The 123605-nt window shown below is 57.1% G+C and overlaps 7 protein-coding genes across 10 annotated transcripts; 3 read left to right on the forward strand and 4 right to left on the reverse strand.

The window, feature by feature from the left end:
* Positions 1-2082: 2082 nt before the first annotated feature.
* On the reverse strand, positions 2083-11226 carry NKPD1 (NTPase KAP family P-loop domain containing 1). Its single transcript, XM_079759854.1, has 5 exons — positions 10436-11226; positions 9541-9730; positions 8409-8840; positions 6486-6617; positions 2083-5034 (listed from the first exon to the last, which is right to left on the reverse strand). Exons 2-5 carry the CDS (start codon positions 9638-9640, stop codon positions 3209-3211), a joined length of 2490 nt encoding a protein of 829 aa, XP_079615980.1. The 5' UTR covers positions 9641-9730; positions 10436-11226; the 3' UTR covers positions 2083-3208.
* A 761-nt stretch (positions 11227-11987) lies between these two features.
* On the reverse strand, positions 11988-23299 carry TRAPPC6A (trafficking protein particle complex subunit 6A). The gene is made up of 6 exons (XM_079800095.1): positions 23195-23299; positions 14583-14650; positions 14306-14423; positions 13523-13606; positions 13247-13340; positions 11988-12776 (listed from the first exon to the last, which is right to left on the reverse strand). Exons 1-6 carry the CDS (start codon positions 23282-23284, stop codon positions 12745-12747), a joined length of 486 nt encoding a protein of 161 aa, XP_079656221.1. The 5' UTR covers positions 23285-23299; the 3' UTR covers positions 11988-12744.
* Positions 23300-23735: 436 nt separating this feature from the next.
* Positions 23736-26383, forward strand: BLOC1S3 (biogenesis of lysosomal organelles complex 1 subunit 3). The gene is made up of 2 exons (XM_079800094.1): positions 23736-23794; positions 24238-26383. The coding sequence occupies exon 2, from the start codon at positions 24247-24249 to the stop codon at positions 24847-24849; it is 603 nt and encodes a 200-aa protein (XP_079656220.1). The 5' UTR covers positions 23736-23794; positions 24238-24246; the 3' UTR covers positions 24850-26383.
* Positions 26384-37169: 10786 nt separating this feature from the next.
* Positions 37170-43841, forward strand: LOC307116018 (17-beta-hydroxysteroid dehydrogenase type 3-like; the record flags this gene model as incomplete). The annotated part of the gene is made up of 11 exons (XM_079799632.1): positions 37170-37329; positions 37662-37708; positions 39332-39407; positions 39726-39836; positions 39987-40054; positions 40833-40877; positions 41076-41110; positions 41298-41379; positions 41796-41861; positions 42473-42622; positions 42804-43841. 11 exons carry the CDS (start codon positions 37170-37172, stop codon positions 42921-42923), a joined length of 960 nt encoding a protein of 319 aa, XP_079655758.1. The 3' UTR covers positions 42924-43841.
* Positions 43842-46433: 2592 nt separating this feature from the next.
* EXOC3L2 (exocyst complex component 3 like 2) lies at positions 46434-68465 on the reverse strand. Of its 3 annotated transcripts, none has more exons than XM_079800131.1 (12): positions 68377-68465; positions 63150-63692; positions 59275-59905; positions 57886-57997; positions 56554-56655; positions 56350-56450; positions 56011-56121; positions 54294-54429; positions 50526-50648; positions 49944-50096; positions 49082-49203; positions 46434-47032 (listed from the first exon to the last, which is right to left on the reverse strand). In XM_079800131.1, exons 2-12 carry the CDS (start codon positions 63673-63675, stop codon positions 46741-46743), a joined length of 2409 nt encoding a protein of 802 aa, XP_079656257.1. In that variant the 5' UTR covers positions 63676-63692; positions 68377-68465; the 3' UTR covers positions 46434-46740. The 3 variants fall into 3 exon arrangements, with proteins under 3 accessions (XP_079656257.1, XP_079656259.1, XP_079656258.1); XM_079800133.1 differs by lacking the exon at positions 68377-68465 and adding an exon at positions 65512-65567; XM_079800132.1 differs by lacking the exon at positions 68377-68465 and adding an exon at positions 65427-65559.
* Positions 68466-72228: 3763 nt separating this feature from the next.
* On the forward strand, positions 72229-103048 carry MARK4 (microtubule affinity regulating kinase 4). 2 transcript variants are annotated; one of them, XM_079759961.1, is made up of 18 exons: positions 72229-72564; positions 77312-77512; positions 79341-79394; positions 79486-79534; positions 80259-80324; positions 80405-80475; positions 81592-81648; positions 83713-83949; positions 87811-87930; positions 88358-88457; positions 89891-90000; positions 90105-90264; positions 93428-93645; positions 95749-95852; positions 97863-98141; positions 98308-98387; positions 99298-99342; positions 100863-101069. In XM_079759961.1, exons 1-18 carry the CDS (start codon positions 72514-72516, stop codon positions 100925-100927), a joined length of 2067 nt encoding a protein of 688 aa, XP_079616087.1. In that variant the 5' UTR covers positions 72229-72513; the 3' UTR covers positions 100928-101069. The 2 variants fall into 2 exon arrangements, with proteins under 2 accessions (XP_079616087.1, XP_079616086.1); XM_079759960.1 differs by lacking the exon at positions 98308-98387 and having other exon boundaries at positions 100863-103048.
* Positions 103049-104976: 1928 nt separating this feature from the next.
* Positions 104977-114661, reverse strand: CKM (creatine kinase, M-type). The gene is made up of 8 exons (XM_079759838.1): positions 114529-114661; positions 112363-112572; positions 111422-111576; positions 110705-110837; positions 108705-108876; positions 106999-107122; positions 106338-106527; positions 104977-105836 (listed from the first exon to the last, which is right to left on the reverse strand). The coding sequence occupies exons 2-8, from the start codon at positions 112553-112555 to the stop codon at positions 105658-105660; spliced, it is 1146 nt and encodes a 381-aa protein (XP_079615964.1). The 5' UTR covers positions 112556-112572; positions 114529-114661; the 3' UTR covers positions 104977-105657.
* Positions 114662-123605: the final 8944 nt, after the last annotated feature.

The raw sequence follows: 123605 nt of genomic DNA on the forward strand, positions 1-123605 counted from the left end.
CCCTCAGCAGCCTGGTGGGTGCTCGCCTGTCCCCTTTGTGACCTCTGTCTCCACTCCCAGGCTGGGGGTAGGGGGGTCTCTGCTTACCTGTCTCTCAGGTGATGCCTTTGAGGGGCGCCCCACAGCCTTGTCCCTGCTCTTTACTTTCACTAAATTTAGCTTAGAGTGAGGAATTCGGTCTTTCCAACCATCCAGGGTTGAAATGTGTCCCAACCTCCCTCCACACAAAAACGTGTGAAGTCCTAATCCTTAGGAGCTCAGAATGGGGCCTTTGGAGACGGGTCTTCACAAAGGCAATCAATTGAAAATGAGGTCATAGGTAAGGCCCTGATCCAAAATGCCTGGGGTTCTCATCAAAAGGGGAAATTGGGACACGTGCCCGGCAGGAAGAGGGTGTGAAGATGGAGGACTGGAGGGATGGCGGCCACAGCCAGGGGGCCTCAGGTCGCCCACAAAGGGCTCGAAGCCGGAAGCGGCCAGGAAGGGTTCCCTGCCCTGGCTCTGCTGGCCCCTTGATGTCGCACTTCAGGCCTCAACTGTGAGAGAATGAGTTTCTGCTGTTCTGAGCCACCCAGTTTGTGGGACGTGGTGACACGCCCCAGGAGACTAGCAGACCAACTCCTCGGGGCTCCTGACTTCCCAGCTTTTGGGAGTCCTGGATCACGGGTGGGTCCCCTTTATCTTCAGCCACCCCAGCATCGCCATCGCCCATGAAGACACCGGAGTCTCATGCTTGGCTAGACACCATCCAGTCTTAAAGGTATCGGTGCCCTAACCCAGGTGTTTGTTTCCACACCCCTGGGTGTTCAGGATGGAGGCAGCTCTTCCCAAAGCCATGGGTGGACCCAGGCCCCCTGTCCTGTGGCTCTGCTACCCGCTGGGCCTCAGAGTTCCTGCATCCAACAGGAAGGTGGGGAGGGAGAGGAGGAATGCAGGAAACCTGCTGCCTCTCCTGTTGCCACAGCAGGGAAGGGACACATCACTTCCACGCCCTGGTGGTCTGAGAGAACTAGCCCCCTGGCCTCACCTGGGTGCAAGCTGCAGCACAAGCTCCACGCTAAAGGGGAGCGAGACCCTGGTCCACAGTGAGCCGTCTCAGGCACCCCAGCCATCCTATTTCGGTTTAGTTTTGTATAGTCTCCCCAAACCCTAGCTTTGGCAGGCACATGGTCAGCGTCTAAGAGACGGGTACCAGTTTGGCCCCTGCTCGGAACCACACAGCAGGTCCACAGCTTCTTCCCGGGGCCGGAGGTCCTCAGTCCCCCTCCCAACCGCCAGCCAAGGCCAGTCCTGTCTCCTGCCGCGCCCCACTCCTCAGCCCAATCTTTTTTTTTTTAAGCCAGTCACCAGTCTGTTTTCTGCCGGGACCCTAGGCGGTAAGAAATAGAAGCCCAATCAGATTGGCTTAAGGGAGATGGAAGGGGGACGTATGCCCTGGCCGGTGTGGTTCGGTTGGGCTTCGTCCCAGGCACTGAGAGGTCACCAATTCAATTCCGGGTCAAGGCACATGCCCAGGTTGCTGGCTCGTGCAGAAGGTACCCGATCGATGTTTCTCTCTTCTCCCTTTCCCTTCCTCTCTCTAAAATCAATTTTTACAAAATTTTTTTAATAAAGGGAAGGGAGCCCTAACTGGTTTGGCTCAGTGGATAGAGCATCGGACTGCGGACTGAAGGGTCCCAGGTTCAATTCCGGTCAGGGGCATGTACCTTGGTTGCAGGCACATCCCCAGTAGGAGGTGTGCGGGAGGCAGCTGATTGATGTTTCTCTCCCATCAATGTTTCTAACTCTCCTTTTCTCTCCCTTCCTCTCTGTAAAAAATCAATAAAATATATATTAAAAAAAAAAAAAGAAGAAAGGGAAGGGACATAGAGTGGCTCTGCTCAATGTCAGTCACAGCGACTCTGACCTAATGGTGTCACAGGCCCCATGTTTCTCTCCACGGGGCTTCGTTCTGGGCTGGCTCTCCCTGCTGTTGGAAAACCTCTCCCAGCGGGTCCGGGTGATCCGGGCCAGGACTGAAAAACCACACCTCAGTCCTGGCATCGCCTGTGAGGGCACAGGCTGGCTCTGCCCAACGTCCGCTTTAGCACAGTCATTGCCAGGGGCACTGCCCTGGAGATAAGGGATGACGTCAGTACCCGCACCAGGCCGCGTGGCGTGAGGGTGGGTGCTTTGAAAGTTCTAGCTTCTTCTGGCACTGTCTGCTCAGGGCCCTGGCTTAGAAGTCACACCTGTTGGTCCGTCCTCCCCACCCTGGACTGGGCGGGGCACACCACAGGCCTGAGCGTGCGGCGATGTGACCAATGAGGAATAGGAAACTGCCCTGGGGGTGACGCCCCATCCTAGGGCTCTCCCACTGGCAGGAGGGGAAGGTGTGCCGGACAGGCAGAGTCCAGCCCTAGGATAACCCTCCTCTCGACCCGGCTCCGGCTCCGACTCTGACTCGAAGTCCTACGCAGGCCCCAGCTTTGCTCCTCTTCCCTGACCTCACCCAGGGGCTCCTCAGGGGCCCTGAAATGACCCTAAGGCAGCCTCTCTGGGCGGTTGCTTGTCCGGGGAGGCAGTGCTGCGCACCCAAAGAAGTCATGCTGGGGGCGGAGCCACACTGCAAGTTGAGTAGCCCCCTGAGGTCACCTCAGACACTGCCCTCGAAATGCCAGCTGCTGCCCTGCCTACAGAGGTGCAGGCTGGGTATGGGGACTAGGACCTGGATCCCTGAGGCCTGGGTGTTCTCTATCACCTGAGTCAACGCGGCACATCCGTCCTTCCTCTCCCTGCCTGGGCCTCGCCCACCACCCCCACAGCCCCTCCTGCCCTAGGGATGCCAGCCATGCGGCTGACGCTGCTGACGCCCTGGGGGGAAATGGGCTTGGCAGAACAGGGCAGGCCTGGTCCCTAGTTCTTGCTGAGTGAGGGAGACCAGGGCCTAAGGACCAATCAAGGGCTTTCGCGCCTTCATTTATTGCACTTGAACTCTGAGTCTTCAGCGGTCCCCCTGCGCTTTGGGATACTGGCACTATTGTCAGCTGCTCTCACTGGCTCGCATTCACGTGTGGAATGTGGCCACCACAGGCCTCATTCCCAACACTGACGCTGGGTCCCTGCACGTGTCTGGGCAGAGGGGGCACTGTTGCCCTTGCTGCCCCGGAGTCCTTCATTCAAGGCACCGCCCCTGAATGAAGGCTGGATTCCCCGAAGCGCAGGACACTCAAGCCAGGGGTCTGGGCTTATTCCTTTGCGTCATGCGGGGGCGGGGGTCCTCGCCGGCCTGGTTGGCTCTGGTGACAGCGCGGGCCGCCCGGGGGTCGTGGCTGGCTCTGTTGGCGGCGCCGGCCGCCGAAGGGGTGTGGTTGGCTCCATTAGCAGCGTGGGGGGCGTCGCCGGCTGGGGACTTGGGCGGGCTGGGCGGCTTGAGCGCTCTGACTGCCCGGAGAAGGCCCATGCGGCGGCGGATGGAATGGTCCAGGTTGACGGTGCAGCGCAGCAGGTTCTGCGCCTCGGCCACGGTGAAGGGGAAGTCGGCGCTCAGGAAGCGCTGGAAGAGCTCGGGGTCGCCGTCCAGGTCCAGCACGTTCTGCAGCTCCTTGGTCAGGGAGTGCAGCTCCCGGCTGTTGTCGCAGAACACGTCCCAGAGGCGCGCGCGGGCCTCGGGCGCGCCCCCGGCCTGCTGCCGGTCCTCCAGGCACTGCAGCGCCCAGCTGAGGCGGCAGGGCCACTGGTTGGCGAGCACGACCCAGGCCACGGCCTGGCGCGGCGTGGGGCCCACGAAGTCCTGCTGCTGCTGCTGCAGCAGGCGCAAGGTGATGGGCACGGTGTTGACGATGCGCCGCATGAACACCAGGTTGTCGGGCACGTACTCGTAGAGGCAGTCGCGCTCGTCGTGCAGGCAGAAGAGCGCCTCCTGGATGCGGCGCGCCGCCTCCGCGTCGATGAGGCTCTGCGTGCGCTCGGCCCCCGCCTGCATCTCCACGGCCAGCAGCTGCGCGCCCTCGTCTCCGCCCGGGCTCTGCGGCCGCAGCTGGCGCGTCATCTCCCGGTACAACAGGTCGTCGCGGCTCTGCACGACGTCGTGCAGGAACTGCAGCTTCGTGCGGTGGCCCATGATGGGCACGGAGAAGGGCAGCGTGACGGTGCGATTGAGGAAGAGGTAGCCGTTGTCGGCCGTGCCCTTCATGGAGCCAGCGCTTTCGAGGCACGCGGCCAGAATGCTGGGGTCCACCACCAGGATGAAGATGAAGGGCGCGTGGCTGTCCGACAGCAGTGTGTTGATGGCGTTGAGCACGCCCACCACGTGCTCCGAGTAGCACGTGTCCAACCCCGTGACCTCGAGCACGATGCGCAGCCGGCACCGCTGGTAGATCTCCAGGAAGCACAGGAAGTCGGTGACCAGCTCCACCTCCTTCTTCACCTCGCACATGAAGCCCAGCTGGCTGCCGAACTTCTCCTGCGACACGAGCCGCTCGATCTTTTTGCGCTGGCTCACGAACAGGTGCTTGCCCACCGAGTACACGGCCATGAGCAGGCCCGAGCCCGAGAGCGTGGTGGCCGCGCCGCCGAACACGCGCATCACGCTGCTGTGCGCGCCGCTGTGGCTCAGCGCGTGGGAGCCCAGGGACAGGTAGAGCAGGGCCACGCCCAGGCCCAGCGCCGCCAGCAGGGCCACCAGCGCCAGGCACACGCGGCGCCGGCAGTGCCATTCGCGCTGGCCGAAGCCCTGCGTCGTGGCCGGCTTGTTGCCCAGCACCGAGTACACGCTGAAGGGCAGCGGGCCGTAGTGGTGGCGGATGCCCTCGCACAGCGTGGTCACCAGGCCGGCCCACAGCTTGTCGGAGCCCTCGTACTGCCAGGCGCTGAAGCGGATGAAGAGGAACTTGACGTTCTTGCGCCGCAGGTGCACCTCGGTGATGAGCGGCTGCAGGAACACCAGGTACCACAGCAGCCGCGGCAAGCTCCAGCCGCTCACGGACCGCGGCCGCCACTGCACGCGCTGCAGGAACTCGGCCTCCAGCTGCCTCGCCTCCTGCTCCATCAGCGCTGCGGGGACGGAGGGCGCCGGGTCGGCAGGAGCGGCCGCGGCCACGCTCGGGCCGGGGGCGGAGCTCGGGCCTGGGCCGGGCTCACCTGGGGCGGGCCTCGGGCAGGGGCGGGGCCTGGGTATTAGAATGGGCCGGGAGGGAAAAGCCTGGGCGGACGCAGAAAATGCGGAAGGAAAGACTGGGAGCCGGCTGGGACCGGGAAAGGTCTGAGGGCGAGGCCCAGGAGGGTCAGGGATGGACATGAGTAGAGCCCCCAGATGAAGAGGAAGGGAGAGTGGAGCGAAGGCTTTAAGGAGTGAAAGAATGGGTACGAGGTTCTGGTGAAGAGAAATGTTGGGCAGCAAGGGTACACAGCCTTGATCTGATTTTCCAGCTCCTCTTCCGCCAGCTCTCAGCTCAGCTGTCTCCTCCTCCAGGAAGCCCTCTCTGACTCCCAGACTGAATTAGACGCCCCCTGGCTCTCCCCCGCCCCACCTCCCTCCCAGTCGTCTCACCCACTTTGAGTTGTCACTGGGGACAGGTGTGTCTGGACTGAGAGCCCTTGAAGGGCAGGGCCTGGTTGAAGGACGGGTCAGGAGAGGCTGGGGCACCTGTCTGCTGTGCGGTTGTGAATGAATGAATGGGAATGTGTCAGAGCCACATAGCTCGGTAGGTGCTCCAAATGCCATTACCTTTCTCCCTATAGCCAAACCTTTTCTCCTCCCAGGACAACGCGGGGCAGACGTGGGCTTGTTTATTAGGTGCTCACCAGGCCTGGCACTCCCCGGGGGCTGGGGGCTGAGCTCCCGCAGGGCTTGAACCAGGTCCAAGCTGCTGCAGATCCTGACCAGATTTCAGCTCATGTCTGCAGTTGACACCTATCTGTTAGGACTCGTGTGGGCTCCAGGCCCAGAGCCTGAGCTGAGTGAGGAGAAGAGGTGGGTCCTACAGCCTCAGTGAGGAACTTGGGCTTTCTCCCTAGGGTGTTCGGGATCCACAGAAGGTGTTTGAGCAGGGGAACCCCATGGATAGATTTGTATTTTAGAAAGTTCCTTGGAATGGATTTGGCAGGGGAGGGGGCTGAGACTGGAGGCCAGGAGGTCAGAGAGGAAACTGGAGCAGGGATGGGGGGGAGGGAAGGGGACAGGGATGGGGGAGGGATGGCAGAGGTGGGGGGAGTGATAGGGGTCAGGGATGGGGACAAGGGTGGGGACGGGTGGGGGAGGGATGGGGGCAGAGGTGGGGGGAGTGATAGGGGTCAGGGATGGGGACAAGGGTGGGGGAGGGGTGGGGGAGGGATGCGGGGCAGAGGCTGAGAGCCTGGGTAGGAACCTGGTTAAAGTAAGTTATGGCCACTGGACTGGGGCAGGCGGCCTCAGGGGCGAGTGGATCTTGGGGAAGCCTGGGGCTGGGCAGGGACCAGCGGCCCCATTTCCTGTCCCCTCACCCCCAGCACACACAGATCCTCACCCGTGATCTTGTCCAGCATCAGGTGCAGGCGGCAGCCAAAGGGGGCGTAGAAGCCCACGGTCACGGGCACAGGCACGTGGCAGAGGGTCTTGGCCAGGCAGCTGCAGTAGACATCATCCTCTGTCAGGATATCTGGGGACCAGGGTCGGGGAGGGGGTAGAGGTGGAGAAACTGAGTCAATGAGGCTGGCCGGCACCCCTCCTCCTCCCCCGCCCCCTCCAGAGCACCGCCCTCAGCCCCTCCCTGCACCAGCATCCCCGTCCCAGAGAAGACTCAGCTGAAACTGCAGGTTTCTGTGGCCGAAGGCAGCCCCTCCCCCAGGGCCAGTGTGCCCCTCTGGGCCGCCCAGGATGAGCTGACCCCAAATTCATCAGCCAAACGCCGGGAGGCTAGCCCCGCTGGCCCCAGCCGGAGACCTAGGCCCCCGGTCCCTGGTTCCCCTGGGAAAGTCCCAGGGTCTTTTCTTGGGACTCCAGGCCCTTGGACGCTTAGGACACTGCTCGCCATGCTCCGCGTGCCCACTCCGCCCGCTCTGCCAGCCTGGCTTCAGTGCGGACCGGGTCCCTGTGGCCACAGGCTCCTCAGCTTCCTGTCCACCCCTGGCCCTGACCTCTCTCCCTCTCCGTGACCCCTGCCCACAGTCACTCATCCTGCCCCAGCCCGGGCAGACCTGCCTTCTGGTCCTGGCCCCGTCACCTCTCTCTGGGTGACCCGAGCAGTGGTGCCTCTGGGAGTGGGTGGCAGAGACACTGGGGGCCTGGCTACCAAAGGGTCTGGCCAGGGACAGGCCCTCAGCCAGTGCCGTGGTCTGGAATGGCCGTTTAGGGCGCACTTGGGGTTAAGTCCTGACACCCTATGAGAGCCCCTGGAGTTGGGGGGCGTCACAGGGCCAGCCTTTCAGAGAGGCCTCCCCCCATTCATCCTCTGCCGGTCTGTGTGGGAACCGGGCGCCGTGGCCAGAGGCTCCCGTGATAAGGCTGTTCCTGACCTGGAGCCCAGGCCCTGCTCAGCTGTTGCTCTGTTTTCTCACCAGAGTTGGAAACCAGCTTCGTGTCCACACCTGCCTCCCAGGTTAGGCCCCCAGCACCTCTGGCCTGGACTCCTGCGTCCGCCCTGGCCTCCCACAGTCCACTCCCCTGTTAGATCCTGAGTCAGCTCCCGCCCATCCACCCATCGGCCCTCTCTCCCTGCGCTGCAGCCACACTGGCCTCCTCGCTGTCCCCGAGCCGGCCTTTGCGGATCCTGCGGCCTCTTACTCAGGAGAACGGCCGTCTTTGCTCAGTTGACACTGTTTAACTGAAAAGCCCGATGCTCCCTATCTCCTCTCCCCGAGGTGTTCTTCTCCGTGTGGTGCTGGGCTTTTAAACTTTCCTATTTCTCGTTTCCTGCACCCACCCCGCCCCCCGCCCCACAGAATGTGAGCTCCAGAAGGGCGTCCGTCTGTCTGCCCTGCTCCCTGTGCCCCTAGGACAGAGCCTCACACCCGCTGCAGGCCTTTAGTACCTGGTCAGCGAATGAATGAATGAATGAATGGAACCCTCCCATCGCTGCACTGCTCTCTCCATCCCCCAGGCCACTCCCTACCTCTTGCTGCAGCTGCTCACTGACCACCTCCCTGCACCTGGTGCTCACCACCCGGCCACACGTCCTCGGTGGCCTGTTGGGCCAGCGGAGGGAGGGCCAGGGAGACAGAAAGCAGAGCAAGGGAGTCAGCCCAGGCCCCTGGCCAGCCCGGGGTGGAGGCACCAGGGACAGGCCCTGCCCGGAAGCCTTGACCCCAACAGATGAAGCAGAGTGGCCGCCCGAGGCCCAGCGTCAGGGACAAGCACCCTCTCAGACGGGGACCGGAGGGAGGGAAGAGGCTCCAGGCCCAGGCGGGAAGCGAGCGGCAGGGACAGAGCCCCGGGGAGACGGGGTGAGCACCGGAGCTGTAGGAGGTGAAGGGGCCGCAGGCTGCGGGGGGCGGCAGGGGCCCGGCGTCAGAGGGCCTGCGGGGCTCCGGGAGGATGCTGGCTGCGGAGGGCGGGGCTGGGCCGCTGCTGGCCATGGCGGGTGCCGGGGGCAGCTGGGGGGCGCAGGCCGGTCCCATGGGGGCCGTGGTGGTGGTAGGTGATCCCTTCTGGGCACCGGGAACCGGGCAGAGACGCTGCCGCAGGGGGCTAGGAGGTGCGGGCGGGGGCTGCCGCTGCTGCTGCTGCTGCTGCTGCAGGACAGGGGGCTGGGGGCCCCGGCGACAGCCCCCGACGCCCCCCTGGTGGCTGCGGTAGGCGAGCTGCCACCGCACCTGGGGGGACAGCTGACAGGGCCTGTGGGCTGGAGGGGCCGCTGGGTCGTGGCACCACTGCTGACAGCATCCTGGAAGGAAGGAAGTGGGGTGACTGGGCCTGGGTCCCTGACTCCTGGGGCCCGTGCAGGAGCCAGGTCGGGTTTCAGACGGAGGCTGGGGAGCTAGGGCCCAGAGGTCAGGGAGACAGGAGGAGGGGTGGGCTCTGTGCCCACCGTGAGGGGGGAGAGGGGCAGGGCCTGGGCTTTAACTGGCCGAGGGGCTGGAGAGGGGCTGACCCCAGAGTCCCTGCCACCCCAAATTGCTTGGTCCCTGGGGGTCCCCCCCGCCCAGTGGGGTGACAGAGGAATCCATGGGGAACGGGCCTGGTTGGTCCAGAGGAGGCCAGAGTGATGGGAGGTGGCCGTGGAGAGGGGACAGGGCGGAATGGGGGTGCAGGGGGTTGGCCTACACCCAGGCTCCAACCTAGGCTGGAGGGAAGGGGCCGCCGGGACTCTGGCCCCCACCTCGTTCGTACACTCAGCCGGCGGGCTGCTCCCCAGGTGAGGGCGTCCCCACAGCCTGGAGCTGTTCCCACCTGGGGAAGGGGCAGGCCAGGTGGGGCTCCCAGCTTTGGCCACCGGGTCTGTGGTTCCCCCCGTCCCCCATGGCCCCATATCCGAGGAGTTCTGGTGACTTCCCTTCTGGGGCCTGAGCTTCTGCCCCACCATCCACTCGGCAGCCCCCCACTCACACACCTCCCTGCCAGGACTCCCCAAACTGTACCCCTACCTTTTTGGTGCCCCAACTCTGGGTCCAAGAAGTTGCTGTCGGTGGGGTTCCGGGGGGGCAGGGTGCCCTTGGCGAAGTGGACAGTATAGTGCTGGTGCATGGCGGCCGGGCTGCTCGTGGAGGACGGTCTCGGGGCCCAGCCCCCGTGGCACCAGCAGCGGGAGCCCACCTCCAGGACAGCGCCTGGGACCTGGGACGGGAGACCCCAGCCCAGATGTTGGCTCCCAGGTCCAGGAGGGGCGGGGTGCTCTTCAGAGTAAAAGTGAGAGGTCAGGCCCAGGGGAGAGATGGCCAGATACGGGAGGGAGGTGCGGGGGGCTGAGGGGGACTTGGGGCTAATGTGGGGTGGGTGAGATCTTCAAGGGTCCAGGGGTTGGGTGTTTGGGAGTCCATGGGAGTTTTCAAGAGGCCAGGACGATGGGGTGCTGAGCAGATGTGGGCTGGGGAAGCGGAGCTGGTGGGTGGCTGAGTAAAATCAGGGGAACTAGGCGTTGGGGGGATGCGCTGTGGGAAGCGAGGCTGGCGCTGCCTGAAGGGCACGGTGAGCCCAGTGCACTGAGGGCTGGGGGCAGGGAGCACCCCATGGCTGAATCTCAGGGCTGGGTCCATTTGGAGACTGAAAGGGCAGCTGGAGGGAGGGGAATTCTGGGAGAGCAGATGAAAGTAGGGGGTTCCATTTGGGGAGAGGCTCAGCAAACTCAGGGTGAGAGGGGTGCCCTGGGTTTAAAATGTGAGGCACCAAAAACAGAAGGGAGGGAGGGATGTTGTTGTGGGGAGAGGGGGGAGGACAGGTGAAGTGGTAAGAAATTGGAGTGGTGAGAGTTGGGGCTCAGTGAGGGTTGGGGGCCAGGCATGTGGCCCCTGCCCACTACCCCCCAGCCTGGGGTCCCCGTACCTGATTGCTGCCTTGGTCTTGAGGCCCCAGCTCCCCCGCCGCCAGCGCAGGCCCAACTGGTGAGAGGCCCGGGTGCCAGGTGCCTGAGCTGAGCTGCCTGACCGACCGGTTTGCCCGCCCAGTCCCCTCCCCTTTTCCCCAGCTTGCCAGGCGCCCTCTGCTCTCCAGGCCTGGGGGCCTGCCCCTGCGCGGTACCTGAGGTCAAGGATGGAGATGACAGGCCACGGCGCTGCCTGGGTGGGACCTGACAGAGGGTCTGTGGTGGCCAGGCCCCAGGCAGTTCTGCTGTGGGAGGGGAGGAGGCTGGGGCAGGGACTGAGTCCAAGCCGAGCCGGGACGCAATCCTGGGCTCAGATGCCAGTTCCTCCAGGGCCCAGCTGTGTGACCTTGGGCAGGTGACTTCACCTCTCTGAGCCTGGGCTTCCTCATTGCTGAGCGGGCCGGTGTCCGTGCCCACTCCTCGTGGTTGTCAGGGAGTCCACGGAGCGGAGCGTGGGATGTAGCAGTGACAGCAGCTAACATGCCGGGGACTGACTGACCCATTTACCAGGCTGCTCTGAATGCCTCTCATATAATGACAACACGCTGTGAGGCTCACCAGGGGCCTCCCATGGCGGACATGCTTGTCATACACAAGCCCCGTCCTTCCCGCCCCAGAGAGGGGTGGATGCTCTCTGTGGTCCCTTGTGGGGTCTCAGAGACAGGGCGGAACTTTGAAAGCGGGATCAGTGGTTTGTGTTCAGGATCTGCCTCCTGATAGGTGGGGTTCCTTTAAGACATCCTTCCAGAAGTGAGGCCGGGGCCGGACAAGAGGGGCCTGATACCAGGGGTGCCCCTCTGCTCCCCAGGGTCTGCTCCCTACACCACCAAACAGTGGCTGCCCGGGGAGATGGGTGATCTGATGGGCCGGGGGAGGCAACCACAAACAGTACCCAGGACGGGGGGGTCAGGATAGAGGACGCCTGTGCCTGGCTGTCTCTCCTCCCCCAGGCCTTCAAGTTGCTGCTCCAGGGAGGGCATTCTCCCTGACTGGGTCCCGATAGGGGGCGAGTGTGTGTGGGAACCTCCAGGGTGGGCCCCTGAGCTTCTTAGAGGCAGGGCTGGGCCAGTCCCCGTGCCTGGCGGCCTGCACACATGGTTTAGCTGAGTAATTGTGATTCACGCAGGAGCATCTGCCCGGCTCTATGCAGGGCAGGGCTGCCACGGGCGGAGGGATCAGGGATAAGTAAACACCCGGGAGTCCACCAGGAAGGGCAGTGGGCGGCGGCAGCTCCAAGAGGCTGGACACCCACGAGGGGATAGGAGTTTGGAGGTGGCCGAGGGCAGGGCAGCCGGGCAGGGAACGGCATGTGCGAAGGCACAGAGGCAGGCCGGGGAATGCAGCACTCACACGCAGCGTGTGGCCGGGGGAGGGCAGGCCAAGTCGGCCCAGTGCCTGCACTGAGCTCTACAGGCGGAGGGGCCTGGTTTTAACCCAGCTGGGGCTCACCCGGCCGTGGTTGGCAGCTCTGAGGTGGAGGGACTCACACCCTGGGCAGCAGGTGGCAGAGCCCGAGTAAGCCAGGTGCCTGATGCTGCAGATGTTATGGATGTGGGTGGGGGCGGGGCGGGGCAGGGGCCACTGTCCTGGGTATGACTCGTGTCTGCCAGGCATGTGAAGTGTGTACAGTGTGTGTGTGTGTGTGGGGGGGGAATAAGGGTATCTGGCCTGCTCCCCACTTGCATCCATTCCCCCTCAGCCACCTGCCCTCCGGGCTCCCCTGGCCCCGCCCCCCAGGAAGAGGTCCAGGCTGTGGGCCCCACTGGGCAGAGGGCAGCCCCACACGTGTGGACGCTGGTGGGGTTGCCACGGCCAGGGCCCCCCTCCCATCACAGATGCCCAAGCTCCAGGACTCAGGCCCGGGGGGAGAATGGGGCCCCAGAAAGGCAGGTGAGGAGGGGCGGGAGCCAACACAGGGTGCTCTGCCCCCCTCCTGTGACACAGTCACTTTTCAGACGCCCCATCCCCCCAGAGCTCAGAGAGCGACCCCCGTCGTCCACTTGAACTTGTCTCCACACCCGGAACCTTTATTGAGCGCCTGCAGAGTGAGGGATGTGTCCGATGGGATCTCGCCACACCAGGCCCAAGGGCGGCTGGGACCACCCTGCCCCGGGGTGCCCCCACCTCCCCATGACATCCAGTTTTTGAGCACGTGTGATGCCCTCAAGTGGCTGGATCCCCCGCCATGCTCATCACCCGGGATTCCCCAGCGGCGGCCCGGGGTCCCTGGGCCGGGGCGGCTGTGAGACGCAGTGGGGCCGGGCCGGGCTCAGGATCTCTGGATCACCACCTGGAACTTACCTGGAAGAGAAGGGCTGGCTTTAGCCCGAGGCAGGGATCTGAGGGGAGAGGCAGAAAGCATCCGAACCACTCAGGCCCTGCGCCAGCCGAGTGGGTGGCCTCGCTGTGCAACATGGGCGACGCTCCCGCCCGCCCGGCCTGCATCCCAGGGCGATGTGTGACTGGGGCACGAAGGTCAAGCATGTAGGGGAGGGCCTGGCACAGGCTTTTGAGGCATGTACTGCCCAGGCCCTAACCACGGGGGCCCCAGGTCCCTGCCATGGATGGGCCTGGGCGCCTGACAGAGGGACAAACACCTTGGGGGGGAGGGCAGAGGGTGGGTGCCGGGCATGTGACTTAAGCTCTTGGGGTCTCAAATTTCCCACCTAAACACTGGGCTCAGTGGCCTGGCCTACGGGAGGGGGACAGGGGAGCTCTGGAGCCCCTGCCACACCCAGGGATGGCAGGGTCCCCCCACTCCCACGACTCACAGGCTGGCAGGGCTGCCACGGAGGCGGTGACCAGGCTCTTGATGCCCAGGGTGCTGAGGGTGCCGCGCAGGAGGCCGCAGGTGAAGGCCAGGAACTGGGGGCGGGGGGCACAGGTCACTGTGGGAAAAGGGAAGGCCACCACCCAGGACCAGGGACGGGATGGGCTTCGGGCTTCACAGTGGGGTCAACCCCTTGGCCTGGGGAGAGGCCTCCCTTGGGGTGGGGGATGGGTAAGGAGGAGAAGTGAACCGGGGGCGTGTCCCAGCACCCCCTTACCTTGGGCGCTTCCTCCAGATACTGCAGGCCTGAGCCCATCCGGACGAGCAGGGGGAAGCTGCTGTCCTGTAGGACGTAGGTGCCCTGAGGACAGAGGAGAGGCTGTGGGCTCAGGCAGTGGGGAGAGGGGAGCCAGGACTCTGGCAGGATGCTCTCCTCAAAACCACGTAGCCCTGACCAGTGTTGCTCAATGGTTAGTGTCGTCCCCTGCACCGAAAGGTCAATTCAGGGCACATACCTAAACCCCAGCCCCGAGTTAATTGGGGCCCATGCGGGAGGCAACTGATTGATGTTTCTCTCTCTCTCTCTCTCCCTCTCTCTAAAGAGCAATGAAAATGTCCTGGGGTGAGATTGAAAACATAAACCACACGGTAGTCATGGCCCATCCTTCAGGCTGCAGAGGAGCCCACAGGCTTCCGGGGCCTGGTCACCGGGGGCGCGCTGGCCCTGCCCCTCTGGCGGTGTGACTTCCCGGGGTTGTGGCGAGAAGCTGCAGTCCCGGCCTGGGAAGCGGCCAGCAGGGTGGACGACTCAGGGGAACTCGGACCGGTTAAGACAGGCAGTGTCACGTGAGGCAAGACTGCCAGCCACGAGGCCCCTGCCAGCTCTGGGGCCCCATCCTGGAGGCGCACGGAAACCGGCAAGAGCTTCAGCGCCCAGTTCGGAGGGTGGGGGCCGCCCAGGGGTAAGCCCGGCCCCTGCCTCCCGGCACAGGGTCCCCCTCAGGAGCCGCGGTTCCCCTCAGCCTGCAGCCAGGAAGCCGGGCGCCGGGCGGGCGCTCACCTGGTGATTGGTGCGAAGGCTGTCCATCTGCTTCTGGAACACGGCCCCCCACAGGTCTTTGCACAGGAACTTGAGGACGTCCAGCTCCTCCCTGAAGGCCAGCATCTCCCGGGGCAGCCTGGGGGGCAGCGGCAGACACCGAGTCAGGCGTGGCCAGGGTTGGGGAGCCCAGGGCGTGTGTGGGGGGCAACCAGGCTGGGTTCCTGTGGGGAGCAATGCAACCCCCTGCCTCAGGTCCCGCTGGGGGGTGGGGAGCGCAGGAGGGGCCGACTCTCACCTCTCACCCAGGGCTTGGCCCACGCGGAAGCCCATCCCCTCCAGGACCAACAGGCTCGTCTTCTGTCCCTAGAAGACCGAGGAAGAGAGGCTCAGGGGCGCTCGGCCACCTCCAACGGGGAGCCACCCGGTGAGGCAGCTGCAAGGGGCCCGGCCATCTCTCCAGTTCAGCGCTGCTGGGCCAGGGCGGGCTCAGGCCTGCGGAAGGGCAGGCTGGCTCTGCAGACCCCATCATCCCACAGGGCCAGCTCCCCCTTGCTCCAGGAAAAATGGGGGTATTCCCCACACTCAGCTTTAACCCTGCTAGTCAACTCTTCCCTGAGAGCACCCGTCCCTGTAAGCACAGCTCCCTGATCACCCAGCGGAAGGTGACCTGTCCAGGGCTCCAGCGGCAGCAAGGCCTGGCCTGGCCAGCAGGGGGCTGCAAGAGGCTCCGAACCTCTGCCCAGAACCCAGGGAGGACGCCCAGGCTGGGAGGGAGCTGCTCCCTGGAGCGCCGGGGGAAGGCAGTGTCGGGGGAAGGCAGTGCAGCCGAGTGGTGTGGAGGGCAGGCCAGGGTCTCCCAGCGGGAGAGGCCGAGGCGTGGGGAGGGGAACAGCATGGCCGGAGAGCCCGTTTGCCATTTTCATTTGGGGTGACCTGGAGAGAGCTGAGGGTGCTGTCCACATACAAACCATCCAAACCTGTAGTGAATTTTTATGTGTTTATTTGAGCCAAACTGCTAATTGCCAGGAAGCAAAATCTCAACAAACGGAGAAAATGCTCGGGAGAAGGACAGTTCCGAGGCTTACCTTCCACGTTAGAATCAAAGGAGGAGGCCTGAGGAGGGTTACAGGAGATCAATCCGTGGGTGGAGATTTAGGGGGCAGAGGAAGTAAGGGGGGGGGCATCTCTGGGATTGGGTGAAAAGTAAAACAGAGACACATCCTCTTGTACATTCATGGGTACAGGATAGTAACAACGGGCATTTATAGCACACACAGCTGGTATGCAGGAGCGAGATGACAGTGACGGGTCCGTGGTCTCTGCCCGGGTGGGTGGGTGCGCCCGGAAGGGTCTGAAAAAGGAGATTTCTCTGACATTTCGAGGGTATGTTATCTCAGATGCAAAAAGACAACAGACAGGCTCACTTAAGGTAACCTTTGTCAAGGACTCCAGGCCCCGGATGTGACCGGCAGCTGTGACTCCCTTTAGTTGGGAAATTGTATGTTCAGACCATCTCCCCTGAGCGTTTCAGGGTTAGTATGTGGTGAGGGAGGTCCAGGTTGGGGCATCAGCAATACCACGTCAGCCTACGGTGGGGGGCTGAGGTGAGAACCCTGGGGGGCGGCAGCTGGCTCCTCAGGAGGCTGCAGTGCCCAGGCCTGAGCCGCCTCCCCTCTGCCTGCCCCACCCCCACCCCTGCTATCACAGAGCCCCCTGCATGGTGAATGGGTTTTTCTGCTTAGATCCAGCCTGAGATGACGTCCGGGGCCCTCAGCAGGCTTCACACTGCCTTCCGGGACCAGCCATGCCCCCGAACCTCCCCCCACGACACACGTCCACTCACTGTTCCCTCTGCCGGACTCCTCCAGCCTTCACACGGTCTCTCCCAGGGTGGGTGCAATCCCGCCCCGCCACTCGGCACTGTCACTGAGGGGGACACAGCCCTGTAAGGGTGGGGACCAGGCCAACCCTCAGCAGCCAACACAGGCCTTGGCACCTGGGAGGGAGCTGCTTAGGAAACAGACGCTGAACAGGATGAAGGGGCGGGGTTTGCGCATATACCGTGTGCAGGTCCTTTGTACAAACCCTCCCGCTTAATTTTAACAACGCCATAAGGGAGGCTATCTCACACCCGGAAACAGGCTCAGAGGGGAGGGCTGAACCCTGCCTTGGATCTTTCAAACCTGAGCAATCTGTCTCCCAAGCCGAGGTGGCCAGATGGTTGGGTGGCCGGGACACCACAGCCGTCCTGGCCCCAGTGTGGTGGCAAGGGCCAAGCAGAGGTCACCCGAATTTCCAAGCCAGGTGCCCTCTCCTTGGCCAGGCCCCTGGGCACCCAGGCCCTTTTCTGCTCCACCCGTGGGAACCGGGCCTGGGTGACGACAGCTTCCTGTCGGGCTGTGGGAGGGGCCTGATGGCTAATGGGAGATAAGCGGGGCCTGTGAGAGACACTGAGGGGGTGAGGGGGACAGGTGCCCAGTGAGGATCAGCCCCTAACACGGATCCGCGGTGGGACTGGGCAGGGGCTATAAAAGGAGGACAGTGTTCACAGTGCGCTTCCCGGCGTCCTTCTGGGATTCAAGGAGCTGGAAAACTGAGCACTCCAAGCTGGGCTCAGGAAGTGCTGCCACCATTGTCAGCCACTGGCCCCGTGCCTGTCAACTTGGGGGCGCCCTAGCTGCTGGGGGATGAGGCCCCTGGCTGCAGGAAAACCCCACGGAGGGGCTCTGTTCTGGGGGGTGATGAACCTCAGCACCTAGAATGCTGCCCAGCCCCAGGCCTGTCCCTTCTGGAGGAGCAGGGCTGGGCTCCACACTGACCGAGCGTGTATGTGCCCCTGAGGGCTCCCCAGCGTGACAGGGGAGAACCCAGGACTGCCTGGTTTTCAGGGTATGTGCAAAGGCAAGAAAAAGCAAGGAGAATGTAGCTTAGGCCACTGTTTGTGTATATATATCTATAATAACAAAAGCATAATATGCTAATTAGATCAGACAGCCAAACGACCTTCCGGACAAAGCTGCTGCGGCAGGAGCTGAGGCAGAGGTGGTTAGGGGCGATCAGGCAGGCAGGCAAGTGGTTAGGGGTGATCAGGTAGGCAGGCAGGCGAGCAGTTAGGAGCCAGCGGTCCCGGATTGCAAGAGGGGCAGGCCAGGCTGAGGGGACACCCCCTCCTTGCACGAATTTCATGCACCAGGCCTCTAGTATATATATATTTCATTCAGAGAGAAAAGGAGAGGGAGAGGGAGAGAGAGATAGAAGCATCAATGATGAGAGAGAATCATTGATCAGCTGCCTCTTGCACGCCCACTACTGGGGATCTGAGCTGCAACCTAGGCATGTGCCCGGGAATCGAACCGTGACCTCCTGGTTCACAGGTCGAGGAACCATCACTGAACCACATCAGCTGGGCTTACACCACTATGAACAAGGGACAGTGATGGGAGGTGGGGAAGGGGGGCCCTGTGGACCAGGATGAGGAGGGCGCGTTTTCCCCTGGGTGACAGATGCTGCCTGAAGGGTCCTGATGCAGGACAGATGGGGGCTGACACAGACAGCCCCTGCCCCGACGGAACGGCGTCCTAGCGGGAGCATGCAGGAACTTCTACAAGCACCGGGCCGTGCCCTTGGCGGGGCGGTGCCAGGGGAGCCATGCCTGCCCTGAGTCTGAGATCTGAAGGAAGAGTAAAACGGGAGGGAGCGGGTGGGACACAGCCGGGACAGCGGCCCTGAGGGGACAGCCAGGGTCAGCAGGGTCCTCAGCCAGGCCAGGGGCATCGAAAAGGTTTCCACGAGTTTGTTTCCCTTCAGTGAGCTTCAACGCCCGGGTTTGGATCCCAGCTCCGCCGCTTACTGAACGCACGACCTTGGGCAAGCTATCTCGCGGCCCCGTGCCTCAGTTTCCCCAGTGAAGTGGGGCTGATGGCAGGCCCCGTGCACAGCAGCGTTCTGACAGCTCTATCCCTAGCTGCTGTTACTGTTGGCCTCGGGCCCACTGAGTATCTGCTACACTGAAGACCTGGGCTTGTTGGGACCTGGGGGATGAGAGGGAGGGGAAAAGTGGGGAGGGAAGGGCTGAGGATGAGCAGGTGGCAGGGGAAGAGGGGGTGGAGGTGGAAGGAAGCAGAAGCCGGTTCACCTGCTTTCATCATAGCCGGTCCCAGACTCTGTTCTGCCCCTGTCCCTGCAAAAGCTCTTCAGAGATTAGGGGTTTACCATTATTCCCAGGGAGGACAAGGCAGACTCTCCCAGTCACCAAATCTGGAACCCACCCAGAGCCAGTGCGTGTCTGGGCGCCCACGCCTGCTCAGCGGAGTTTACACAATAGCCACCTGAGAGGAAATGGGATAATCAGGAACAGAGGGGAACCCCTCAGCTCGGCCTTATCAGTGTCGCACTAATGCAGCCACCACACAGCACGGGTGCTAGGCGGAAGCGACAATCAGACAAAGGGAAGTTCTTGGAAATGAGAAAGACGGTAGCCAAAATAAACATCTGTTAGCACAGGAGCTGAAAAATGACAAATTTGTGAGGCAGATAAAGCCACCCGATTGTCCAGAAAAAAACCGGAGGCAGGAAAAATAGGAGCAAAGCTGTAAGACATGTGGAAGAGATCCAGAAAGTCTAAAATTCCTCCGAGTGGCAAAAAGACACGGGTGGAGCAATGTGGGAGAAGAGGTAACCAAAGAGAGCCCAGGCCGATGGCTCAGTTGGCTGGAGCATCATCCCATACACCAAAAGGTTGCAGGTTCAATTCCTGTTCAGGGCATGTGTGGGAGGCAACCAATCAATGTTTCTCTCATGTCGATATTTGTCTCTCTCCATTGCTCTCTTTAAAAAAAAAATCCTCGGTGAGGATTAAGAACAAGAAGAAAGGAATCAAAGAGAGAAGAGAAAGATGTGCTGAGCTGAAGGAAGATGCAAGCGTTCACCCTGAGGAGGGCCACAGAGCTCCAAGCGGCACACACAGAAGACAGCGAACCAAACCCCTCCCAGCCCACCCTGAGCGCTGGAGAGCATCGGAATGAAGCAGGGGAGTGGGTGGGGGCTGTGTGCCTGGCTGCTTCCTGTCCTGGCTGCTTCCTGTGTCCTCACCTGCCAGGCCCCTCGTTATTTGTGAGGTTCGGCCCCCGGCTGCAGGGCCACTCTGTGCAGGCTCAGGCAGAGGACGAGGGAAGCGCAGCCGGGTTCCTGTCTGAACAAAAGCGCAGGGAGAACGGACAAGTTCTCAGCCGCTTCACGGTGACGACCCAAAAGGAGTATGGAGTAGACAGGTGAGTAAGAATGAGTGAGGGGGAGAGTACACCGCCCACCCGGTTATCCTGGGCTCTCCCCCCTCAATCCCGCCACCTCCCCCTACACTCCCAGCGCTCACCCCTGCCCCTGGCGGGCCCTCACCTCTGCTCTGGGCTCCTGCGGCAGCAGCCCTTCCTGCCCCGGCTCTATCCAATCTCATTCACGTAGCCGGGGAGGTCTTCCTAAAACAATCCGAGCCCGGCACCCCTCCTGTTCCCCCAGGACAGAGCCCCAGTCCCCACGGGGCTCACAGAGACCCCGCAGCTGCAGCTGGCTCCCCATCTCAGATGCACTTCGCTCCCTAAAGGGCTCTGCCAGGAGCCCGGCAACCAGCTGGCTTTCCAGGCTGTGGCCCGGAACAGGGAAAAGGGGCCGGCATGGGCACCCCCTGGGCCTGGGTGGATGAAGGCCTGGCAAGCAGGGCTGTTCCTGGCCGCCCGCCAGCCTCACAGCGGCCGGTCGGTGACAGCTCGTTACCTAAGTACACGGGAGTGCGCTCCTGTGCCCAGGGCGCCCCTTATCTTCAAAGCTTCTGAGGTGGAGAAGCCACAGCCTCCTCCTCCCTGAGTTCCCCCACCCCCATGAGAACAAAGGCCCTTTGACCTGGGTCCTCTGGCCAGGCTTCCACTCTACCTGTAACCAGCAGGAGAAACCATTCAACAGCAACAAATAACCAGGCAGGATATGGTGGTCGGGTGTCTGTGCTGTGGGGACACAGGTGAACGAGCCACCATCCCTGTCCTCAAGTAGCTGGTGAATGGGCAGACCAGATGCCACAGACAAGTTCTGGAGCCAGATGCCTGAGCCCTGGTTTTGCCTCTGATCATGGCCGCGTGTCCTTGAGAAAGGCCCTCCTCCGTAAAGTGGGAGGAGAACGTCCACCTGGACGACTGTCCTGAGGACTGAATCCGATAAAGCAGTGGTCGGCAAACGGTGGCTCGCGAGCCGCGGTTTGCCGCTCTGTTGACTAATGAGTCTGCCGATAAAGCATGGTGCTGGGGACGCCGTAAGTACCCCAGCAACAGGAGGCCTGCATTTGGCTCGGACGGGACTTGAGGAACCAGAGAGAAGGAACAGAGAAAGGGGAGGCCAGGAGTGAAAGAGGACGGAGAAAACAGAGCAGCTTCCCACGACAGGCCCCTGAAAAACGGGGCTGAGGTCGCAGGGAAGTGGGGACACTGCCAGAGTTCTCACCCCTGGCCAAGCCTGGAACCACCCGGGAGCTCCCCGAGGCCGGCCCCCCAGGCCCCCTCTGAGCTCCGCTCTGTGCGGGACCCCGGCATTGGAATTCCAGGGGCAGTTCCTCAACACACCGGTGCAGAGGCCCTACTATGTGGTGAGCAACACAGATCTGGTTCCAGCCCACACAACATACTCTGGTGGAGGAGACGGATGTGAAGCAAAGGGTCACAGGGATACATAATTCACATAGAAACTTATGGAAGAGGAGGAGGAGGGCTGCCCAAGAAAAACTGGGGCGGGGGCTGCGAGAACGTAACAAGGATACCTGACTTCCGGGGACTCCGGGTTGGCCTCTCTGAGGAGGGGCCATTTGGGCCAAGAACTGGAAGGATGAATGGGTGCGAGCACAGGGAAGCTATGACAGGTGAAGTGAGCTGGGAGGTGAAGGAGGAGGCTGGGCCAAGCAGGAAGAAGAGGGGACCTGGACTAAAGGAGGAGAGGGGACAGAGGTGAAACATTTAGACAACAGAACGGGCAGGGCCTGGTTGGCTGAGGGTGATGGAGAAACGGCAGATGGCAGGGACTACTGAGTTTCTGGCTTCAAAGTCAGGATGAATGGGGCTGCTGAGACAGTGCAACACCCCAGCCCCTCTGTCCCCAACACACAGGCCAATGCAAACTCCTTTTCCCGTGCTTCACGTTCCGCAGAGCATCCTCCCAATGTACTATATGCTTGACTCACTTATCTTATCTGTCTCCCCCACTGCAACATGAGCTCCAGGATGCAAGGACTTTTATGTTCACTGAGTCATCCCCAGGGCCGACATCAGGGCCTGGACCCCGCAGGTTTTAGTTGATGTTTGTTGAATGAATGAACCCTGAAGGAACTAGGTTGACATCGTAACATCCAACACCCTCCTTAGGGCTTCTAAATTGGGAAGAAAACCTAGGCCAATAAAAATATCTTATAGCCCTAGCCGGTCTGGCTCAGTGGATAGAGCGTCGGCCTGTGGACCAAAGGGTCCACGGTTCGATTCCGGTCAAGGGCACATACCTCAGTTGCAGGCTCCTCCCTAGCCCCAGGCCCTGGTCAGGGCACACTTGCACAGGAGGCAGCCAATCAATGTGTTTCTCTCACATCAATATTTCTCTCTGTCTTTCCCTCTCTCTTCCACTCTCTCTGAAAATCAGTGGAAAAACTATCCTCAGGTGAGGATTAAAAAAAAAAGTCTTACTTATACAAGATGACGGTCATAATAAGAATATTAATGAAAAAAGTGAGCCCAGCCCCCATTTATTAAGCACACACTCTCTCCTCCACCCTTTCTTCTTAGTAACAGACTTTGCAGCAATAACTCCCATCTTTTGAGGGCTGATTATGTTTTTTTAAAATATATTTTATTGATTTTTTTACAGAGAGGAAGGGAGGAGGAGAGAGAGTTAGAAACATCGATGAGAGAGAAACATCGATCAGCTGCCTCCTGCACACCCCCTACTGGGGATGTGCCCACAACCAAGGTACATGCCCTTGACCGGAATTGAACCTGAAACCCTTGAGTTCGCAGGCCCACGCTCTATCCACGGAGCCAAACCAGTTAGGGGCTGATTATGTTTTAGACATTGCACTAAGAGCTTTAAAGTCTGAGCTTGCCTGTAATTCATAATGACCAACTTCCAAAACGCTGAGCATGCTCCTACCTCGGGGCTTTGCACCTGTTCCAGACTGCTTTTCCCCCATTTATCCCTGGGCCTTGCTTCCTCCCTCCTCTTCCTCAGAAATGCTCTCCTCTCTAATCTACCACGCCATACCTTTTCTTTCCCTGATTTTACTTAGGTTTTCCTTATAGAAATTTTTACTAGTTCTCCGTAGAACTTTTATTGTTTGACAACCCTACTAAAATGTAAGCTTCATAACAAAACAAAAAAAAAAAATGTACAAAAAATAAAAAATATAAGATTCGCAAGGACACTGAAACAGTGCCTGGAACATGAAGACGTTCAATAAGTGTTCGTTAAATTAATATATGTCCCACTCTGAGACTTAGGTGGCTATGATGCCCATTTTATAAAGGAAGAAACTGAGGCACAACGACATTGACTCACTGACTCTCACCCCTAATGAGTGTCGCAGGGATTCAACCCAGAAGTCCTCAGAACACATCCAATATAGTGATTATTATAATTACTGCCCACTTATTCAGTGCCCGGATTTGAGCTCAGAGCTTTACCCCGAGCTGTCTCGCTCAATCCTACAAGTAACCCCCGAGGCCTGCCCGGCTGGGACCCCCCCCAGAGCACAGAGGAGGAAGCCAGCGCCCCAGGTCGCCCAGCGGGGCGGGGCGGGGGCGGGGCCGGAATTCGACCCGGGCCGCCGCCACGCCCTCTCGCCCCCCGGGACCTCTCTCCCACTTTCCCGCCGCGACCTGCGCTCACCCCGGGGCCGGGGTCGAGGTCGGAGTCGTGCGCCCACAGCTCCGCCACCATCTCCGTGTGTAGAAGCTCGAACAGAACCGCGTCCACCATTCGTCGGCCTCGCGCGCTACCTACCGCCCAGCGCTTCGTGCTCTCATTGGCCCGGCTGAGCTAGCTCCGCCTCCTGCTGCGGGACGCGAGCCCGCCCACTCACGCTCCCCCGGTGCTCCCGGGTAGCTCCGCCTTCCCCCTCCTCACACGCGGTGCGCGCGTGAACTTGGGAGGCCGCCTTCTCCGTTTCTGGGTCCTCCCGCACAGCCATTGGCAGAATCAGTGACACAACTCGTTTTTTTTAAAACCCCTATTCGTCCACTCGCCTCGCAGCACAACCCGGAAGCGCAGCTAAAGTGCTTCTCTATTGGTGGTACTTTTTTTTTTTTTTTTGGTGGTACTTTTTTATACCCGCCCACAAAGTAGGTTGCTGCCTGATCGGCCCACGTGATTGGTCAACGCCCGCCCAACCTGATGTCCTATTGGTTGAGGCTGCCACTCCTCCCTCCGTACCGACGCCGCACTTCCGCTGGGTAGCGCATCCCGCAGGCTCCGAGCTTCCTCCACCCGGTAAGGTGTTCAGTGATGGCGCAGCCCTCCGCCCCCGCTAGTCAGTGCACCCTTTGGGGTGCGGCTGGGCTGTCACTCCTGTGACCCCGGCACAGGTCCCTGAGCAGTTCCTGGAGCCCGTGAGCTTCCGGATGTGGCCTCTGCTAGGAGGCAAAATCGGAAAGAGCCCAGTTTGGGACTCAGAGCTGCGGCCTCAGACACTTGATCGAGCTGGTCCTCGGTTTCCCTATCCGTACACTGAAGAGGGTGGGGTCCGGTAGCCCCGACATCGCTGGCTGGGATGATGAGTCCCTTTCACAGAAGTGGAAAATGAGGCCCAGGCCTGGGACGTGATGGCCCCAAGTCGCTAGGATAGTGGAGGGGCTGGGAATCCAGAACACGCACCTTTCAGCCACCCCGGGCGCCCGCCTCTCACGCCGTCCCTCCGCTCCTCTTCCCCCTAGCTCGGCGCCATGGCGTCTCAGGGTCCTCGGCGGAGGCCGCCGCGGAGGCCCGAGACGGTGGTGCGGGGAGAGGCGGCGGAGACCGATTCGGAGCTCTCGGCGTCCTCGTCGGAGGAGGAGGAGCTCTACCTCGGACCCTCGGGCCCGACGCGCGGCCGCCCCACCGGGCTGCGGGTGGCCGGGGAAGCCGCGGAGACGGACTCTGATCCGGAGCCGGAACCGACGGCCGCGCCGAGGGACCTGCCTCCGCTCGTGGTGCAGCGGGAGACGGCCGGGGAGGCCTGGGGTACGGAGGAGGCCCCGGCGCCCGCCCCCGCGCGCTCGCTGCTGCAGCTCCGACTGGCCGAGAGCCAGGCGCGCCTGGACCACGACGTAGCGGCCGCCGTGAGCGGCGTGTATCGCCGCGCGGGCCGCGACGTGGCCGCCCTGGCTAGTAGGCTGGCGGCCGCCCAGGCGGCAGGGTTGGCGGCCGCCCACAGCGTGCGCCTGGCGCGGGGAGACCTCTGCGCGCTGGCCGAGCGCCTGGACATCGTGGCCAGCTGCTGCCTGCTGCCTGACATCCGCGGCGTGCCCGGGACCGAGCCCGAGCAAGACCCAGGACCGCGGGCCTAGCCTGACCCCACTCCCCGCCTGCCTCTGCGTCCTGGGGGATGAAGGGGGGCTGGCTCATACCCTGTATAGCCCCCCTCCCATCTTGCTGTCATCCTCAGGGCCGACCCCACCCCCTGGATAACGTTGTGGGGGGGGGCGGGGGGGCGGGGGCGGTGATGGTGCTCAGTCCCGCCGCTCCCTGTGGTCCTGGCCCTTCTCCCTGGTGCCTAGCCTGTATCTGAGGCTTGGCTCCAGCCCCTGGATAACTGGCCGCTCCTGGATCTGTGTCCATCTTGGGGACTCACTGTGCCCCCCCCCCCCAACCCCTTTCCTTGCGCTCTGCCTTTCTAAGTTTGGATTTTGCCCTCAGGGGCTGATGCTGCTTCTTCCCAGAGGCGCCCCAGCATCTATTGATGGGGGCTGCCAATCTCCCCCTCTGCAGACACCGCACTGCCTCCGGGGTACGCATCCTGCAGACTCCGAGCTTCCTGGCACTCTCCTTCACCCTCCTGGCTCTGCCTCCACTCCTAGCTACACTTCTGGAAGTTTGTCCCCTGGGCTGGACCCTTTTTCTGTTCCCCAGGGCTGGCCCTGTTCCCTCTCCTAGTTTTAGCCCTTGCCCTGCCATCGCCCGGCTGCTTCTCCTGGAGCTTAGCGACTCCCCTTTGCCCTGATCCATCTCCTGGGTCCAGTTTACCCTTAGGATTGGTTTTGCTTCATTTTTGCGCTTCCCATCCTGCTTATACCACCTGCCTGATCCTGGGCTCTGTCATCAGGTTTGTCATCAGGCCCAAGATGGGGCCCCCTCCTCCCCACTCTGCAGGCTCAAGATGGCATCTCATCCAGATCCAAAAGTAGGCGGGTCCCCCGCACTCTCCAAGCCAAGGTGGCACTTTGTGCCTGAGCGTGAGATACAAAATGGGCTTCCTCCCGACTCTCCAGGCGGACAGTGGCACCCCTCGGGCACCTATACAGACTGCCCTGGTACCTTGGGTGCAGTATGATACCACTTTGCAGATACGGACCACACGCATGGTGGTAGTTTACTGTTGACCCCAGGACGCTAAGAGGACTTGGATTTCTGTTCCTTCTGGCCCCAGCCCTAGTCCCTCAGCCCCATTCACGTGTATTCCCCTCCCCACTCCTTTATCCCAACCTAAAGCTGACATCTGAGTCCCAGGATGGAGAAGTGTGGGAGGACGCTCTATGGCAGACTCATTAAAAGGCAAAACATTGACTGAAATGGTCAGTTCCTCTTGCCTCCCCTCTTAGGCTGGGCGTGGGGTTGGTTAGCAATTTCTCTGAGAATGGGGCCGAGAGAGATCCTTCCTGGCTGGCCTATTGAAGGTGAAGCTGCAGCTGAAAATGAGGGCCCCTAGTTTGTTTGGTTTTTGCCTGGTTCTGCGTTTATTTGTGTTTTGTTAACATACATTTACTGGCCACCTGTTCTGTGTCTGTTCTGTGCTGGGCACGGGATGCAACAACCAGTACAGACCCTCACTGAGCTCACAGCCCACTGGGAGAGACGGACGTTAATAAAATGTTCTCGTAAACAGATGGATAGTTTTAATAATTATGATTTACAGTTTAGATTTAACTGTTCCGGCACTGTGATTTGTGTCATAAAGAGGTACAGGAGTTTTGCGAGGGTGTAACAGAGCTGGCCGACCTTATTTGGGGAGACAGATGGGGAGGTCAGCTGGCTTTGCCGAGGAAGCAATGAGTGAGTCTGAGTTGAACCCTGAGGCTATAAACAGGTGGAAGAGTGGGGTTGAGAAGTGTTCCAAGCAGGAGGAACAGTGTATGCAGAAGCCCTGAATCAGAAGGGAGCATGACCTATTTAAGTAACAGAAGGTGGCGACCAAGTAAAGGTTTACAAGGGCAGCAAAAACAGGAACCCACTCGTGGCAGTGGCCAGCCGCCCTGGGTGTCGACATTGCTGCTTTTGGGGTGGCCGCTGTGCTCACCACTGTACCACCAAGGCTTTTGTTTGTGGGAGTGGGAGCGACAGAATTGACTCAAGGTGTTCCAGGGGTGAATGTTTGATTGCCCTGAGGTATTTCATGTCCCAAGTAGGTGACAGTTGTTTGCACCCACTGAAGTTTAGATCTGGAGGCTTTACAGCCTCTTCAGCTAGTGCCTGAAGGAGAATGAGGAGTCTATAAAGTCAAGGTAAAGGCTACAAAGCCCGCGCTTTAAGAACTTGGGAAATATTGAGGGAGACTAGCGATGTCGCTGAGGCATGGGAGTCCATGTTGTCTCCCTCTAAACATAAATGCAAAGAAGTTGCAAGTCAGGATGCATGGGATGGAAAAGAAAGCTGAGCAGAAGCAATGACTGTAAACCAGTCTGTGTCAGCAGGAATAGCTGTGAGCACGGACTGCAGGGTGACGAGGAATTACAAAAGAGCTTACATTGTGCAAGGCAGTAGATTTGATGCTCTTCTGAATCAAACTTCCCTTCTGTTACAAGTAGGACTGAAGGGCTGCGGGGTGAGGAAGAAAAGGTAAGAACGGCTTGCTGTTGAGGAGTCTTACAGGTTTGATTCCTTGTTACCGAGAGGATGAATGAGACTAGAAATGAACTAGAGTTGGGCTACAGGTGAGAAAGGGTTTATTCCTTTTCCAGACACTGCGTATAAGTTCGGCACTCAGTAGTAATGCAACCCCATTTGCATATGAGCCCCAAAGGCTAATCAGAACATATCTTAAGGTTCAGTCAGTCCTCTTCAGATGAATTTATATCCAGAAAGTAGGAAGTTTGAGGTTTGATCAGAGGGCAGGGACATAAAAAACATCTTGGTGGTGTTTTTTTATTACATTATGGTGAGAAGGCTAAAAGGGGCTAATTCCAATGTAATCCTGATATTTGGGGGCTAGCAATTGGAATCCACGCCGGCAAGCTCAGTGTACATTCTTGATAACCTTTAATTAAGTCACTACCTCCTTCCCAGATACTGGTCTTGCAGAACCTGTTGCAGAGGCCATAAAACTGTGAACAGTGCACTGCCCCGGAGGGAGGGTTTATTAAGGCTGGCGCCAGGCCAAACCATCAGATATGGCCTGGAGACCCCCAACACCTGGGGGCCTTATTGCAAGGCCCTCGAAAAGGACCGGAAGCATAATCCATGTTTGCGGGACAAAGACCACAGGGGAATATAAAGGAAAGCCCCCTGCATGTTTCTTCACTCAGATTTGGAAAGCTGTTCCCTGAGTCCGCCGGCATATTAAACAGGGTCCCTCCTTTTCTTTAAAGCATCACTTGGTTTTTCTTTGGTCTTCTGCAACAATGGTGGCATTGAATTTCCATATCAAACCTACCTGAAAGTTTTGCAGGTGAGGAATCCGGAACTAGGAAGGCCTGGGGGATGAAAGAGAGCCTAAGGCTATCAGAGCGGCCTGCTTGAGGCAATAAAACAGGTTGCCCAGAGATTCCCGACAGCTTGAATGGATTAGAGGCCGTGGGTAGAGACAAATCCTCTGAGCCGATGGTAGGAAAAGTTGCACCAATGTCAGGGGAGAAATCCAGTTCCTGGTCCTCTGTTTTAAGTGAAGTGGCCAGAGCTGGGGTCTGCCTGGGGATGGAAGTCCTCGATGGGGAATTGCCCCTCAGAAGGGGAAAAAGAACGCCCTGAGGCCCAGGCTGGGTAGCACAATTGGGTTAGAGCATTGTCCCCATAGGCCAAGGTTGTGGGTTCAATCCCCAGTCAGGGCACATAAAAGAATCAACCAATGAATGCACAAATAAGTGGAAAAATTCAGTGTTTCTCTCTATCCCCTTTCCTCTCTTTAAAATCAATCAGAAAAATTACATTTTAAAAAGGACCCTCTGGGGCCACTGGGGTCTAGGGAGAGTGTCATTTGAGCTTTCCTTTGAAGAGCGGGGCAATGTTTGCCCAATGTCCGGGCTGCTGACAGCATCCGCACTGTCTTGAGACAAACAGGTAAGGCGTCTGTTCTGCAGTTGCCATGGTGAGAAAGGAGGATGGGCTTAGAGTCAGCTTCTGTTTTTCTAAAGATTCAACTTGCAAGGTGGGGACTGTTGATTTAAGAATGCTTTTATGGATTTCAGAGAGAGGAAGGGAGAGAGAGGGATAGAAACATCAATGATGGCAGAGAATCATTGATCGGCTTCCTCCTACAACACCCCCCTGCCCGCTCCCCCCCCCCCCCCCCCCCCCACACACACACACTGTGGATCGAACCTGCAACCTTGGGGGCATGTGCTCTGACCAGGAATCGAATCGTGACCTCCTGGTTCAGGGGTCCATGCTCAACCACTGAGCCATGCTGGCCGGGTGGGACCACTGATTCCTTTTTCCTCCTGTTTTTCTTTCTATTTTATTTAGAAAATTTTATTTTATTATTTTTGTTGTTGTTGTTAATCTTCATCCCAGGATATTTTTCCAATGATTTTTAGAGAGTGGAAGGGAGGGGGAAAGACAGAGAAACATTGATTGATATGAGAGAGACATGGTTTGGCTGCCTCCCGCCCATGCCCGGACCAGGGTCCAGCCTGCAACCAAGGTGCATGCCCTTGACTGGAATCGAACCCAGGACCCTTCAGTCCACAGGCTGGTGCTCTATCTGCTGAGCCAAACTGGACAGGGCCCTCCTGTGTCCTGCTAGTAATTTTCCAAGCCTGGAGAAGCAGTTTCTGTAATAACACTGAGAGCTAGGCCAGCCCAGCCCACTGCACTATTTTAGATTTGCCTCTTTCTATCAGGAACATTTCCAATTGTCGGCGTAAGAAATATCCAGGCCTGTAGAGGATTTTTGTACGCTTGTTTAAGCTGCGGCAGGATAGTAAGGAGCGAGGAAAATACCTCGGCAAGTGGCATAAGGAAACAGGTGAATGAAGTATGGTAGCAACCATACCTAGGTAAAAACTGAGTAATGAAGCTAAGGTTTAGATTCATTCCCAAAAGACCCGTAGGGAATGAAATAAGGCTTTAAGGACATTCATACATTCATCTCAGGTAAAAACTGCTGTTTAAATTTTAACCCTGCTCTTTTGGCGCCTGCACGCACTTACTTGCTTAAACAATAGGGTAGTTACCTCAGACCCCAGACTGAGACCTGGAAACTCACATTAATCCATCCCACATCACAAATGTCATTTTCCTGTGCCTGTGGACCAGAACCACAGGAGATGGATTCCCACTGACTCAGTGGCTCCAGGAGCTGACTACCTTTAGAGGTCATTAACCCTGCTCAGTTCTGCTTTTTGTACAACCTGCTTTCGCAAGATAGGTCTGCATTCCAATGTCCAGCCTTTAGAATTTAGAATTTAGAACAAAGGAAAATTCTTGTGGTTCAGACCTTTCAAAGGACTGCCTACACCTGGGACGGCGTGGTCGTGAGGGTGGCCACCTGCGTGTGGTGCTCTCGCCGCCGTCCTGGCCAGCTCGATAAATCCTCGCCTGCTTTTTTAATCGATCAGCAGCCTCCGGCGGTCTTATTCTGACTCCAGGGTTCGACCCCACAGCAGTGAACAGCAGTTTGCAGCCATCCGGTAGCGGCTGTCTTCCCTAAACCAGGGACTGGTTTGCACTTCTCCCCAGCCAGAGGGTAAGCGGCTTCAGTCACCAGAAACCCAGTGAGGACCATGTGCCACCCACACCCCAGGACAGATAAAGTTAAGGGGATAAACCCCATGTTGGTGCATCAGCATAAAACGGGTGAATATTCTATTGAGATCTTCCCCTAAGACCTCCCCTAAACTCCCAGCCTTTAAAAAGGCTCAAAAGAGCCGAAACCGGTTTGGCTCAGTGGATAGAGCGTCAGCCTGCGAACTGAAAGGTTCCAGGTTCGATTCCGGTCAAGGGCATGTACCTTGGTTGCGGGCACATCCCCGGTAGGGGGTGTGCAGGAGGCAGCTGATCGATGTTTCTCTCTCATCGATGTTTCTAACTCTCTACCCCTCTCTCTTCCTCTCTGTAAAAAATCAATAAAATATATATTTAAAAAAAGAAAGTCTTATAAAAATAAATAAATAAATAAATAAATAAGCTCAAAAGGAAGGTCCCAGTGCAGGCTCTCCCTCCTGGGAGCACCACCCCTTCCCCCCTCCCCCGCCTTTCCCTTCCTCCTCTCTCCCCCCACAGGCCTGCATCTCCTAAATTCTAAGGAACCCCACAAGGCTTGCAACCAGGGGAGCAATGGGCTAACCTGGGCCTGTTTACAAGGCCCCCTTTTCTCTGACTCCCCAGTGAGCCAAAGCCACCCACCGAGGCGCTCTCCTGTTGCTCCTTCCGTCCTCGGCCCTTCCTTGTGTCCCTGTCCCCGGCTTTAATAAAGGTCCTCTTGTTATGCCCAGTGTTCAGGATCCCCAAAAACCCAAGCCCGATGTAAAAGCATAAGAACCTTTATTTGTGCTAGCACGAGCTCTCTCGTCTCCAGCAATCACCAGGGGAGAGAGAGAGGCTTGGGAGAACAAAGGCTTTAAAGGGGGTCCAAAGCAGTGGGCGGGGGGAACGTTCGTGGCCCCGTTGATTGGTCAGGGGGCAGGGTCAGGGGTCTGGTTACACGGGGGGGGGGGGGGGGGCGGGTACTGTGCAGCTTGCCTAATTTGGACTGAGTCCACTTCTCTACATTCCTATTGGCAGGTTTGTGCAACTGTTACATTCTGGCGGTTTTCTCAGAAAAAAGAGTCACATACATAGTTACACAGGATGGAGGGTACAGGACATTCTGTATTGTCCTGCTCTGCCCTTTCACCCTCAACATCACCCGGACTCGTGTTGTGAAACTTCTCCTGCACGAAGTCTCAAGAACCACACACGACCGGCCAGCTTGGCCCCCACCAGGAACAAAGCAAACCTGAGGACAGGAGCCAGGAAGCAAAAATCTCAACAGATTGAAAAAAATGCTCCGGAGAATGGCAGTCTTTCAGCTTATACATTAGAAAGGAGGAGACATGCCCTCGCCGGCCTGGCTCAGTGGATAGAGCGTTAGTTTGTAGACTGAAGGGTCCCAGGTTTGACTCCGGCCAAGGGCACAAGCCTGGGTTGCAGTCTCAATCCCCAGTGGGGGGCGTGCAGGAGGCAGCCGATCAATGATTCTCTCTCATCGTTGATGTTTCTGTCTCTCTGTCCTTCTCCCTTCCTCTCTGAAATCAATAAAGAAATATGTTAAAAAAAAAGAGAGAGAGAGAGAGAGAGGAGGAGACATAAGGAGGGTTATGTGAAATTCACTGATGCTCAATTAGGGAGGCAGGAGAAAGCAAAGCGGGGGAAATCTCTGGGGTTGGATAAAAATAAAAGGGAGACACATCCTTGGACACTGTTGGGTCCAGGAGAGTTAATTCACATTTCCAGCACACAGAGACGGTGTTTGGGGGGACAAGATGACAATGAGGGGCCCTGTGGGCGCCGCCCTGGGGCAGTAGGTGTGCCCTGTGGCTCTGGCATTTGGAAGGCACGCTATCTTAGATGCCAACAGACCACAGACAGGCTCAGTTAAGATCAAGATTGCGACAGCCCTAGGGCATGACTACCCCCACGGCCCACTTTTAGGGATTTTTTTTTTTTTTTTTTTTTTTTTTTTTATGTTCAGACCATCCTGTGTGGTTACTCCGGTCTCTGGGTTTGTAAGGCCACCGCACAGGCCACCCCGGGCATGTCAGGGTTAGTCTGTGGCCCTTTTTCTTCCACGCCCCTGACGCACACATGCAAACATCTCTGTTCCGGGCTTCTGGGTTTGATGCAGCGCGTCCTCTTGAAGAGCCTGTAGCCCTGGCCAGGTAGTCCAATTGGTAAGAGTCATCCTGATAAGCCAAGGTTGTGGGTTTGATCCCCGGTCAGGGCACATACAAGAAGCAACTAACGAATGCATAGATAAGAGGAACAACGAATCGCTCTCTCTCGCGCTCTCCCTCCGTCCTTTCTCTCAAATCAATTTTTAAAAAAGAAGAAAATAAAAACCTGTATAACACGTTCCGCAAATGCTTTAGGACGCTCGCCTGCTTTCTGAGTGACCTCCTTTGAGGCCCCAACCTGTGTCTTTTCCTGGCCATTTGCAGGAGCAACAGGGAGGGAGGGGTTCTGGCCACCAGGTTCCCCAGGGGGGAACTCTTCCCAGGAAGCCTTAACTACAGTATCATCATGGGTAGGAAGAATGCTTCTTAAAAGCCAGTCAAGCCCTGGTTGGTTTGGCTCAATGGATAGAGTGAGGCACGTACCTCAGTTGCAGGCTCCTCCCCAGCCCGGGCCCTGGTCAGGGCTCATTCAGGAAGCAACCAACTGATGTGTTTCTCTCACAGCGATATTTCTCTCTGTCTTTCCCTCTCTCTTCCACTCTCTAAAAAAATCAATGGAAGCCCTAGCTGGTTTGGCTCAGTGGATAGAGCATTGGCCTGTGGACTGAGAGGTCCCAGGTTCAATTCCGGTCTAGGGCACAATGCCCTGGTTGTGGGCTTGATCCCCAGTAGGGGGTGTGCAGGAGGCAGCCGATCAATGATTCTCTCTCATCATTGATGTTTCGATCTCTCTCTCCCTCTCCCTTCTTTTCTGAAATCAAAAAATTTTAATTTAAAAAAGTAAAGAAAGAAAGGAAGAAAGAAAGAAAGAAAGAAAGTTATAGCCCTATCCGGTTTGCTCAATGGATAGAGCGCCGGCCTGTGGACTGAAGCATCCTGGGTTTGATTCTGGTCAAGGGCACGTATATTGGTTGCAGGGTCCTCCTGGGGCCCTGGTCAGGGCACGTGCAGGAGACAACCAATCTATGTTTCGCTCTGTCTTTCCCTCTCTCTTTCACTCTCTCTAAAATCAATGGAAAAATATTCTTGGGTGAAGACTTTAAAAATAGTAATACTATATAATAAAAGGCTAATATGCAAATCGACTTAATGGTGGAACGACCGATCACTATGATGCGCACTGACCACCAGGCCATCAGGGGACAGATGCTCAATGCAGGAGCTGCCCCCTGGTGGTCAGTGTGTTCCCACAGGGCAGAACTCAGGACCCCTTGGGGGATGTCCACCTGCCAGCTTAGTCCTGCTCCCTTTCCTGGACTTCAAGAGGGTGCAGGTGGGGCTGAGGGACCTCCCCCCCCAGTGCATGAATGTCGTGCACCAGGCCTCTAGTCCTATATAATAAAAGGCTAATATGCAAATTGTCCCTACAGGCCGGAGTTCAACGGACCGGGAGTTACAGGTGTGCTGACCACCAGGGGGCGATGAGGAACATGGCAGGCTTTGCAAGGGGGCCTGCAGCCAGGGAAATGGAGGCCAGCCAGTGGCAGCAGCAGGCAGCCGCTAGGGACCCTACCTGTGTACGAATTTCGTGCACTGGGCCTCTAGTAATAATAATAAACAAGTTATAGAGACAAAGGAAGGGACCTTGGAGCTTAAAAGTGAGGAAGGTAAAGGTGCTGGGCCTGAGGGAAGGGGTCGGGAGGAGAGGGGAATGAGGGGGGAGGGAAAGGCTCGGGAGTGCCCCAGGAGGGAGAGGGGCTGGGTCCTCAGTCCTAAGGGTTTTAAGGTTGGGGATTTTAAGGGAAGTCCCAGGGGAAGATCACAATAGAATATTCAGTAGCTCTCCAGGTCTGTAGCTTCTCAGGGTCTAGGCCTCCACAGATTGATTGGTCCAAGCCAGAGCAGAGGGTCATTATCCAATGCAGCTGGTCCTGAGGTCAGCTGTGGCTGGTTTTGCTTTTCTGGGCCTGGAGCTGAAATACAACTGAGGCCTAGATGTTATCTCTAGGGCAGTGATGGGCAGCCTTTTGAGCTTGGTGTTTCAAACTTGGCCAAAAAAACTGAGCATAACTCGGGTAGTGTGTCCCTTTGAGGAAAAAACATTATTTCGCGGTATTTATAGTTTAAATAACATAAATGTTTCATCCTCGGCATGCGGCCGCCTCAGCGGCCGCGTGTCATCAGAAATGGCACTGACACGCGTGTCAGAGGTTCGCCATCACTGCTCTAGGGTAAGGTGACCAGATTTTAACTTTGGTAAAGCAGGACACCATTGACCCGGGGGAGGGGGGGTGTTCTTGATTAAAAATTTGGTCTATATGGAGCAACAAAAATTTTCATAGAACGCAAAAATAGTATTGTAATATATTTTTTTAAATTTCAACTTTTTCAAAACCCTGCGGGACGTGGGACAAATTGTTAAAAATCGGGACTGTCCCGCCAAAAGCGGGATGTCTGGTCACCTTACTCTACGGAGGAGAGGGTAGGGGGTCCAAACCACAGGACCAGCTATGCTAGGGGAGGAAAGGTCACCCTGGGGTCAAGGTCCCTCTCCCTTCCTCTCTGTAAAAAATCAATAAAATATATTTAAAAAATAAAATAAAAATAAAGAACTCCTACAACTCAACAACAAAAACCAACTCAATTCAATAAGGGCAAAAGAGTTGACTAGATATTTCTCCAAAGAAGGTATGTGAATGGCCAATAAACTCATGAAAGATAGACCTGTTCAGTGTTGGCCTGAGGACTGAAAGGTCCCAGGTTCGATTCTGGTCAAGGCATGTACCTTGGCTGCAGGCTAAATCCCCGGCCCTGGTCAGGGCGCTGCAGGAGGCAACCAATCGATGTGTTTCTCTCACATGGATGTTTCTCTCTGTCTTTCCCTCTCTCTTCCACTCTCTAAAAAAGAAAAAAAAAAAATCAATGGAAAAATATCCTCTGGTGAGGATTAAAAAACAAGCAAAAAAAAAAAAAAAAAAGGGGGACTCTTCCTGGCTCCGGACCCTATGTTCTTGGTTACTACACTCTACTGCCCATTGCTTGAAAACAAAAATGAACAAAACAAACAAACAAAAAGGATAAATCTGTTCCTTAGGAAAATGCAAATCAAAGCACAGATACCACATCACCCTCATTAGGATGGCTATTATCTAAAACAACAACACAAGGTCACAGTGTTGGCAAGGATGTGGAGAAATTGCAACCTGTGTGTATTGCTGATGAGGATGTAAAATGATGCAGCTCCTATCGAAAACAGTATGGGGGTTTCTCAAAAAGTTGAATATAGAATTACCATCTGGTCCAGCAATTCCACTCGGAGATATACACCCAAGAGGCTCAAAAGCAGAACTCAAACAGATACTTGCACACAAATGTTCACGGTAGATTAGTCACAATAGCCAAAGGCAGACACACCCCAAATGTCCAACAACAGGTGAATGGCTAAACAAACTGCGGTATATTCATACAATGGAACGGTATTCAGCCATAAAAGAGAATGAAGTTCTAGTACAGGCTTCAATGTAGACAAACGTTGGACACGTCATGCTCAGTGAAATAAGCCAGATGCTAAAGGACAGATGTATGGCCCTGACCGGTTTGGCTCAGTGGATAGAGCGTCGGCCTGCGGACTCAGGGGTCCCGGGTTCGATTCCGGTCAAGGGCATGTACCTTGGTTGCAGGCACATCCCCAGTAGGGGGTATGCAAGAGGCAGCTGATTGATGTTTCTCTCTCATTGATGTTTCTAACTCTCTCTCTCTCTCCCTTCCTCTCTGTAAAAAATCAATAAAATATATTTTAAAAAATAAAATAAAGGACTGATGTATGATTTCTCTGAATATGCAAATTCATCGAGACAGAAAGGAGAATAAAGATTACCAGGACCGCGCTGCTGTGCACTAAAGGGTTGCTGGTTTGATCCTGAGCCGGGTACGTCTCTCTCCCCTTTCTCTCTCTCACCCTTGCTCTATAAAAATGAAAAGAAAAAAATAAGCCAGGGGCTGGGGGAAGGAAGGATGGGGAGAGATTATTGAATGGTACAGAGTTCTTATTTGGGATGATGACATATTTCCGGAACTGGATGGTTGCACAACGTTCTGAATGTACTTAATATTGATGAAGTGTACACTTAAAAAGCATTAAAGTGGCATGTTTTATGTTGTGTATATTGTACCACGATAATAATAATAGACATTAAGAACAAGGAAAAGAAAGAAAAGAAAGAAAGAAATAGAATTTGTAAAAGGGGGCCAAGGAGCAAGGTCTTGTCAAGTCATGGTGAGGGCTTTGGCTTTTGCCTGCCTGAGCAGCAAATCTGTAGATGTAGTTTCCTGACAAACTCTGTGTATTGACAGAACCAGTCGCTAAGGTGAGTTCCGTGACCCAAACAAAGGTCACCTGTGGGCTGCTTCACCCAGCCCGGCGGGAGGGGGGACGAGGCTGCCCCTGGGCCTGCAGGGTAGGGGGTGGGCTGGCACTTAGCCCGTGTGGCCTCACGGATAGCGAGGAGCGGTGGGAGGGGCGGGGCTGAGCCTGGCGAGGCAGAGGGGTTAGCGCGGAGCCGGCGGCAGGTGAGGGCTGAAATAGCGGACCGGGGGGCAGCCTCCTGGGTTGGCGCTGGGTCTGGTGACTTGAAGGGGCTGCGATGGAGTCGGACTGGGACACGCTGAGAGCGCTGGGGGCGGTGACCGCCGCGTGCCTGCTGCTGTGGGCGGCGTGGGGGGTGGGCTGCACGGTCTATGTGTACCTGCTGCCCCCAGTACGCCGGGGAGCCCCATGGCTCAGGGCGCACGGAGCCTGGGCAGGTGAGCGGCAAGGGCCCTGTGCCTGGTGGGTAGATGGGGGCCGCAGGAACGCAGGAACCAAGACAGATGGCAGGGGAGGGCCCCCGATTTGGGCAGAGGCAGAGGGGAGTTCTGGAAGCAAGAGAAGTGAAGGCTGGGCCAAGCAGGGCGAGGGGGGCATGGAGTCCCTGAAACGGTACAGGTGAGGGGAGCAGGAGTCAGAGTCCAGGCAAATGAGGGATGAGGACTGGAAGGGTGTGGGGCTGGGTCTCCGTGGGAGGGGCTGAGGCGGGGCTGGGCAGTGTCAGCCCCCCCCCCCCCCCTCCTGCTCATCCTCCTTCTCTCCGCTCCAGTGGTGACAGGAGCCACCAGTGGCATCGGCAAGGCCTATGCACACGAGGTGAGCCCGGGCTCGGAGTTTGGGGGTGGTGGGCGCTCCCGCTGTCGGTTCACCTGTTGCCAGGGGCTCCTACTGGACTGAGAATTGTGTGCGTGACCTGGCTCCCTCTGACCTCTCTCCTTCCCTCTCCTCCCAGCCTGGTTCAGGGGTTTACACTGGATGTCTACAGCCTCTTGACACCCCCCATCATCGCCCTGATTCATTCACTCATTCATTCATTCATTCAAAACATATTCATTGCCCTGGCTGGTGTTGCTCAGTGGATAGAGCATTGGACTGGGGACTGGAAGGTCCCAGGTTCAATTCCGGTCAAGGGCACATGCCTGGGTTGTGGGCTCCATCTCCAGTGTGGGGTGTGCAGGAGGCAGCTGATCAGTGGTTCTCTCTCATCATTGATGTTTCTATCTCTCCCTCTCCCTTTCTGAAATCAATAAAAATACATTAAGAAAAAAAAAGAGCTGGCAGGCGTGGCTCAGTGGTTGAGCATCAACCTATGAACCAGGAGGTCATGGTTCGATTCCCGGTCAGGGCACATGCCCAGGTTGCGGGCTCGATCCCCAGCAGATCAATGATTCTCTCTCCTCATTGATGTTTCTATCTCTCTCTCATTTTCTCTCTGAAATAAATAAAATTATATTTTTTTTAAAAAAAAAGAAACATCCACGAGAGAGAAACGCCCATAAAAAACATCCATCGACTGCCTCATGCACGCTGCCTGCTGGAGATTGAGTAACCTCTTGGTGCATGGGACGATGCCCAACCACTGAACCACATGAGCCAGGCCCAATGATTGAATTCTTTTTTTTTTTTTTAATTGATTTTTTTACAGAGAGGAAGGGAGAGGGATAGTTAGAAACATCGATGAGAGAGAAACATCCATCAGTTGCCTCCTGCACACCTACTGGGGATGTGCCCAAAACCAAGGTACATGCCCTTGACCGGAATCGAACCTGGGACCCTTGAGTCCGCAGGCTGATGCTTTATCCACTGAGCCAAACTGGTTACGGCGAATGATTGAATTCTTAGATCATTGAGAATGAAAGCCCAAGTCTTTATCGGTCCCTTGCCCGCCGCACTGAGCTACATACCACTGGTCCCTTCTCCCAGTGCTCGCGGACTCCTTGCTGTCCTCTCGGCTGCCAGCCTTTGGGCCAGGGCCTCTGCATTTGCTGCTCCATCTGCCTGGTTGCTCTTTCCCCAGAAGGCATGTTCCTTGAGGCAGGTTTTGGTTTCCTCTTTTGTTCACCTCCGCAGCCGCAGCGCTGACAAGGCTGTGCAACTCGCAGCCAGCGCACAGTACAGAGTCATGGAATCTCTATAAATAAAAGGCAAATATGCAAAGTGTCCCCTCGGGGGTTCCACCGGGAGAAGGGGAGTTGGATTGCTCGCTATGACATGTGCTGACCACCAGGGGGTGGTGCGGACCATGGTGGGCAACCGGCGGGGGCGGGGATGGGAGGAGGCGGCGCAAGGCAGAGGTGTGCGGGTGGCTAGGGAAGGAAGGGGCGGGAGGTGGGGAGGCGGGGGACCTGATGGGCCCTGATCGCTGGCCAGGACTAGGGACCCTACCAATATGGTGCACTGGGCCTCTAGTTAATGGATAAACGGTTAAATTCCCCCCAGCTCGCCCGGAGAGGTCTGAACATCGTCCTCATCAGTCGCAACCTGAGCAAGTTGGAGCATGAGGCGGAGGAGATAGGTGACAGCCGCTGGGGTGGAGGTGGGGGAGGCGGGGGAGGCGGTGGAGGTGATGGAGGCGGGGGAGGTGGGGGAGGTGGTGGAAGCGGTGGTGGAGGTGTTGAAGGTCGTAGGCTGGGAAAGTTGGGAACAGGGGCTGGGACTGGAGGAGGGCGTGGCCAGGGGCGTGGCCTGGTGGGGTGGGGCGGGGCTTCAGCTGCCTCTGGGCCCAGGGAAGGAAGGATGGCGCAGGGGCTGGGGCTGAACCCCGCGGACAGGGTGGGGGCAGAACTGGGACTGGGTTCCAGCTCAGGGCCTGGCTCCCACTGCCTCTTCCCAGAGCGGCTTCATGGCAGGCTCACTCGAGTCATCCAGGTGGACTTCACCGGCGGCTTGGAGATCTACGAGGCCGTTAAGACAGGACTGAAGGGCCTGGAGGTCGGAGTCCTGGGTATGCCCCAAGCCTGCTCGGAGGAGCCTGCCCTCACGTGCCCCCATGCTCACCCTGACCCGGAACCCTCTGTGGTCGCCCTCCCTCTGCCCCAACCGGTCTCTGTGGGGCCGTTGGAGCGACACAAACAGCTTGTCTCCTCTCGCTCAGTGAACAACGTGGGCATGTTATATGAACACGCCATGGCGAAGCTGCTGGACTGTGAGGACGTGGCCAAAGTGAGTGAACCAAGGGCGGCCCTCTCAGCACTCTTGCTCCCACTGCTGCCCTCTGTGGGACACATCAGTGATGAGAGAGAATCATTGTTTGGCTGCCTCCTGCGCGCCCCCTACTGGGGATCAAGCCCACCACCTGGGCATGCGCCCTTGACTGGAATTGAACCCAGGACCCTTCAGTCCACAAGCCGACGCTCTACCCACTGAGCCAAACCAGTGAGGGCAGCACTGTACTTATTTAGTCATTCCTCCAGTGATGAGCACCCGGGAGGTGTTCTGTTATGTGTGACTACAGATAGTGTTGCAAACAATATCTTTCTACTTAATTCATTCCCCACATGTGTGAATACCTTGGAAAGGAATAAATGTCCAGAAGTGGTGTTGATGAGTCAAAGAGTATGCACATTATAAATTCTAGTGGGTGCTGCTTAAAAAAAAAAAGAAAAAGTGTTCCATCTTAAAAGAAAAGTAAGCGCCCTAGCTGGTTTGGCTCCATGGATAGAGCGTCTGCCTGCAGACTGAAGGGTCACAGGTTCGATTCCAGCCAGGGGCACATGCCTGGGTTTCGGGCTCAATCCCCAGTGTGGGGCGTGCAGGAGGCAGCCAATCAATGATTCTCTCTCTCATTGATGTTTCTATCTCTCTCTCCCTCTCCCTTCCTCTCTAAAATCAATAAAATATATTTTTTAAAAAAAGACAAGAAAAGTAAGCTAGGAAATAAAAGGTGGGGGTTGAGGCAGGGTTGGTGGAGGGAGGGACTATGGTTCTGTTTCTTCCCCAGAGACTCTCTGATGTCATCAACTGCAACATCATGTCTGTGGCCCAGGTAAGCCTGGGCTAGGAGGAGCTAAGTCCAAGGTCAGCATAGCTCTGACCACTCTGGGTGGTCCCCCTACAGCCTGCCCATGGAGAAGGTGCTGGGGGGATAGTCCCCAGGAGAAGGTGGGGGGATGGGAGTGAACTGGAGGGGGAGGGGGCAGGTGAAAGGACTGGAAAACGGGGCCCTTCCCACTCTTCTCTGCAGATGACCGCAATTGTCCTGCCCCAAATGGTCTCCAGGTAAGAGGCAGCCCTTTTCTCTTCCCCTCTGGCTCCTCCTCCATCCAGCCTCCAGGCTTTCCCCCTTCCCCAGCTGTCCCGGCCGCGTTTCCAACTCGCCCCTGTCCCTGTGACATTTCTCAGACTAGGACGTGGCTCAGGGGTGGAGGCGGGGGAGTCACCTTTCAAGGAATACTTCCCCCTCCAGGCGCAAAGGCATCGTCATTAACATCTCTTCCTTTACTGACCGGAAGCCCTGGCCACTTCTATCAGCGTACGCCGCTTCCAAGGTACCCAGGCCCGACCCGCCGGCCCGCCGGGGAGGGCCATCCCGCCACGCTGGATGCTTGCCTTAGCCCTGAATGCGCGTGTGTCCGCGTGAGAGAGACAGCTGGCCCAGCCCAGCAGGGATTGTTTGTTTGTTTTTAAGAGAAACGGGGGCTTGGGGAAGAGAGAACAATGAGGTGGGAGTGGATCGGGGTGGAATAGAGGGTGGGTGTCTGGGAATACGGGGCGGGAGGGCTTAGAACGCTGGAGCATTCAGGGGTTAAGGTGAGGACTTGGGGGGGGGGGGAGAGGGAGATTGGGGGCTTTCTGGTGCCATCCGGGGATCTAGGAGCAGGGTCGGTGCTGGGGCCAGGACGGGCTGGAGGAGTCTGCCCACGGAGGCTCACGAGCCTGGGTCCTCCCTATCCTTCCTCCACAGGCCTTTGTGCGAAACTTCTCGCAGGCAGTGGGCGCGGAGTACTGCTCTCAGGGAGTCCTCGTGCAGGTGCCTGACTCCTGAGGGGCGTGACCGACCGAGTGGCAGCTCCGGAGGCGAGGGGGCCCTGGCGGGGGGAGGAGCTCAGCGACAGTGGACGCTCACGGGGCGGGGCAGGGGCTGTCAATCAGGAGGAGACCCCGAAGGACTGGAGTGCAGCAGCCTCCCCAGCGGAGGGTTGTTGCAGGGGGCGTGGCCTCTGCGGGGCGTGGCCTGGAGGGGAGGGCTGGAAGGGCGGGGCCTGGAGGGCGCGGGCTGTCTGAGTCCCCATTTTCTTTTTTCCTTTTTAAAAAAATATATTTATTTTTTAAAAATTTAAAGTAGAGAATTGCATTTATTTTATTTTAATTTTATATATTCTTATTGATTTCAGAGAGGAAGGAAGAGGGAGAGAGAGCTAGGAACATCAGTGATGAGAAAGAATCATTGATCTGCTGCCTCCTGCACGCCCCCTCCTGGGGATGGAGCCAGCAACTTGGGACCCTTCAGGCTGCAGGCCGACGCTCTATCCACTGAGCCAAACCAGCTAGGGCGGGACTCTGGGATTTTCAAAGAGGGCCTGGGAGCTAGCTAGGGTGAGAGGGGCGTTCTCCCCTCCCTTAGCTCCTTCCTTCCTGCAGACAGTGAGCCCCCTCATGATCGAGTCCAATATGACCAATAACATAAAATACCGGACGCTGGTATTGAATTCCGTGGACTTTGCTCGGCAGGCGTTGGACACCCTTGGCCTCACCTCCCAAACCTCTGGATGCTTCAGCCACGCTGTGCAGGTGGGTTCGTGGTCGTAGAGCTGGAAGGCACGCTCCCTGGCCCCGGGCCACTAGTCCTTCCTCTGAAGGAGGACATGTCCAGAGGGGAGGGCCCCCACCCCCTTGGGCTGGGAAGACAGGAGAAGAGATGGGGGGGCCCACGCGTGGGTGTATCCTGATTCCTGGTACCTCTTCTTCCCAGATTGCCCTGCTGGCTCTCTCCCTGCCCAGTTGGTTTTGTCTCAGTCGCTGGGGACCAAAGTTTTTACTTCTGTTGAACAACGCTACGATGAAGGCAAAGTCCTCCCATAAAAGGCCTTGAAGAGGTGCGGCCACTTGCCTCCCAGCCCTGGGCCAGGGCTGTTGATGTTAGCAAAGGTGTCCCACCCGTGGGGTGGGTGACAAGCAGGCCCGTGGCTCAGAACTGGACACCTGGACACCTGGATATTTGGTGACAACTGTGGCATCTCCAACCTCTGACAGAAAAATGGCATTTTTAATATGTGCACTGAGACAACTAGACAGCCATGGAGATATATATATATATATATATATATATATATATATACACACTGAGTGGCCAGATTATTATGATCTCTGAATGCATAATAACCTCAGTATGTATGTACACACACACACACACACACACACACACACTAGTGGCCTGGTGCACGGATTCATGCACATTGAAAGGAAATTAATTAGAAGAAATATTTTAATATCGCTATTTGTCCTTTCTCTATAATAGAAGTGTCAACCAAATTCACGATCGATCGACAATGACAGATAGAAATATACGCATATGATTGGCGCCAGTGAGAGCTTTATATGTATCACGCATGCATGAGTCAACTTAGCCATTTATATATATAGATGTAAATGTACATATACCACTGGTTTTCAATGTTTTTTATCTCTTGGCACACGTAACCTAATTACTAAAATTCTGCAGCACATCAATATATATATATTTTTGCCAATCTGATAAAAAAAAGACTAGGCACAATTTTGATTCATTCATACTAAACAGCTATTGCTGTGTTGGCTGTTGTCATTTTTTTCTTTGACAATCAAAGGGAAAAGAGGTCAGTGCCCCTGACAAAATAGTTAGACATTCCATATTTTAAAAATTCTTGTGGCACACAGGTTGAAAATCGCTGATATATACATATATGTGTATAGATGAATAATTATAGCAGTGGTGGTCGCAAAACTTTGTGAATACTCTAAAAACCTGAATTGTACACACTTAAAGGCTGAACTTTATGGTATGAGAACTATATCTCAATAAAAATAATTTAAAAAATAGAGATCCCCCAAGCATGTGTGTGTGTGTGTGCGTGCATGTGTGCGTATAAATCTAATCCATTGCTCACCCCAAGCACCTGCATAAATGAACCAGAAATCTCCATGTAATAACGGCAACACAACTAGAATAATACATGAATGAATTCCTTTCCATTTGGGGAGTGATAGAATCTTTCTATTTAATTCAGAAAGTTAAAAGCAACAACAGAAAGAATCATATTGAACTCTAGTTAGTGATATGTGGGAATTATTTAAGGAAGATGTCCTGATGTCTGTAATTTACTTTGAAATGTATTGAAAATGCACTAGATGAGTTAATAGATAAATAGAGGGATGGATAGAGTGGATAGAAATATGACAAGACAAATATATTAAAATGTTGGCTGGTGTGGCTCAATGGTTAAGTGTCAACCCATGAAACAAGAGGTCACTGGTTCAATTCCCGGTCAGGGCACATGCCCAGGTTGCAGGCTTAGTCCTCAGTAGGGGGCGTGCAGGAGGCAACCAATCAATGGTATTTCTCTCTCATTGATATTTCTCTCTATCCCTCTCCCTTCCCCTCTCTAAAAAAAAAAAAAAATCAATAAAAACATATTTTTTAAAATGTTGATAATAGAGTCTAAGTGGCAGGCGCATAGGTGTTCACTGTAAACTTCTTTGAATTCTTCTATATGTTTGAAATTTTTCATGATAAAAAGTTTGGAGAAATCTGGGAGCAATAAAATAAAATTTACCAATAAAACTACTTAAGCATATTATCCAACTAATTTGTTGAAATAATTCCAATGATTGGAATTGCTCTGGCTAAGGACACTCAATTTGTATATAGACTCAAAGGGAGCTTTCCCCCTAACTATAGATCCTTCTCATCAATATGCCTCACCTCCCAGTGTTTATGAGCTCAAACTGTACAACAATGTTCAAAACTGAAGAACATTAGGTGTCGTGTCTTTATTCTGCTCACTGTGGTACTGCAGAGAAATTATTCTTCACCACTGCTCAGCGAAATCAACGTATATGCTTAATCGTCACTTGTATCATTTTGTTTTTTCCAGTTTCCTTGCATTATAGTGTCTCTGTTACTGTTTTTTTATTTTTTTATTTTTATTGATTTTAGAGAGGAAGGGAGAGGGAGAGAGAGATAGAAACATCAATGATGAGAGAGAATCATTGACTAGCTGCCTTCTGCACGCCCCCAACTGGGGATGTGCCCGCAACCAAGGTACATGCCCTTGACCGGAATTGAACCTGGGACCCTTCAGTCCGCAGACCAATGCTCTGTCCACTGAGCCAAACTGGTTAGGGTTGTTACTGGTTTTTAAGAGCTGGTTTATGACTAATGATGTTAACCATTTCTCATGCATTGCAAATGAAATACCATGTTTTTTGTTACTATTTTACTCTGGTGTTTTACTTTTTTTGGTTGTATCAAACGTGTATTAAATATAATCATGTTCTGTCTTAAAAAAAACTACTTAAGCATATTTAGAAATTACTTACGAAAAGATGATTCCATAAGCAAACTAAAGGTGTGACCATCTCTGAGCAAATATATATATATATTTGATTTTTTACAGAAAGGAAGGGAGAGGGATAGAGAGTTAGAAACATCCATCAGCCGCCTCCTGCACACCCTCACTGGGAATGTGCCCGCAACCAAGGTACATGCCCCTGACGGGAATCGAACCTGGGACCCTTCAGTCTGCAGGCCGACGCTCTATCCACTGAGCCAAACCGGCCAGGGCTGAAAGTGTCATTTTAGAAGCTGAGGTGAGGAGGGTGTATCCTCTGGATGTCTCACCTTGTCCTGGGCTTAAGCAGTTCTGTAGAGACAGGAACCACAGCCCAGAGAGGGTCAGCTTCCAGCCTCAGGTCACACAGCCCCGGGCTCCAAAGATCCTGAGTTCCCACCGTCAGAGTTCAAATGTGCGTGAGGTTCCACCCCAGCCCCAGTGCTGACCCCTGGCTGCCTCCTCCTCCTGACTTCTCAGGGGAGACAAACCGCCAGGAAGCATCCATCACGGGCTGTCCAACTGGGCCGGAGGGGCAGGGTCAGCGGGGAGGTGACCTCGAGGGCTCCGTGGGGACCAGGATCCGGCAGGGCTGGGGGTGAGAGGCTGGAACTTTTCCCACCCTGAGATTTTCCTGCGTCAACCCAGGAGGGCGTCCTGGATGCCGCCGGCCCTGCCCCCAACCTCCTTCCTCTCTTGACGCCGCTTCCCGGCTAAGGATGGATGGGGAGGGCGGGCCACGGTGCAATGCCAGGCCCAGGAAAGCAGAGGCACTTGAGATGGACAAGATGAGGGGCCCAGGCTCAGAGTGGCCGAGGGCTGGCCGTGGAGTCACGCAGCCTGGGGACTCGGGACAAATGGGGCAGCTCCTCCGCTCCTGGCCCGCTGGGCCTCAGGCTCCACGCTGCCCACGAGCTGGACCCTCGCCCGGCCTTGGGCGTGTGAGAAGCCCTTGGCCCTGGGCCCTGCCCTCCAGCCCTTCCTCCCCCACACACTGGGGACTCAGCCCTTCCTTGTGTTAAATAGAAACCTCTTTATTCTAAGTATCGTACATTCCTTAATACATTGGATTGGGGCCAGACCTTGAGGTGAGGGGAAGGGGGGCCTGGGATATTTCTGTAGCGCCTTCCAACGCCACCCGCCGCCCGCCCGCTGGGAGCCGGTGCTGCGGCGGGGGCCTGGCCTCGGGCAAGTCCTTGCTCCCTCTGACCCCTGTGTCTCTTCTGTACATCCAGGGGCCTGAGGTCCCAGGCAGGGGGTCAGGGGGACGGTGTGTCAGCAGCAAAGATGGGGCACTGAAGGGGGGGAGGCGGGAGAGTCTCAGCGCTGGGCCCGGGCCCGGGTCCGTGATGGAGGTGGAGGCCGCAGCCTGGGCAGGCGGGCCAGCCGGGGCCTGGCCAGGCCCAAGAAGGGGAAGCGGCCCAGGAAAGGGAGGCCGAGGCAAAAAGGCGGGCGGGGCACAGGGACGTCTGCGAAGAAGGCGCGGTCCCGGGGTGGTGACAGCGCGTCCCCCTCGGACAGCTCCAGGTCCCGGGCCACGGCCAGGATCTCCTGGCGGGCGGCGGTGCTGCGCAGGCCACGGATGTCCAGGAGGGCGGCCACGTGCTTCCGCCTGTGAGGAGAGGAAGGGGAGTTGCGTGGGGTTCTGGGCTCCGAATGGACACCCAGAGCCTATGGATCCCCCCCCCCACCCCCCACCAACTCGTCCATCCCAGAACCTGCCTTAGCTCTGGAATCCCTTTCTCCCTCCGGATCCCTCCCTCTCACCAGCCATCCAGCCCCTCCCTTCACAGATCCCCTCTGGCACCGACCCCCAGCCTCTCCCCGCTATGCCATCCCCCCCCCCCCCCCCGCAGAACTTCACTTCAGCCATTTCCAAATCCTCCCATTTCCAATGGATCCACAGCCCTCGCCGCCAAACCCAGTCTCAGCTGTGATTAAAATAACCTCCAGTCTTCAGCCCCAATTTAGCTCAGGCAGCTGCCAAATGTCCATTCTGGTGCCTCACGTTTGTTCGGCTCTGGCACCCACAGCAACACGGAACTCCTCTTCCATCTCAAACAGCCCCCCATCTTCGCTCCCATGTAGCCCAGAAGTGCCCACCGCCTTCCCATCCTGCCGCTCCCCTGCCCCAAGGCCGGTCTGGAAGTTCCTCACCACCGCAGCTCCGGAGCCCTCCTCCCAAACCCGCCTCCGCATCGCTCAACCTGGATCCCATTCTAGAAACGTCATTCCCAAATTCTGCCTTGGAACCCTCATTCACCTCACCCCCCAATCCATTCCCAAATTCCAGCTCCACCAAAATTCCACTCTGGGACTAAAACTCACTCTGGGGACCTTTATTTCATCGGGAAACATTATACTCCAAACCACCTCTACTCTCCCACCCTCGCCCCTGCATCCACACAGCGGACCCTTCCCCTTCACCCCCACCCACCTCAGCTCCAGATCATGATCCAAAACTCAGCTCCAGAACCACCACCGCATTTCAACTCAAGATACTGAGCCCACATTCACTTCCAGAACCTTCATTCCAGGCAGCTCTGGGGCCTTCAATCCCGCTCAGCCCACACCTCCCCGCACCCCTGGTTTGGAATCCCCGCAGCTCCAAAACACTCATCCAAAACACGGCTGAAGAACCTCCCAGCTCGGGTGGACTCCAACACACAGCCCCGAACTCAGCTCTGGAACCGCTGCTCCCAGCCCAGCCTGAGACCTCAAGCTGAGATTCAGATTCAAGTTCAGACACTCCAATCCAGCAGGAGTGCTGGCTGCCCCAGCCCCGTGCGACTCCCGGGCTCTGAGCCTTCCCAAACTCCGCACCCGCGGCCAGAACAGTCAGTCCTGAACCCGTTCAGAGTCCTCGCCCCGGAACCACCCGCACGGCCTCACTCCCTGGTGGTGTGGGCCTCCGTCTGTGGGTACAGAATGTCTGTCAGCCCCCGTCTGAATTCACAGGTGGCAGTGTGGGGTGGTGGCCAGGTGGGCCATGGAGATAGCCTGCTGCCTGGGTTCAAGCCTCCGCTTTGCCACTTGCTACTTAGTCTCTGCCCACCTCAGGGTGTGCCGGGTGCTTGGGGCAGCGCTGCCCTTTAACTAGGAGGGTTATGTAAGGTGCTTTCCTCGGTGGGACAGAAGGACTCCATAAACAAGGCCTGGTATTGTTACTGCTGCCCCATTGATGATGATGATGGTGATGATGATGATGGTGATGATGATGACATGATGAAAAGAGCGCTATTATCCCCATGGAGCAGAGGAGGAAACTGAGGGTCAGAGAGGACCACGGAGACCGGAAACGGCCCGCCAGGATCTGAACAGCGCCTGCCTGTGGCGGTGCGTGTGTGCCCTGTGCCCGTGCATGTCCCCGCGTCCCCCGGGCTCCCCTGCTGGGCCGGCCCTTCCTGCCGCCGGGCGGCCCGCGCCCCCCTGCCCCGCGCTTCCTGTGCCGGCCTGTTTGTTTTCGAGCCCTGGTGGCGGCGGCGGCGGCGGCGGTCGAAGGAGGGAAATCGTATTAATAATGCCCTGGTTCCCGCAGGAAACGGCCGTCAGACACGCTCGCCGCCTCCCTCCCTCAGCCCGGAGGCAGGAAACGCGGGGACGGACGCCAAGGCCCTCCGGAGACCTGGCCGGGCCGCGGCGCGGGGCTGGGAGCGCTCACCTGATGTCCGGGTAGTCCCGAACCAGCACCCCCACCTCCACCTGGATGCTGGGCGTGTCTTCCAGCTGCAGGACTTCCGCCAGATGGGGCACCACGGCGTCCAGCCACGCGGCCTGAGACTCCTGCGGGACCAGGTGCGGGCTCAGGCTCCCCCCACCGCCCCGCCCCAAACCGCACCCTCCCCAAAGGCCCCGCCCCGCCCGGCCTCGGCGTCCTCCTCGGTAAAACCGGCAGAGGACGGGCTGTTTATCGGGAACCTTTGGGAATTTGAAGAAATACCCACACTAGAGGCGATTCCCAGCTTGGCATGAAATGTGGGGCACCCCTCAAATCTAGTCCAAGGTTGCAAACTTGGGGGGAACTGGATAACGTGCACAGGGGATCGCTCTGTGTTCTCAATAAAATGTGCAACAACAACAAAGTTTTTCGTCCCAAGGGCTCCCGACTAAACTGTTAATGCGGTTGATGAGGTCCCTCGGGTCTGCGGACACCGGGGCACGCGGACAAACGTCGGTGATTTAAAATCCCTGGACGTGGCAACGCTAAGATCCGGAGGCCGTTGCGTGTGGCTTCTGCCTCAGTGCTCGGCTCGGAATAGCAGCTAGTGTTTGCGGGGGATCCCCTCTGTGCCAGGGAGGGGCCCCCAAGCTCTTCAGGGGACACGGCTGCTCGGACCCGCTGCAAGGCGCCGGGACCGGGCGCGCACAGACCGAGTAGCCACAAGAAAGCGGGTTTTACCCTGAGGGCCAGGGGCGGGGCGTCCCCGGGGGCGGGACTGAAAGCTGGGTGAAGGCCTTATTCGAAGCCCCCGCCCCGGCCGTGGGGTGGGTGACCCCGGAGCCCGCGCCCCGGCCGCACTGACCAGCCGCCGGAACAGCCTCTGCAGCTGCGCCGCGTCCTCCCGGAGCCTCCCGGCCACGCGGCTGCGGGTGCGCGAGCCGCAGCGCAGGCGCCCGCGGAACAGCGGCCTCACGTACTCGACCAGCGCCCGCCGGTGCAGCTCGGCCACCAGCTCCTGGGGACCCGGAGACGCGAGGGGTGTGAGCCGCCAGGGACCCCACTCTCCCCGCTCCCCACACCGAGCACCCAGCGGGAAGCCCTGCCCTGCCCTGCCCACCTGGCGCCAGGGCCCCTCCCCGCCCCCAGCCCCCGAGGGTGACTCCTGTCCTGTCTGATGATACCCTCCTCCGCCCCTACCAGCTCGTAGACACCCCCCACCGGCCCCCCAAAGGGTGCCCACCCCCGCCTTCGCCCCATTCTCCGGAGCTCCCAGAGGCCCCAACCCAGTCTACGCCCGCCCTACACCGCACACCCGCGGGCACGCCTCCCCCCAGAGCGCCACCTAGCGCACCCCGAGAGAGCCGCTCCCTGCCTTGAGGGTGTCTCCCCCAGTAGAGCGCTCTTGCTCCCCCCACCCCACCCCACCCCACCCCCAGCAGCGCACCTGGTAAGGCTCATCCTGCATCCTGCGCAGGGCCAGGGCCTGCGCGCCCAGCGTGCCCACGATGCCGTCCAGGGCCTCCGTGCTGCTCAGCCACTTCCTGCGCATCAGCTTGCTGAAGTATGGCTGGAGGGACAGAGTGGACGGAGGGTCATACTCCCCTCCTGCCCCCCGCCCCCTTTCTTCACACATGTTCCCAAAGGCCGCCCGGTGCTGGGGCCACAGCCCTGCCTTCCTGGGGTCAGAGTCCAGGGAGGGGGACAGACCCTGGCCCCAGACAGTGATGACCCAGAGTGTGCAGGGCTGAGACCCGGAGCCCAGGCAGGGGTTTAGGAAGCTCAGGAGTCAGCGCAGAATCAAGGAGGGCTTCTTGGAGGAGGAGACATCAGCGCTGAGGCCTTGATGATGGTCATTGTCAGCCAGATGGCAGAGGGAGTGGCCGAACCAGAGGAAAGTGTGAAGAAGGTTCAGATTTCAGACGGGTTAGAGGACCAGAAAGCAGATCGGGTGCGACTGGCATGACCAGCCCTAGCTGGTTTGGCTCAGTGGATAGAGCCTCGGCCTGCGGACCGGAGGGTCCCGGGTTCGATTCCCATCAAGGGCACATGCCCAGGTTTCGGGCTTGATCCCCAGTAGGGGGCGTGCAGGAGGCAGCTGATCAATGATTCTCATCATTGATGTTTCTATCTCTCTCCTCCCGTCCTCTCTAAAATTAATAAAAAATATATTTGAAATAAAAAATCCCCAGCTATATAATTAATTCTCAGGGCCCAATGCAAATGAAAATGGGAGGCTCTTATTCAAGACTTATTAAGAACTTTGAGACAGAGGAGAGAATTGAACCACGCTCAGACCCTTCTAAGCAGTGGGGCCCTGTGTGACCGCTCAGCTCACAGGCCATACCTGGTGGTAGGACAGTGGGTCCGGGGGCGGAGCAGAGCACACAGGGCCTCCTAGGCTGTGTGAGAAACCCCAGCTTTCTCCTGGGGGCACTGGGGAGCCATAGCAGGTTCTGAGCAGAAGGGGGAGAGGGCCAGGTTTGTGTTTTACCGAGATCGATAGGCGGGAGCAAGATTGAGGCAGAAACCTGGGGGAGCTGAAAGGAGGAAGCGGGGGTGACGGGAAGAACAGAAGGCAGTGAATGACCACGGGGGGGGGGGGGGGGAGGCAGGCTTCTGGGTGAGACCCAGGAGATGGGGGTGAGTGTCCATGGGGGTCTGAAGCAGGTCCCTATCCCACTCGGCCCTGCACCCCCTTTCTGCTCTCTCATCCTGACAGCAGCCCAGTTCCCTGCACCTCCAGAAATGGGGCCTGTGGGCTTTGGTTGGAGAGCTGGTGGGAATGGTACAGGTCACTGTTGCTCTAAAGTCTGTACATTTATGAAAATAACGATTGGCCAACCCCATGGGCCGGACCCAAGCTAAGCACGGTGGCCACGGTCCCATCACTTCCTCTCAGCCCCTGGGACGCCTGGAGCGCCTGTCCCTCGGTCTACCCAGCGGCCCTGAGAGGACCCGCCATTTAGCCAAGGCCCCCGACCTGCACGCGAGCAGCGGGGCCTGGAACAAAGACTGTATCCTCTTCCCAGCATCCCCACACGCACTTCCATTCACATACGTATTCACTTAGCCACTCAGCAAACCCCCCCTGAGCCTTCCTGTGGGCCCAGCCCTGGGTGGATCACGGGGGACCCGGAGCAGAAGGAGACAAACAAGCCCTCGATCATCATAAGCAGGTCGGAGGGCCTGCAAGCCGTGTGGCATTTGATGACGAGAAGAGTTATTGTTCTTTGTGTCGGTACACACATGGCTTTGTGGTTCTGTTTGTTTAGAGAGGACGCCTTATCTTCTGGAGATGCAGCTGAGGGGCTGATGGATGGTGACAGATGTCAAGGGTCTGCTGGAAAAGGAGCCGTGGCGGGAGAAGGGGGGGCGGTAAACAAGACTGGCCCCGGGCTGACTTGCTGGAGCTGGGTGATGGGTCCCCAGAAGGTCACTCTGTCCTTCTGCCCAGTTGTGTGCATGTTTGAAATTTTCCGTAATAAGAAGTTATTTTAGAAACATTCCAACAAATCCTTGCTCTTGAGAAGCTAGCATTCCAGTGGGAAGAGACAGATCAAAAACAAAAACAAAACCAAAAGATACAGCATGGGAGGTGGCCGGAGGTGCTTTGGGGACCAATAGAGCAAGAAGTGAGGAAGGGAGCCCTGGCCGGTGTGGCTCAGTGGATAGAGCGTCGGCCTGCGGACTGAAGGGTCCCGGGTTCAATTCCGGTCAAGGGCACCTACCTCGGTTGCAGACTTTTCCCCGGCCCCAGCCCTGGTCGGGGCACGTGCAGGAGGCAACCAATCGATGTGTTTCTCTCACATCGATATTTCTGTCTTTCCCTCTCTCTTCTACTCTCTCTAAAATCAATGGGAAAATATCCTCAGGTGAGGATTTAAAAAATAATAATAAAATAAATAAATAAAAGAAATTAAAAAAAAGAAGTGAGGAAGGGAGTCTATTTTATATATTTTTATTGATTGATTGATTTGAGACACACACACACACACACAGAGAGAGAGAGAGAGAGAGAGAGAGAGAGAGAGAGAGAGAGATTTGTTGTTCCACTTATTTATACACTGATTGGTTGATTTTTGTATGTGCCCTGACCAGGCATTGAACTTGAAACCTTGGCATAGTGGGATGATGTGCCAACCAGCTGGCCTACCCACTGAACTACCCAGCCAGGGTGGGAGTCTGTTTTAAATAGGACAGTCAAGGGAGGTCTCACTGAGAAGGTGACATCTGAGTCAAGACTTGAAAAGAGGTGAGGGAGGGAGCTACGTGGCCACTGGAGGGAAGAGTACAGGCCTGTCTGTTCAGGAGCAGCAGGGGCGGGGGGCTAGAGCGGAGTCAGGGGGACCGTGGGGCAGGTGAGATCAGGGAGGGGAGGGAGCGGCCGTGCAGGGCTTGGCGGCCACGGCAAGGACTTCGGCTTTTGTCCTGAGTGAGCTGGGAGCTACGGGGGCTACTGAACAGAGGAGGGACATGGTCTGAGGTACGACATGGATTGAACATGCATTGCAGTCATGCGCCTCAACCACACACCTCTCAGTCTCATTCCTACTGGCCTCCCCACATACTCTCGCCCACCTCTGAACCCAGCCCCCTCCGCACAGGAGCCCAGACAAGGCGGCCGGGCTCTAGGGTCTAGGGCAGGCTGGGCAGGCCTGTGGGGGACCTCAGGGGGGGAGGGGCTCCACCCAATCCCCAAGGCCCCTCCTGCTGGTCTTTTGTTTGTTAATCCTCACCCGAGGATATTTTTCCATTGATTTTTAGAGAGTGGAAGGGAGGGGGGGGGGGGAGAGAGAGAGAGAGAGAGAGAGAGAGAGAGAGAGAGAGAGAGAGAGAGAGAGAAACATCGATGTGAGAGAGACACATCAATTGGTTGCCTCCCACACATCCCGGACCAGGGCCAGGGATTGAGCTGCAACCAAGGCACGTGCCTTTGACCAGAATGGAACCTGGGCCCCTTCATTCCCCAGGCCAACGCTCTGTCCACTGAGCCAAACCGGCGGGGGCTCTCTGTCCTCATCTTAAACATATCCTCCCACCTCTTCCTTCCTGGATCCCCTCTGTCCCCCAAATGGCCCAGACATGGCCATCACACCCACCTCTCCCCGCCTGCTTCCCAAACACTGAGTCATGGGCTGAAAGGAACCGGGGATGAGGGGGAGGTGTGCTCCCCTGTCCAGGCAGGGCCCCCCCTGCCCTCGGCCCCGCTCACCTGCAGCTCCTGGAACAGGAGGTCGGCCAGCACCCGGTGGCAGAGCCGGGTCACGCGGTCCAGAGCGCTGGCTGCGGCTTCCCGGGCAGGCTCGCTTTCAGGGGGCCCCACCCGGGCCAGGCGCTCCGCCAGAGCCCTGTGGGGATCAGTGAAGCCAAAGGTCAGGAGCCCCAACATTCCGCCCAACTGCCTGGACCTGTCTCCCTCCTTAAATAGACCTTATTTTGTGGGACCCAGGGATGAAAGATGAGGTGCTGGGGAGAGTCAGGGGCTCTGGGGAGGGCCTGGGGGCTGAGAGATAGTAGGGGCTATCTGGGAGGCTGGGGAATTGGGGGGCTCTGTGGATGAGTGGGGGCCCAGGGGGTGTTGTGGGAGGAAAGGAGTCTCTCTGGGTCTGTTCCTCTCGGTGAGAGTGCGGGGTGGGGGGTCTCCATTCTCAAAGCTTGTGATGCTAAACATCTTTGATTCTCAAATTCCACCCTTCTCACGTTTATTTATTTATTTATTTATTTCAGAGAGGAAGGGAGAGGGAGGGAGAGAGAGATAGAAACATTGATGAATTATTGATCGGCTGCGTCCTGCATGCCCCCTACTGGGGATTGAGCCTGCATCCCGGGCATGTGCCCTTGACCGGAATTGAACCAGGGACCCTGCAGTCCGCAGGCCAATGCTCTGTCCACTGAGCCAAACCGGCTGGGGCTCACTTTCTGACACTGTAGCAGTCTATGACCCTCCAAAGCCGCGAGAAGGCCTGAGGGCAGTTTGGCACTTTCTGCCCAGATCCCAGTGAATCCGTGAGTCCCTGTGCTCACAGGAGCTGACAGATGTGCCAGGTTTCTCTGCAAAGGAGTGGAGCCAGCCCTGGCCGGATGGCTCAGTTGGATGGAGCATCATCCGTACACCAAAAGGTGGCGGGTTTGATTCCTAGTCAGGGCACATACCCAGGTTTCGGGTTCAATGCCCCCCAGCTCCCCCCGCCCCAATCAGGGCGCATGCGGGAGGCAACTGATGTTTCTCTCTCTCTCTCCCTTCCTTCCTCTCTCTGAAATGAAAAAAAAAAAAAAAAAAGAGTGGGGCCAACTATCCCCGCATTGGGGACAGATCAAATAAAGGCTGGTACACCCAAGAAGTGGGGTACAGTTCAGATATGAACAAGGAAAGTGGGAACTCTTTGTGAGCGAACAGAAAGATCTCCAAGCCGTTAAAGGGGCAGGTGTGTTTTATAGACTACCATTTACATTTTCTTAAAGGAAAAGGAATAATAGGTATGCATATATTTGCATATATGTATATGTAGGAAATGTGCATACATGCATATGTATGATGTGTGTACAGTATATATGCACATACACATTAATTTGTATCTATTTACTGGTAAATATACGAACTATCTCTGCAAAGACATGGAGACACCAGTAATAACTGGCTGCCTCCAAGTGGGGGCAGGGGGAGAATGTGGTGGGCATAAGGATTTTCCCTGCTTTAAGTTAATAAAAAAGGGAAGTGAGAGAAGAAGGGAAAAAGAAACCTGTGATGCTTAGATCGGGTTCTGGAATTCTGGCATCCGGGGTTCTGATGACGCCTAATCCTGGTTCCTTCTAGGAGTCCCAGGTTTTATGTTTCTGGGGCCCATGCACCTGCCTCTCCAAGATCTGGGCACGCAGTTCGGCTTGTCCCCCGGGAACGCCCTCTTCCCGCACACTGTGGGTGCTCTCACCTCAGGGGGGGCCCGCAGTTGACCAGGGTGATGGTCCTGCTGATATAGGTGTCGGGTGGCAGCTCCCGGGCTCCTGGGCTCTCATGGAACCGCTCCACGCGCTGCTGGAAGCTGGGGGGCGGGGCAGCGAGGGGGGAGGGGAGCAGATGACAGATGACAGATGGCACACTGCTGGATTAGGGTCCCTTGCGGGCACTGAGCCCAGCAAAGCCTGTGATCCCCACTGAGGCACCCCTGCCCATGCTGCCTTGTTCCTCCCTTTCATCTCTCCCCTCCCTCTGTTGCTTCCAGGACTCTGACGCACCCCCCAACCTGCGCCCTGCGCCCAGCCCCCCATACCTCTGCAGGAACTCTGCCAGCCCCCCCAGGCAGCAGTGGGCCATCCGCTCCCCAAACTCCTGGCTGATGCGGGGTGCTCGCTCTGTGTGCTCCTCCAGCAGCTGCAAGGTGGGGGGTGGGGTGAGGAGGGGTGAGGAGGGGGTGAGGCCCCACTCTCCCACCAGGCACCGTCCAGCTGATTCTCTTTCCCTTCCCCGCCCCTACCTCACACACGTCCTGGGCCAGGGTGCTGGGCAGGTCCTCCGGGCTCCCCCAGTGCTCCTCGTCCTCCTGCAGCGCTCGGAGCAGGGCTGCCCGAGTCTGGGCCTGCGTGGGGAGGTGGGGAGGCAGAGTCAGGGGCGCCTGGGAGCCTCTCCCTCGCTCTCTCCCACCGTGATCCCCGCACCTTGGCCCCAAGCAGGTCTGGATTCTACCAGTGAGCTCCTCAAAGCGACGCGGGGAGGAAGGCTGGACCAGAAAACCTCCAGCCCTTGCCATTGCTCAGCCCACGATGGGGAGCTTGCTACTAAGAGCTGTTTGTTTTGTTGTTGTTGTTGTTAAAATATATTTTATTGATTTTTTACAGAGAGGAAGGGAGAGGGATAGAGAGTTAGAAACATCGATGAGAGAGAAACATCGACCAGCTGTCTCCTGCACACCCTCTACTGGGGATGTGCCCGCAACCAAGGTACATGCGCTTGGCCGGAATCGAACCTGGGACCCTTCAGTCCGCAGGCCGACGCTCTATCCACTGAGCCAAACCGGTTAGGGAAAGAGCTGGTTTTGAGCTTCCTCTACCTACTTACTACCCAGAGCAGCGGTCGCCAACTGGGGGCCCGCGGGGTCTGAAAGGTTGGCGACCGCTGACCCAGAGGGTTTAAGGGTCAGCTTTCACTATGTCATGGCCCTAAGGCTCTGCTCTCAGGTTTGACAAAACACAAGTAACAAATTCATTCAAGATGGTCAGATTCTGGAATTCAAAAATTCCCAGGCTCTGGGATTCTAAGGCGGACCCATCTCTGATTCTCTGGTCCAATGTGGACCTTCAGCTCAGGGGCTCTGACAATGTAGATATGTTCACGCCTCAGGTTCTCCCCTCTCAAGGTGCAAAGATTCTGATTTTTGTGGCTGAGGCAGGACCGATGTTCAGGTAGGAACCCCCCCCGAGGCCGCCTGCTCGGTGGGTGGGGTCCGGCCCAGCCACTTATGAACCAGGTTCACTATCCGTCCTGCCGGGACGCACAGGTGCCCCGCGCCTCCTTCGGTGAGTCTTTGGCTCCGTGAGGGGAGGCCCCGTGTCCGACTCCCTCTCGCTCTGAGATCTGAGTGTCTGAATGCACAGAACCTCCACTGAGTGTCCCTATGCCCAGCGGGGTGCCTAGGCTACAACACTGAACCGAAGACAGACGTGCATTCCCACGTCTTTGGGACGGAACTCAAAGTCCGCCAAGGGAGAAGGGAGATGGAAACATCAACAGGGGGAGAGGAGAGGCCCCCAGGTCCAGTGTGCCCCCTCCCTCCCGGCAGAGTGCCCCCTCCCTCCTGAATCCCCCATACCTTAACGTCTGTGACACATTCATCCTCCAAGCCCCGGACGGTGCCAGGCGACAGAAGGGGCCCTAGCTCACCGTTCTCCAGGGCGACCATGTCCACCAGCCCCAAGACTTCTCTGAGGAGGTAAGAGACAAGGGGGGGTCAAGGGGGGGGCAGAGCAGCTAGCCCTGTCCCCTCCCCATCCCTTCACACCCAGTGTGTGACCCCAGGCCCTCCCTTCCTCTCTGGGGGCCAGCGTTCTCATCCCTCAGAGGAAGTCCCTGCAACGTGGCTCCCCTGGGCCCGGCTCTCTGAGTCAGCTCCCTGATGGATGGTGTCCGGGCAAGACATAGGAGTCAAGCCCAAGTGTGACCACCTGGCACGCAAGGTCTCAGGATGGTCGTTTCACCAGACGGAAGCTCCCTTCAGTCCCCGCTCCTGGTCCTCCACGGCCTCTCCAGTCCGGCCCTCACTCCAGGCCTGTGCAATCCCCCGCTCTGCCCACTGCCCCTCTCCCCCGCCCCCCCCCCCGCCCCCATTCACCAGGCTTTTGCTCAAGGATCTTCTCAGCCAGAAGCACCATCTCCCTACCGATCAGACTTAACTCCGGTCTCACCATTCCGGGGAGCTTTCAGACCCTCTCCTGCCTCCATCTCTCATGGATGGCGTGAGAGTGTCATTAACACACATTCCCAAAGGGGGCCAGGGGCCAGGCTAGCAGCTCCTGCCTTCCCATTCTTTAGGGCTGGCATCCTGATTTTGTCTGAGGAAGCACCCAGCCCTTCACGCCAGCCTGTGGCCTGGCTGCGGCCCAGGCATGGCTAACGCCGTATTCCAAGCCCCCGCCACCAGAACGGCTGTGCTTCAGATGCAAAGGATGGGTATAGATTCTAGGCCTGGGAGGGCCGAGGGTGCCAAGTTCTAGATGCTAAAGTTACAGAACTCAGGGGGCCAACAGCGCCACAGTCCTCAGACCGAGGGATCAACGGGGTGGTGATTCTTGGGTCAAAGAGGGGGCGAGGCTAAGGTGCAGGGCTCCCAGGCTCATTGGTACTAAGATCGCAGGTTCGAAGCCTCATCACTCCCCAAGTTCTAAGGTTGGAAGAGTCAACCTGCTAAAGCCCCGGGAGCCAAAAAGGGGTCCACGCGCTGAGGTTCTAGAATCGGGAGGATCGATGTTCTAACCCTCCGGCACCGGAAGAGCAGACGCGCTGGGTGGGATTCTAGGCTGTGAATGTCACCAGTTACGGAGACGGAAGCGCCCAGGGTGTTGGGCTGTAGAATGGAAGGGTCGGCTGTTCCCAGGTTCCCAGGAACGGGAGAGGCGGGGGCGGGGCTGGAGGTGGGCGGTCCTACAACCTCCAGGAGGCCTGTGTCTGGTCCCCAAGGCGTGCCTCTTCGGCCCCAGCTCACCTGGGGTACACCTGGTGGTGCCAGTGCAGCAGCGCGTAGCGGTCGGCGAGCGGCAGCCTCCGGCGGGCGGCGGCGCCCAGCCACTCGGCCAGCGCGCTGTGGTAGCCGCGCAGGTACACCCCGAAGGCGCCCAGGCCCGCGGGGTAGGCGGGCGCCAGGCGGCCCCGCACCACGCCCATGTCCTCCAGCAGCCGCGCCCGCAGCGCCTCCAGCTGCGCGGCCAGGCCCCCGGGCGCCCCCGGGGCCGCCGCCTCCAGGCGCTCCCGCGCCGCGCGCGCCACCGCCTCGGCCCAGCGGGCGCGCAGCCGGCGGGCGGCCCCCGGCCCCCGGCGCCCGTCGGCCGCCTCCTCCTGCACCAGCACCTGGCCCAGCTGCGCCACGGCGCCCGCCCCGGCGCCCGCGCCCGGCCCGGGGCCCGCCAGCGTCTCGCGCACCAGCGCCCACAGCTCGCGCTGCAGGGCCTCGTACAGCAGCGCCACGTCCCGCGCCCGGCGGCCGCCGCCTGCGCCCTCGACCTTGGGCGGCCCGGGCGCGCCCCCCGACGACGCCAGCTCCTCGGCCTCCAGCTCCAGGATGTGCTCGTCGGCCCGCGCGAGCTCGCGCTGCTGGATCAGGCTCAGGATTTCCAGCACTGTGGGCGCAAAGCGGAGTCGGGGTCGGAAACTGGGAGAGCGGGGCGGGGGCGCGGTGGGGAGGGGAGGGGAGGGGGGTAGGGGCGGAGGAAAGGTGTGGAGACCAGAGTGGAGTCTGGGGCGGTTCAGGGGAAGGGGGAAGAGACGTGGGGTCAGAAGAGGGGTTGGGGGGCAGGAGGAAGGAGGGGGTGGGAAGAGGAAATTGAGGGCTGGTGGGGGAGGATGGAGGAGGCAGGACAGAAGTGGAGGAGGGGGTCCAGGGAGGAGGTAGGGGAGACTGGAGAGAGAAGGAAGCCAAGAGATGGGGAGGCCCTAGCCGGGTTGGCTCAGTGGATAGAGCGTCGGCCTGTGGACTGAAGGGTCCCAGGTTCCATTCCGGCCAAGGGCACATGCCCGGGTTGCGGGCTTGATCCCCAGTAGAGGGCGTGCAGGAGGCAGCCGATCAATGAGTCTCTCTCATCATTGATGTTTCTATCTCTCCCTCTCCCTTCCTCTCTGAAATCAATAAAAATCTTTTTAAAAAAGAGAGAGAGAGAGGGGGAGGGGAGAAGTGAAAAGGGAGGAGGGGGAGGGGGAGGGGAAGGGGACAGGGCCAGGACCAGGGGAGGAGACAGGTTAGGGAAGGGAAGAGAGGGTTTGGCGATGGAAGAGGGTGTCTGAATATGGGAAGTAGGTTAAAGGACTAGATAGAGGATGTCAGCTTAGTAAGAGGATTGGAGGGGGGAGTCAGAGGAAGTGGGGGATAAGGGGCTGAGGAAGAGGGAGAGGGTTAGAGCATGAGGTAAGGGGTCAAAGCAAGGGAGCGGGTGTCCGGGAACGGGTACATCTGGGGAGCTGAGGGGCTAGGGTGGAAAAAGGGGACCAGGGCCAGAGAAAAGGGCCGGAGGCCGTGCAGGGCTGAGGGAGAGGGACGGGGATGGAGACAGCCCGTGGGCCAGCGGCAGGTGGAGGCTTGGGCAGGGGGAGAGGGTATCCGGGCCAGAGGCGGGGACAGCTGTGGGGTGACCTGGCACCCTGAGAAGTTCAGTCTCCCCCAGGGAGGGGATCATGGGGCTGGGAGGCCTTAGAATGAAGACAGAGGGAGGGTCCCAGTGGCCCAGGGTTACCCCCGACACCTCCACCCCCCTCCACTTCCTCCCTGGCAGAGAAACTATTTCCTGTCCAGCGCTATTTCTGCCCATCCGTTTCCAGAAGGCGGGGGCTCCAGTCACCCCCTTCTCACCTCCTTGCAGTGCCCTCCCAGTCCCCAGGGAGCAGGGGCTGAAATAGCCTCTGGCCAGGATGTGGAGGGCATCAGAGGACTCGAAAGGGCTCTCCGGGGGGTGTCAGCACGGCTGCCCATGGAGGGGGGGGCGGGCTGGGAGTTGGGATGGGGGGGGTAGGGGATGTAGAGACAGGGTTGGGTGGGGTTGAATGAAGGTGGGGATTGGGGCAGGGTTGGGGGTTCCGATGGCGGTGAGGATGGGGACGAAGATGGGAGCTGGGACGAGGGTGTTTAGGGTTAGCCTGGGGTTGGGTTGAAATCTGTGGAGGGGGATGGGACAGGAATTGAGGATGACATCCGGGGTTTGGGGGAGGAATGGGGTTGGAGATGTGGGTGGAGTGACTTAGGGGAGAGCTGAGGACAGGAAGAAGGTAGAGTGGGTATGAGTCTGAAGAGATTGAGAATGGGTGAAGTTGAAAGTGGAGGTTGGGGGGTTAGGATTAGGACCCAGGATAGGGGTGGAGACGGGGTTAAAAACCAAGGAGGAGGCTGAGTTTGGGGTGGAGGTTGGAATTGGGGGCTGAGGGGGACTGGGACTGAGTGAGGAAGTTGGGGAGGGGAATGGGGTTGAAGGTGGATGAGGAACTGGACCTGGGGTTGGGGGTTAGGGGTGGATGAAGAGGGGAACGGGTTGAGGTTGTATTTGGGGATGGGATTAGCAGAGAGAAATGGGTCGAGGGATGGGACTGGACCAGTTGGCCGTTGCCACGGTGCCGGGCAGAGTGATGAGGTTAACAATGGCATTTGGAGAAAGGGATAGGTTGGGGATAAGCGTGAGATATGCCTCAAGGTGGAGATTGCTGCTGAGGTTGGACTAAACATGGGATAGAAACCAAAAAGGCGTTCAGGAAGACACTGGGGCATAAGGTAGGATTGGGTTGAGGATACAGATGGCGGTGTTATGAGTTGAACTGTCCCCCCTCCCCCCAAAAAAACACCAAAAAAACAACCACAGCCATGTGAAGTCCTAACCCCAGGACCTCAGAATGGGACCTTATTTGGAAATAGGGTCTTTGCAGAGGCAATCAAGTCAAAATGAGGACATAAGGGGGTCCTGATCCAATCTGATGGGTGTTCCTATAACAAGGGGAGGCTTGGGCCCCAAGAGAGGCAGGCGCGGAAGGGAGGTGGTGTGAGGAGTCAGGGAGAGGAGGCATGGGAGGATAGGGGACTGGAGGGATGCAGCCAGGAGCCAGGAGACACCAATGATTGTGGGCAAAGCGCCAGACGCCGGAAGAGGCCAGGGAGGAGCCTCCAGGGAGGACTCCGCTACAGGTCTCGAAGGGCACGGCCCTGCCAGCACCTTGACCTGGGACTTCTCACCTGCAGGCTGTGAGAGAATACTATAGTACATCTCTACCGCTGTAAGACCCATAGGTTGAGGGACTTCATGACCACAGACCCGGGGAACTCACACAGGTGGTGGGAGGTGTGTGGTGATGTAGTCAGGAGATAAAGGTAGACGTTGGCAGGGACCTGAGTTTTAAAACGAAGCTGGGACGTGGGTGGACGTGGGGATGAAGTTGATGGTCAAGGCTGGGGCCACTGAGGTTCAGAGTGGGAGGGAAGAGAAGGGCTTGAGGATGAAGGAGGAGGTTGAGGTGGGGTGGAGGCTGGGGCTGGGCACAGGGGGGAGTTTGGAGGTGAGGGAGGGGCATGAGGTCAAGGTCTAGTGTGATACTTTGAAAGGAGATGGGACTGAGGCTGATGTCGAGGGCACGGGGCACGGAGAGAGGGTTGGAATTGGGGGTCGGGAGGGGGTTGGAGGAGGTGGACGAAAGCGGTGATTCACTTGCTGCTGGACATGGGGTGAGGGTGAGGGCGGCAGGTGGAGGGAGGGACAGACGGGATGGGCGTGGCGATGGGTGGGATGTGGAGCTTGGTGAGGGGATCAGGGGACGGGCTGGCCTTGCCCATGGAGGCGGGCAGGGCCGGGTGGAAATGGGCATGGCGACCCCCAGGCCTGGGTCAGGACTCACCTGACAACGGCTCCTTCATCTTTGGGGGCTCCCGGACCTTGGGCGGGGGCTCCGGAGCCGCCTCGCCTGCAGGCACCACCCTCTCGGCCAGGGAGGCGCGCCGGGGCTTGGGCCCGCGCCCCAGCCTCAGGAAGTTCAGTCTCCGGGCCGCCTCCCCGGCCTCCTCATCCCCCTGGGCTCGGGTGCCCTGCAGCCTGGCCAGGAGGCCGAAGTCCGCCGAGCTCCTGCGTATGCCTGGCGTCAGCACGCGGCCCAGGAAGGAGCGGGGCTGCCCGGTGCCGGTGCCGGTGCCGGGCCGGGCCCGGCCAGGGGTCCAGGCCAGGCGGAAGGGAGCCAGGCCCACCAGCTTCTCCAGGGTGGCGCGGCGGCCACACGATGTCCCGTTGGGCAGGGTCCCCAGCCGCCCAGGCTCCTCCTCTTCCAGCCCCGGGACGTCCTCAAAGGGGTTCCGCGCGGACCTCTGGGGCAGGGTTCCCGCCCGGGGCACCTTAGCATCTGCCACCCCGAGGCTCTTCAGGATGGGCATTTTGCCAGGCGGGGGACCTGGGGGGGGAATAATGGGCCGTTAATATGTTGGTGACAGCCCTGCTGGTTTGGCTCAGTGGCTAGAGCGTTGGCCTCAGGACTGAAGGGTCCAGGGTTCGATTCCAGTCAAGGGCACATGCCCGGGTTGCGGGCTCGATCCCCAGTAGGGGGCGTGCAGGAGGCAGCCGATCAATGATTCTCTCTCATCATTGATGTTTCTCTCTCTCTCTCTCTCTCTCTCTCTCTCTCTCTCTCTCTCTCCCTCTCCCTTCCTCTCTGAAATCAATAAAAAATGAAAATGTGTTGATGACAGCGGTGGTGTCCATTTCGGTCCTTCCGAGTCCCCAGCGCTTCGGGGCGAGTCCCCAGGCACCGGGCTGAGCACCCATTGGTGCCTTGCGCCCTCCCCATCCCGTGAGGTGAGCACTGGGCCCACTTTGCAGGCGAGGACACAGGCTCAGAAGGGCGAAGGCCCTCACCTAACGTCCCACCGCGACCCAGGCCTGTCTGACCCGGGGACCTGGTCTCTCCCAGAGCACCGGCACCCAGACCCTCCCCCGCCTTACTCAGCCCCGGGTGTTTGTCACCCCAGTTCACCCTCAGGCTCTGTGAAGGGCGGGGCCCCCCATTATCCGGGTCACACACCTGCGCTCCTGCCTCCTCTCCCTGCCCAGTCAGTACCCTGTCACCTCTACCCCGTTCATTCCTTCAGCAGCACTTCCCGGGAAACAGCCGCAGGAGGCTGACCCCAGAGGCAGAGAGATTAGTGGTTGCCAGGGGCCGGGAGTCGCTGTTGAATGGATACAGAGTTTCCATGGAGGGGGATGAAAAGTTTCCGTCTGGAACTAGATAGAGGGGTGGTTGGCAACACTGCGAATGTACTAGATGCCAATGAATAGGGGACTTGAACACGGTTAACACGGCCTTGGCCAGGCCGCTCGGTTGGTTGGTTAGAGCCCGATCCCGTCTGCCAAGGCCGTGGGCTCCATCCCGGGTCAGGGCACATGCAAGGACAACCAATGCGTCAATCAGTGGGACAGCACGGGGGTGTTTCTCTCTCTCCCCCTTGCTCTCTTTCTAAAATGAATTAAAAGAAAAACAAAAAACAAACAAGATCAGGCTTAAAAAAATAAAATGGCCCTAGCCGGTTTGGCTCAGTGGATAGAGCGTCGGCCTGTGGACCAAAGGGTCCTGGGTTCGATTCCGCTCAAGGGCATGGACCTGGTCGGGGCGTGTGCAGGAGGCAACCAATCGATGGGTTTCTCTCACATCGGTGTTTCTCTCTGTCTTTCCCTCTCTCTTCCCCTCTCCCTAAAAGATCAATGGAAACATATCCTCAGGTGAGGGTTAACAAAACAAAACAAAAAAGGTGAATATGATGGATTTTGTTAGTCGTTTTACCACAATAAGGAAACCCTTCCGAGGTATTTTCCCTGGGCCCGGCCCTGCGCGGGCTGTGAGGATGCAGCGGTGGCCAAGGAAGACCCAGTCTCTGCCCGCACCGAGCTCGAAGCTTCCTGCCCATTTCACCTCCTTCGTCCCTCGTCTGCCTCCCTTTCCATGGCCCCCAATCCGGTCCAAGCCCCTTTCTGCTTCCCTGCCTCCTCCCTGGCCCCTCCAGTCCACCCTTGAGGATCTTGTTCAAGCACAAACCTGCCCCTGCCCTTCTCTGAACCTTCCATGGCCCCGTGCGATTGGGACAGAATTCAGGCCCCTCCCTTGCCGGCTGCCGCCTCACCAGTGCTGTCCTACCTTCTCCGCCTTACTCCGAACTCCTCTGGGTCTCAGCATCTGCTGATCTTTTTCCAAGGGAGCCTTTTCTCCACGCTTTACTCACATTTTAGCACGCAGCCCCAACTCTCCCTCCTCCAGGAATCCCTCCCCGATGCCCCGGCTGGGTCCCGTGCCCCTCCCTCCCCCGGACTCTGCCTGCCTCAGCCCAGCCCACTCTGGGCCGTCACTGTCTGGGGATGGTCCTGTGTCACCCACTGGACGGTGAACCCCACGAGGGCAGGGTCAGGGCTCTCTCTGTCCCCACTGTGTCCCCAGCTCCCAGGACAGGCATTTGGGGAATGAATGGGTAATAAACAGGAAGCGAAGGACGGAGGCAAAGACTTCATTCCTTGTGGGGAAGAGGAATGATGGGTCAGCGGCAGAGGTCAGGGAGGAGCAGCCACACAGGACCCCATGCCCCGGCGGGGGACTCGGCCTTGTCCCGGGCCCCGGGGAGCCACACGAGGGTGCTTTCTACGAGGAGGAAAGAGCCCGGACACCCAGGGAAGCATAGAGGACACACGAAACGAGCAGCTCTGCCTGCCGTCCTGGCTGCATCTAAAGCGGACTGGGCTCCGTTTGCTCCGGCTTTTTTAAGAATCAGGCATTGCAAATGCCTGACCCCGGGCCCGCCCGGTCCTGCGCGCCCAGCCCAGCCCTCTCCCGAGGGAAGCAGCTTCCGAATGGCCAGGCGACCTTGCTCCCGTGCCCACACAGACCTGTGTCCCTGTGTCCAGAAATAGTAATGACCGTTCTATGCGGTCGCAAACTCTATAAACGCTGTCGTTCTATGTGGATCCTGCAACTTGCTTTGTGGGTGTGTGTGTGCGTGTGAGTGTGTGTGTGTGAGTGTGAGTGTGTGTGTATGAGTGTGTGTGCGTGTGAGTGTGTGTGAGTGTGTGCGTGTGAGTGTGTGTATGTGAGTGTGAGTGTGTGTGTGAGTCTGTGTGTGTGAGTGTGTGAGTGTGAGTGTGTGTGTGAGTGTGTGTGTGAGTCTGTGTGTGTGAGTGTGTGAGTGAGTGTGTGTGTGTGAGTGTGTGTATGAGTGTGTGTGTGTATGTGTGTGTATGTATGAGTGTGTGTGTATGAGTGTGTGGGAGTGTGTGTGTGTGTGTGTGAAGAGAGTGTGTGTGTATGAGTGTGTGTATGAGTGTGTGTGTGTGTGTGTGTGTGAATGTGTATGTGTGTGGGTGTGTGTGTGTGCTCACTTACCCATGCCTGTCTCTGTGGCTCTAGCGGGTTTATTAAAAAACACATTTTTTAAATTGATTTCAGAGAGGAAGGGAGAGAGAGATAGAAACATCAATGATGAGAGAGAATCCTTGATCGGCTGCCTCCTGCACGCCCCCCACTGGGGATTGAGCCTGCAACCCGGGTATGTGCCCTTGATCCTGAATCAAACGGAGACCTCCTGGTTCATAGGTCAACACTCAACCACTGAGCCACGCCGGCTTGGGCTAGAGCGGGTTTATTTTAAGAGCTGCATACTATTCCACTGTGTGCCGATGGGAAATTGTGTCAGGTTGCCAGATGTTCACATGCTCTCTTACTGCGGGACACGTTATTTTGACCCGGGTCTGAGCGGGCGAGGGACGGGGTCAGGCCTGGGCAGCCCGAGGCTGAAGGAGCCCTGAGCGGGCAGGGCCCTTACCCAGTGGGGCGCTCCCTTCTTTCCTCCCGACTTTAGTCTCCAGACCTCAGCTGTCCTTCTCAAGCCTCCTGTACTAGAAACACCCCCAGCCTCTCTCTAGTCTTCATTGTCCCCTATCCCCCAGGGAGGCAGTCGCCATGGCAACCCCTTGCCTGAGCCCCCATGGCTGAGGGCAATCGATACCACCCCCCGACACACACACACTCTTCAGGAAACGAAGGACGGAGGACTGATTTCTCTGTCTTTCGTCTTCCAAACAGGCTTCTTCTATGCCCCTCACCCTCACCCCCAAAATGGCTCCAACATCCCCCCAACTCCACCACCCCCTCAAAATGGGGGGCTCCAGTGTCCCTCCAGTTGAAGTCAGCACCGTCCACGCTAGATTGGACATTCCCCCACTGGCTTCCACGTCCACCCCAAACCGGATCCAGTACCCCCAAACCCACATCCTCAGACCTGGCTGCCACATTTTCCCAAAACTCGCCCGACGTCTTTCCCCTTCCTGGCTCCAGCCCCCTCTGCAAGCTGGCTCCCACATCCTGCCCTCCAGCCCCTGTCTGCCTCCCGGTGCCAGGCCCCTGACTCACTTCCGAGGCATCCCCAAGCCCCCAGCCCCCGGCGCCCGCAGGATGTCTTGGCCACCAGAGCTTCCCTCTCTGGGCTCCTCCTCCTCTTCCTCGCTGCCAGCCTTTCCCCCAAAGACCCAAACCCTCCACCAGCCGCCCGGCTGTTTCCAGAGGCCTCGCCTCCTGCCCCGGGGCCTGCACCAGAGAAATGCCCTTACAGGTTGCCCGCCCAAGCCCGACCCCAACCAACACCACCCCAGGCAGCCTTGCCCCCAAACACCCCCACCAGCCCGGCCTGTATCAAGGTCACCCACATCTTCACACCCAACCCTCCCATCACCTCTCCCGCTCCATCCCCATCCCAACCCTTGTCCCCTCTCCCATCTCCAAGACCCGTCCCTTAGGGATAGAGCGAAACACCCCTCCCTCCCTGGCCTCGGCCTTCCCACCTGAACCGACGGCAGACCCAACCACATCTCACCTCTTCTCTCTTGGTTCCAAGCTCTCCACTGTCTTGCAGACTCTGCACCCCCAGGCTCCCCTGCACCCCCCTCCTGCTCCCGTCTCCCCCTGCCCTCTCGCTGGCACCCAGCCCCCAGATTCTCCCTTTGCCCAGCTTCTCCTGGCTTCAGGACACATGTTCTCCCGAACCCTGGTCTAGCCCAACTCTGGGCCGCACCACATTCCTGGAGGGCTGCCCCAGCACGCTCACCTCTGTCCTCGGAGCCTTGTCCCTCTGTCCCTGCTGTTGTCCTGTCCTGTCCTGAGCTACTTCAGCCAGGACTGCTAAGAGCTTGGATCTGAGGAGGGGGGGTTAGAGGAGGTCAATTTCCTGTCAGGAAACCCCTCCCTCCCTGGGGCCAGGGGTGGGAAGGACTCGTTATCTGTCTGCCCTTTTAGGCCAGGCTGCGGTTTGGCACCCACCCTCCCCCGGTCCAGCCGGAATGGGACCCCCCCCTTCCCTGCCTGCTCTTCACGCCTCCCAAGGTGACAACACCATCCTGGGCGCCTGGGGAGACGCCCCCTGCTGGATGTGGGCCCAAAGCTCTCTCTGGGTTTCCTGCTGTGGGGAGAAGACAGGGAGGACGGTTCTGCTGGGCCCAGACGCCAGGATTGGAGGCCTGAATGCGGGCCCTGGCGTAGCCTTAGGAATGGGGCTGTTTTCCTCAAAGCCCCTGTCCTGGCCTCTGCGGGGCCCCTCCTTTGTTGTCACCCTGCTCTCCGCTCCTGTGTCCCTTCCTCAAAGGAGACATGCCCCCCAACAGCCAAGGCACTTCTGTTGTCCTGCACTACCCCCTCCCCACCCAAATCAGGGACATGGCTCTGATTGGCCCATTTCTCCATTGCGCCTTCCGAGGTCGAGGTCGGAGCCAATCAGACTCCTCTGTCTCCCCCGTAGCTTCTCTGACTCTCCTACTGGAATGTAAATTCAAAGCAGATGGTCTGGAGTTCATCTCTATGCCCCCAAACGTGTGCCCGGCACAGAGTAGGTGCTCAGTGCCAATGTGTTAACCGAGCATACAGATGGGAATAAGTCAGAGTGGAAGCCGAGGATGGGGGTGGCAGGTGCAGTGGGGGTTGGGGATGAGTTGGGTGTTGGGTGAGGTTAGAGGCAGGATTAGGGGTACTTTTAAGGCTGGGCTTTCGGCTTAGGTGGCCTTTTGGGGGCCCAGGCACAGCGTCCCAGGTGTTGGGCTGGGATGGGTGAGCACTTGCCGAGGCAAAATTGGGGTTGGGATCAGCATTATGGTCAGGAGCTGGGCTCAGGGTCTCTGCTCCTCTCCCAGCCCCAGCCGCGAGGGCTCCGGAGACAAGCGGCTGGGAGAAGCAGGCCAGGCGTCCAGCTTCCAAAGTCTGCAGGCTGCAGGCCTCTGTCCAGCTGGGTTTGCCAGACAGTGGACATTGAGGTAGGAGCTCTTTTTTCTTTTTTTTCCCAATTCTCTTTGTCCTTTATTGTTTCTATCTTTTCCACATTGAGTATGGAGTGTATTTATATATATATAATTGATTTCAGAGAGGAAAGGCGAGGGGGAGAGAGATAGAAAAATCAATGATGAGAGAGAATCATTGATCGGCTGCCTCCTGCACGCCCCCTACTGGGGATGGATCCCATAACCCTGACGCGTGCCCTGACCAGGAATCAAACCTTGACCTCCTGGTTCATCGGTGGATGCTCAATCACTGAGCCATGGGTGGGTGGGTCGGGGAGGGCGGTTAGGAGCTCTTTGGGTGGTCAGGAGGGGAAGGAGCCTTGGACCTGTGGTGATCACAGGAGGGAGGCCCAGGCTGGGACCAATGGCCTGTTGGGGGCTGTGATCACTGTGAGACCTCCCTCTCACCTTTTCACATTTAATTTTTGTTGATATAATTCACATGCCATAAATTCAACTTTTAGTGTACAATTCAGTGGTTTTTAGTATATTCTCAAAGTTATGACCACTATCACCAAAATCTAATTCCAGATACATTTTTTTCCCCCTCTCTCTTCCAATCTCTCTCAAAATCAATGGGAAAATATCCTCCGGTGAGGAGCCAGGGTGGGACCTTACATGTGTAGGAAGGTGATCTTCTGCCCCCGTGTGGTGCATGGAAGAACTGCAGCTCTCTGTGCCAGGTTTGGGAAGGGATTAGGGGTGACTCAGCTCCCCCAAGCCATTCCCAAGTCCCCAGTTCTCACTGAGCAGAGCCCTTGTGATCTCAAATTTTCTAAACAATCCTGAACTCTTCCCTCTCCGCCTCCCACCATCCCTGAGACTCCTCGGGCCCCATTTGCTGAATAATAATAGTAACGTCGCCCACTTATGAAGGTCTATTCGCTTCCCAGGTGAAGCACTTTACTTATATAGTCTCATTAATTTATCGCAGACGGAGGCTGCAATGTTGTTATTCGAGGACAGTAACCATAGTGGTTAAGAGCTCACGTTCTGGAGTTCGGAGGCGCTTGGGTTCAAGTTCCAGCCCTGCAACTGACCAGCTGTGTGATGAGCATCTGCTTTTTCTCCTTTGGGCCTTCATTCCCTCGTCTGTAAATGGGGTTCATAATGATGGTTCAACCTCATGGGGTGCAGAAAGGATAAAGCCCACAGGGCCTGGCACAGAGGAAGCCTCCATGAGTCTATGGAGCTGATAGTATCCACCAGGGATAGGCTGGTAAATGTTTAACAAGCAGCTCTTAGCGGGTGGTGGTAGGGAGTCTCAATGTGTAGCATTTGCCAATTTCCATGGTGTAAATGTTCCCACCATGGCTGATTTCAAGGTGCCATAACTGAAAGTGTGTATTTGTTGGTGGGGACGAGATGCTCGGTAGTTCATTATACAGCACTTTCACTAGCAGATGCAATAGATGGAAGTGACCTCAGGATCACAGATGATAGTACTGGTAAAATAATTAGGGTGTGATGAATATTTATTACCTTTGTTTTAAATATACTTTATTTAATTGTATGTTTGCACAACTTAGTTTTTAATAATGACTATTTAACAACCAGTTCCAAAATTCCTGCGACTTGAACAGTCAGCTCGCTTGAGCCAGCTCCCTCATAGCGCGGTTATCATCACACCCATTCTTTAGAAAGGAAAACTGAGCTTCAAGAAGGTTAGATAGGGGCGGGGCAGGGACTCCACCCAAGGGCTGTGTGATTCTGCAGCCAGGACTGTGCGCGGCCCTCTCTCTCCCATCCCATTCTGGTCCAGAGGTCATGGCTGGTCCTCACCGGGTGACCTCAGGGACGCCCTTGCCCTCGGTGGGTTCAGGTCATCCTTCGGGAGAGCGGCTGAGCTGGCGGTTCCCTTGCTCCGGCCTCAGCCCTGCCAGGAAGGCAACCTGCGGTCGGACCCTCCCGCTCCCTTTACAGACGGGAAACCCGGGCCTGAACAGGCAAATGCCTGCCCTGAGTGACAGAGAGAGAGTCCCCGGGACCCGGGCTGGCGCGCGGAGGAGAGGAGACTGCTCCCCACCACCTGGTGGCCTGGAGGTGGGAGGTCACTCCTGGCAGTGGCTCCGCCCACAACCTCGTCTCCGCAGCCCCTGGAGCCCCAAGTCCCCCAAGAGCTTCCTGGGGCCCAGGACCCGGCGGGAGGGAGCAGGCGGGCCGTGCCATCTGCCTGGTTCCTGCCTCGGGGGGCTTCCGCCTCTTCTCTTCACCTCCACTCTCTGCACAGGGCTTCGCGTCTCTGTGCATCTCTTTGTCTCCTCCTGTCTCTCCCTGGCTCCGGGTGCGGGTCTCGGTCTTTGTCTCGTTGTCTCTCTCTTTGTGTGCGCCTCTCTTTCCCTAGCGTCTCCCTCTTTCTCTCCCTTGTTGTCTCCCTCTGTGCCTCCCTCTGCGTCGCCCCGTGTCTTCCTCTGCGTCTCTGGCGCGCTGCCCCGGCGTTTCTCTCCCCTTCTCTTCCGGTGAGTCGCTCCTCTCCTGTGAGAACACGCTCCCCACCGACGCGCTCAGACCTGCCTCCGCCCCCGGAGCCCGCGGCCGGCCCCGACCTGCGCCTTTAAGGGCCGGCGGCGGGGGCGGGGCCTCGGCGGCCACGCCCTGCCCCCCTCCCCCTGACGTCCCTTCCTCCCGGCCCCTCCGCCGCCGCCCGGGCCGGCTCCGCGCCCCCTCCCCGGCCCCCGCCCGCCTGCCGCCTGCCCGCCGCCCCGATGGCGCCCTGGGCCCCCTCTGCGCGGGGCCACTAGGACCCTCGGTGTCCACTTCCCCCCGCCCTGCCCCCTCTCCGCGGCGTGAACCCGGGTGTTCGCGGCGCCCAGCTTTTGAGCTCGCGCCCTCAGGCCGGCGGGGGGGGAGGGGACGAGGGGACCCCGGCACCCCTGCCCCCCCCACCCGGCCGCCCAGTCCCCCGGGACCCGGAGAAAATGTCTTCGCGGACGGCGCTGGCCCCGGGCAACGATCGGAACTCGGACACGGTGAGTAGGGCCGGCCCCTGGGGGAGCCCGGCGCGTCTGGCCGCCGGCCCCTCGCCCGCTGAGCCCCTCGCCCCGCGAGCCTCACCCTCTCTCCGAGCCCTGCCCGCTCGCCGCCTCCGACCTCCGCCGCACTTCCAGGACTTTGGACCCTCCCCCACTCCTCAGCCCTGCCCGACCCCGGGGGCGCCCCTCTCCCGGGACCCCTGGTCCCTCTGCAGACCGCTTCCGCCGGGTCTCTCCCCGCCGGGAGCCCCCTCCCCTGCTGCAGGAGCCCCTCCCTTCCCCGCGCGTCCTGAGCCCCTTCCCCTCCGGGCCGCCCTCCTCCGACCCCCGACCCCCCTCCCGGATTTGCAGGCTCCTGACCCCAGGCCCAGCCCTGCCCGGTCCTGTCGCAGGAAGGCCGGGCCCGGTCCTGCCTCTGGCTCCGGCCTTTCCGGCCGGATCTGCGTCCCGGACTCCCCAGGAGCCCCCCTCCTCTCATTCCCTGCCCTCCGCCTTTCCTGGCTCCCGTGGGCACCCCCTCACAGGAAGCCGGTTTCCACCTTTCCTGGGCCCAGGGCCCTTCCCAGCTTGTTCAAGGTCTCTCCACTCCCAGGCCTGGGCCCATCTTCCAGGCAGCCCTGCCCCTGGGTTCCCAGCACCCCAGGGCCCCCCCAGAGCTCCCGGACCCGCTGGCCTCTTCCTCTCCCAGGAAGCCTTGGCCTCCAACTTCCAGGCCCCCAGCCCAGCCCCGGATTTCTAGGCCCCCGACTCCAGGCCTCACCCTCCCTATGCCAACTCCTCCGCTTCAGGCAGGCCCCCAACCCCTGGGGCCCCCTTATTCCAGGGCCTTCCTACAGGACACCATCTCTTCCCTAGATCTCCAGGCCTCTAACCTTCTCCTGCCTCAGGGCCTCTTCCTCGCGGGGGTCTGGCCTCGCAGGAAAGCCCTCTCCCCAGCTGTGGAGGCCTTTCCCCCTCTGGGCTCCCCTTGCCCAGGACTTGCAGACCCCAGACCTTGCTCTGGTTCCAGGGGCTGCTCCTGCAAAACCCCTTCTTTGCCTTCTAGGAGTTTCCTCAAGACGCAGGCCCCTGGCCCAGGGGTCCTTGGCCCCTCATGGCCCCTCACTGCCCCTGCCCCATGGCTTGCACCCTTCCTATCATCCCCTGGCCCTATACCACAGCCCAGAGCACCCCTGGAGAGACCCTCCTCCCCATTTCTCTGGCCTCTGATTGCCCTTCTAAAGACCCTCCCACCCACCAGTGCCAGACTCTGCCAGCTGGGGTTTTTGTCCCTTCCCCCCCCCCCCCCCCCCCGAGCCGTCTGACAGGTCCCTGCTCCCCCCAGCCCCTCTCATTCCCGATCCCCGCCAGACAGGTTTTCTCTGCTCCTGCACCGTGCAGGGCCCTCCCTCACCCATCATCCCATAGGCCAGACTCTGATTTGGAGTCTCCCATGAGATACCCCTACCCCCCCCTCAGCCCACCCTCAGTCACTACAAAAAGTGCCAGGGGGCCCACAGGCCTGCTGGTGTGCCTGTGTCCGCAGACTCCTGCTTCTCCCTTTCGGAGGGAGGCTCAGTTGCCTGCCCCGGGAAGTGGGGGTGATCTCTGGAGTCAGAGGATTACTTGGGGTGACACGGGTAAAGCCCGGCACACAGGACGCGCTCCGCACGTGCTCACACTGTTGTGACTGTGGGTATGAGTCAGATGGCCCTGGGTTCCCAGCCCTGTGCGTGAGCTTACAGACCCACTCCCTGCTCAGAGCCTCCGCTGCTGTCATTTACATATTTTTAAATTTTTATTTATTGATTTGAAAGAGAAAGAGAAACATCTATTTGTTGTCCCACTTATTTTTAAAAATATATATTTTATTGATTTTTTACAGAGAGGGAGGGAGAGGGATAGAGAGCTAGAAACATCAATGAGAGAGAAACATTGATCAGCCGCCTCCTGCACACCCCCCACTGGGGATGTGCCCGCAACCAAGGTACATGCCCTTGACCGGAATCGAACCCGGGACCCTCCAGTCCGCAGGCCGACGCTCTATCCACTGAGCCAGACCGGTTTCGGCTGTCCCACTTATTTTTGCATTCGTTGGTTGCAAATGAATGCACCCTGACCGGGAATCGAACCTACAACCTTGGCATATCAGGACAACGCTCTAACCAACTGAGCTACCTGGCGAGGGCTGAGCCTTACTTTGTTTTTATATATATTTTTATTGATTTTCAGAGAGGAAGGGAGAGGGAAAGAGATAGAAACATTAGTGATGAGAGAGAGCCATTGATCAGCTGCCTCCTGCATGCCCCCCGACTGGGGACCGAGCCCACAACCCGGGCATGTGCCCTTGATCGGTATTGAACTCGGGACCTTTTAGTCCTCAGGCCGACACTCTATCCATTGACCCAAACCAGCCAGGGCAAGTCTTAGTTTCTTTATCTCTATGTGGGGTTGATGATAGCACCTCCCTGTTAGAGATGTTTTAAGGAGCCAAGGAGATTAGGTGAGTAAAACGGACAGGGTCAAGATTATAGCTGCTGTTATTTATTATTATTATTACTTTGATTATTCAGATAAGCATGGGTTCAAACCTAGTTTCTGTCCCTCCCTAACTGTGTGACCTCAGGCAAGGGACCTCACCTCTCTGAACCTCAGTTTATTCATCTGTAAATGGGGCTCATCTGAGTACTTCCTCCTTTTATTGTTGAGATTTGTGCACAGTGGGGATTTGGGGAGACCCAATCCCCTTCCCCTCTCTTCCCATCTGTAGTGTGTAAGGCCTGCTTGTCCGTCCTGGCCGGGGTCACGTCTCTCCCTCTGGAATCTGAGGTTGCAGTGCCCTCTCCTGCCACGGGTTTACCATGTTGACAGCCATGTGGGGTCATGCTACCCCACCCCAAGTTCCAGGCCCTCCACCCCCCCAGCCTCTCTGGAGGTTCCCTAGCAACGGGCCCCAGTGTTGGGGCGCCAGCCGGCGGGAGGGAGCTGGGCCAGCTGGTGGTGCCAGCCAATTTTAGCTCCCGCCCCCGGCCCCTGGGGGCTCTGTCACCCACTGCCCCAGCTGCCCCTTGCAGGGGTCCCTCAGCTACACTGCCTGCAGTGGGGTGCCAGCCCACACCCCGTTGGCTCCCCTGGTGCCACCTGATGGGGATTCTTCTCCAGGCTGTTATCTCAGTGAGGATCAGGGGCCTTATCAGCCGGGATCTCCACTTTCCTTCCTGCCTCCCCCCAGAGGAGGCCTGGGGCTGTGAGCAGCCCAGTGGGATATGGGAAAGAGCTCAGCACCCAGGAGTCTGCAGGCCTGGGTTTGCATCCCAGGTGCTCTGCTCCACCTGCCCTGTGACCTTGGGCAAGGTACTGACCCTGTCTCAGCCTCGGGGTCCCTTTCTGCAGAATGCTGATCCTAAATGGACCCACCTTGGAGGCCAGGGCGTTAGCGGGGTGGTTCGTTCTGCCCCGTGTGGGGAACACTAGATTTCTGCTTCTTGCGTGACCTTGACAAGGCACCGTCTCTCCCCAAGCCTCAGTTTCTCCTCTGGAATAAGAAGATGCAGGCGCCGCCCTCCTGGGCTCTGGGAATTAAATGTAGATGAGGTGTGTACTGGCCCAGGCCTTGGCCCCTAGGAAAGCTGCTTAATAAAAATAGCGTGGCTGTGTGAGACGTATGGTTTTGGTGATGGGGAAGAACATCAACTCTGGGGGAACTGTCTGGGCTCAGACCCAGGCTCTGGGCCTCAGTTTCCCCACGTGTAAAATGGGGGTGATGATGCATTAATGGCCAGCATTCATTAAATAATGCTCATCAGCACTGTGAAGTGGCCTGGCAGATGTCCCTCAGGGAGCAGCCCCGGGCCCTCATCTCGTCACCCACCTGTCCTTCTCTCTTCCTCAGCTTTCTGAGCGGGGCACAGGGTCCGAGCAGAGTCGGCTTGGCTGGGGCCTGTGGCTGCCTCTGTCACCTGCATCCTGGGCCCCAGCCCTGAAAGGGAGGCACTGTCCCTGGGGCTCACAATCAGGACAGGGCCGCCTGGGCACGCAGGTGACCTGCAGGGGAGAGAGACAGGACGGCAGGAACAGAGTGTCGGGGACAGATAGGAGCGAGGTGGGGGAGGCAGCGGGTCAGGGCTTGAAGGGAGCCATAGTGTTGGCGGGGGGTGGGGGGGCGGTTGGGGGTGAGGGAGGGAACAAGAGTATTTTTAAGGAATGTAACAGTGGGGCTAGAATGATGTCAGGGCACAATGAAAGACACTTGGTGACTGTTTGGAGCTGAATTTGAGATCAGAAGAAATTGTTAGGGGAGCTAAACTGGGAACAAAATATAGTATTGACACTTGGGTTTGGGGTAGAATTTGGGGGCTGGGATGGGGACAGTGGTAGGGGAAACAGAATGTTGGAGGCAGTGAGGGTCGGCGTGGCGTGTTGAGACCAGGTTGAGGTCAACGTTGATTGGGGTTGAGGGCTGCAGCATTTGGGATAAAATATTACAGAGCTGTTGGAGGTCCCAGTAGCAAGGGAAGTCATGGGTAGACTGACCCCAGGGAGGGCTGAAGAAGAGGCCTGGCGTCTGGGAACCTGGGTGCCCAGCTTCTTTGTCCTGGGAGGTGTCCTTTTGTAGAGAGAGGGGAGGCCCATAGGCATCTCGCTTCTCCCTGGCCTGGGCTCGCAAAGTGGCCGAGGCCGGAGTTAACCACCCCAGCGCTGGTTCCGCTGAAGGCAGATTGGACAGGCGCCGCCCAGCGCTCACGCTCCGTCTCCCCGCCCCCAGCATGGCACCTTGGGCAGTGGCCGCTCCTCGGACAAGGGGCCGTCCTGGTCCAGCCGATCCCTGGGTGCCCGCTGCCGGAACTCCATCGCCTCCTGTCCCGAGGAGCAGCCCCACGTGGGCAACTACCGCCTGCTGAGGACCATCGGGAAGGGCAACTTCGCCAAAGTCAAGCTGGCCCGGCACATCCTCACGGGCCGGGAGGTGAGTGCGGGGACGGGGCGGCTGGGCCCCAGGCCTGCAGCCCCTGTGCTTTGTGGGTGGTGGGGCGCAGGGGGCTGGGCCCTCGTTTTCCTTTGTGACCTCGGGTAAGTCTCTGCCTCTCCTCAGGACAGATCACAACCTCTCAGGTTTTTCCAGAACAACCCAAGTCAGGAGAAGAGAGCCCATCTCAGGCATCCCTGAAACTGTCAGGAATGTCAGGGACACCTCCCCGTTTTAATGGTGGACTTGGATTCCAGCAGATCTTCCAGTGATCTTGAGAACACAAGGTTCATTGGAGTTCTCAAGTACACACTCTCCCTTCCTCCCCTGAGTGTGGCAACATTATTGCAGAAAGGGCCTGGGCAGACGGGGGGAACCTAGATCGGAGGCCTCCAACTCACACTCAGCAGGAGAAAAGGTGGTGGATGACTCCTCCGCGCCGCCTTCAGTTTTAAGCAAATGATGGGCGTGATTTCTCCCGCCTCGGACGAACCCTCTCCTGCCCTTTCGCTGTCTATGCTGCACACACGGGAGACACCAGGCCCCAGTGGTTTTATGGGCAAATTGTACCCAACATGCCCGTTTTATGCCGGTCCTTCCGGAGACGAGAGAAAGGTTCACTGCCCAGTGGATGTTCAGTGCGCGTTCAACAACCGTCGCAAAAGCAGCTGAGAAGTCCGTGTCGGCTGGCCTCACACGTGAACAGAGGTACAGGAGTCAGGAAGCCGTGCGATGACAAAGCTGGGTTTAGCCCAGGAATGCACAGTTCTTTGCAGATTCACAATTTATTCATGTATTTCACCACAGCCACAGATCCAAGGCGAGAAGCCATATGATCGTCTCCGTATTGGCGTACAAGATGTTTGACAAACTAAAAACCCGTTCGTGAGAATATGAGGGAAGCCAGGGACCCTCTCCCCCACAAAGAACATGCCGTTCCCTTATGTGGATCTTGAACATGATTCCAGGGGTTCCTGAGAGGACCGGCATTAAGGGAGCAGGGCCTCCCAGGGGAAGACTTGTAACCCAGGGGGCCTGGGGTGGCCCCAAAACCCTTCGTAAAAACTAGAGACTTAAAGCTGGGGTAAGACTTCAAGGGCCCTCACTATGGCAGAACTTAGGGTGCTCTATCCCGGGTGTGACTCAAAATAAAATCTCAGCAACAAGATAAATATAAGGAGAGCTCAATAACAATCTGATCCCCCACATGAAGACCACCTCAAAGTTCTTTTAAAGCTATCAATGGGCATACAGTATGTAGTTCTAAATGTTTAAGAGGTAGACTCCGTCAGGCTACATAAGTTCAGATCCCAGCCTACAAACTTACTAGCCGCATAACCTTGGCCAAGTAACCGAACAGCTCTGTGCCTCAGTCTCCCCATTTGTAAAGTGGGGGTCATCCTAGCACTCACAGGGGTTCTGTGAGGACTAGAAGAGTTCCCATTTGTAACGCACATGTGACTGGTTGGTAAAGTTAGCTTCAGCTATTAGTTACTGTTCCCCAGTTTGTGCATTTAAAACCAAGATGGGATGGATGGATGTTCTGAGATGCCCTCACAAAGGTCCCCCTTAAGGTCTCTGTCACACACACACAGGCCCCTGGAGCAGCCCCATCTGGCCTCACTGCAGAATAGGAGTATTTCCTTATAAAAGTCAGGGTAGCGTTGGGCACGGTGGGAACAGCATGTGCAAAGGTCCTGAGACCCAGATCCCTATCCACTAGGAATGGCCCAGGTTGAGGTTTTTCTGTGAGTTGGGGTAAAGGAAGGACATCCCACGTGATCTGAGTTGGGGTACCTTGACCTTCCCCTGCTTCTTTCACCTCCAGGTTGCCATCAAAATCATCGACAAAACCCAGCTGAACCCCAGCAGCCTGCAGAAGGTGAGGCCCAGGGAGGGGGAGCAGCGTGGGGGTAGGGTTGGGAAGAGGGTGCTCAAGACCACCCACCCTCCTCTTTCTCCCTTTCTTCCAGCTGTTCCGAGAAGTTCGTATCATGAAGGGCCTAAACCACCCCAACATCGGTGAGGAGGGGAGGGAGTGGGCTCAGGCTACCCAGCAGGCACCAGGGAGAGGAGAGTCAGGGGCGTGGCGGGATTGGCAGTTATGATAGTAGAAAGACCTGTTTTCTCACAGCGGTATCTCTGCTCCCTGGCTCTGTGACCTTGGCCAAGGCACTTAACCTCTCCGAGCATCAGCGTCCTCCTCTGCAGCGGGGGTGATACGGGGCCTTCGTCAAGGTCATTGTGAGGATTGGATAAGACTGTGCATGCCAAACACTTAGTTCAGGGTTAAGCTGTGGGAGCCGGTCTGATGATTGTCATCAGCAGCAGCCATTGTCATTGTCATTGTCATCAGGCAAAGGAGAGGGAGAGGGCTCGTTGCCGAGAGAAGCGGGATTTGGCCTGGCCTGGCTGTGGCCGCACCACTTACTCACCCTCAGTTTTCTCACTCAGTAAATATTTATTGGGTGGCCGCCGTGTGCCAGATGCTGGGGGTACAGCGCTGGAGAAAACAGGCACAGATCCCTGGCCACATGGAGCGGAGCTGGCATGCTTGTGAGAGAGAATATATGAAAGGCGTAACGTGGGGCTGAGGAGCGGAAAATCTTGCCATCAGTAGGGAGCCATTGAGTGCTCTTGAGTGAGGGGTGTCGTGGCTCAGCACATCTACCATTTCGAGTGTGGGTGGATGGCGGGGCCCCTTCCTGCATAACTCCCCCCCCCCCCCCCCCCCCGGCCGTTGCAGTGAAGCTCTTCGAGGTGATCGAGACCGAGAAGACGCTGTACCTGGTGATGGAATATGCAAGTGCTGGTGAGTCCCCGCCCCGCCCCGCCCTGCTCGCTGCGCCCCCGCCACACCCCACCCTCACCCCCTTGGCCTCTGCCCTGCAGGAGAAGTATTCGACTACCTCGTGTCCCACGGCCGCATGAAGGAGAAGGAAGCTCGAGCCAAGTTCCGACAGGTTGGGGTTACGGCTGTGGGCGGGGCTGGGTGGGGTCCCCCCACACGAGAGTGATTGCTGGGTGTGGGTCTGGGTTGTCCAATGACGGGCGGCGGGGGGGATTGGCTGAAGTCTGGGTGGGGGTGCAGGCAGAGAGTTGGGTGTCCGTGGGTGTGCAGATGCCCAGGTGTGCAGATGCCCAGGTGTAGGTGTGCAGGTGCCCAGCTCAGTGGGTGAGAGAGGCAGGCAGGAGGGTGCCAGGGGTGCAGGTGTCAGGTATGTGGGTGCGAGGGTGTGCCCAGTGTGTGGACCTGGAAGCGCCAGGTGCTGAGGTGTGAGTGGAGGAGTGTGGATTTGAAGATGTGTGAGAACTAGGTATGTGGGTGCCCAGGTTTGTAAGGGTGTCGATGTGCAGGGAAAAGTGTGCATGGCAGCCTGAGTGTATGGGTGAAGGGGGGCCCAGGTGTGGGTATATAGGTTGGTGAACAAGAGTGTATGGTGTAGGGATGTCCAGGTGGATAAGAAGGTGTTGCTGCCCGGGTATGTGGCAATGGGGTGTATGTGGCAATGGGGTGTATGTCAGAGGGCGTGCAGGTGTGAGGATGTCGGGTGCTGGGGAAAAGACATGCAGGTGTGAGGGTGCCCAAGTGTGTGGGTAAGAGGGAATACAGGTGTGAGGGTGCCCGGTAGCTAAGTGCTTAGCGGGTGTAGGTTTGATGGGTAGAGGGACCTGAGTGAGGGTGTCAGCCCGTGACTGTCCAGCAGTCCTGACACAGCTGCCTGGGTCGTGGGGGGCTTCAGCCCTGGTGTGTGGGGCCCGGGTCCAGCTGCAGGCACGTGTCCAGATGTGCCCGTCAGGCGGGGCTCGTCCCCATGTGCTGGCTCGATGTCCCTGCCGGGAGGGCGTCCTGACATCTGCTGGTGAGGGTCTGGGTGTCCGAGTGGAGGTGTGAGTCTGCAGGTCCCCAGCGTTTCCCGCTGTGACTGAGTCGGGGTTTGAGGCCGCAGCATCTTGGCCTGGGCCTAGGGGAGGCCTGGGGTCCAGAGCCTCGGTTGTAAGTGGGCTCACCGGGTCTCTGAGGGAAGCTGGGGGGCTTGGGGGCCTCAAGTAACTGACCTTCCCTCCTCTTCCCCCAGATTGTATCGGCCGTGCACTACTGTCACCAGAAAAACATTGTACACAGGGACCTGAAGGTGAGCCCCCCCCACCCCCCGAGCTCCCAGCTCAGCCCACCTCCGGGCCCCTCCGGCTTATCCTGTACCCTCTACCACAGCCCCCCCTTTTCTCCACAGGCTCCTCCCTCAGCACCCAGGGCCCCTGGCCTTTGTCCCAAGCCTTTTGTGGCAAAAGCAAGGCCAGCAGATGGGGGAGCGAGCCGGGGGTGGGGCCAGGAGGAACAAACAAAGAGGAAGAAACAAAGTGTCCTAGACGCCGCGGTTACGTGTGTCCTGGACAAGGACGCTGGCGAGAGAGAGTCCGCCACTCGCAGAGCCTTGGCTCTGACTTCAGAACATTCGGGAATCGTTGGGAATTGAGATCCAAGCCCCACAGTCACCCGGCCTCCAGGTCTCATCTCCCAGGCGTCTTTGGGCTCCAGAAGGACCTCGTACGAGAACCCTCAAGGCTAGTGCCCGGCGGGGAAGGGACTCAGCGGCTGAGTAGGGGCAGCCCCTCGTAGCTCTGGGTCCCGGGGTCCCCGTTCCACACCTCCCACCTGAGAGGACCTCACATGTCAGGACTTCTCGTCGTAGACCAGGGAGATAAACGTTGGTCTGGCTCGACTAGAGCCGGCTTGCCTGATTTCTTGAGCACCTACTGTGTGCCAGGCCCTGTGCTGTAAGGGAGTGCTTCGCCAGGTTCTTCAGTAAGGGTCCAGCTTCGTTTCCCTATCCGGTGCGGACAGGTACTTTTGTAAAGTACAATACAAATGAGAAAAGATGTACAAAACACAAGCCCAATTTTTTAAATTATTATTAGATTCAAAAAACATAAAATTCCGCTGTCAAATGGCTGGAGAAGTTTCTAAAAGCCCCTTCTCTCTGCTGCCCTGAAGTCCCCCCTCCCTCAGAGGAAGCACCTTTAAGGTGCCCTGTGAAGATCAACCTGGAGGAGGCGCGCCCCCTGGTGGAGGGTCCTGGAAGTGGCTAACAAAGGGGATTTCAGGGACCGCCCAGCACAGGGGCTGGACTGTGAGCTTCAAACGCCACCAAAGGCAATGCCACCTCAGAGCTGGGCTGAGGTTTGGGGAGTCTCTCTGAGATGTGAGTTTGTGGCTTCATCCTCCTGTTGGGTCAGAGGTGGGGAAGGGGACCAAACTACAGCAGGAGGTAGGGAGGCTGGGACGGGCCACACTGGGCAACCTTTTGAAGGCGGGTGTTGTGCGTTGAGTTTAGTCCGCAGCCGGGAGAGGCAGGGTGCTGAGGCTCATCCCACGCTCGGCTGCGGGAGGCCAGGCCTCTTTCGGGTGCCTGCTCCGCCGCTGTCTGGCTGTGGACATGAGGTGGTCTCCCCGAGCCTCAGTTTCCTCGACTGAAATGGCGATCACAAGAGCATATGCCTCCAAAGACAGACCAAACCTCGTCACTGTACGAAAATGTGTGAGTGCTGACTGTGTCCCTTACACTGTGGTAGGTGCTGTGTGCTCAACCCCGCAGCCGCCTGGGAGGCAGGTGCTGTGGTTACCCTCAGCTTACACAGGGAAACTGAGGCACAGAGAAGTCTGGCAACCCACCCAAAGGGACACAGAGCGTGAGTGGCGGAGATGGCATCTGTGCTCTTTGACCCGGTGCCATGCAGCCACTCATAAAGTAAATGATAGTCCACAACGCCTGGTGTGCAGGGGGTGTGTAATGAGTATTAGGTAAAATGGTTGTTTTCATTTTTATGGGTCTTGAATAGTCAGTCCTCATCTTTTTTTCTGCTGGGTAAACTGAGGCTCAGAGAAGGACAGGCGCTGTCCTGGGGACCCCCAGCTCCGCAGACCACATGGGCAATAATAGCTAACTTTACATAGCGCTTAACGGGCACAAAATACGGTTCTAGGCCTTTTGTACAGATTCACTCACTTTTCCGAAGTAGGGACTGTGATTATCCCCATTCTGTGGATGAGGAAACCAAGGCTCAGAGAGGTCACGTCACTCCCCAGGGTCACACAGGGAGTCAGGGCCAGGCTGCAGTCAGTCTGGGCGGGTCAGCTCCGGCGCCCGTGCTCCTGTCCACCGCACGCGTCCACCCTCGGCCCTCTCCTTCCCTCCCAGGCCGAGAACCTCTTGCTGGACGCCGAGGCCAACATCAAGATCGCCGACTTCGGCTTCAGCAACGAGTTCACGCTGGGCTCGAAGCTGGACACGTTCTGCGGGAGCCCCCCGTACGCCGCCCCGGAGCTGTTCCAGGGCAAGAAGTACGACGGGCCGGAGGTGGACATCTGGAGCCTGGGCGTCATCCTGTACACCCTCGTCAGCGGCTCCCTGCCCTTCGACGGGCACAACCTCAAGGTGCTGGGCGGGGCTGGCAGGGTCTTCCTCTCCTGGGAGGAGCTCTCTGGGCCTCGTCCCAGCACGGCTCCCGTGCAGAGCGGCGGGCCGGCCTGAGGGCGTGTGGCAGTGCGGGGTCAGGCAGGACCCATGTGGCCATCCCCGATGGACCATGCTGTGTCGGGGTTCAAGGCAGGGCCTCTGCAGCTGGCGGGCTGGGGTTCAGATCCTGGCTCCCTCAGTCCATTTCCATTTTCCACCGTCCCTGGGCCAGGCTGTCTGGGTGTTGCACATACTGTGTGGACAAGAGAGGCAGAAGCCGCTGCCTTCACACGTGCCACACCGTGGGCCGGCCTTGCACGCACGCCGAGTGGGACGAGCCAGTCACAAAAGTCCACGCGTTGCATGATTCCACTCTTGCGAAATGTCCATCAGAACAGAAAGCAGATTAGTGTTTGCCTGAGTCGGAGGGAGGATGGGGAAGTTGGAGAGCAGGGTTTCTTTTGGGGCGATCAAATGGTCTGAAATAGATTGTGGTGACGATTGCTCAACTCAGAATGTACTGAAAACCACTGAATTGTGCACTTAAAACACACAAAAGCCTGCCCGCATGGACCGACATTCCGGCAGCACAGCCGGGCCAAAAGCCAAAGGAATACGCGCGATATGTTATTTCAGATGCTGGCCGGTGTGTGTGTGGGGGGGGGGGGGACCGCGGATGGGGTGGGAGTGTGGGGTGAGCTTTAGTGCGGTGGTTTTTCTTTCCTCTTTGAACTTTTCATTCTGAAACGCTGCCCGTCTACAGAAAGGTGGCAGGGCGAGAGCAGATTTCAGGAGATGCGCCAGTCGCTAGCATTTGGCGTATCTGTATGTGCTCATGGCACGTCATTGTCACCCTCCTTACTAACGGTTCATGTGGGAGTTAGTTGCAGACACAATGCCCTTTATCCCTAAAGGCGACATACAGCAGGTGTCTCCTGAGTCCAGGCCTTTTCCCGTCCACCTTCACTCTCAGCAAATCCAGCCTCTAACCCCGGGCCTGTGCTCAGAGTTCACCGGTCCTCCCAGGAACGTCCTTGGCAGCCCCGTTCTGCTCCAGCACCCCCTCACTCCCGCGTGGCGCTCACTGGTCCTGTCTCTTTAGTCTCCTTCCGTCGGGATCTGTTCCTCCGCCTTCTATGTCCTTCCTCACGTGGCGTTGCTGTCCAGTTCCGGCCGGTTACCTTGCGGAACCCGCCTCAGTGGGTGCCCCGTGTATTTTCTTTATTGGACCCGGGTGGGGATCCCACAGCAGAAACGGCCAGCCCTGCTCAGCGTGGCCGCGGAGGAGCGGCCAGGAGGCCAGGAAGTCCTGGCTGAGGACAGGCCGTCGGAGCGGAGGCCGCGTGGCGAGGAGGAGGAGACGGTTCCCGGTGGTCTCGGCCGAGCGGCGGCCCCTCGGAGCTTGTCTCCCGCTGCGTTCAGGGAGGACGGCGGTAGCAGCTCGTAGCAGCGACCCGAGCTCGCGCTGAGACGAGGCCAGAAAGTGCTCGCTGTCACAGAATAAGCTTTCTCGCCCCGAGCACGAAGCCAGGAGTTCTTTCCTTTTCTTCTCTTTCTGGTTCATCCTCGCCAGGGATATTTTTCCCATTGCCTTTTCAGAGACAGTGGACCCAGGGGAGGAGGAGGAGGGGAGAGAGAAACATCAGTGTGTCTCTCACATGGACCACGCGGGGAGTGAGCCGCATCCCATGGGCAGGGAGTAACCTGCAGCCCAGGCGCATGCCCTTGACCGGGAATCTAACCCACAACGCTCCAACCACTGGGCCACCGGCCAGGGCCAAAGACCTTGTCAAGGGACCAGGCCAGTGGCTCACCTGCCCCAGGCCCTTGTCACCTCCTTGCTGGGCAGAGGAGGCGCACAGCTGAGGACAAGTCCCGGCTTTGTCATTTCCTCGCTGAATGACCTGAAACACATCCCTTTCTGAACCTCGGTTTCCCCACCTCGAGGTGGGGACTTAAAGAATATCCACTGACAGCCACCCTGGGTGTAGAGCCCTTCCCCGGCCAGGGCGCCGGCTCGGGCAGCTCTGGTGTTGGTGGCCATGGCCGAGGGCTGCTCTCGCCATGTGACAGACAGTGTGGGGCAGTGGTCACGGCGTAGGCTCCGGAGCCCGCCTGCCTGTGCTGGACCCTGGGCCCTGCCACGTTCTGGTTGTACAGTCCCAGGGCAAGTGACTCCACCTCCCTGGGCCTCAGGCTGCTCGTCTGGAAAATGGCCTCGTGACCCCGTTCCTCAGCGTCACCGTGGGCACAGACGTAATATTCGGAAAGCACTTAGAGGACTGCATCGCGGGCGAGTGCCCTGAAAGCGATCCTCGTGATTATGAAATATTCACGACCCTTCGGGCTGGAGCGATCTGCAGACCCAGGAGGCTGCCCAGGCGCACGCCCCTTCCAGCCCAGTACCCGGCAGATGGCTTCACCCCTCCTCCATGTCTCCCTGCAGTTCTTTTTTTTTAAATATATTTTACTGATTTTTTTTTTTTACAGAGAGGATGGGAGAGGGATAGAGAGTTAGAAACATCAATGAGAGAGAAACATTGATCAGCTGCCTCCTGCACACCCCGCACTGGGGATATGCCCGGAACCAAGGCACATGCCCTTGACCGGTACCGAACCCGGGACCCCCCCAGTCCGCAGGCCGACGCTCTATCCACTGAGCCAAACCAGCTAGGGCTCCCCGCAGTTCTTTATCAGGATGGAAGGGGCTCTCGCTGGTCCGCCTTGCCATGGAACGGGGGATTTATTTTCTCCTGCGCAGCCTTAGGGCTCCTCATCCCAAGCCCTTACAAAGGTCAGCATGGCCCTGGCCGGGTAGCTCAGCTGGTCAGAGCATCGTCCCTGTGTGCAGAGTTGTGGGTTCGATCCGCAGTCAAGGTGCATACAAGAATCAACCAATGAAAGCATAACTAAGTGGAGCAACAAATTGTTTCTCTTTCCCTCCTCTCTCTTTAAAATCAATCAATCAATTGAAACAAATGTTAGCCCTGGCTAGTGTTGCTCACTGGTTAGAGCGCCGGCCCATGTCCCAAAGGGTCTCGGGCTAACTTCCCAGTTTGGGGCACATACCTAGGTTGTGGGTTTGCTCTCTGCACACCCCCCCACCCCCAGTTGGGAAGTGTGTAGGAGGCAACCAGTCGGTGTGTCTCTCTCACATCTGTTTCTCTCTCTTTCTCCCCACCCCCCTTCCCTCCCTTCCACTCTGAAAAGCAGTGGGAAAAAATATCCTCAGGTGAGGATTAACAAAACAAAATTATTGTTAAAGGTCAGCAGATGAGAGCTCATCCTTTGAGACCTCCAGGCCCTAGAGCTCTTCAGAAGGAAGGGCAGGCAGGAGGGAAGGCGCAGGGCTGGAGGGCGCGGGCAGGAGTCCCCTCCCCCTTCCCTGCATAAGCCTAATATTTACACAGTGCTGCTCTGGGCCTAGCGCGTGCTAGGCACTTCCTGCTGTAACTCACTCACACCGGCCCCCGAAGTGGGTGCTGGGATCCCTGTTACAGATGGAGACTGAGCCCAGAGGCCAACCCACCTGCCGCCGCCCCTCCTTCCTGGCTTAGAGAATTCACTTTCTCTGTCAGGTTTCCTCTGAATGAGAGTTACGTAGCTTTAAACTGGTAATATTTCTTTGGAAATTGCTGCATTTGGCACTAGACTCCCATTTTACAGATGGGGAACCGAGGTCAGGAGAGAGTGGTGGGGTTTCACCCACCTGGTTCAGGGCTGGGACTCGGGGCTCCTGTCACTTCTGTCCGGGGACTGGGACAGAACTGAGAGATGAGTGTGTGTGTGATGGGTGGGGAGGCGGGGCGGACCCCTCCCCCAGTAACCCTGTCCCCTCAGGAGCTGCGGGAGCGAGTCCTCAGAGGGAAGTACCGGGTCCCTTTCTACATGTCGACAGACTGTGAGAGCATCCTGCGGAGATTTTTGGTGCTGAACCCAGCGAAACGCTGTACTCTGGAGGTGAGCCCGGCCCCACACCCCTCCGGTTGCCTTCTTGTCCTGCACTGTCCTCTCCCCCACCCGCCTGCTAAGGTCCTCGGCTGGAGGGTGGGGGGAGCCGGGCAGCCCAGGAAAAGGCTCCCGGACCCATCCTGATGCACCCCCCAACCCAGCAGCCTCGCCCACTCCCTGCCACGCCAGTAATTAGCTAATGAGCTTCTAGGATGATTACAGCGTGCTGGGGACCCAGATGATGTGGGGGCGGGAGGTGGCATCTGGAGGCTCGGGGGGGGGGGGTGGGGGGGTGGGGGGGGCGGGAAATGGGGTGAGGAGGTGCTCACTCAGGAAGCCCTCAATTCTGGGATGCTAGACCTTGGGGGTGGGAACCTCTATTTTTTCCTGGCGTCTCCTGACATGTCTTCCCCCTGCCCTGCTCCGATTCCTGCAGCAAATCATGAAAGACAAATGGATCAACATCGGCTATGAGGGTGAGGAGCTGAAGCCATACACGGAGCCGGAGGAGGACTTCGGGGACACCAAGCGAATCGGTGAGGGTCAGCGAGCGCGGGCCCAGCTCCTCAGGCTCGGGCCGCCGGGCCCCACCCCTCCGCGGGTGCGAGGCAGTGGAGAGCGCGGGTCTGGTGCAGCCCCGGTGCTGCTTCCTAGCTGCGAGGCCCTGGGCACGTGGCTCCCTTCTCAGTGCGTCTGTTTCCTGGTCTGTAAAGTGGCGTATTCCTAGAACCACCTTACGGGGTTGTTAGGAATATTAATTGAGATAATCTACATCCTGCACTTTATATTAGGCATGTACTACGTGCTGATGTATGTTAGCTTTGACTATTAAAACACAAAAGGATGGCCCTGGCTGGTTTGGCTCAGCGGATAGAGCACCAGCCTGCAGACTGAAGGGTCCCGGGTTCAATTATAGTCAAGGGCACATGCCCGGGTTGTGGGCTTGATCCCTGGTGGGTGGCATGCAAGAGGCAGCCGATCCATAATTCTCTCTCATCATTGATGTTTCTATCTCTCTCTCCCTCTCCCTTCCTCTTTGAAATCAATAAAAGTATATTAAACACACACACACATACACACACACACACACACACACACACACACACACAGGGATGTCACAGATCACTTCCGGAGAGCTGGGGCACAGTCATCGGTAATCTGCGTGTTTGGGGAAAGTCCCTACCTCGGCACGTGCCTCACCCTCCACCCCTTTGGTCCCCATCCCTCCAGCCCAGAACCTTCGAACACTTGACCCCTAAAGCATTAGCCCTGGAAGAGCCCCTTAGGGACCATCCAGTAACCCTCCATTCTACAGCTGAGGAAACTGAGGCCACCGTCAGAAGGTCCTTAATCAGGACTTCCCTGGTTGTAAGTAACAGAAACCCAAGCCATTCTGGCTTAAACCAGATGATGATGATGATGATAAGAGGTGGAAGCGTACGAAATCGCCGTATGCTTAAAAGTGGTCAGTGCCAGCAGTTTAATATGGTTTAACCTAATAGCGATGTTATTCACATAACTAAACAGGCCGGGTATGTCAGCCTCCAGGCACCGGACCCAGGGGCTCAGAGGCAGCGGGCGTCTGCTGAGTGGTGGCTTTATTTCCAGGCAGCCCTCCCCCAGGAGCAAGCTGCCAGCAGCAGAGCCTGGTGGTCTGGGCACCTCGTCAGGAGGAGAGCCACTTCCTACAGTTCCTCTGAAAGCGCCAGGCTGGTGCCCACTGGCTGCCCCTGAGCCAGGCAGTTTGGCCCTGGGGGTGGCAGACCGGGGTCACCTTCCTGCCCTCGGGGCTCGGAGCAGGCAGGCCTCAGTGAGTGATCTGCGTGGGAGAGGACGTTCTGCCAAGGAAAAATCAGGGTCCTGCTGGCGGAAGGGGGAGTGGGCTCTGGACCAGCCAGAGGGTAGGCATCGCTGATGTGGAGAGGAAGGGCCCGAGGGCCTGAGCCTCCTCTCCATCCCCCTCTCTCAGAGGTGATGGTGGGTATGGGCTACACTCGGGAAGAAATCAAAGAGGCCTTGACCAGCCAGAAGTACAACGAAGTGACCGCCACCTACCTCCTGCTGGGCAGGAAGACTGAGGTCAGGAGGCGCCAGGGGCATCTGGGGTTCGGGGTGCCTGGGCTGGAGGGACTTCTGGGGCAGAGAGAACATGGGGCTGAGGCTCGTTGTCTGTCCTCCTGCAGGAGGGTGGGGACCGGGGCGCACCGGCACTGGCCCTGGCAAGGGTGCGGGCGCCCAGCGACACCACCAATGGAACGAGCGCCAGCAAAGGCACCAGCCACAGCAAAGGGCAACGGAGTTCCTCCTCCACCTATCACCGCCAGCGCCGGCACAGCGACTTCTGTGAGTACGGCCCACCCTCAGTCAGGCCCCTGGTAGCAAGCAACAGAACCCGCTCGCGTCGATTGCCTCCAAGAGAGGACTTTCTTACAGAGATGCAGGCGTACCGCACGGACCGTGGAGGCAGGAACTCACAGCCAGGCTCAGGGAAGGATCAGAGGCTGGAAAAGCAGCCAGACCCCGAGCAGGCGCTGTCTGTGTCTCACTTCCTCTCTGCTCATTCGGTTTTTCCTTCCTCTCTTACTTGTCTCACCTTATCCTTTTCCCGGTCTCTCTCAAGCTGTACCCGGAGAGGAGGGGCAGTAGCTCAGCCAACCTGAGCAGGAAGTGTGTGGTTCCGGGAGGTCAAGCCGTTCCCCACTCTGGGTCTCCTTTACCCACCCCTTTTATTGTAAAGGTGTTTTTTTTATTGATTTTTAGACAGAAAGGGAGAGGGGAGAGAGGGAGAAACACTGATTGGCTGCCTCCTGCACACACCCTACCAGGGGTCGAGCCCACAACATAGGCATGTGCCCTCACCGGGAATCGAATTGGTAAACTTTTGGTGCATGGGTTGATGCCTAACTAACTGAGCCACACCGGCCAGGGCTCCCCCACCCCTTTATTATTATTTTTTAATATATTTTTTTTATTTATTTCAGAGAGGAAGGGAGAGGGAGAGGGAGATAGAAACATCAGTGATGAGAGAGAATCATTGATTGGTTGCCTCCTGCACGCCCCCCACTAGGGATCGAGCCCGCAACTCAGGCATGTGCCCTTGACTGGAATCGAGCTGGGGACCCTTCAGTCCGCAGGCCGACGCTCTATCCACTGAGCCACACCAGCTAGGGGTCCCCCACCCCTTTAAATAGCAAGACTGGCCCAGAAAGTGCTAGAGAGGCTGTGACTCCAACATCCTATGGTAGAACATTGTGCCCCCTCAAACCCCGCGGGGAGACCTGGGCTCCCAGGGTTCTCAGGGAAAGGATCGTTGCCGGTGCCCGTATCTGTCAGTGCCCCTCTGTCGTCATAGAGATTACGGTCCTTGGACGGTGACCATTAAGGTTCCTGAGGATTTAGCAGTTCTGACTCTCTGAAGTTCCAGAACATGTTTAATCCCCGGGTTCTAAAACCATAAATTCCTCAGATGTTCTAAGGGGCCAGATCTGTTTTTGAAATTAAAACGATCACAGGCTTTAAATCTTGGTGGTACGCAAAGGGTAAACAGTAAGATAGTCTTCGTGCAGCACATTTCTGCGAGCCCCACCCCCACCCGTTCTCCTTGGAGCAGCCACTGTTACTGGTTTTATATACATTCTTTGTTTTTAAACTTTCAAGAGTTTATTTTAGTGCACATTGATTATATACATTCTTTTGAAGAGGTTTTATTTATAAATATACTAGGGGCCCAGTGCACAAATTTGTGGAGCGATTGGGACCAGCGCCATCAGCGGGTGCGAGCAGCGGCTGCTGCCCTGATCGCCCCTCAGGAGCAGGGGGAGGTGGAGAAGCACTCAGGGGAGATCAGGGCCAGCAGCAGGTGTGAGCGCCCGGCGCAGAAGCAAAGAATTTTCTGTAACCAGCCCTAGCTGGTTTGGCTTAGTGGATAGAGTGTCGGCCTGCAGACTGAAAGGTCCGGGGTTCGATTCCGGTCAAGGGCACATGCCTGGGTTGTGGGCTCGGTCCCCAGTGGGGGGCGTGCAGGTGGCAGCCTATCAATGATTCTCTCTCATCATTGATGTTTCTATCTCTCTCTCTCTCTCTCCCTTCCTCTCTGAAATAAATAAAAATATATTAAAAAAAAAAAAGAAGAAGAAGAATTTTCTGTAACCAGCAGAGGCTCGCCCCAATGACAGCAACCGGCACCCTGCCTTGGTCTGGTGCCCCTGCTCACCTGCTCCACCATCCCGCTGTGGCTGAAGCCTGCCATGTTCTGCACGCGCCCCCTGGTGGTCCGCACACGTCATAGCAACCAGTTGTACGGTTGTTCCACCATTCGGTCTATTTGCATATTAGGGTTTTATAGAGAGATAATGAGGTACCCCTGGCCAGTGTTTCTCAGTGGTTAGAGCCTCGACCCAAGCACTGAAGGGCCTGGGTTCGATTCCTGGTCAAGGACACGTACTTGGGTTGCAGGCTCCATTCCTGGCCCCAGTTGGGGCACGTGCGGGAGACGATCAATCAGTGTGTCTCTCTTGCAGTGGTGTTTCTCTCTTTCTCTCTCGCTCTCCCTCTCCCTCTCCCTCCCTCCCTTCCACTCTCTCCAAAAATCAATCAAATGGAAAAATATCCTTGGGTGAATAAATGTGTGTGTGTGTGTGTATGTATGTGTGTGTGTGTGTATATATATATATATATATATATATATATATATATAGAGAGAGAGAGAGAGAGAGAGAGAGAGAGAGAGAGAGAGAGGATGAAAAGGAGAAAGAAAAGGGGCATACAAAGATACAAATATTATGTAAACAATTTACTGTAAAGGTAATATTCTCCTCTTTTGATGCAGATGATAGCTCTTTGGAGATGTTCATGTATAAACAAGGAGATATAGTAGATATGTATAGATAGGCACTTTTCTCCTTTTTATGCAAATGATAGCACAGTGTAGGCCTGCTTTGCAGTCTGTCTTGAAGATCACTCTATTGTTACATAAAGAGCTTTCTCATTCTTTTTATTTTTTTATTTTTATTGATTTCAGAGAGGAAGGGAGAGGGAGAGAGAAATAGAAACATCAATGATGAGAGAGATTCATGGATCAGCTGCCTCCTGTATGCCCCCACACTGGGGATTGAGCCTGCAACCCAGGCACGTGCCCTGACCTGAATCAAATGGTGACCTCCTGGTTCATAGGTCGATGCTCAACCAGTGAGCCACGTCAGCTGGGTGGAACTTTCTCATTCTTAATGGCTGCATAGTATGCCATTGTGTGGAAATATCTTGATTTATTTAACTATTCGCCTGTTCAGTGGTATTTAGGCTGTTCCAGTCTCTGGACCTTAAAAGAAAAGAATGATGCCGTGCATAGCGTGTCACCCTGGAGCTTCTGGGTCATTCTGACAGCCCCTGTCAGAGGCCTACGCAGAGATATGGCCCAGGCGAGGAATGCTGAGGTTCCCAGGATCACCCAGTGTAGGTTCTGGCTTTTCCAGGTGATGCCACCCTAACTGTCCCCTCCCTCCACCAGGCGGCCCATCCCCCGCACCCCTGCACCCCAAGCGCAGCCCAACCAGCACGGGGGAGGCAGAGCTGAAGGAGGAGCGCCTGCCGAGCCGGAAGGCGAGCTGCAGTGCTGCGGGCAGCGGGAGCCGAGGGCTGCCCCCGTCCAGCCCGATGGTCAGCAGCGCCCACAACCCCAACAAAGCAGAGATCCCGGAGCGGCGGAAGGACAGCACGAGCACCCCTGTGAGTGGCCGGGGCTGGGGCTGGGTCGGGGCTGCGACCACTGAGGCCCGGCCTACAGATGCCACTGGGCTCGCGTTTTTCAGACCTTGGCGTTTCCCATCCTGCTCCCCAGACCACCACACAGGACTCCTTGTTGCATCCGTTCACGCACTCATTCATTCAACAAACCTTTGCTGAGCGTTCCCTCTGTCTGATCTTGTGCTCGATGCTCATATGTAAATTAGCATCCAGAGTCCGAAGGAGGCCTACAGCGTGCTTTGGGCAGGAAGGATTTAATACAGGGAACGGGTGTGGTGCTTACCAAATTGTAGGAAGGGCTGGAGAACAGGCAAAGGACCGGACCTGTGGGAATGACACCTTGTCAGCGGGCCAGACCCACCAGGAGCTGCCCCCTCTGGCGCTGCCTGCAGCACAGTTGAATTCCAGAACACACACACCGTCATGGCTCCAGTGCGAGACTCCAGGACTTCACCCTCAGCCAGAGGCCCCGTGACCTCCAGCACCTGGGAGGTGGCATGGGGCCTGCGGAAGCAGAGACCGCAGGACCTGGCCTGTGAGAGCAGAAGGCGGGGCTTCATGAGTGCGAAGATTGGCAGGACCCGTTCCTGTCCAGAACCTGAGCTGCCGACGAGTCTGAGGAGTGTGACACTTGGCTTCTGTAGCTTCCTGGCGTGGTATGGCGCAGCGGAGGGAACAAAATGCCCTCGACAGTGGGAGACCCGGGTGCAGGCAGGTAATAGGAAAGGGGTCCGGACTCTGAAGCCATAGAGACCGAAGTTTGAATGACACCGATGAGCTGTGTGTCCTTGAGCAAGTGACTTTACCTCTCTGAGCTTTAGGACTCCATCCTTTGAAATGAACTCATTAAAAAACTTGGGTCATTGTGAGAAGAGAATCTTGTACATAAAGTACTTCACACAGTGTCTGGCTCAGTAAGCGCTCATTGAGAGCTACTGTTAGTGTTCACATAAACCCACGGCTTCAGAAGGGAGGAAAGGAACAGCAAATTAGCCCCCCAGAAAGGAGAAGGAAGGAAATAATAGGAGAGAAGAAAATAAAAGGGAAAACAAATGTAAACTAGAGAAAACCAACAGAGCCGAGAGCTGGTTCTTAGAAAGACTGGTAGAAGCACTGGACCCCGAGCAGGACTGGTTGAGAAGAAAGGCAGCAAACACGAATTGCCACTCTCAGAGTGAAAAGGGGACTCTGTTGTAGCAGGAAGAGATGGTAAGAAGGTAGTAGGAACTACTTTAAGCCAATAGATTTGACCACTGAGATGAAATGGACAGATGCCTTTAAAGACACAGCGATCCAAACTGACACAGAAAGAAACAGGAAACCTGAACAGTCGCGTGTTCTTATTAAAGAGATCGGCCCCATAATTTAAAACTTTCCCAGAAAGAAAATTCCAGACACAGATGGCTCTGAACTGGCGGAATGCTTCCAAACATAAAAACACCCGTCTTGGACCAACAGCCTGGAGTAGAGGAGAGAGCGCTCTTCCCAGTGCGGTGTGAGGCGGCATCATCCCGGCGGATATTTCTGTCCTCGGGGAGCTCACGGTTCTGTGAGGAGGGACGCGCATGTGAACAGATGTTGCGATACAGAGTGACGAAGGCTGCTTTGGGGAGGCCAGAGGCGGCCCCTGACTCAGTCTGGAGCTGGGGGTGGGGGTACATCATGAAGTGACACCTCAGTTGTACACAGGAGTGAGTCAGGGGGGAGGTAGGAGGAATATCCAAGCAGATGAGACCGTCTGTGCACAGGCAACGCGGAGACACCGTGCAGCACGAATGTGTTTTACAAGTTGGTTGGTCTGCACTGAGGGGGGGGGGGGGAGGGGGGGTGGAGCGGGAGAGGTGGACAGGGCTGCCCTGGAGCCTCCCCGACCCTCCTCCTCCCAGCCCTGGGCCTCCTGGGACTCCGTCTGGATTGCTGGGATGGCCATGAACCTCGTGTCTGGGTTCTTTAGCCCAGAGTAAACCATCAGTTTACACACAGGCCTCTTCTTGTTCATCATGAGGGAGGCCAGAGAGGGTAAACGTGAGGGGTCAGGAGTGTCCCTTCGTGCCCTCACTCCCCTCCTGGCCTTGTCTCTCACAGAACAACCTCCCTCCCAGCATGATGACCCGCAGAAACACATACGTTTGCACGGAACGCCCAGGGGCTGAGCGCCCGTCCCTGTTGCCAAATGGCAAAGAAAACAGGTATGGAGGGGGCGGCGTTGGAGAAGGGGGAGCAGGGCCCCCTTGATCTGAGGTGGGTAGATGTTGGGGGACAGGGGTGCCATGGGTGCTGGGGAGTGGATGTATCTGCCCTGCCCTTGGCAGATTCTGCCCGAGTCCTCCCCCTCGCAGACTCCCCTGAAAGTCCTCCTCCCTTCATTAATTAGTCAGCACAGGGAAGCAGTCTGCCCTGTTCCCTGCCCACGAGCCGTAGAAATCTGAGTTTATTTTTTTTGAATGATCCGTTTTTAGAACTTAGAAGCCCAGAATGTCACAGCTTCCACATCCTCCGGTTGGCTTGTTTTCAAACTTATTTGCTCGTGTCTGTTCAGTCTCTCTCAGCTGGCGAGTGAGGGAACCAGTGCAGACTGGCTGGAGATGAAAGGGAATGAATTTGTTCATGTCAGGGTTCAAGTCCAGGAGTGGGGGGGAGGGGGACTTGGGGATAGTGACACTCCTGCCCACCAGGACTGTCGGGATGTAAAAATAATAACTCATCAAGCAGGAACCCTGTGCCAGGCCTCTGCACCTTAGCTGGTGGAATGCCCTTAACCTTGTGAGGTAGATCCTGGTCTCCACTTTACAGCTGAGAAAATGAGATCCAGAAAAGTTAAATGAACTGTCCAGGGCCACACAGCTGGTGAGTCAAGAAGCAAATATTCTAGACTGACTCTAGAGTCTGTGTTTGTAACCATGGTAATGCATGGCCTTCCAGTTCTAGTTGAGAGACAGTGTATAGTTAGGTTATAGACTCGGCTGCTGAAACCAAGAGACCCCAAGGGGTCATGGCTTAAATGAGGTGGAGGTTGAGTCCTCTGAGAACCCAGATGGATTCCGCCAATCTCAACATGAGGCTCCAGATCTGGGTCTCAGCCGCGGCAGCAGTTGCCATCATTTCCCAAACAGCCAGAGGGGCGGAAAGAAAGCAGAGGGCAGTCCTAGCTGGTTTGGCTCAGTGGATAGAGTGGCAACCTGCGGACTGAAGGGTCCCAGGTTCGATTCCAGTCAAGGGCACATGCCTGGGTTGCGGGCTTGATCCCCAGTAGGGGACATGCAGGAGGCAGCCAATCAATGATTTTCTCTCATCATTGATGTTTCTATCTCCCTCTCCCTTCTCCCTTCCTCTCTGAAATCAATAAAGATATATTTTTTTTTTAAAAAAGAAAGTAAGTAGAGGGCAAACAGCATTCTTTTTAGACCCAGCAATAGTACCAAGCACTTTTGTTTTTATTCTATTGGCCAGAGCATGGTCATATGACCACCCCTAGCTGCAAGGGAGGCTGGGAAATGTAGTCTCTGGCCGGGTGGCCCTGTGCTGTACTCATGCTCTTAGTTAAAGGTTTGATTACTATAGAAAAACAAGAAAGATGGATTCTGGGGGAGAGGTAATGGTATCTGCACCAGTCATGGTTCCCTCTTTGAGACCCAGGCTGGTGCTGGGCCCCTGGAAGGCTGGAGATTGGAGTTTGGGGCCCTGCTGTCAGAACTGGGAGTGTTGGAGGGGCTGGAGGAGGGTTCTGGGACAGTGGGGCCACCGCTGCTCACACACCATCTTGAGAGAGCTAAGCAGGTCCCCTCCTCTTTATTTTCACCTGTTGAGAAATTATTACAATGAATATAGATACCCTTGACGTACACATCTATTCATTTCCCAAGTTTGGATAATGGAAGTTGAGATAGCAAAGTATTTGCAAAGTTGATTTGGCTCCTAAGGTTTGAATGGCAAATAGCAAAGGATTCGTCCAAAAGTGTATCTGAATCTATTCAAGGCTGAGTTTGGAGAACGGGCTGGGACGGGGCAGTTGGGAGCGGGCAGAGCTTGAAGAAGGGACGGTTAAGGAGGGGTGCCTTTGGAGGGGGCGGGGCAGGACACAGTGCACAACTCGCCCTTCTCTGAGCTCTTGGTTGGGAGGAGTTTCTGATCTCAGGACAGGGAAGAATCCGCGGGACTGCCTTGGGGTCCCTCTCTGACTTGTTCCTCTCTGCCCACAGCTCGGGTACCCCTCGGGTGCCCCCCGCTTCCCCTTCCAGTCACAGCCTGGCTCCCCCATCAGGGGAGCGGAGCCGCCTGGCACGGGGCTCCACCATCCGTAGCACCTTCCACGGTGGCCAGGTCCGGGACCGGCGGGCAGGGAGCGGGGGAAGCGGGGGCGTGCAGAACGGGCCCCCTGCCTCTCCCACACTGGCCCATGAGGCCACACCCCTGCCCACCGGGCGGCCCCGCCCCACCACCAACCTCTTCACCAAGCTGACCTCCAAACTGACCCGAAGGTGAGTCCCACGGGACATGGGGGGCAGGGGTCGAGGTTGGGAGCTGATGGGGCCTTACCTGTCTCCTACTCAACTCTGCCTCCTTTACCTCGATATCATCTCTTCCACTTCCTCCTCCTCATCTTCCTCCTCCTCCGTCACCCTTCACTCCCTCCTCACACTGCAGGGTGACCCTCGATCCCTCTAAACGGCAGAACTCTAACCGCTGCGTTTCGGGCGCCTCTTTGCCCCAGGGATCCAAGATCAGTAAGTCCTGTCCACCCTCTGCTCTCACTGGCTCTGCCTCCTTGTCCGCATGTCCGAGCTGTGTGTGCAGGCATGGGGGGAGGGGTGCTGTGAGTGGGAGAGGGGGTCTGTATGTGCGGTCATTTACTCATTTAATAAACAATAGTCTGGCCTCTGGAGCCAGACTCAGGAGGTTGAGACCCCAGCTCTGCTGAGTGACCTGAGCAGGTCACTCAGCCTCTCTGGGCCTCACTTTTCTCTTCTGTAAAATGGGGATAGTAATAACAGCAGCTCCCTCATAGGGTTGCTGTGTGGACTAAATGAGGTGATCTATGGACCGAGCTTAGAATGTTGCCTTGGAAAACGCTTTATAAATGTTTGCCATTATTACTCACTGAGCACCTGCTGTGTGCCTGGCACCATCCTGGGCCCTGGGGTAGAGTGAACAAGATGTGCTTTGCCAAGCCCTGCCCGGGCAGAGCCAGAATTCCACTGAGGGACCCAGACAGTGAGCGGTAAATAAGTAAAATACATAGACTGTCAGGTAGTGACAAGTCCGAAAGAGAAAACTAGGGCAGGGAAGGGGGTCAGGGGTGTGGGGAAGGGAAGGTGCGGCTCTACACGGGGCAGGCCTCCCGGAGGAGGTGTCATTGGTGCGTGTGCGTGTCGCCCCTTCTACACGTGGGTCTCTGCCCACCTGCCTGTTTCTTTGTCTTCCAAATTCTTCAGTGTCTTTCCTACCACCTGCACTAACCATCTCAGAATGGAAAAGGAGAGCAAATCCCGACTCTCGGCCCTCCCCTGCCCGGCTCCAGCCAGCAGGGAGGCACGGGGCCAAGGCAGGGCTGCCAGAGTCAGGGAGGCAGCGGGTTGGGGGAGAGGAGGCTCCTTATGTCCAGGTGAAACACTCTGGCCCCCTCTCCTCCCCTAGGGTCTCAGACGAACCTGAGAGAATCGGGGGACCTGAGGTCACAAGGTAAGTGCATGTGCCTACCCCTGACTGCCACACCATCCCTCTCCCTCACGTGCCTCAGACCCCACTTACCTCAGCATCTCCCACCTTCCCCCTGGTCCTTAGATGGCACTGAGTCTCATCCTTTAAGGCCAACTCCCTAAATCCCCCCGTGACCCTCCCTTCTCTACCAGCAGCTCTTCCTCTCTGCTCTGCCGATTGTCCACCATTTCCACCCCATCCTTGAGCACCGCCTCTTGACATTCTCTAACTTCAGCCTCTCCCATCTGTAACCAGCTCCTCCCCCTGTTGACATCACACCTCCTTTCCTCTCATCCAGTGAGCAGAATGGTGGCCAGCAGCCTGGGCCGCTGGTGACAGACAGAATCTAACAGCCCCGGTAGAAAGTAGTTTAGACTTTGAGGGCCAGTCTGTCTGTCAGGCTTATTCAGCTCTGTGATTGTAGCACAAAAGTGGTTATATTCAATACAAACAAATGGGTCTGGCTACGTTCCAATAAAACTTTATTTACAAAAAGCAAGCAGTGCTATACTTTGCCAAGCCCTACTTTAGTTTGACAGGATACTAGTTTAGAGACCCCCCACCAATGGAAGTAAAGAGCTGCCCCAGTAGTTCCAACAAAGTCCCAGGACTGACTCTCATTGGCTGGGGCTTGGTCACATGTCCAACCAATACCTATGGCCGGAAGGATGGAGTATTCTGATTGGTCAGATATAATCATGTGCTCATCCTTGAGCCAATCACAGTGGCCAGGGAGATGGAATGCTCTCATTGGCCAGGACTGAGTCGTGTGCTCACCCTTGGCACTGAGAGGCAGTCAGCCCCACCTAAACCAGAAAGACTAGATCTGCAGTACTTCCCGGAAGGAACACCCTTGGTACTCGAGGCAGGATGTTTCTCTGTTGTGCGGGGCCCTCTTCCCAGTGCAGAACATGTGTCGTCCCTGATCCTCCCCACACACAAGCTAATAAATGCCCACAGTGCTCCCGACCCACAGGTTGCTTAAGATCGGAAAACACAGATATTTACATTACGATTCATTAACAGTAGCAAAATTAGTTATGAAGTAGCAACGAAAATAATTTTATGGTTGGGGGTCACCACAACATGAGGAACTGTATTAAAGGGTCGTGGCATTAGGAAGGTTGAGAACCACTGCTCTAGAGCCTGTGGCCACCTTCACAGGAGAGGCTGCCTCATGCTGCTGATACAGCTCACAGGACATGGGCACGAGGGTCCAGGCCTGCAGTGTCCGCCGAAGGAGTGATGTATGTGCAGGTGCACGCGTGTCACCTCCACTTGCCTCCTGGGATTTGGAGGCAAAGGCCATTTCCAGCTGCAGGGGAGACTTGGAAATGTGGTCCCCGGCTGGGTGGCCGCTGTGTGTCCAGCTGAAAGTTTGCACTGGGGGTGACAAGGTGACAGGTTCCGAGGGGACATCGAGGAGTCTGTCCTGAAGAGGGGACCGCGGGTTGCCTTCCTCTCCTCTCCCATCTGTGACCTCTGATATCTCCCCTCCTCAGTTGCCATCTACCTTGGGATCAAGCGGAAACCGCCCCCCGGCTGCTCCGATTCCCCTGGAGTGTGAAGCTGACCAGCTCGCGCCCACCCGAGGCCCTGATGGCAGCTCTGCGCCAGGCCACCGCGGCCGCCCGCTGCCGCTGCCGCCAGCCACAGCCGTTCCTGCTGGCCTGCCTGCACGGGGGTGCGGGCGGGCCCGAGCCCCTGTCCCACTTCGAAGTGGAGGTCTGCCAGCTGCCCCGGCCGGGCCTGCGGGGAGTTCTCTTCCGGCGCGTGGCGGGCACTGCCCTGGCCTTCCGCACCCTCGTCACCCGCATCTCCAACGACCTCGAGCTCTGAGCCACGGCCCTGGGTCCTGTCCTCCTCCTCGTCTCCTTCACTTCTGCGGGAGGAAAGGGGTCGCGGAGGGGATTCTCCCTGTCGTTCCCCCCCCCCCCCGGTTGCTCTGACTTGGATTTGGGGGCAAAGACTGTCTCCTCTGCTGTTCTCTGGGGATGCTCGGCACGAGAGGAGGGTGAGTGGGCTCAGCAGGGGCGCCTTCAGCCGGTCCTGACCCTCCACACCCTGCAACGGGCACCTGAGGAGACTTCGGGGCAGGGCAGGGGCAGAGGAAAACTGAGGACACTTCTCCATTCCTCCCAACAGTTCAAGGATTAGGCCTTGGGCCGGGGCAGGAAGAGTTGCTGAGCCTGTAGACCGGCGAATTTGGGGGCTGGGAGTGGGGGTCAGAGGCAGACTCCTTCCCTTTCCCTGCCCCTCGTGCTCGAACTCCCCTCCCCGCCCCAGGCCGGTGCGGGGCACTTTGTACAAATCCTTGTAAATACCCCCACGCCCTCCCTCTGCAGAGATCTCTTGAGGAGCTGCCGCTGTCGCCTCCGGTTTTTAAGTTATTACACCCCGACCCTCCTCCTCTCTCAGCCCCCTCACCTGCAGCCTGTTGTCCAATAAACTTAGGAAAGTCCCCCCTCCTCCACGCTGTCCCTGGGGTTTTCCTTCCCTGCCCTCATCTACAAGTGAGGTGAAGAGGAGGGGTGTGACTTTGGGCCAGTGGTTTCTCCTCTCTGAGCCTCAGTCTTCTCATCTGCAGAATGGGAGCAGTGGGGGTATGAGGGTCAAGGATGATTGTAAAACAGAACTCAGCCTCATCCACAGGCCCCCAGTTCCTAGGTGGGACCCCCATTCATCCACTCACGTGCCCACCCACATGTTATACTGGGCTCTAAGCCACTTCCTACTCCAGTAGTACATTTATTCAATAAACAGTCATTGATCGGTGCCTACTCCGTGCCAGGCCCAGTGCTGGACATGGAGACGGAAGGAGCCCTGTGTACAGGGGTCATGGGTTATGACAAACACTAAAGAAACCATTGTTTTGGGGATCCCAGAAGAGAAAGGTTGAGGAAGGCATTCCAGAAGAACTGATGCCAGAGCTGGGTTTTGAAGGGTGAGTTGGAGTTAACCAGGTATTGGGAATGCCCTGGACAAAAGCCGGGATGCATGGTATATCTTCAGAGAACTGTGGGTAATTTAGTGGGGCTGCTACGTGTGTGCGTGGCAGGGAGAGAATTAGCAAGATCAATGCTGAATTAGGACTAATAATCCATCTACATTTAAGCCAAAAGCTCTTTGTTTGCTTGTTATTTAATAGTCGGGGTGCCTGACTTCAGGTGTGGCTGGGTCCAGGCAGCAGGCCAGCTCATCTCTGCTTTTTTTTTTTTTTTTTCCAGTGTGTTTCATTCTAGTAGTTTTATCCAGTAGACACTCCCTGTTGGCAAAGTGACCCCAGCAGTTCCAACTTTCATCGCTCCAGTTTAGTTCCTACAGCAGAAAGTTCCTTATTGCCAACTTCCAGCAAAAGTTCCAAGACAGATTCTAATTGGCTCAGATAGGTCATGTGATCATCCTTGAGCCAATTGTTGAGACTCAGGTGGCAAGGGCTGTATGTAGAGATTTCCCAGAGGAAAGCCAATGAGTCCTGAACAGCTGGGAAATGGAAGTTCAATAGACAAGCAGTTGCCCTGGCTGGTTGCTCAGTGATTGGAGCATCTGCCTGTGCACTGAAGGGTCACAGGTTCGATTCCCGGTCAAGGACACGTACCTGGGTTGTGTATTTGTTCCCTGCCCCCAGGTCAGGGCTCATGCGGGAGGCAACCAATTGATGTGTCTCACATCGATGTTTCTCTCCCTCCCTCCCTTCCACTCTCTGAAAAACAATGGAAAAATCCTCAGATGAGGAATAACAAAAATATACACTGAGTGGCCAGATCATTATGATCTCTGAACACATAATAATCTGGCCACTCAGTGTATTTGTATCTCAAATGGGTACCAAAAGTAATCTAGACTTTTGCTGGAGATCAACCACCTATTTGTCCTGAGCTTTCTATCAGCCAGTGCAAAGGGGAAAACTGATCAGGTGCATGATTTATAGTATCTTTGATATCAAATAAATGAGGTACTCAAGAGAAGTACACTGAGTGGCCAGATTATTATGCGTTCAGAGATCATAATAACCGGGCCACTCAGTGTAAATTTAATAGACAAGCAGTTGAGGACTGTCTAGTACGGGAAGGCAGGTCTTATTCACCCAGCACCTTATGGGCCAGAGTGAGCAAGCTGGGTTTATATCCCAGGCACTGAAGAGCCATGAGGGTTGTGTGCAGGGAAGAGCCCTCACTGTGCCTCAGTTGCCCACTTGGGGCATGGTAGGGTCAACCCTAGCTCCTCATGAGGCTGATGGGGAAGTCATGAGGAATAAAGGGTGGCAAAGATTGAGTGATCGGTGTTGAAAAATTCAGGGGCTGGGGCAGAAAGGCACCCCTGTTTTACGGAGGCCAGAATAGCAAACTGCTGGAAGTCGTTTATAGTTGAGAGGCCAGGAAAGGGGTGGGGGAACCAGCCCTGTGCTGGGGACACGGTGGTGACAAAGACAGCCCCAGCCCTGCCCTCAGGGCTCGGTTCAGTGAAGGAGGCAGCTGTGTCCTTGGTGCTGAGCCAGGCTGGGCAGGGCTGGTATGGAGGGGTGGGGGTGGGGTGGGGGTCCAAAAGGGAGCCAGCCTCAGCCACCGAGGGCTTCCTGAAAGCAGCAGCGAGGTGGGGCGGTGAGGTGCGGCCTGTGTGACTGACTGGCTGGGAAGCAAGGGGGTGCAGGTTCCTCAGCAAATGGCATATGATTCAGCGTGAGAGGAGGCTGGACAGGGCCTTGCAGATTGTGGAGAGGGGCCTGGGCCCTGTTCTGAGGGCCCTGGGGAACCCTTGGTGGTGAGCAAGGGGAGGTCTGTGCTGTAAAGGGAGGGAAGGAGACCCCAGAAGAGTGGGGAAGAGGGCCCTGGCCAGGTAGCTCAGTTGATAAGTGTTGTCCCCATATGCCAAGGTTGTGGGTTTGATTCCCGGTCAGGGTACATACAAGAGGCAACCAGTGAATGCATAGATAAGTGGAACAACAGATCTCTCTCATCAAGAAATGAATTTTAAAAAGAGGAGGGAAGAGGTGGGGGCAGGACCGACCGAAGCGGGGGAGAAAAAGGGTGGGTTTAAGACATACAAGGCAAAATGGGCAGGGTGGGCATGGCAGCCGCCAGACGCCTGGTCTGCAGATCTGACTGACTCAGCCTGTCCCGCTGCAGTGTCGTGACCTGTGTGGCCTCGGGCTTAGTGATGGGTCCTCAGTTGGGACAATCTTGTAAAGGACATCCTGGCAGCTGATGGGCCTGCATGGCTAGACCTTTGGAGCCGCTCCTAACCTTCCTCTTTCTGTCATCTCTGGGGATTCTTGGGGCTCCCTGGGCCTCAATTCCCTCCTTCCTGCTCCTTCTCGGGACCAAGCTCTCCAAAAGGCCAGTCCCTGAAGACTTCATGGGGATACTCTGCCCCAAGTCCCTGCTGGAGGAGGAAACGGCTTTCGCAAAGACATGAAGGTGGAACTTGCAAGTGTAAGGAGCAAAGCGTATATAGAGGAACCGCGGGAAAAGAACAGAAAAAATGAGCCTCAGCAAACAGTGCGTGCCAGCTGGACTAATCATAGGAATGCCTTTTGAGAGGCGCGGGATCTACGGCAGGTTCTTGGGCAAAGGGAAGTTGAAAAGACGGGTAGCAACGCAGAGGGCTGCAGTCAGACCTCACAGGAGGCCAGCGGAAGCGTGACAGGTGCACGTGGTGAGGACATGCATAGGCGGGCTCAGCTGGAAGCCTGTGCCAATTTCCCGTCTCGGGCACTGGGGCCTGGGTTTCTCCCTCCCCTCGCGCACCCTGTGCTTGAGATCTGAGCCAAGTGTGAGCAGGAGCCGAGGTTGGGAAGGGCCCACGCGTGGCTATCTGACCCTGGGCCACACCTCTTCGGGTTTCAGATTCCCTACAGAGCCTTAAAGTTTTTGGATTACACTCTGCAACCTAACTTTGCCTCATCTGGGATAGAACGTGCCTAGAGAGGGCAAACCACTTCGAGGTCACATAGCAGCCAGTGACAAAAGTCCCTCCTCCTCCCTCAGTAACTTGCACACAAAGTTAAGGCCACCATCGCTTTTATTCGTTGCTTTGAGTGGAAAAAAGCATGAGCGCCACGTGTGTAGACGCTCTCCATTGCAGAGCTCTGGGGAAAGGAGAGGTTTCTCATTGGCCAGAACCCAGAGGACGGAGCCCATTGGTTGAAACTCTGGTTGGGTGGGGCCCCTCGGGGACCAAACCATGATAGGCCGGCCTGGGGGCCGGGGGCGGGGCCGGGGGAAGGGCGTGTCTCCAGGGGGTCGGGCCTTCCCTGCGGCTGGGGCTCCTGCGGGCGGCGGCGGGCGGGCTGGGCGCCTACTTCTGGGCGGGGATCATGTCGTCGATGGACTGGCCCTTTTCCAGCTTCTTCTCCATTTCCACCATGAGCTTCACACCGTCCACCACCAGCTGCACCTGCTCTACCTCGGACGAGCCCAGCCGATCGGCGTTGGACACGTCGAACACTGAGCCCACGGCAGCTGTGTCCACGCCACCTGCGGGAGCAGAAAGCGGGGGCCTGAGGAGGGAGCGGGGGTGCCGAGCGGGCCCGGGACGCCGCCCCCGCGCCAGACCGCCGCCTGTACTGAGGGTTACATACTCGCAGAGCCTCCTAAGTGGCTGTCCATCGCGGGCCCACACCTCCGCCTTTAGTCCTCGCCCCCCTACTATCCAGCAAGAAAACGTAGCATGGTGGGCACGGGTGCGCTCTGGAGCCGGGCCGACTGGGATCCAATCCCCACCATCGGCCCCTTTAGTTGGGAAACTGAAGCCCCTAGGGGGCGGGGACATGCACAGTGTGTACTATGTAACCATGGTGATATCATGCCGACGCCTATGAGGTAAGCTGTTTTGATGCTCATTTGCAGGGGAAAAAACTGAGGCTCGGAGGGGCAGCCCTTGCCGACCCTCAGAACTCGCGGGGACACCCCAACTCCCCATCCGCCACCGAAAAAGGCCCGCCCCCGACGGCGCGGCGCGGGGAGGCGGGGCCGCACCTGTGCCCCGCTTCTGCAGGCGCAGACGGCTTAGGATCTCCTCGAACTTGGGGTGCTTGCTCAGGTGTGCCAGCTTCACGTGCACGCCTCCGCGCAGCCCGGTGCCCAGGTTGGAGGGGCAGGTGAGCACGTAGCCCAGGTGTTCGTTCCACATGAAGGGGTGGCCGGCTTTCTTGAAGATCTCCTCAATCTGAGGCAGGTGAGAGGACCAGGGATCAGCGCCAGCGGGCGCCCCCAAACACCCCCAAACCCGGACGGAGTGGGAAGGGACAGGACTTGAGGATGTGCGTGGGGGCCAGGTTCTGAGGGGGCGCAGCTGGGGAACTCTGAGAGGAAAGGACCGACGGCACAGGTGACAGCAGGATCCTGAAGGGCGGAGCTTTGGGTTCTTGGGGGCGGGGCTGGCGTGTGGCGGGGTAGGGCCTGGGGGTTCCCTAGGAGGCGAGGCCTGCGAAATGGGGTTGGACACGTCTGAAGGGGCGGAGTTTGGGCAGCATAGGGAGGAGCCGGCTGCCAGTGGGCGTGGCCTTGGGAAGCGGCTGGAGTGTGTGGGCTGGTGGCTGGTGTTTGGGGCGGGGCGGGTTCCGAGGGGCGGGGCCTCGCGAAGGGGGTGGGGCGTTCCGGGTGGCGTCAGAAGTCAGTCGCCAGGGCAGGCACCCACCTTCTGCAGCCCCACGCAGAAGCGGCGGAAAACCTCCTTCATGTTGCCCCCCTTCTCCATGGAGATGACTCGGAGGTGATCCTCCTCGTTCACCCACACCAGGAAGCTCTTGTTGTCATTGTGCCTAGGGTGGGGTGCAGCGAGAGGCCAAGGAATCAGCTCCGCGGGGACCCCGTTTCCCCCCTATCCGAACACATACCCACCGCTAGAGGGCAGCGGGCTGAGGGGCAGGAGGAGGCGGCCTGTGCTTGGCAGAATCGCAGCCTACACCTGCAGACTAGGGTCACGTGACCTGTGAAAGCTCAAATCCTGGGAACAAGGACTCAGGATCTTCAGTGATTGAACAACAGCATTAAAGTACAGACTCTTAGAATCTCAGCATCAGAAGCCCGGAGTCAGGATTGATAAATATTGGAAATCCTACATCTGGTCTGGGCACCAAAGAATCTATCACATTATGACATCCGGGCAACCGTCTCAGTTAGAACCGTAACACTTCCGGGTCTGAAAATGTTTGAAACCATGGAATCCCAGACTCTGAAGTGAGTGGAATCTTAGAACCTAAAAATCTTGAAAATCTTGAAATCTTAGAATCATCCTATCTGTAAATCTTGGCCCTCCGCTCTCCGCTCTCCTTTCACTTGAAACCTAGGTTCTCAAAACCTTTTTAAACCTATGACTATCAGAATCAGGGATTCAGAGGTTTATAGAAAGCCTTACTCTCAACAGCAGTTAGTAATAAAGATCATACTAGCCCTGGCCGGTTTGGCTCAGTGGATAGAGCGTCGGCCTAGGGACCGAAGGGTCCCAGGTTCAATTCCAGTCAAGGGCATGTACCTTGGTTGCAGGTTCCTCCCCGGCCAGGCCCAGGTTGGGGCTCGTGCAGGAGGCAACCAATCGATGTGTTCCTCTCACGTCCATGTTTCTCTCTGTCTTTCCCTCTCTCTTCCACTCTCCCTAAAAAAATCAATAGAGCCCTAACCGGTTTGGCTCAGTGGATAAAGCATCAGCCTGCCGACTGAAGGGTCCCAGGTTCGATTCCAGTCAAGGGCATGTACCTTGGTTTCAGGTACATCCCCAGTAGGGGGCGTGCAGGAGGCAGCTGATCATTGTTTCTAAGTCTATCCCTCTCCCTTCCTCTCTGTAAAATCAATAAAAAATATATATATATTTTAAAAAATCAATGGAAAACTATCCTCCGGTGAGGATTCAGACACACACACACACACACACACACAGATCATACTAATAGCCAAGGTGTACTGAGCACTTACTATGTGGCAGGCACTGTTTTCTATATGTTACATACATGAACTCATTAACCCTCACAAGAACCCACAGCTATGAAGTATTGTGATCTCTATTTTATAGATGGGAACCTGGGGAGAGAAACGTTCAGTGATGTGCCCACGGTCACCCAGCCGGTCAGTGGAGGCACTGGGATTTGAACCCAGAGTCTCATTCAAGTCTAAGGTCCTAACTGCCACTTCTCTGGTCCAAGTTTCCCAAAATGTGACACAGACCACAGGGCCTTTGCACCTGCTGTCCCACAGACCACAGGGTTGGCAAGGGTGGGGGTGAGGTCATTCTCTGGTCCTTGAAAACACAATTACTTATGGTCTTGGCTTTGGGGGAGGAATGAGAAGGATCACGGGGGGACTGGAGGAGGCTGGAGGGAGGGCAGGGCCTGGGACAGGGGGTCTCACCAGATGCCACGGGCGTCGGGCCAGTCGCGGGCCATGCCGGAAGCCAGCAGCAGTGGGGACACAGGCTTGTCAAACAGGAAGTGGTCGTCGATGAGCTGCTGCTGCTCCTGCTCCGTCATGCTCTTCAGAGGGTAGTATTTCCCCTTGAACTCGCCTGTCAGGCTGTTGAGGGCTGAGAGGCACACGGAGGGGTGGTCAGCAGCCTGTCCCTCCTGAGCGGGGTGTGAAGGCCCCGGGGATCCCACACTGCTGCCCCTAATGGGCTTGGGCCTTGGCCCCGTGTATGTCCTAAAGGTGCCTAAGTACCGCGTCTAATCCCAAATTCATGACCCCCCAAACGTGCTCCTCCCCTGTCTGCCAGGCACATCATGTGCTCAAGCCAGAAACCATGATTCTCCCTTTCCCTGGACCCTCACGTCCAACCCACCTGCAGGCATTAGTGTGGGGGTGCCACTCCTACTGGCTGGCCAGATAAGACAGCCTCAGGATTTGGGGAGCCATCAGTAAAAATTATAAGATGTATGATAAATATGTATTATGTATATAATAAGTATATTTGAACATATGCATATTTATATAACTCATAATTAGTTATATAATATATATTATTTGTATCTTATACTATATGTTATATATCATATAAAATATACTATATAATTTAAAATAATCTTACAACTAAATAAATTATATTTAAAACAAAGGTAGCCTGGCTGGCATAACTCGGTGGCTGAGCGTCGACCTATGAACCAGGAGGTCACGGTTTGATTCCCGGTCAGGGCACATGCCCAGGTTGTGGGCTCGATTCCTGGTGGGGGGCGTGCAGGAGGCAGCCAATCAATGATTCTCTCTCATCATTGATGTTTCTATCTCTCTCTCCCTTCCTCTCTGGAACCAATAAAAATATATTTTAAAAATTAAAATAAACCAAAGGTGGTAAATACTCAGCACTCTAACTTCCTATTTTACTATATTTACTATTATCTATGTTCTTGAAGTTATCTTCATCTACCATGGCTGTGTGGTGGAAATACTATAGGCTGATGTGCTACTGTTCATCTCTTCCCATCTCTGTATGACATCATAACTTAAAACCGGCCATCGTAGGAGAATTTACACCACAGAAATTGGCAGTTGCTGCAAATCAGAGCTTTTTATTTTTATTTTTTGAGAGCCAGTTGTTAAACATGAGTTCTGATGGTTCAACCTCCAAACATACTCTTTCTTCCCATCCCATTGTCACCCCGCACCCTTCCCCTGGACCACTATGGCTGCCCCCTCGTGGTCTCTCTGCTCCTACTTTTGCCCACAGTCCGTCCCCCACTTAGCAGCCAGAGGGCTCCATGTAAATCTGAACCTGTCCTTCCTCTGCTCACCGCCCTCCCACGGCTCCCGCCTCCCTCAGAGTCAACGCCAGCGCCCTCTTGACGGCCCACACGGCTCTGCCCACCGGCCCCTCTGCCTCATCTCCTCACCCTCTCGCCCCAGCCACGGTGGCTTCCTTGCGCTTCCTCCCACCTCAGGGCCTTTGCACCTGCTGTCCCACCTGCCGGAACTCTTCCCAAGGTGGGCTCCTTCTGATCAGTCAGGCCCCAACCCCTTCTTCACGAGAGGGCCTCCCCAGTACACCCGTCACTCCCGGCCACACCCCTTGTTTTTTGGCTTGCATTTTCCTTGGGTTCTGTGTTTCCTCTCATCTCCCCACCGGGCTGGCAGCTCTGACAGCAGTGACTTTGTCTTACTCATCTTGGGAGCCCCAGCTCCACACACAGGACCAGACCGGCCGCAGACATTTGCTGGGGGACTGGGTGTCCGCGTGGACCTGCTCAGGGCCCCTCAGCACTCCCACCAGGAGGACTGCTGTCCTGTCACTCACCAGGCACCCAGGGTTTCCCAAGCAGCTTGCACGTTTAGGAAACGGGGGTCCCCGGGGGCCCAGAGATCTGCCCGGGGAGGAGCAGGGCCAGAGCTGGGTGACCGGCAGTGGGTGGTGTGGGGCTCACCTTCCACGGAGAGTTTCTCCACAGCCCGGCGCTCGCCGCGGGAGCAGTGGGGGGGCAGCGTGTAGCCCTTGATGCTGCGGCCGGTGCGCACGCGGCTGCTGAGCACGTAGTTGGGGTCCAGGTCGTCTCCACCCTGGAGGGCAGGTGGGGTGTCAGGGCCTCGCGGTGCCCCCAAACCCTCCCAGGTCCCTCTGGCTCTCGGCTGCTTCCTGTGACTCCTCCTTCCCCAGCCTCTCTCCCCACCTCTCGCCCTGGCTGTCTCTCCGTCTCTGTCTCTCTGTCTCTCCATCTCTGTCTCTCCCATCTGTCTGTCCCTGTTTGTTCTCCATACCACTCTTCCCTTGCTTCTGTTTCTCTTCATCTCTCTCCCTGTCTCTCCCCCGTCTCTGACTCTGTCCATCCTCTCTGTTTCTCCCTTTCTACATGTCTGTGTTGTGCCTGGCTCCTCTCTCTCTCTCTCTCTCTCTCTCTCTCTCTCTCTCTCTCTCTCTCTCTCCCTCCCTCCCTCCCCCCCCCCCTGCTCCACTCCCTGCTGTCCCTCTGTCTCCTTGTCTGTCTTCCTCTGTCCCTCTCCCTGTGTCTCTCCGTCTGTTGATCTCTGTGTCTCTGTCTCTCTGGGTGCCCTCCCGCCGGCATCTTCTCTGGCTCTGGCTCTCCTCCCCGCCCTCTGCACTCTGTCCTCCCCCTCCCCGCCCCCTTCCCCCCAGGGCAGCCCACCTTGAGGTTCTCATGGTTGAGGTCGGTCTTGTGCTTGTCGGTGGGTTTGTAGCCCCCGTGCCGGTCCTGGATGATGGGGTCGAAGAGGTCCTTGAACACCACGTAGGACTCCTCATCGCCGGCCACACAGCCCACGGTCATGATGAAGGGGTGACCTGGGGGTCGGGTGAGGTGAGGGGTGCTGGTCCCCAGCAGCCTGGGCTTCTGGGTGTGGTGTGGACTGTGTGTGCGTGCATGTGTGTGTGTGTGTGTGTGTGTGTGTGTGTGTGAGAGAGAGAGAGAAGAGGTCACATCGGAGGGGAGGCTGGGGGAGGTCAGGAGGCTGTGGGTGAGGAGGCTGGGACAGGGCAAAGGAGAAGCAGGAGCCCAGGGGCCCAGGCACAAGGTGCTGCAAATATCACCTCTCCCCAGTCCCGGGTCAGGGACCTCCCCCTAGAATGTTCTAGACTCTCAGCTTCCACACAGGAGAGACTTGCACGGCCCCCTGACTTCCTGGAGGGGGAAACAGGCCTCTCTCCTGCACCCCAGGACGCGCTCGGGGAGGAGAAACAGGCCTCTCTCCTGCACCCCAGGACGCGCTCGGGCCAAGGCTGGGGCCTGCGTTCCTGCCACCTGGTCCCCGTGGCGGGTGGCCTTGGAGAAGGAGCTCAGCAGCAGCCCCGCCAGACGCCGGCGCTCACCGTGCCCGCGCCGCTCTAGCCCGTCCGGGCCCAGGGCGGGTCAAGGGCTTCGGGGAGTCTCACAGGAGACTCCTGTGCACTTAGCGAGTGGCTTGCTAGGGGGCAGGCCCTGTCCCAAGCCCTTCCCACGCACAGACTCGGTTGTTCCTCAAACAGCCCCAGGAGTCTATGGTCCCCACTTCACAGATGGGAAAACTGAGGCGGGAAGGCAGGGTGGAGGCCTGGCCGGCAGCCTCCCGGGCCGCCCCTCCGGAGGCTCACCGGGGTTGTCCACACCCGTCTGGATGACGTCGTCCAGAGTGAAGCCCGACGGAGTCTCCTTGTCCCGCAGCTTCTTGTAGAGGTCAGGGGTCAGCACCTTGGCCATGTGGTTGTTGTGCTTGCTGAGGTCCGGGTACTCCTCCTCCGGCTTGTAGTTCAGCTTGTACTTGTTGTGGGTGTTACCGAACGGCATGGCGGCGGCGTGGGGGCCTGGAGGGAAGAGGAGGAGCGGAAGGTCACCGCCTCCCGCCGCGATCAGCCAGGGAACGCACAGCGGCCGTCCTCACTCCTGTGCGGTGTGACTTGCAGCAAGAGGGGCCCCCTCTGAGCCGCTGCGTTTTGACAGGATGCATCGGGAGTCTTGGGTTAGAATCCCAGCTCTGCCACACATCCGTGGGTGATGCTGGACTAATAACCTTGGGAGAGACTCAGTTTCTCCAGGAGGGGGAACCCTGGGGCGGGAGTGGCCATTGTGGCATGACTAAGAAGGTAGGTCCTAGAATCAGGTAGCCTGGCTTCAATCCCAGCTCTGCCACTTACAAGCTGTGTGACCTTGGGCAGGTTGCTTAACCTCTCTGTGCCTCAAATTACTCATCTTTAAAACAGGGGTCAGAATAGCACTCACTCCGGGGATGTTGGGAGGATTAAAGGAGTTAATGTATGTAAAGCACTCGGAACAGCGCCTGCCACACAATCAGCCTTTATTTTGCGCAGCTGCTGCTGCTGTTGTTTTAAAGGTCTGTGTGAGGAGCTGGCCAAAAGGTGGCGGGTGCTGCTGGGAATGCGTGTGAGCAGAGAACGGACACGCTCTGAAGTTTCTTGGGTGCTCAGTCAAGGAGTGAGGGCAGGGAGGACAGCAGGGCTGGGTGGCTGCCCCCACCTCTGTGGCTGACAAGTCTCCTGCAGGGCTCCGTCGGGAAGAAAAGCTCAGCCTCTGGGGCCCACAGAGCTGGGTTCAAACCCCACCTATGCCATTTCCCTGCTGTGTGACCCCAGGCCAGTTGCTCAGCCTCTCTGAGCCTCTGTCGCCTGTGCACGGAGCCTTCCCCAGGGGGTTTCCGGGAGGATTCTTTGAGCTCAGGCATGGGCCGGCTGAGCACAGGCTCTGGCGTCGAGTTGTACCTACGGGGATGGTTGCTATTATTGTTATTATTACTTTTGTTCACAAGACCCGGAGAAGAAGGACCCTTCAGCAGTGGCGGCAGGAGCGGGATGCTCATCCCCGCTCCGGGGATGGGAAGCAGATAGGATGGTGGGAAGACTGGGACCAGGGTAAGCCGAAGGCTGAGGCATCAGGCTGAGGGCGGGGGGGGGGGGGGGGGGGGGGGCGGGACCCGTGAAAGACCTTAGGAGCTGCTGTCCAGGGTTGGACATTATTTTTAGAGTCTGGCAGACTCCTTCTCCTCCCGCCCCCCCCCCCCGCCCCCAGCTGCCACCTCCTCCCCCTACACTCCCCACATTCCAGGGGCTCGGCTTGCACCAAGTCAGCAGGCAGGAGACAGGTGGGCCAGGGTGGCCGGGAGGACACGCATCCAGGCCTCAGGGCTCAAGGGCTTCCAGCCCAGAAACCCCCCTTCAGCGGGTGCACCCACCCCCATCCCTGCTGGGGCAGTGCCAGGGGAAGGCGCTGAGGCGAGGCGGGTGAGCCCGAGAGACCCGAGCAAAAATAGCCCCAGAGCCACACACACACATCACCATAAACAGTCCCTCCGCACCCCCAGCTCAGGGACACACCCAGGACACAGGCGCCGAGCAGGAGCCACAGCAAGGCAGACAGACACGGTGCACTGTGGGAGGTACAGCAGGGACCCACACGGTCACACATGCCAAGACCCTGGCAGGTGATGCACAGACCCTCCCGGCGTGCGCCCAGCCCGGTGCTGGGGACAGACCATCGGAGCACAGACCAGCCACAGCCCCTCGCCGGGGAGCAGCTGGCAGCTGTCACGTCTCCTTTCCTCTCCAGGGTCCCTCCCCAGCACCCTGTGCCATGGAGGCCACAAGTCCCAGGAGAGGTTGGGGGCTCACAGACACAGGTCAACCTTCCCCCACGCTGCCCGGGGGCGTGCAGGAGGGTGTGGGGCACACGCCCCATGCAAGGCCCCTCCACAGCCGGGCTGCCCCGACCCACCCCGGCTCCACCCCGGCTCCCACGGCGGCCGGTACCTGTCTGGGCTGTGCTGAAAGGGCTGTCTGTGTCCGGGACGCAACACTGACCCGGAGGAGGCGCCTGCAGCCCCGGCCTTATATAGGTGGGGCCTGGGCTGTGCCATTGGCTGGGAGGGGCTGGAGGGCAGCTGGGCCTCTCACCTCCTGCCCGGGCACCGTGCCCACCCTGGACCCAGGCAGGCCTTGCGCCCAGCCCCAGGCCTTCTATGGGCCTCCCCGGGCAGCGCAGCCAGCTGATCCCCTGGCCAAGTGCTGAGTCGGGCTGGCGCGAGCGGCTGGCTCCCCGCCAGGGACACAGGAACCGTCCCGGCACGTAGAGGCCCCCTCCCCGGCCCCGCCCTGCGCGGGCCGCTCCTCAGTCCCCGTGGCCTTGACCTGAGCCCTGCCGAAGGGGGGGGGGGGGGGAACCTCGCCGCGGCCACCGGGGCCAGGTACCCAGTGTTTCCACAGGAGGAGCCGAGGCCCCAGCGGTGTGACCCTCGCCCGGTGCAGGGAGCGGCCCCATTTGAGCCGGGACCCGGCAGCCGCTGGGAGCCTGCGCTGCCAGTTCCTCTCCTCCCGGGGGTGGGGGCGGGGGAAACTGAGGCTGGGCTGAGCTGAGATTCAAACTCGAGGCCAGGGTGGAGGCCGCGGTCACCCGCGCTGCCCGCCCGGTGACCGGTGACCGTGACGCGGGAGATTTCCGCCGCGGAGGGGACGGGCAGGACGCGCCCGCCCCGACGGGGAGCTATTTTTGGAGCGCGTTTCGCTGCCTCCTCCGCGAAGGCCCGGCCTCGGGGCGCTGGGGCTGGGGCTGGGGGGGCGCAGGGCAGGTGGTGGGGGTGGGGTCGCCACGTGTCCGGGTTAATTATAACTGGCGGCTCGGGTGTCCCCCGGCCTCGCCTCCTTACAAGGGCAGCCGAGGCCCCGGGAGGCCGTCCCCACCCCCAGGGGAAGGGCGGCGACTCCGCCGAGATCTCCGAGCCCCGCTGGGAAGATCCGGGCGGGGGCGGGAGCTCAGGGCACCTCGGCTGGGACTGGACCTGGGGCGGAGGAGGGGCGTTGGGGAGGCGCGGAGGGAACCGCTTTCTCCGCCTGGGCGGCGCCAAGATTGCGGGGGCGAGCGGGGCGAGCGCACGGAGCGCACGGAGCGCCCGGGATGGCAAAGGAGAGAGCGCGCCCTCCCCTGGGCCCCTTCCCTCTGGGGTTCACCCCGGGGCTCCAGGCAGTGGGGCTGAACTAGGGAGAAGGAGGTCTAGGCTCTCTGCTCTCCCCAGACTCCTGGTGGGGAGGGGGTGCTCAGAAAACCCTTCCTCGAGGCCCAGACCCTGACCTCCCAGTCCACCTGTCCCTTCCCGGCAAAGTCAGGGTGCAAAGTCCTCCTGCACCGTTAGGGAAGCCGAGGCCGGGGACTAACAGGACCTGGGCTGGAATCACTATGCATTTTATAGATGTACACACACTGGAGGCCTGATGCACGAAATTTGTGCAAGGGTAGGCCTTCGCAGACCCAGCTGCCGGGGCCCTCACGGCCCCACCCCCACCCCCACCCGCCTTGGCCTGGTGCTGCCCACATCTGCCGTCACACACCCCTGGTTCATCCGTTCCGCGGAGCCCCCTGATCAATTGTCCCATAGAGGGTGGCCTGGGCCTCCCTCTTCGGGGCGATTGTGGAGCCCTCAATTGATCACCCCGCTGCCCGGTGGCCTGAGCCTCCCTCTGTGGGCCATCTTTGGGCAATGGCAGCCCCCCCCCCCCCCCCGCCCCAATCACATTACACCTGCCTTGGCTGGCCTGGTGCCGGTGCGTGTCATAGCGTGATCATCCGGACAGTTGTTCAGCTGTTCGGCTGTTAGGTCGATTTGCATATTATGCTTTTATTATTATAGATAGACTAGAGGCCTGTTGCACGAAGATTCATGCAATAGACTTTCCTTCCCCTGGCTGCCGGCATCAGTTTTCCTCCAACACCCGGGACCCAGGCCTTCACTCTGGTCTTTGTCTGGCCGGAGCCTTCAGTCTTTACTCCAGCCGGAGCGCCGCTCCTGTAGCTCCCTCTGCCCCCTGCCCTCCCTCTCATAGGAGGCGTCCCGGCCCGCCCGGCTGCTCCGCGCCTGCATGCGTGCTGCCCAGAGGCCCAGAGCAGCTGGGGGCAGGACCGTCACCATCTTTGTTGGGTTAATTTGCATATTCACGCCTGATTGGCTGGTGGTGTTGCAAAGTGATGGTCAATTTGCATATTTATCTTTTATTAGTGTAGATACACACACACACACACACACACACACACACACACACACACTGAGTGGCCAGATTATTATGATCTCTGAATGCATAATAATCTGGCCATTCAGTGTGTATCCTATATAATAAAAGGCTAATATGCAAATTGTCCCTTCGACCAGGAGTTCGACCAGCAGGCAGGCTGGCCAACCGCCCATGTCCCCTCCCCCTGGCCAGGCTGGCCGGACCCCACCCATGCATGAATTCATGCACCAGGCCTCATATATATATATATATATATATATATATATATATATATACTGAGTGGCCAGATTATTATGCATTCAGATATATATATATATATACTAGAGGCCCGGTGCACAAAAATTCATGCACTCAGGGAGGTCCCTCAGCCTGGCCTGTGCCCTCTCGCAGCCCGGGAGCCCTCGGGGGATGTCCACCTGCCAGCTTAGGCCCTCTCCCTTGGACATCCTAAGCGCTGCCGAGGAGGAAGGAGAGGCTCCCGCCACCACCGCTGCACTCGCAGCCGTCAGCCCAGCTTGTGGCTGAGCAGAGCTCCCCCTGTGGGAGCACACTGACCACCAGGGGGCAGCTCCTGAGTTAAGCGTCTTCCCCCTGGTGGTCAATGCGTGTCATAGCAACTGGTTGTTTCATCCTTAGGGTCAATTTGCATATTACCCTTTTATTATATAGGATATATATATATATTATTGACTTCAGAGAGGAAGGGAGAGGGAGAGAGAGAGAGAGAGACATCAGTGATGAGAGAGAATCATTGATCGGCTGCCTCCTGCACACCCCCCACCGGGGACCCAGCCGGGCATGTGCCCTGAGGGAGGAATGGAGCATGACCTCCTGGTTCAAGCACTGAGCCGCCCCGGATGGGCTGGTTATGCATTTGTCACTTTAACATGTATGCACTCACTGCGGACACAGCCGAAAACAGCCCCACCCTCTGCCCTAATGGAGGTGACAGTTTAGTGACAGTGAACAAGTGTGTTGTCATGTCGGGGGCAGTAGGGCTTTGAAGGAAAATGAAAGAGGGTAAGAGATGAGCGATGGCACCGCAGGGGAGGGGAGGGGAGGGAGGGCGGGCCTCTGGGAGGTGACAGCTGTGCAGAGACCTGAGGGAGAGGAGGGAGCCAACCACGTGGGGAACCTGGAAGGGATGCAGCAGGTGCAAAGGCCCTGCGGTGGGCGTGGCTTGGCATCTTTGAGGGGCAGGGAGGATGTTCCAGGGCTGGCGCAGACGGGGGCGGGGGATGGAAGAGGGGGAGGGAGAACAGAGGCTGGAGAGGGGACAGGAGCAAACCTGTGTGGCCCTAGGGGCTGTGGGGGAGTTTCCAACCCTGTGAGAGGGGTGGGAGCCTCTGAGGGCTGTGAGCAAGGGAGAGACGGGATCCAGCCACATCATACAACTGGTGGTGGCACAGCTCAGGCCCCTGGGCCCCTAATAATCCGTACGTAGAGGGACATTTGTCGTTCTTTTTGGCCGCACAGCTTTGAAAGCCCTTTCTATGATTGGGGAGTTCACCACCCTATGAAGGCCTCCTTCGGAGAAGCCAACCATTTTAGAAACTTGGTTTCCCAGAATCCTCTGCAGTTAGTCCACTCTGGACAATAAGGCTCAGAGAGGTTAAGTGATTTGCCCAAGGTCACACAGCGGGAAAGGAGCAGAACTGAAAGGCAAACGGGCTCAGAGCTGTGGAGACTGGGCTCAGGCTTTGGAGGAAATAGTTTCTAGGCCTCTCAGCAACGTCAGACTGTTGTCAACCCAGAGTCCCTGTGCAGGTGTTCAGGCCCTGATTGTTTGTACCCACTTCCCCGCGCCCCCTTTATCCCTCCAGCAGTCTGGCTTCAGGGTCCAAGCACTTTATGTGTATTAACCAGTGTAATTTCCCAACAGTCCTATGAAGTGGGTATTGCAATTTTGCAATTTCACAAATCAGGAAAGTGAAGCCCAGAGAGGTCAAGACATTTGCCCAAAGTCGCACAGCTGAGACGTAGCAGAGTTAGGCTAGACCAGAGAGTCAGTCCCTCAGTTGGTATTCATAATCCCTCCAGGTCCTACCTCTTTATGCCGAAGCCCCATTTGACAGAGGAGGGGTTCTGAGGCTGAGAAGGGCAAGGAGGTTGCTCACAGTCACAGCTGGCATTCTGGAATGCCAGAGCCTGCACACTTCCCCGCACCCCCAAGGCCCTGGCATTGCAGAGCAACCTGCTTCCAAACCTTCTCTGCTCCCTTCTACCTTCTCTGCCCCTGTCCTCTCCCCTGATGAGGTGGCTGCCACATTCCTGGGAGACTCTGAGAGGCAGCATTCCACCCCCACAGCCCACTGGAACGTTCTCCTCACCCACCTCCAAAATTCCTCTCCCAATCCTGGTAGTCTGTGATGCCATCTGATTCAGGGAAGACAAATGCAAATCAAAGCCAGCCCCAGAGCCAGAGAGTTAGGGCCCTGCCCATTACTTCTTGCCTGCTGCAGCCCTGTAATTAACTGGCTGCCAGGCCCATGTGGGGGTGGGGTGGGGGAAGACAGGCAAATCAGATAGTCTTTCATGGCTCCCCTCCTGCCATCCAAATCAGTATTTATCAATTTAGCTATACATTGTCCTCTAGGTGTTGCTTTAGTTGCATCTCAGGGTTTTTTTTGTTTTTTGTTTTTTGTTTTTTAATAGCTCAGCATAGGTTTTTGCATCTCAGGGTTTTTGGTTTGGTTTGGTTGTTTTCCGTTCTGTTATTCCAAATTTATTATTTACATTGAAAATGTTATATTTGCAGTGAATGGGTGGTCACATATATTCATATTTTAGTTTCTTTTTACATATATATATTTATTGATTTCAGAGAGGAAGGGAGCGGGATAGAGAGATAGAAACATCAATGATGAGAGAGAATCATTGATTGGCTGCCTCCCATATTTTAGTTTCTTAAAGTTACTTTTTTATTGAGATATAACCATTCACTGAAGTGCCCTAATCTTAAAATCAATGAACTTTTATTTTTTGTTAATCCTCACCAGAGGATATTTTTCCATTGATTTTTAGAGAGAATGGAAGGGAGGGGGAGAGACAGAAGGAGAGAGAGAGAGGGAGAGAGAGAAATTGACATGAAAGAGACACATCAATTGGTTGCCCCTGCATATGCCCCGATGCAGGCTGGCGATTGAGCCAGCAATCAGGTACATGCCCTTGACCAGAATTGAACCCTCAACCCTACAGTCCACAGGCCAACACTCTATCCACTGAGACAAACTGGCTAAGGCCATAAACTTTTATATATCCGTACACCTGAGTAACCACCACCAAAGACAGAGAATATTTCCAGCGCCCTGAAAAGCTCTCTCTTGCCCCTTCCAGTCAATGTCCCCTCTCTTTTCCCAAAGGAACCATTATCCTGCCTTTTAACACCAGGCATAGCTTTGCCTGTTATTGAACTTTACATAAGTAGAATCAGACAGGATGCCCGCTCTTCGGTCTGATTTCACTTTTTTAATCTGATTTCTTTTGAGCAACATTCTGTCTGTTGAGATTCATTTATATTGTCACATGCAGCAATAGGCTGTTCTTTATCACGTTTTGTTATGTAGTCATTTGATTATTGGTTACTTCTAAATACGTTCTAATTTTTGTTATGATTTCTTCTTTGTCTTATGAATGAATGGCTTTTAAAAAATACTTTTTATTAATGGATAAAAAATGATACATCACCCAAGGGAATAATATTCAGCTGTTAAAAAGAATAAAATGAATCTGTATGTGCTACTTTGGAACAATTGGCAAGTGTCTTAGTTATTTCGGGCTGCTACCACACAGCAAGACTGAGTGTCTTACTTTGTAAATTTTTTTAAAAGTGTGTGTGTGTGGGGGGGGGACTTTAAAAAAAAAAAACTGTGACAAAGAGGTGAAAATAGAAAGTCCCCAACCCACCCACCCATTTTTCTGACATGGCAAACTGAGGCCTGAAGTGCTAGGATGGGAGTTTTATTGAATGCCTTCTTGGCTATGGTCTTGGGCAAGAGGTTTCTCCTCTCTGAGCCTCAGTTTCTCCCTGTTTATATGGGGCCAGTAACAGTGCCTCCTTCAGGGGGTAGCTGCATGGATTCGGGGGCTCTGCTACTCCTTGGCTCTGTGATCTCAGACAGATTACTTGACTTCTCTGTGCCTCATCTCCTCCTCCTGTGGAATGGGGATAATTATAGTGCCCTATCAGGTTGACGTGGGGATTAACAGAGTTAATTTATAAGACTTGGCATAGGGCCTGTCCTGGGTAAGAACTTGTTGGTGTGCAAAATTGCTTGGCACAGGCAGGGGGGCGGCCTAAAGAAATGGTCATCTTAGTCAACATTTTCTTCTTTCAGCCTTTGTCTCATGTAATATTCACCACTATGCTATTTAATGAGTGTGATCATCCCAGTTTTATAGATAGAGGCTCAGTGCACAAAATTTGTGCACGGGTAGAGTCCCTAGGCCTGGCTGGCAATCAGGGCCAATTGGGGCCTTCCTTCGTTCCATGACTCCCCCTGGTGGTCAGTGCATGTCATAGCGGGCGGTTGAACTCCCAAGGGGACAATTTGCATATTAGCCCTTTATTGTATAGGATGAGGAAATAGGTGCTCAGAAAATCATTGCTTGCCCCAAGTTACATGGAAAGGAAATGGCAACAGGAGATTTATTTTTTCAATATATTTTTATTGACTTCAGAGAGGAAGGGAGAGGGAGAAAGAGATAGAGACATCCATGATGAGAATCACTGATTGGCTGCCTCCTGCACGCCTCCGACTGGGGACCAACCCTGCAACCCGTGAGAGTAGGCTGCCCCTGTGAGTCCTGTGCTACAGACCAGGAACCGAAGGACCAGAGAGGTTAGTTCCTGGCTCAGGGGTCACACAGCCAGCAAATGACGCAGCAGGGCTTTGCACCCGGGCTGCCTGGCTCCAGTCCTTGCACTTCCTCCTAAGGAGGGTGTGGCAGATCCAGAACCACCATCCAGTGTCCTGAGGCCCAGAGAGCTGGGAGTGAGGGGCTCAGCTGCCCCCTTACACCTTCTTCCCTAAAAATCTGGAGCCCTGGCAGGTGTGCTCAGTGGTTAGAGCACCAGCCTGTGCACCAAAGGTTTTCGGGTTCGATTCCCAGTCAAGGGCATGTACCTGAATTGTGGGTTCACTCCCTGCCCCCTCACCGGGTGAGTTCGGGAGGCAACTAGTCGATATGCCTCTCTCACATTGATGTTTCTCTCTCTCCCTCTCTCTCCATCCCTCCCTTCCAATCCCTTAGAAAAGTAATGAAAAAAAAATCCTCTGGTGGAGATTAACAAAATCATCATCATCATCATCTGGAGAAGTTAGATTGTGAATCTGAGTTTTATTTTCCATCGCTGAGCCAGCACCCGCTCACTGAGTGCCTTCTCTGTGTTTTGCTGGTGTTGGTAGCACTGGGGGCACAATAGTGAGTCCCGTGTGGGAGACGATGACCCACAGGGGGCAGGGCTGGGATGTGGGTCCCAGGAGGCTGCAGGAGCCAGAAGGGACGTCTCAGGAAGCCTGTGGAGGTCAGAGAAAGCTTCCGGAGGAGGGAGCATTTGCACTGGGGCTTGGAGAACAGGCGTGAAGCGGCTTGGGCGTCTACAGCCTAGTCCACGGGCCAGCAGCGCCCTCTGCTGGACACATCCTGTAGTGCAGGGACCAGGCTTCTGCAGGGGTTCAGGAAGCTCTCCCCGAGCTAAATTCTATGATGCTAGAACATGTGAGCCCCATCTGGACCAATTTATTTTTCTAGGACTTGATTCAGTCAGCCAATCACTCAACAAGCATTTATTGAGCACCTGCTTTGCGCCATCTCTTCTAGAGCTAAAGATACAGTGCTGGCCCTCGCTGGGTAACTCAGTTGGTTAGAACGTTGTCCTGATTGGCCAGGGTTGAGGGTTCCATCCCCGGTCAGGGTACATGCCTCTCTCTGTCCCTCTCCCTTCCTCTTTCTCTAAAAAAATCAATAAAAAGTATTTTTTTAAAAAAATAATCAACCATTGAATACATAAATAAGTGGAACAACAGTCCAGCTGGTATAGCTCAGTGGATTGAGCATTGTCCCATGGACCAAACAGTCCCAGGTTCGATTCCCCGACAGGGCACATGCCCAGGTTGCAAGCTCGATCCCCAGTAGGGGGTTTGCAGCAGGCAGCTGATCGATGTGCCTCTCTCATCGATGTTTCTCTCTTTCCTTCTCCCTTCCTCTCTGAAATCAATAAAAATATTTAAAATAAATAAATAATTTTAAAAAGTACGGAGTTTCTTGACCTTACAACCCTCTCCAGCTACTGATCCATTTCTGCCTTCTTAAAAAAAAAAAGTGGAACAACAAGTCAATGTTTCTCTCTTTCTCTCTCTGAAATCAATCAATCAACCAGGAGGTCAAGGTTCAATTCCCAGTCAGGGCACATGTCTGGGTTGCAGGCTCATCCCCAGTAGGGGGCGTGCAAGAGGTATTATTTGTATTTCTGAGGGTTGTATTTCTGAGGGGAGTGCGTGTGATCAATGATTCTCTGTCATCATTGATGTTTCTATCTCTCTCTCTCTTCCTCTCTGAAATCAATAAAAATGTATTTTAAAAAAAGATGCCGTTCTGACTATACAGAGCCCTATCTTCAGGAGCCGACATTCTGGGGGGAAGGGGGCCAATAATGTAATACATGCAATCAGTAGCTAATATTTGCTGAATGCTTCCTAACCATTTATTAACTCATTCTGTCCTCACAGCCTTTGACTATCCCCATTTTACAGATTAGGAAACACGAGGCACAGGGTGGGTAAGTTACTTGCCCAAGACCTTGCACAGCTAAGTGCGGAAATGAA

This window comes from Cnephaeus nilssonii, assembly GCF_951640355.1.
Source record: "Cnephaeus nilssonii genome assembly, chromosome: 20".
Taxonomy (NCBI): Eukaryota; Metazoa; Chordata; class Mammalia; order Chiroptera; family Vespertilionidae; genus Cnephaeus; species Cnephaeus nilssonii.

What these genes read in the sequence shown, in the direction of transcription:
- NKPD1 (XM_079759854.1), bottom strand. Translation starts at nt 9,640, where the DNA reads ATGCACCAGCACTATACTGTCCACTTCGCCAAGGGCACCCTGCCCCCC. An exon ending in AGAGTTGGGGCACCAAAAAG is followed by an intron (nt 8,841 to 9,540) that starts GTAGGGGTACAG and finishes CCTTCCTTCCAG; the next exon opens with GATGCTGTCAGCAGTGGTGC. An exon ending in GATGCTGGACAAGATCACGG is followed by an intron (nt 5,035 to 6,485) that starts GTGAGGATCTGT and finishes CCGTCCCCGCAG; the next exon opens with CGCTGATGGAGCAGGAGGCG.
- TRAPPC6A (XM_079800095.1), bottom strand. Translation starts at nt 23,284, where the DNA reads ATGGTGGACGCGGTTCTGTTCGAGCTTCTACACACGGAGATGGTGGCG. An exon ending in ACCTCGACCCCGGCCCCGGG is followed by an intron (nt 14,651 to 23,194) that starts GTGAGCGCAGGT and finishes TCGGTCTTCTAG; the next exon opens with GGACAGAAGACGAGCCTGTT. An exon ending in GCCTTCGCACCAATCACCAG is followed by an intron (nt 13,607 to 14,305) that starts GTGAGCGCCCGC and finishes CTCTGTCCTCAG; the next exon opens with GGCACCTACGTCCTACAGGA.
- BLOC1S3 (XM_079800094.1), top strand. Translation starts at nt 24,247, where the DNA reads ATGGCGTCTCAGGGTCCTCGGCGGAGGCCGCCGCGGAGGCCCGAGACG.
- EXOC3L2 (XM_079800131.1), bottom strand. Translation starts at nt 63,675, where the DNA reads ATGCCCATCCTGAAGAGCCTCGGGGTGGCAGATGCTAAGGTGCCCCGG. An exon ending in CACCACCAGGTGTACCCCAG is followed by an intron (nt 57,998 to 59,274) that starts GTGAGCTGGGGC and finishes TTACCTCCTCAG; the next exon opens with AGAAGTCTTGGGGCTGGTGG. An exon ending in AGAGGCTGTTCCGGCGGCTG is followed by an intron (nt 49,204 to 49,943) that starts GTCAGTGCGGCC and finishes CTGGTCCCGCAG; the next exon opens with GAGTCTCAGGCCGCGTGGCT.
- MARK4 (XM_079759960.1), top strand. Translation starts at nt 72,514, where the DNA reads ATGTCTTCGCGGACGGCGCTGGCCCCGGGCAACGATCGGAACTCGGAC. An exon ending in GATGGAATATGCAAGTGCTG is followed by an intron (nt 80,325 to 80,404) that starts GTGAGTCCCCGC and finishes TCTGCCCTGCAG; the next exon opens with GAGAAGTATTCGACTACCTC. An exon ending in CGAAACGCTGTACTCTGGAG is followed by an intron (nt 87,931 to 88,357) that starts GTGAGCCCGGCC and finishes CGATTCCTGCAG; the next exon opens with CAAATCATGAAAGACAAATG.
- CKM (XM_079759838.1), bottom strand. Translation starts at nt 112,555, where the DNA reads ATGCCGTTCGGTAACACCCACAACAAGTACAAGCTGAACTACAAGCCG. An exon ending in TCAACCATGAGAACCTCAAG is followed by an intron (nt 110,838 to 111,421) that starts GTGGGCTGCCCT and finishes CCTGCCCTCCAG; the next exon opens with GGTGGAGACGACCTGGACCC. An exon ending in GGAGAAACTCTCCGTGGAAG is followed by an intron (nt 108,877 to 110,704) that starts GTGAGCCCCACA and finishes TGTGCCTCTCAG; the next exon opens with CCCTCAACAGCCTGACAGGC.